Source organism: Carassius gibelio, chromosome B20, assembly GCF_023724105.1.
Source record: "Carassius gibelio isolate Cgi1373 ecotype wild population from Czech Republic chromosome B20, carGib1.2-hapl.c, whole genome shotgun sequence".
NCBI classification, from domain to species: domain Eukaryota; kingdom Metazoa; phylum Chordata; class Actinopteri; order Cypriniformes; family Cyprinidae; genus Carassius; species Carassius gibelio.
The window spans coordinates 9,123,392-9,267,570 of record NC_068415.1 but is presented as its reverse complement, the minus strand read 5'-3'; the positions used below and the strand labels follow the sequence as shown (position 1 = coordinate 9,267,570).

At 36.4% G+C, this 144,179-nt stretch overlaps 6 protein-coding genes, 1 long non-coding RNA gene and 1 pseudogene across 8 annotated transcripts in view; 4 read left to right on the top strand and 4 right to left on the bottom strand.

Moving 5' to 3' along the window:
* hmcn1 (hemicentin 1) overlaps positions 1 to 41,991 on the bottom strand; it is a 75,390-nt gene extending 33,399 nt beyond the window's left edge. The window contains exons 1-27 of one of the 2 annotated variants that reach the window (XM_052585878.1): positions 41,396 to 41,991; positions 28,709 to 28,779; positions 25,453 to 25,611; positions 25,079 to 25,201; positions 24,088 to 24,259; positions 23,888 to 23,994; positions 21,704 to 21,824; positions 20,868 to 21,131; positions 20,619 to 20,763; positions 20,130 to 20,251; positions 17,613 to 17,882; positions 11,039 to 11,180; positions 10,821 to 10,948; positions 10,520 to 10,633; positions 10,273 to 10,431; positions 9,814 to 10,008; positions 9,301 to 9,396; positions 7,232 to 7,359; positions 6,978 to 7,122; positions 5,921 to 6,033; positions 5,429 to 5,588; positions 5,063 to 5,240; positions 4,162 to 4,289; positions 1,705 to 1,971; positions 1,518 to 1,613; positions 702 to 896; positions 474 to 604 (exon numbers count right to left, since the gene is read on the bottom strand). In XM_052585878.1, the coding sequence (XP_052441838.1) occupies positions 474 to 604; positions 702 to 896; positions 1,518 to 1,613; positions 1,705 to 1,971; positions 4,162 to 4,289; positions 5,063 to 5,240; positions 5,429 to 5,588; positions 5,921 to 6,033; positions 6,978 to 7,122; positions 7,232 to 7,359; positions 9,301 to 9,396; positions 9,814 to 10,008; positions 10,273 to 10,431; positions 10,520 to 10,633; positions 10,821 to 10,948; positions 11,039 to 11,180; positions 17,613 to 17,882; positions 20,130 to 20,251; positions 20,619 to 20,763; positions 20,868 to 21,131; positions 21,704 to 21,824; positions 23,888 to 23,994; positions 24,088 to 24,259; positions 25,079 to 25,201; positions 25,453 to 25,611; positions 28,709 to 28,779; positions 41,396 to 41,645 (4,179 nt within the window). In that variant the 5' untranslated portion in view covers positions 41,646 to 41,991. The remainder of the gene's footprint in view (positions 1 to 473; positions 605 to 701; positions 897 to 1,517; positions 1,614 to 1,704; positions 1,972 to 4,161; positions 4,290 to 5,062; positions 5,241 to 5,428; positions 5,589 to 5,920; positions 6,034 to 6,977; positions 7,123 to 7,231; positions 7,360 to 9,300; positions 9,397 to 9,813; positions 10,009 to 10,272; positions 10,432 to 10,519; positions 10,634 to 10,820; positions 10,949 to 11,038; positions 11,181 to 17,612; positions 17,883 to 20,129; positions 20,252 to 20,618; positions 20,764 to 20,867; positions 21,132 to 21,703; positions 21,825 to 23,887; positions 23,995 to 24,087; positions 24,260 to 25,078; positions 25,202 to 25,452; positions 25,612 to 28,708; positions 28,780 to 41,395) is intronic. The other variant, XM_052585879.1, reaches the window with a different exon arrangement.
* A 19,949-nt stretch (positions 41,992 to 61,940) lies between these two features.
* Positions 61,941 to 63,801, bottom strand: LOC127983788 (uncharacterized). The gene is made up of 3 exons (XR_008160501.1): positions 63,660 to 63,801; positions 63,320 to 63,575; positions 61,941 to 62,622 (listed from the first exon to the last, which is right to left on the bottom strand). It is a non-coding gene; the product is annotated as an uncharacterized LOC127983788 (long non-coding RNA).
* Positions 63,778 to 76,538, top strand: LOC127983787 (influenza virus NS1A-binding protein homolog A). The gene is made up of 15 exons (XM_052586117.1): positions 63,778 to 63,941; positions 68,316 to 68,581; positions 68,819 to 68,943; positions 69,468 to 69,637; positions 69,720 to 69,795; positions 69,875 to 70,048; positions 70,136 to 70,261; positions 72,249 to 72,356; positions 73,758 to 73,884; positions 73,972 to 74,199; positions 74,280 to 74,401; positions 74,485 to 74,611; positions 74,735 to 74,866; positions 75,027 to 75,200; positions 75,275 to 76,538. The coding sequence occupies exons 3-15, from the start codon at positions 68,833 to 68,835 to the stop codon at positions 75,529 to 75,531; spliced, it is 1,932 nt and encodes a 643-aa protein (XP_052442077.1). The 5' UTR covers positions 63,778 to 63,941; positions 68,316 to 68,581; positions 68,819 to 68,832; the 3' UTR covers positions 75,532 to 76,538.
* A 2,330-nt stretch (positions 76,539 to 78,868) lies between these two features.
* Positions 78,869 to 94,866, bottom strand: LOC127983510 (uncharacterized; annotated as a pseudogene).
* A 2,227-nt stretch (positions 94,867 to 97,093) lies between these two features.
* On the top strand, positions 97,094 to 104,007 carry trmt1l (tRNA methyltransferase 1-like). Its single transcript, XM_052587069.1, has 16 exons — positions 97,094 to 97,245; positions 98,348 to 98,479; positions 98,583 to 98,645; positions 98,726 to 98,839; positions 98,952 to 99,016; positions 99,117 to 99,273; positions 100,015 to 100,135; positions 100,223 to 100,302; positions 100,441 to 100,684; positions 100,775 to 100,987; positions 101,080 to 101,270; positions 101,463 to 101,541; positions 101,641 to 101,807; positions 101,956 to 102,021; positions 103,156 to 103,285; positions 103,367 to 104,007. The coding sequence occupies exons 1-16, from the start codon at positions 97,185 to 97,187 to the stop codon at positions 103,557 to 103,559; spliced, it is 2,076 nt and encodes a 691-aa protein (XP_052443029.1). The 5' UTR covers positions 97,094 to 97,184; the 3' UTR covers positions 103,560 to 104,007.
* Positions 104,008 to 104,793: 786 nt separating this feature from the next.
* Positions 104,794 to 116,455, top strand: LOC127983632 (protein Niban 1-like). The gene is made up of 14 exons (XM_052585827.1): positions 104,794 to 104,905; positions 109,689 to 109,819; positions 109,913 to 110,041; positions 110,136 to 110,250; positions 110,557 to 110,721; positions 110,813 to 110,928; positions 111,931 to 112,035; positions 112,378 to 112,540; positions 113,168 to 113,355; positions 113,446 to 113,589; positions 113,683 to 113,793; positions 113,871 to 113,978; positions 114,111 to 114,222; positions 115,261 to 116,455. The coding sequence occupies exons 1-14, from the start codon at positions 104,854 to 104,856 to the stop codon at positions 116,163 to 116,165; spliced, it is 2,544 nt and encodes an 847-aa protein (XP_052441787.1). The 5' UTR covers positions 104,794 to 104,853; the 3' UTR covers positions 116,166 to 116,455.
* Positions 116,456 to 117,272: 817 nt separating this feature from the next.
* On the bottom strand, positions 117,273 to 136,603 carry LOC127984488 (kinesin-associated protein 3). The gene is made up of 20 exons (XM_052587146.1): positions 136,422 to 136,603; positions 135,727 to 135,858; positions 135,495 to 135,640; positions 135,358 to 135,416; positions 135,062 to 135,203; positions 133,736 to 133,835; positions 133,218 to 133,342; positions 132,938 to 133,036; positions 131,943 to 132,121; positions 130,955 to 131,117; positions 127,369 to 127,469; positions 125,112 to 125,220; positions 124,921 to 125,033; positions 124,656 to 124,821; positions 124,426 to 124,551; positions 124,207 to 124,305; positions 124,020 to 124,105; positions 122,339 to 122,525; positions 121,493 to 121,577; positions 117,273 to 118,356 (listed from the first exon to the last, which is right to left on the bottom strand). Exons 1-20 carry the CDS (start codon positions 136,451 to 136,453, stop codon positions 118,245 to 118,247), a joined length of 2,361 nt encoding a protein of 786 aa, XP_052443106.1. The 5' UTR covers positions 136,454 to 136,603; the 3' UTR covers positions 117,273 to 118,244.
* Positions 136,604 to 137,863: 1,260 nt separating this feature from the next.
* LOC127984392 (N-terminal Xaa-Pro-Lys N-methyltransferase 2-like) lies at positions 137,864 to 143,690 on the top strand. The gene is made up of 4 exons (XM_052587033.1): positions 137,864 to 138,307; positions 141,301 to 141,473; positions 142,395 to 142,647; positions 143,034 to 143,690. Exons 1-4 carry the CDS (start codon positions 138,133 to 138,135, stop codon positions 143,288 to 143,290), a joined length of 858 nt encoding a protein of 285 aa, XP_052442993.1. The 5' UTR covers positions 137,864 to 138,132; the 3' UTR covers positions 143,291 to 143,690.
* Positions 143,691 to 144,179: the final 489 nt, after the last annotated feature.

Sequence of the window (144,179 nt, the reverse complement as noted above, 5' to 3'; positions counted from 1 at the left end):
CTGGGTTTTTTTATGACCTGTTCTTGGAGCTCAAACATAGTGATCCAAGGAAACTTATTTGTGATTGGCCTCACTGTAGGAAATGCCACTTTTATTTCTCATTATGCTTATTGAAACTGGTTTAAGCACATTTAATTTGGACATTTAACAATGTGAAATGGCATACGCAATGTGCATTACTTCCTTAAAGTGAAGTAATTCAGAACAGAATATTTAGGACTGGACTTGATTTTATCCAGGGGGAAGTGACTGCATTGGAACATATTAGGCACTAATATCTTTTTATTATTACTTAGCTATAATTTAAAATATAAAATAGTAAAATAAATCTTTAGTAAGAACTACCGTTTTTGGATATGTAAGGAGAAAAGTAGCTTCAGAAGCAAAAGATAATTTTTTTGTCTTTATAGCTTTTTCTCTCTAAATCTAAATATCTAAATCTAAATATTTTCAGTGAATGTCATTGTACTAACCTCAACTCCGTCTTTGTACCAGGTGATGACAGGTACAGGTGTGCCCGTGACATCACACACCAGGTTGGCTGGTTGATTCATCACTATAGAGACATTGGACAGCAGGCCATTGTCTCGAATATCAGGTGGGACTGGATAAAGGGAAAGGAGGATACAGAGAAAAGAAAGGTTGTGCAAGGTCCAAAAAGAGAAACGATCTTTATAAATGTTTTTAAATGCTGCACAAACCGTTGACTTTAAGTTGGTATTTCTTCTCTGTTGTACCGGCATCATTGACAGCCATGCAAGTGTACTCCCCATTATCCAGAGGGGACACCGAGGCCAGGATGAGAAGTGTGCCATCCTCCAGAATGGACACCCCTGGCTCATTCCCTGTCAACTCCTGACCATTCCTAAACCACTTTATTACTGGCTCAGGAGTGCCTGCAACAGTAACGATTAATAAAAGTTAAATAATCAAATCAAATTTTTTTTTTGATATTGAAGCAACATTGTGAATATCACAATGACTTAAATGCAATTTTAACCATTACATTTTCTAAAGCCAGCAAAAATATCTATCTTTCTATCTTTTTTGCAACATACAAGTATGACTACTTATGTTTAATATTTAATTAATATCCATGAATCACATTAAATTATTTCAACTGATTCAAAATTCTGATCAATAAAAATGAATAGAAACACAATAAGGTTATAAAGACAGTATTTATTTGAAATAGAAATCTTTTGTAAATATCTTAACTGTCATTTTAGCCAAACATATTGCCCCGTGCTGAATAAAAATATTTATTTCTTTAAAAAATATTTTAATTGGTAGTGTATGTGGATAAATACCTACGATGACATATTGGTGCATATGAATTACAGTTATTACATAAAATTATTTATATTTAACCAGTGTTTTTTGTAAAATGTTTTTATATTAAACACACTTCCAGAGTCATTTCATATTGATTTGGTGTCATTTGGTGTTCTAGGAACACTGTTACTGGTGACCAGTTGAATAAATGGTGATTTCTTATGATTCAGGTGCAGGTTCACCTTTGGCAGGACAGGGGAAGGCAATCTGTTGGTTTGCCACTCTCTCCTGTAAGGGACTGTTGAAAGGGGGCTCAGAAACCTCTACCACGGGAGGGACTGTGGAAAGTCGAACAATATATGGGATTTATAGTTCATTTAAAGCCAGAATAGCTTTAATCACAACTGTAAATGCAAGCATCCATCTGACCTTGCACATGGAGCTGAATAGTGGCTTCATCTTGTCCAGCGATGTTGGAGGCAACGCAGGTATAGACACCCTCATCCATAAGTCCCACCTGGTTTAAAGTCAGAGCTTCATCCGAGATCTTGTACTGAGACCCATCCAGCAGAGCAGAGCCATCCTTCATCCAGGACACAGAGGGTTCTGGGACCCCCTGTGCGACACAGGGAAGGTCTATGGCATGTCCCACCTGCACTTTCATACCTCGAGGACCTGCACGGATGCTGGGAGGAACTGAGAAGGCAAAAAAGAGAAAAGAGTATTGGGAGGAGAGTGAAGTAATAAGTGTCAAACATACTGTATGCTGGAATAATGCATTCTTTCATAACATATTATTTGGAGTGATTAGTTGCTCATAAAGCATTGGCCATGCACAAAAACAGCAGCATGTCCTTATTAGCCCTTGGAAGTTACTGAAAATTTTCTCACATCTTTTTTTTTTGCTGTTAATCTTCCAGATGAGACACTTGGTAGCTGTGATAAATCAAACAGCACATTCCCTTTTGCTGTAGCTCTCATTTCTCAGACTCGTTTCAGCTAAAGTGTCTGCTCACAGTCTTACGGAAAACTATAATCCAAGATTAAAATGACTAAGAGTTTAATTGTAGTCATTATAAATACCTCCATTCCAGTTTTCACTTGCAGATGTGTCTGAGTGTGCTCTGAGATCAACTTGTGTTTATGAGACTCTATAAATATTATCACGCTATGCTCCAAGCGACTAGCTGATCTCTCTTTCAGTACTTTCTCATACATAGTGCCAAGCCTGCTAAAGCTCAAAAGTGGGTGTTAGGAGGTCAATGAACATCACTGGCCCATATAAATACACTCACGTGCACAGTCACTGCGCAGCAAATGAATAGATGTCTAAGCATGAAAAATATAAACAGCTCTATCTGTATTAATGCATTACAATACAATTTATGTTAATTGCAGTTCATCTCCAAAACATTTTATTTCTTCATTTGTAGTTTTGTGAAAACAAACAAAATGTGCATTTATTCATTTGGCAGATGCTTTTTTGCAAAACGATTTACAATAGAGGAGCATAAGTAATTTTCACAGAGCCAACAGCTTTCACAGTATACAATGCCGTGTTTACTTAAAACCCAGATCCGGAGACAAGCTAGAGCAGAAGAGAAATGCAGAGAAGCTTTTGCAAAAGCATTGGTTTAGGGTTGTGGAGTGGTTTATATACAGTATCATATACTGTATGTGACCCTGGACCACAAAACCAGTCTTAAGTCACGGAGGTATATTTCTAGCAATAGCCAAAAAAACCATTGTATGGGTCACAATTATTGGTTTTTCTTTTATGCCAAAACTCTTAAATTAGGATATTAAGTAAAGATCATGTTCCATGAACATGATCTATTGTACAAATAGTTGTATCTCGGCCAAATATTGTCCGATCTTAATAAACCATACATCAATGGAATTCTTATTAGTTCTCAATTTCGAAAGATTTGTTGTCCAGGGTCACATATGAAGTGAAAAATTACACAAATAGTTGATTATCTGTTTTCTGTCACCAATAATGATGTAATAAATTGGATATTATATGATTATAGAAGTTGTGATTTTTTTATTACCTGTCTCTTTAACAGATGTGCAAGAAAAACAAAGCGGAAGTTTCAACCATTATCAATTACCCCTCTCAAAGCAGTTACATCATCTGTTTAAACAGAGGAGAGACAGTTTCCTGAACTTGCCGCTTTTACAATCATCTATTATTTACACAGTCATGCTGTGTCCGAAACCACTCACTCAATCTCTACTTCATCCTTGTCTACATAGTGAATGCCTCAGCTCACTCATTTATAAAGCATGTACATGCACTGTTGTGCATTGTAAATGACAATAGTCATGTCATGCCCTAAATGTTAAAAAGCAAATACTAAAATCCAAAAATAGCATATAGATGTTTGAACACTCATTTGAGTCAGATATGGTAAAAAAAAAAAAAAAATGGTACCTGTCTGAACAAAGCCTCAGAGACTCATTGATCATCGGATGTACTACCCAAGAAAAACAAATGACAACAGTGTTTGGATATGTGTCTGTCCTGGTAAACAGCACATCAGGTGTGAAACTTAAATATTTTGATGCACTTACTGGGTTGATTGTGGTGTGTGATGTGAAATTGACTATCAAATATGCAATAATCAGTCATTAAATGATGCTCACACAGCGTTGTTTTACATGCGGTTTTCAGGTGAAATACAGCTGCAGTACATACAACTGAATGAAGCCTGATGTCACCACAAGACTGAGGCAAAGTGATGCATTCACACAGATGGGATCTGTATTTAAAACCCCGGGGCTGATGTGTGCTTATATGAACTTCGCTTTATCGATAAATTTCACATGCAAGAATAAACTGCAACAGCATCCAAGTAGATAAATGTGATCGGTTTCTCTTACCTAGCACACTGAGTTTGATCATCTGAGTGAAGTTTCCAGCTATGTTGGTAGCTACACAGACGTACATGCCACTGTCCGTCATGCGCGTTTCTGTGATTTTCATGGAGCCTGATGAAAGCCGAATGTGTCTGTGAGAGAACAGGTTAAATACATTAAGGAACAATAAGAGAAGCTGTTCTTTTGCAGATGTAGAACCACACAGGTGCTCCTGGTTTACAGAGAAGCTTCCAAAATTATACCTCCGTTTACTTTCATGGTGAGCAGAGAAAGGAGTTTAATTACTGTGTAATTTTAATCTGACCGCAGTCTTTCTGACTTTAGGCTATACAGTAAACATCAGCCCTTGAAAAACAATGCAGAGAAGAGCAAGCTACTCACATACAAGCTCAAAGCTGTTTAAAAGTACGATACAAGGGCCTTATTCATAAAATGCATGTAAAATGAAATTGGAATCCATACACCTGTTGAAAAAGCATGTGTGCAAGCTTTTTTGTGCACATGTTGTGCATGTTGATGTAATTTTTTTGATGTGGTTCTTCTTCTAGTGAAACAAGTGTGTTTGGGGTACATAATAATTTATTTATTTTTTAAAAGAGGCCTCTAATGCTCACCAAGGCTGCATTTACAATCCAAATAACAGTAAAAATGTTATTACAATTTAAAATAATAATAATGTATTGTAATTTATTCCTGTGAAAGCAAAGATACATTTTCAGCAGTTATTACTCCAGTCTTGATTATAGATTGAAAATGATTTATTAAGTGTTTAGGATTTTTTTATGTATAAGGTCATCTCATAAATCAATCTATAGTAACAATTAAGAAATCATTGCATGTTCATATTTATTATTCTTATATGCTTTCATTATAAATTAGGTTTTCACATAAGTCAAACTGGTACCTATTAGAGAAGGGGGAGATGAGCTGCTTGTCTTTGGCCCAGGTGATGATGGGAGGAGGTAAGCTCTGCACCTCGCATGGCAGTGTGACATCATCACCCACTTTTACTGACATCTCCAAAAGCTTGCCAGAGTTATTTTGCATCTCTTTTCCATCAATGCTGCTCAGCCTGGGCTTTACTACACATTTACCAAGACATACAGTATACAAGAACAGCAGGGTGAGATTGGAGGAAGCACCAAACTAATAAACAGAAGACTAACAAATAAAGCACACACAGAAATAATGAAACCACAAGAATCAAAACCACAGAAGACAGGTAGAACAAAGCAGTATGTATCAGAGCAATAGGTCGAGCTGCTCTAACCGTAGACGGTGAGCTGAACTTTCCTGGAGCTGTATCCAGCAGCATTGGTGGCTGTGCACACAAACTCGCCAGACTCTTCACCGCTGGGGGAGACAATGTAAAGACTGCCATCCTCCCCCCGAGAAAAGACACTGCCACTCAGATCCAGCAACTCTCCTCGCTGAGGAAACATTATCACACATACATATAGCAACATGAGGATGTGATGTAAGGCTGAAATGGTGAGACTGATAGAGTACTTATATTAATTTATTGTAAATGATTGTATGTACATGTAAATATAAAAAAATAAAAATAGAGGTCAAAAGATCAAATTAGCTCATAACTAAATACTGTAATCAGAAAAAAAAATTCCATTCAAATTACATTTTAAAAGAAAACACTAAGCGATAACCAAAACCAAGCATGATGGGTTCAAGTGTAGTCAGCATTTTCTGTCCGAATCCCATTGTGTGAGCATGTGTGTCAAAGACAGAAAGGAGACACATTTACCTTAGACCAAGTGACGTCTGGTTTGGGAACTCCATGTGCATGACATGGCAGAGAAATGGGTGTCCCCTCAATGGTACTGAATACTTGAGGGCCATGTTGAATAGTGGGCATCACTACAGAGAAAAACACATGTTGAAACACTTATATAAACCCTGAAGGATTTATGAGGCAGGATTTAGAAATACTGCAGAGTATTTTAAACATTTTATAGGATACTGTAAAGACAACATACAGTATTGTATCCTATAATAATCTTGTCTCAGACTTTCATTTGTGGTGATTTCCATTAGTAAAAGTAGACTGCTTCTTTAAGACTGATCACATTTGAAAAATGAGAGTTTTTGTCTCCCTGTTATTTCTCTGCAGAAGTGCTTTAATCACACTGCTGGTTCTGTTTTTAATTCTCAAATGAATAGATGAATGATGAAGGCATCTGTTGTAGGGCAGAGGGAAATAAAGGCTTATTGTATACAGTCATTGAAGGGAGGAAGCAGAGGACTGGACTACGTCATATTGGTCCAACTGGCCTGTTTCTGAAACCTCTTTTAAAAAAAAAAAGAAGAATGTCCATTTTGGTAGGTATAATCCTGCATGTTATGAATAGCTATGATTATCTTCTGTTTAAAAGGTTGATTCATTTTGGTGATTCAGTTTGTTTGGGTGGTTCATGTTACAGATATATTTGACTCCCTATGTAAAGCAAAACATTTCATATTCAAATTGAAACAGTTTCAAATCAATCAGATTTGATTCTACCTATTTCAAACTGTTGCAGAATCACAGAAATGCTGGGGTTGGTAAGATTTTTTTTTTTTTAATGGTTTTAAAGAAGTCTGTTATGTTCACCAAGGCTACATTCATTTGATCAAAAATATATAGTGAAAAACATTTTTACAGTTTAATATAGCTGTTAATATAGAACTGTTTTAAAATATGTTAAAATGTAATGTAAATGTAAAATGTTAGTTTTTTCCAGGATGCTTAATTAAATAATAGAAAGTTCAATAAACAACTTTTGAACAGTAGTGTATTTGTGTGTTTTTCCTTTACATCTTACCATAGACATTTAGTATGGTTGTGCGGTTACTGGATCCCAACACGTTTTCGGCCAGACAGGTGTACTGCCCCCCATCCTGCTGACCGACCCGTTCTATATGTAGACTTCCGTCACGTCTCACAGTCACATATGGACTTGATGTAACCTGACAAGTGGTCACACACATGCATACATTTAAATCACATTTATTTATTGTGACTGTGTAAGATACTTAACGATGATGCAAAGGCTTCTAGGCCTATGTGTTAACTCACTAAGCCATTGTCGTGAAGCCAGTGTCTCTCAGGAAGGGGGTTTCCAGCTAGTAACACGCAGGGGAGGGTGACCTGCTGGTCCTCTATCACACTGACCACTGTTGGACTCAGAGCTATCAAAGGAGACACTGCACACAAAATACACACATCAGGATGGTGATTGGTGATATATATACAGTTTCATTGAAGTATTGCAGAAATAAACGTAATAAATAAACAGTTTTTAAAACAGTAAGATTTGTTCTCCAGAGTAAATTGTACTTTTATTCATCAAGCATGCATTAAATTGATCAAAAGTGCAAGACATTTATAAAGTTACAAAAAATGTCCATTTCAAATGAATTCTGTTCTTATGAAATGTTCATTCATCAAATGTTTTTAACATTGATAAGAAATCAGCATATTAGAATGTTTTCTAAAGAATCATGTGACATTGAAGACTGGGGTACTGGCTGCTGAAAATTCAGATTTGCAGAATAAATTGCATTTTAAACTCCAAACTTTTAACAGTAGTTTCATGATAATGCAACAGTTTCTCAAAGACAGATATGGTGGTTTAAAAAGTCCATTACATATACTGCACCACCACACTGACGAAAATGAGCTATTCACACCAAAACCTCAGGTGCTTCAATGAACCTTTATCCTCAAAACAAGCAAAGATATTTTTTAAATCCTAATCCTGATTATTTTAGATGTCATTCTCCTGATTCAATCGGACAGAGGATGGTTAAGTCTCCACTGGAAACACTGACACTGAAAACTCTGTGGACTGGCCGCACCTCTGATGTTTTGCTTGTTAAATTTCCATGGATACCTTGGAATACACATAAAAAGAGTCACTGGGGTATAAGGGCTCAGCAGAGTAGAATTATGGGACGGCTGAGACACACTGCATGATCGCATTAGTGACCTTTAGCTTCAACATGGTGTTATGTTGTTTTTACAGGATCCCAAAAACAGTCACTCCCTCACATACTGAGATACGCTTACACTGGATCTCACACACAGTGTCTACTTCAACATGGCAAAACCGACTGACCCTTGATGAGGATTTTGGGATTACACTTAGACTTTAAAGCTTTCAGTGTTTATATGAGTCATAGTGTAAACTCTATGGATCAAAAATGTATTTCTTTTTGCCTTCTCTTTAAATATACACATCAGGTTATTTATGTAACCAACTAAAGTACACAAACATGTACTCTGATAATTTAGAGAAAAGAGGACATTGCATCATGCCTTTAACTTATTTGAGCTAAAGTCTGGATTAATATCAGGCTAAATGATTTCAAAGTTTCTGCAAAAACCTTGGAATTAGCCATTTTCTTAGATGTGTGTAAAGAGGGTCATTTTTGCCAAGCTCACATGTTGAGGTTTCAAGCTGGCCAGTGTGGTAAGGTCTTAACTGATTGACATCATCCAGTGGTATCAGAACACATTGAGTAGAACTTCACAGATGCTAGAAATGGACTGTTAGCAACTTCTGGGTCTCCAGAGCTTTGTTAAAAAACAAAAGTATAAAAAGGATGCCTGAATTCCTTTGATTCTTTAAGGGTTAAGCTGACACGCACCCACTGTATTCTTAAAGGCACGCATGCACACATGAGCTCCATCGCACACATGCAAATACATTCATTTAACATCTACAATAATTAAACAACAATATATAAATATAATCTAGTAACTGAGGTATACACACTGCAGTGCATGTTTTAGTGCTCACATCTGGTGCGGTATATCTCTCGCCACAGAGAATGAATTTGAGCTTACTCTGGTGTTGGCCTTCTATTTTAGCATCCTATCTCTTTTAACCAGAAACACATGTAGCCCTGAGCCTAATAAATTCATATGGACTCAAACATCAAACTGAATTCTGAGCACCTTGCGAACTCAAGCGTATGGGCCTCAGGCCGAGAAAATGTACATGTGAGTATGATAAAGGAAGCGCAAAACAATTAATATTCCACATCGGCTTCTTCCTTCAAGCATCCTGCTGAGAGACGGATAAGTATAAACATGAAACATATGCTATGGTTATGACAGAACAGTTTTTTCAGATGTCATACCCAGTCCAGTAACAGTAACTTTGGCCTTGGCCTGGATTTTGCCAAAGTGGTTTTGAGCTTCACACACATAGGTGGCCTCATCCTCTACCCAGAGGTCTAAAAGGCAAAAGACAGGAAATCACATGAACCATGTTAAATACATTGAAACTTGTATCTAATTATAAATAATAAAGCAAATAATAAGAAATGCACCTAAATGCAATAAAAGGAAATATTTATAGTTTTAATGCCGCAAAATGCTGAATTTCTCGAAAAACTTCTCTTTATTCAGGCATTAATTAAAAAAATAAATAAATGCAATGAGGAAAAATGTATTTAAAGTTTAACATTTTTAATGTATTTGATGCAAAATTTCACTAAAAAAAAAAAATTCTCTAATAAATAAAAAAATAAAATATAATTTGAAAAAATAAAAAATAAAAAAAACATTAATAGCAGCTTTTGGTGATGGAAATTCAAATCTAGTGTTTCAGACAGACCTAGAGACAGAGAAAGTAAAAGGAAGCCACTGACTGGTGATGAAAAGGTCTCCATTAGCTTTCTGAGTGACAGTACTGGGACCGCGGTGCTGAGAGAATAGTTGGACGTTGTCCTCTCGCCTCCAAGAGAGCTGGGGTTTTGGGTGTCCTTGAGCATGACACGGCAAGGTGATGTTTGTGCCAATATCAGCAGACAGATCTGAAGGCTTTCGTGTGAACTGAGCAGCAGCTATGGAATACAGAATAAAGAACTGAACAGTAGTTTGATTTATTTACTCATACAGGACTCACAGGACTTCAATAGGCAGCAGACAAAATGCAGCTATTATAGACAAAAATACAACCAAAGCTAAAAGAAACTAAAGTTCAGATTTCACAGTCCCTGCTACTAATTGCATTAAAAGTACATAAACTACACTTCCCATAAATAGTGATTATGGTTATGCAGTTTAGTCAGAAGATTTTAGATGAGGGATATATAACACAGTCTTACAGCCCACGTCCAGAGTGATGTACCCCTGTGCAGAGCCGGCTGAGTTTATGGCCACACATGTATACTCTCCTGCATCTGTGTCCTGAGTCTGCTGAATGCTTATAGTGCCATGCTGAGGGTCCATACTTAAAACTGCAGTCGGCTTTAACTGCACGTCACCTTAAGATCAAACACACAGTAAATTTCATTACAAACAGTGCATAAATGCTAGAAAGTTCTCCAGAAGTTAAGGAGTACACTAACTGACCTTTATACCACAGGACGTCCGGATGTGGAACTCCTGTGACCCTGCACTCTAAAATGGTCGTCTGTCCTAAACCAATCAGCAGGTCAGAGTGAGGGACTGTCACCTGTGGAGACTCTACAGAGGGGCGAAGATTACAGGAAACTTAATTAAAGACTAGTGTATAACCACAAGGTTGGACTGAATAATGTCAAATGTCTCACTTATTCACAGATGTAAGAGGCTGAGTATTATTGAGCAAAAACACCACCTTACTCTCTGGTTTGATATTTATTGCTCTCATTTAGTTGTTCTCTGTACTGACCGATGTAGCGGACGATGGCAGTTTGAGTGTCTGTTCCTGCAACATTACTCGCCAAGCAGCCGTATGTCCCAGCATCCTTCAGCCCTGCGTTCCTGATGACCAATGTGCCATCAGGGGTCATTCTGTGCCTTAGTAAGAAGAGTACAACAGACTACAGTAAAGGTTAACAAATAAAGACCAGATTCAAAAGTAAGATTTTTGTGTTTTGTTTTTTTTACCTGCTGGAGCCCATGATGAACATATCATTGTGTGTCCACACCACCATGGGTAAGGGGTAGCCTTTGGCTGAACACCTGATCCAAATTTCTTGACCTGTCTGGAACGTCTGGTTTCGTGGGTCAACCGTCACCACCGGTGGTTCTAGCAATAAAATGAGTCAATGATGATTGGTAACATCAGCTGCTGTGCAAATGTATTGTGGCAGCAAAACAAACACAGCTCAAATTTACAAAAGCAGTGATTCCCTCAACCAAGGAACCACGGTCCACTTTGGGGCCTCGGCAAACTTCCAAGAGGGCCTCAAGATGACTTCATTTAAAATAGGACAAAACAAGATATTTCTTATTTTAATTACTTTTTTTTATCTTTGAAGAAACAGGATTATCACAGACTTGGAAAACCTGTATTTACCTTCATTTTAAAAGTGTGATTTCTAGGTCAGGAGGAGTTAATGTATAAAATAAAAATATATTTGTACAAAATCCTTGTGATTTATGCCAATCCAATAAATCAATAGAAACTGGAAAAGTCACAGGTCATTCAGTACAACTATACAGATGTGTTTGTAAAGAACATAACTGCATCTAATGTCCACATGTGTTCTCCACAATACCCCTCCAAAATTGTCCTGCTTTATACCCATGATATGATTCTAGACCAAGCCAACCACATTTCACAGCAATTCTCATATCATTCCTTCTTCTTTTTTACAGAAACACTAAAGTGGGATTATTGGTTCCAGATTCTCTGAGCTGCTGAAGCCGAGGCATGCTCTTGATCAATTCATGATGTGCAGCCCCTGCTGAATGAGAGTGTTTTCTCACTGCTGAAGCCAATCTGATGTGTGTCTCCACTGTTCTCTGACCTCCAGTCTCTGCCTGTCCCATATTCCAGCAGAGCAGGATGTGTGACATCATGGCCAGAAACAGGAATGCACATGATAGCTGTGTTCCAAAACCTAGTAAGCGGCCTACATAGATGCTTTCTAAGAGAGCATGCAAACAGAGGGGAGACTTGACTAACAACTGATTTCAATAGAGCATGTTGCTAAGACAATGCCACAATATGGTAACAAGCATTAGAAAACAGAACATCACATTTTCCACAAAAGCAGCACTATTCTTTTAAGCACTGACAATAATAATAAATGTTATTTGAGCAAATCAGCATGTTAGAAACAGCATGTGACACAGAAGACTAGATTAATCAATGCTGAAAATTCAGCTTTGACATCACAGGAATAAATACAAATTTTATCCCTAAAAAAAGAAAACAGGTCTTTTGAATGGTAGTTTATATTTAATTCAATACTGAAAAGTATTTATAACCACTGTTGGGAACGTTACTTTAAAAAAGTAATTAGTTATAGTTACTCACTACTTGTTCCAAAAAGTAACTGAGTTAGTAACTGAATTACTCTATAATAAAAGTAACTCGTTACCAGGGAAAGTAACTATTTGCGTTACTGTAAAAAAAACAGTTTTTACAAGTCAGTTAAAATGAGTAGAACAGACAGGTGTTCGTACATAACTTTCAATATTTATTGCACGTCAACAGACAGCAAGAGTTTTATCCTGCACTTCCAAGTATTATCTTTGTATAAAAAGTGTTTTTGGCCACTAGCATTGTAAATGCGTGTGTCACATATTACATGTACACATTACATGCACATTCTTGCCTTTGACCACAATGAATTTAAATTAGTGCTTATATCTCCACCTTGAAAATGCCAACTTTTCATCGGATTGCTCCTGACTGGCGTAAAAACACTGGCTCTGATTGGCTACCATGAAACACATGACTCTGCCTTAGCCAATCATAATCGCTTATCTCGTTATTAACTCAACTGCTCACTCGCTGTGTGAGGCAGGGGTGCATTCGGATCACATAGCTTATTAAATCAATGCAGTCTGGTAATGTTAACGGCGTTATAACGGCGTGAAAAGTAATTAGTTAGATTACCCCGTTACTGAAAAAATAACGTTGTTACCTAACGCTGTAATTTTAAACGCCGTTATTCCAAACACTGTTTATAACATTATTTGTTTTTATTTATAATCAACATTTCTCTCACCCTCTCCACCACTTTAAATGTATTTTTAAACTGACCTTGACACAGTGTACTCTGTGACTGCCTTCTCCATTAAGAATACATGCAATGTGCATTAGAATAAAAGGTATCTTATACAGGTAAAATGAGATATTTTAGTAGGCAGAATAACATAGCTGCCTACCTTTTGTTACAAGATAAAATGTGGCCTATGTATGCAGCTCACTAAGTTTCAGAACAGAGCAAGTCACTGCTTACGTGCTTGAGTATCAGTAACATGACTTACATAAATAATGGTAACAGAGCCTTCCAGGTTGTCTACTGCATTTCAAAAGGAAAGCTTCACTGGAATGAGTGACGAAATTTCCAGAACCCTTCTTTGTCTTGATTAAAATAGACCCAAAACAAGACCTGGCAAACAAAAAGAATCTTTTGTACACTGGAGAGCCGCTGTGTGTTGCATGCTCAGGCGGTTAAAGCATTGCCGTTGAGAGGTCACTTTGTGTCTAGTATTAAAGCTGTAATTATCCCAGGTCTTACTCACTAAATTGTCCTCTAATAGACTTGGTCTGCCTAAAGGCTTGGGTTTAACAACGCACTGACGCTAAACCTCACTAACACCTCATCATCTAGGCTTCTGTGCCTGAGGCTACTCTAATTCAAATAGTTACAAATAATTAAATATGTTTCTCTATAGTTTGAGCAAACTGGATGCCCACAGGTCTGGTATATATATTAAGACACATTTTTAGCATGCAGATTGCACACTTAATATGTTATTGCGACTGCATTAGATTGCAACAATTGTTGCTATTTATTTTTGTATTACCATGCAATGGTTTTCTAATGTAAATAAACAAAGGAATAAATAAATACTTTCAAAAATATTAAATATTTAATCTATTTAATCATTTGCGGGAAAAGGAAGGTCATTGGAGGAAAAGTGTCACTTAAGTTCTAGACATACTTTGGGTCTCTCGACCGCATCTGACAGTCTCTGAGGCTGTAAACAGTGTGTGTGGACAGAGGACCAAAGTAATGTTGTGTAAAGGATTAGAGCAGATGACTCTGTGGACTGGCCAGGCATCACTGTGTCAGCAGTCCCACTTCAAAGGGCCCATAATGACTGGGACAACAGAGGAATCCCAGCAGGTGGTGATTACACACAACACACACACATACATATACATGCACTTTGTGAGTACAACAGTGACAGCTGTTTAAAAACCCAAAGACTGACACAAAAAAATTGAAGTGGCTTAAAATGTACAAGCAGGACAAAAACAGAGGGTAAGGGAAAAGGAAACAAGAGATTGATAGAGAAGGAATGAGAGAGAAAAACAGACTGCAGAAAATCAGTAACTGTCTAATTTTCTATATAGAGTAAATCATTTAAAAATGAAACTATAAAAATGCCTTCTACTTGATTGAAATCATTCATGCATAGGTGTATGCATTGCAATAAAAGCTTTTGTAAAGTAAAAAGTAAAGAATATATATATAAAATTTTTTTTACAATGTCTATAATCCTGGTTTAATCAAATATAGAATCTTGAGAAAAGAAGAGAGAAAACAAATGACACAGACGGAGGAAAATAAACCTAAAGAGAGACAGAAAATTAGATGGGGCAGAAACAGAGACAGAGAGAATTAAAGTGGGACGCAGGGAAAACCCGTTCCTCAGGTCTTGGGAAAGAATGTTGTGGAAAACTATGAGACTCATCACTCAACAATGAGGTAAAATTCTACAGTTAATGTCACTCCCGCTCTCCTGCTAATAAAACTCAAGCCCGGCCCATGCTGGGGCCCTCAGGGGCTTGACACATTTCATCATCATCAAGGACAATCTCAAGTCACATCTATCCATCAATATTACCTCCAAACTCCATATTTTCAAATCAAAACAGCTTTTTCTAATTCATTACAACAGAGCATGACTAATAAAAAATTGCCTCAGTATGAGAAACAACAGACAAGTCTTCAAGATACAAGATTCTGTAAGCGATATGCAACACAAAAGGTTAGTGAGCACTTCATGACCTCTTAGTAGATCAACTGAACTGAAAGTCTTTTTTCAAGTATATATTTGGTTGGGTGTTATGAGATTCTTTCTTTAAAAAATACAAGACATAGGGCAGTTGAATAAATAAATAGGCAAGGTCTAAAGATGTGAGATGCGAGTGCAATGGTCAAACAAATCCATCTAATGTATGTTTATTCAGAAAAACAACAGAAAAGCAGCGCAGTGCAATGTAAAAACTTGTTTTGCATAAACAATTTATTACACCTCAGTTCTGTTCTGTTACAAAAGCCATTTCTCTTTTCATTTGTGATCTCATTTGTAATTTTTCTTTTGCACAAAATGGCTATTTTCCCCAATGAGAGAAAGCAAAGTGATTTGCCAGGGTTGTGTACTGTCGAAGGAAGTCTTCTTACTTCAGTGTAACAGAGGGGTTTAGAGCCTGTTTCAATGGAAACTACAGGATCGCAAACAGTGAGCATGCACAGCGTAAATCACTTTCACAAGTGCTATAAAATATTACAGTGAAATATTACAGCAAGGCTGCAGTGAAAACAGATCTTGTGCTAGAGAGAAGCAGGAGAGTTAGCTGCCAAGAGCCCTGTGGCATGGCTTTTTCAATGAATGTATTAAAAGTCCAAAGAGCTCTTAGCAGTTTAAACACACCTAGTGGACAAGGAATGTAACTTGTGACCGTGTGTGAATTTGTGTAACTTGTGAATGTAACCATGAACTGATGGATATGAGAAATGTTATTTCATGATATGTAAATTTATGTATTTATACAGTACAGACCAAAGGTTTGGAAACATTACTATTTTTCATGTTTTTGAAAGGAGTTTCTTCTGCTCATCAAGCCTGCATTTATTTGATCAAAAATACAGAAAAAACAGTAATATTGTGAAATATTATTACAACTTAAAATAATAGTTTTCAATTTGAATATACTTAAAAATATATATTTATTATATATTTCCTGTGATGCAAAGCTGAATTTTCAGCATCATTACTCCAGCCTTCAGTGTCACATGTAACATCCAGTCGATCACATGATCATTTAGAAATCATTCTAATATTGTGATTTATTATGAGTGTTGGAAACAGTTCTGCTGTCTAATATATTTGCATTTATATATATTAAAAAAAATTCTAATAATATATATTCTAATAATATATTTTCTTTACTATCACTTTTTATCAATTTAACACATCCTTGCTGAATAAAAGTATTGATTTTATTTTATAAAAAAAGAAAAAAAATTACTGACCAGTGGTGTATATTGTTATTACAAAATATTTATATTTTAAAAACATAGCTTCTTTTTTTTCTTTTTTTTTTATTCATCAAAGTATCCTAAAAAAGTATCACATGTTCTGAAAAAATATTAAGCAGTAGAACTGTTTGCAACTTTGATAATGAATCATCATATTAGAATGATTTCTAAAGGATCATGTGATAATGATCCTAAAAATTCAGCTTTACATCACAGAAATAAACGATAATTTAAAGTATAATAAATATAAAAACAATTATTTTTAATTGTAATAATATATCACAATATTAAAAAAAAAATCTATTTTTGATCAAATAAATGCAGGCTTGATGAGCAGAAGAAACTTCTTTCAAAAACATTAAAAATAGTAATTTTTCCAAACTTTTGGTCTGTACTGTATATACTTTATTTATACTTTATTTAACATATTTTGTTGTTTGATTAACATTAATGAGACAGACAGGTATTTAATTAGGCTGCTATGCCTTTAAGACCGAATTAACGTAATATACCAGTGATTCTCAAATCTGGCTCGCGAGATCCACTTTCCTGCAGATTTAAGCTCCAATCCTAATCAAACAAACCTACCTGAAATTTTCTAACGATCCTGAAGACACTGATAAACAAATTCAGGCGGGTTTGATTAGAGTTAGAGCTAAACTCTGCAGGAAAGTGGATCTCGTGAGCCAGATTTGAGGATCACTGAAATATACTGACACATAATCTGGTTTACACCCACCTGTTTATGTTCACTTAAACAGATCGCAGAACTGGGATCGCGCGGGTGGGCGGAGAGAGCATTTCTGTTGTGTGTCATTTGTGATTCCGCCTATCCTGCCTGCACTCACTGGAAGTTAATCAATAACCAATTGTGATAGGATAGTAATTCTGTTCTATGACAAGCTTAGTTAGCATTGATTAGCCTGTGTCTTAGAAAAAGATTAGTCTTTGATCAGTGACGCGTGACAGAACACTTTGACTACTTGCACTGGTCACCCAGTCGTAAAGACATTTTGAAATACGGGACAAGACATTATTTTTTTCTAAATAAGTTGGGACATTAAAAATAGAGCTAAAATACGGGACTGTCCCAGAAATAACAGGGTGTCTGGTCACCCTAGATATGCCCATTTTTCCTTAGGCCCTTAAATGTGGTAAAACAACTATAATTAGTCTTTTGTGGCTTATTGCTTAATCAACAACACTAAAAATCACACAGATACGCTTACCTTGCACATTGAGGTAGACACGAGAAGTAGAGACTCCACCCTCATTGGCTGCGATGCAGGTGTACCAGCCGACATCATCCGGAGTGACTCGCTGGATTTCCAAGGATAGGTTGGCGGTGACACGCATCCGACGGTCCAATCTGGCATCCACGTCCCCTCGCTGCCAAGTCAGGTTAAAGCGCACCGTGCTGGCAACTAGACAGGTCAGAACGACATTTGCACCGGGAGACGCTGTCATATTGGAGGGGACCGTGATAGCTGGAGGAGGCTCTGCAGAAATACACAGACACAAATGAGTCAAGAAAGTGTGCTTATAAACCTGTTTATCCCAGAGTAACTGAATTCAACAGCCTGATTTGAATCTGTTCACCTTTGCTTATTGTTTTTTTGTCTATGAGTTCTCATAAGGTCTTTGGATGTCTGTGTACAGATCTATGAAGTCTGTGAAATAAGTATGAAATGCAAAGGGAAACTGGGAGGGTGTTGAAAGATATGTGGATTAGGGTATAAGTGGAGAATTTATACAGGAAGACACATCAATTTCAAAAGGGAGGTTTTTCCTGTCACTCCTGCTAATCATGTCACTGGCCCAGTGACAGCACAGTTGGGGAAACAGCTCAGAAAATGGGACAGGATTAAACCTTTGGACAACAATAAACCTATATGTGAAATGTGACTTCTAGGTGACCATTCCAGGTGAATGGGATCTTGATCTCAGACTCTAAAGTAATCCTGGGTGTTATTAATGCTGTATCTCACCATAAAGCCAAGACAGCAGAGAAGAGCCGGAAGACAGGAAGTGAGGCTATTTGTCCAAGAAGTTTGTGTAAGCACGGTTTGGGACAGTGTGGTGTCTGATTTCCAAAACCACACTGCCATGAGGATACAGTACTGTTTATTTTTGCAGTCCTTGTGCAACACAAAACCAAACATTGAAATATTTCTTTCTTAATGATATGTTAGGTAATAAAAATGATGTTCTTTCTTCCCAATACAAAATCTGTTATCAAAATCTAATTGCAGTGGCATGAGAATATTAAACGTGTCTCAAAACTGCTGCATACTTTAAAAGCATATTGTGCGTACATTTTTGCAAAAATAAATAAATAAAAACAGACAGACAGACTGAATGAATGAATATGCAAATTAACTTTCTAACAGTAGGTGGCATTTATTGAAAAGCAGAAATCCCACATTTACTCTTTTACACAAAGCACTGTGCAACCTTTGGATTCTGATGCCCACTTGTCACAGAGAATAAAGGAAATTAAACAATATTTACATGCTTTCAAAAAGCCATTCAGATTTCTGTATTCGCTATAGTGTTTATCCAACAACACCAAATACAAGACTAGTTCACTGTTGCTTAGCAAAATAGACTGTTCTTGTATGCCACCAAGTCGTAGTTATGCAAGAGCAGCAGCTCTGGGCTTATGACCAAAACCAGTCTTATTGGTTGGCCAGATTTCTTTGCAGTGTGATGGAAAAGAGATTAGTACTCTTGTACATAAAAAAATCACTGCATTAACAGTTAGTAAATGTTTGTGCTAGTCTGAATTGCAATTCATTCAAATTAAAATGCGTAATGCACCAAATTTTTGCACCGAATAATCACCTTGGTGTGAATGGTCCTTAACGGTTGCTTTTGCTTGCATCTATGATGCCCAAAAATGATATGTAAAGTAGAAAGCTCATTAGATTTTGAGACACTGAATCAAAATGTTTCATTTTAATTTAGTCAAGTTATACAAAATCTTCTTAAATTTTTTAATTAGTTTATATCAAATTATATATGTATCATACACCCAATTTGATTATACTTTAATATTTAATTTAGCAGCTGGACTTAAGTTGAAGTTAACTTTCTTTTGTGTATTAATCTTCTACTGCTGTAATTCAAGTAACTATAAATGTTTAGGCTGAACTGTGACATTTTTATGCCATTTGCATCACCAAACTCTGCTGCAAAAATAATAATTTTCTGAACTTGAAACCACACTCACTCACATCCATGAGATTGTTCATGGGCAACACATGTCTGTTACATGGAGCGTGAAATAAAACCAAAGACTATAATGGGCCATTTCATCTGAGGAATCCAGTGCTTTCTCCACTTTGCGTGAAATGGGGGCAGACTTTTGGAGCAAAGCATTTAACTGAGGCGATCAAACTGGGATTCTGGTAGACACATGCAAGTTGACTGACGAGAAAATAAAAAAGAGACATTCTAGGCATGTTAGATGTGGGACATCTCAATATTCTGCCTCATATTTATTCCTCATATGTTATCTATTATGCACCAGTGTATAAGGTTGAAATGCCTGACCATTCAGTCATGCACAGGCAGCATGCTTCAGCGTTCTTCTAATGGTGTACATCTCTCTGAGTCTGTGCAAACTTTGAAAGTTAGAACTCATTCAATTCAACTTCGTTATAGTGTATATTGCATCATGTCAGTTAATGTTACTGATGAACACAGGCTACAATATAGTAGAAAATAAAAGTTGACATTCTAACCAGAAACATCAAGGAAAGTTTGAGCCCGTCCTGTTCCAGCACTGTTGATGGCGATGCACTCATAAAAGCCCTCGTCCTTCAAGGACACCTGAGGGATTCCCCATGATGCATTAGCAGACTCCCTAAAAATATGATAAAAATGTAAACCATATAAAATTAATTGTTTCCCAAATAAACACAAACTGCAAAGATTTAAATGATTAGGCTATCAGCATTAGGTCCTCGAGGACTTCAAAACTATAATTTGAAGGCCTTCTTCTACATTTACATAGCACTTATCTGCTTATAATATTTCTTCTGATTAAAAAACAGTAGTAATTAAGTTTCATTAGAAAAATAAAACTTTGGGGGGTTTTTTTATTCTTTTTTTTTTTTTTTTTTTTTTTACAAAAACAAAAACATTTACCAACCCCAAATTTGGAATGATAGTGTATGTCGCATTGCACAACATGTTAGCCACTCATCTACAGTGCCATTAATTAGCACTACCTGAAGATTTGGTCCACACCCAGGCGTAGTCCCTCCCTGGTGAAACGCAAGGTATAGGGGATCAGGCTATCCACAAAGCAGGTAATACTCCCTTTCTGCAGGTAGTAACCAGGGGTATGAGTGGGCATGCTTACTCTAGGTGCTTCTAAAAAAATAAGAACAAAACACTAGTAACAAATATAGTAAAACACACCTATTTTATACTTAAATGGACTATTCCATGGTTTTATCTGTCTACACTAATCTGACCTGGCACAATGCTGGAGTAGGAGACACTGGACACTCTTTGGAAGACAAATCCATCACGGTCATAGCCAGTGACTCGCAGAAAGAAAGCCTCTTTGGGTGGAACAAACTCAGTGATATTCCAAATGCCATAAGGGCGTCGGTCAGGGAAGTAGCGGATGGGCAGCGTCTTCATTACATCACCAGTGATGCTCAAGAGTTCCAGGCGATCAGCACGAGCAGGAGGGGAGAAACCAGTGGTGTTCAGTAGGATAAAGGTGGGGATTCCTGTGTGTGTGTGAGAGAGAGAGAGAGAGAGAGAGAGAGAGAGAAGGAGCAAAGAGGTTAAAAAGGTTAACCAAAACACGTTTAAAATGCTCAAGTACACAGCCACCATGTTGACCTCATAAATTCGACAGCATGTGTGGTCCATACAAAACCACAAGATTTGGGTTACTTTTCTTTTTTCTTTTAAGAATTCCCTTTTTTTTAAGAAATTAATACATTTATTCAGCAAGGACACAGTTTAAGAGGGATTTGGAAGATTAGAGAAGATTTTGGTCCTTTTGAACTCTATATTAAATCAAAGAATCCTGAAACAATGGACTACAATTTCCACAAAAAAGCAGCACAACTAGTTTCAACATTGACAATAACAAACACTAAATCAGCATATTACAATGATTTTGGAAAGATCATGTGACACTGGAGTTATGGCTGCTAAAAACTCAGCTTTGCAAATCTCAGGAATAAATACATTTTTCTAAAATATTAAAATTACTTTAAATTGTATTAATATAACTGTTTTAACTGTATTTTGTAACTTATATGACTTTAAACTCCTTAAAACACTAACTCACCTTGGACTGGCCTGCTGGATGTCATTTTAAAGTCCAGCGTTTGCCTTCGGGAAAAGCCTGCTCGGAAATCGATGGTGCTGAGGCCTGATATACGAACTGAGTGCCTGCCCTCACTAGACGTCTGAGGTTAAATTGACAACAACACAAATAAGAAAACAAATAGAAAGTTATTTGTATTTGTTAAGATAACAGCATTCAATTGAAATGACACAACTTGTTTTTCATAGCAAGATGCACGGAAGAAGCACAACAAAACTAATTTATGATGACAGTCGACAGATACAGCACATTTGAAATTCGCGAAACATTAAGCATGACTTGCTTTCTTTCTTCGCTTTTGACGGATGGAACAGTCCGAGTCATTTAAACACGATCCCTGCTGTTCTGCACTGCCCTTTATGATTGTTTTGTTGCTGAGGGTCTGGTGTACGATTGATGTTGTCTGCAGCTCAGTGCTCCAGGGCGAGCCATGTCAACCCATCCTCTGCTTGCATTCTTTTGAAATTACAACCATCCTAAAGAATCACCATGGGCCATGAAGCACTGCATGATATGACGCCAAGAATGATGAGGAGAAGATCCTGAAGGATTCCTCTGAGAGATTTGGAGGAGAGAGAAGGAAAGACATTGGAACGGGGGTATGGGGCATTCAAGAGATTCAAGGGAAAGGCCTTTGCAGAGCAATTTACAGAAGATTAAGATTAGATTATATCCATTCATCCTGAGGTTTTAAATCCTGCCCTTGAATTAGCCTGCCAAGCCAAATTCAGGCCAAACATTTACTAATCCAACCTAAAACAACCCAGAGGCAGAAAACCCAGTCAGACGCCACCATAACACAGGAACAATCTGCATGCTTTCTGAGAAACACTGACATTATTTAAACACATAAATTAAAGTTGTATTGGGGAAAATAAATACAAGGAGCTTTTTTCCTATCTTAGCTCATGTTCTTGTAAGCAATGGGCCGCATGAGTATTCATGTTTAAAAATGCACTGGGGGTCAGGAGAGAATTAAAACTGATTCTGTTAATGATACAAAAGATTTCATAAAATTGGACAATATATGGAAAATGGAGCATTAGAGGATTAAAGGAACCTTGCTCAATGTTTTCTATGACATGCAAAGAAACTATTTAAATAGCCAAAGCATAAATAAAGTTCGTACTATGTATAGGGTATAGTTATCCTATATATGTGTTACAATAAATTCTATTTCAAATAATTCATCATTGATAATAAATGTTTCAAGAGCACCGAATCAGCTTATTAGAATGATTCTGATGGATCATGTGACATTAAAGACTAGAGTAATGACTGATAATAATTCAGCTTTGCCATCACAAGAATAAATAACATTTTAAAACATATTAAAATAAAAAAAAAAAACGGTTAATTTAATAATAATAATATTTCACAACATTACAGGTTTGACTGTATTTTTATTATATAAATGCAGCCTTTGTGAGTGTAAGATACGTTTAAACAGAAGTGTAAATTAAAATCTATCCATTCAATCTAAGCATAGCTGAAATAAACCTTTTAGTCATGGAACAGATAATAGTGTAAAAGTTCTGATTTCAGCTTTTAACAAAACAACAACAACATACTGAGATACACATTACTAGTGAATGGAAGGAGGAGAGTTTGGGTGAAAGAAGGAAATAAATTGACAGATATAGGGTGGATTCTGCCCATATCATGGCAGACAACCCTCTATTCAGTGCAAAAGCAAATGGAGGATGACAAGTTCTCTCTTTACATTCCTCTACACATAAATCATCAAGCTCTTCAAACTCAAAGAACAGCCATACAGCTGATTGAGCAGACTATGAAAGGTTTCCCTCTGTATACAGGAGCTACAGGGCACACAAATCAATCAGACAAAAATGTTGTCCTTTACTTTAACTAGACATTTGGGACATTGTGTACCCTAAAGTCCCAAACCTCAATTCCCTGTCATGAGCGGAGCAACAACATAAATGACTTCACCACACAACCTTGGACTTGAGTATCTATCCATCACTCTGTGATATGTCCTTATCCTATGGAGTTAAAACAGACTTAAAGCAATAACTTTACCTTTCTGGAAAGCCACCAGTTACAGTTAAATCATCAACACTGACACAAAAGACCTATCAAATGTGTATGTGGATCTTGGTCTACGATAAACTAGTCCATCACCTTTATGGTCCACATTCCTGGCGCTGGGTCTTTGAGGTTGAGGACTTTGGCAGAGTTAGGGATGTGAAGGAGCTCAGACAGACCCTCCTTAATCCCGATAAGTTTTCCTAGAAGCACAAGAAGTACACGCCTCAGTTCTATATCAATCTACACTATGTGTTAGTTCTAGCAATACAGTAATCAGACAATGTTCCCCTTACCCTGAGAATTTCGGATCTCAATATTTGGTGCAGGGCCGCTTAAAGCAACAGTCACTTCCTTCAGGCTAGGGTCAAAAGGGATCTGCCAAGTGTTTGAAAGCCCATTCTGATGATCAGTCGAGAGCAAGTGAACCTTGGAGGACTGCACTGCCTCCTCAACCCATTTCAGCACCTGCAGTCAAAAGATTTAAGAAACTGAGTAAAGTCCATCAAAATGATTGATGGATATAGAATGTGTGTGTGTGTATCTGTATGTGTGTGTGTGTGTTTGTGTGTGTGTATGCGTGTGTGTGTGTGTGTATATGTACAGTATATATGTATATACTTATATATATATATATATATATATATATATAAGATCATCAAGAATAACAAAAGTTTAAGCTTAGAGAAACTGTACAAACCTATAGCAAAAGGCTAGAAATATAAAGAGGAAGAGATTATTACTGTACATTTTGAGAAGCTGTGGATTTTGAAGGACATACGAAATTACACCCTCAGATAAATCTCTCTTTTTGTCTCCTCAAATATTTTAGTTTGCGTTTGATTCTAACATCAAAATTCTGAGGCAGCAGCAACTTGACCGCATATGAAGATTGATAGGAATTTCTTGGAACATCTAAAAAGAGCAAACTCTTCTAAATCCTTGGTTTTCAGAGAGCTATAAAACAGAATCCTGGACTTATGTCCACGTTACCATGCTTAAATAAAGTAAAGCCTTCAACCGAGAGCATACAGCATCACTGCACCTCAAGCATTTCCATCATCTTTTCCAGTCTTTCTATTAATTTGCTCACTCTATCATCATACATGGGGTGATGTAGTCTAGTGGATAAAAATCTGGGCTGGTAACCAAGCTAGGATATGAAGATGTTTCATTATTATTTCTAGGACATACAGTATATAACAGTAGCAGTGTTACTGTCTGAAACATAAAGAAACTGTAAAATTATATTCTTTGGGTCAAACAAGTAGCTCCAAATAAACTTACCTCATTGACTTGTTTCTTGTCCAGATGGAAAACCTGTCCTGAGCTGGTGGAGGCGATCTCCTCATACACCTTATAGCCTATATGCGATCGGTCATCACAGTCACCAGTCAACACAAAAACCACCTGCCCACACACATACATATCATTATTGGTATTCCGGTACACAATTCTTAATGTCCAGATAAATTTTTATCACATTGATTTAATCCATGTAGCAGATGCTTTTTGGCAAAGCGACTGCAATAAAAAAAAAAATAGTGTTGCAATGTTCATGCTAGCATTGCATGTAAGGCATCATTTACCGATCAAAGCATGGCGGATCTTTTATTTATGCATTAAATTGTTGCTGGAAATTGAGTGAATGATTTAATTACCTGTGACTGTTTCTGCTGAATGAGCTGAAGAACGTCGTGAGTCAACTTGTAGTCTTTTGATCGGGCATCCGTAAACACGTAAATGTAGGACCCTGGTAGGGAGATTTCAAGGGCTATCTTGATGGCTCCAATGCTCATCTCTGGACAATCTCCTCCTCCCTGAAAAAAATAATAATAATAATAATTTGTCATTTGTTCTTTATATGAAAAACACAGAAAGCTGAATGTTGCTTTATTTCTTTTCTCTAATGCTAGGAGAGTCAAAGTTTAATTTTATTGGTATACACCACCATTTAAAAGTTTCAGAATGGTAAGCTATTTAAATGCTTATAAAAGTCTTTTTTCCCTTTTGAATTTCCCAAAAAAGTTCAAAATCACTCTCAAGGACCTTTTCCTGGACTGTGCCGAGCTGATGGAATGACCTCCCAATCTCAATTCATACAGCTGAGTCTTTACTAATTTTCTAAAGACTCATCTTTTTCGACAGCACTTAACCAACTAATATTAGCCCTTTTCCTTTTCTTGTCTTTCATATTTAAAAAAAGAAAAAACAAACAAAAACAAAAAACCCACCCTGGCTATGCGTTCGGTACTAGACTAACTGGCACTTGTCATGGCATTTGTATACTGTTGTTGTTCTCTCTTTGACCTGACTGCTTCTATTGTTCTCATTTGTAAGTCGCTTTGGATAAAAGCGTCTGCTAAATGATTAAATGTAAATGTAAATGTAAAAACTATTTTATCCTTAAGATATTTTAAAATTTAATGTATTAATATTATGACAACCCAGAATTTTTAGCAGCTATTACTCTGGTCTTCTAGTATGCTGATTTGATGCTCAAGAAACATTTCTTACATTATTGTCAATGCCAAAATCAGTTGTTCTGTTCATTTTTGTGCAAACCATGATATTTTTTCAGGATTCTTTGAGGAATATAAAAATATTTTATGACATTATTAATGCCTTCATATTTTTTACTGGCACTCTTTGAATTCATACATTTTGACAGATACTTTAATCTAAAGCAATTTACATTACATTCAAGGTATATATTTTGTCAGTTTATATTTTTGTCATTCCATGGGGACTGAACCCAAAAACCTTAATGTTGCTCAACCATGCTCAACTGTTTTAGCTACAGCATTTCCTCTTAACCCTGGCTTGCTCACTGTCTATTTTTCTTTGCTTTTCCATTTATCTTCTTTATTTATCTCCTCTTTTCAGTCCAGCTGCTTTGGAACTTAAAAAAAAATGCTACACAAATAAATCCAGATAAATTGTAATAAATATGAGCACAACTGTCAATGTGTTTTTCAATGGAACATCCAGATTTCTCAAAGGCAGATATCCATCTTAATTGCACAAAGTTGGAAAGGGCAACGAGCTGGTCAGTAGATTTGGCCTAATCATGAAAGTAGAAATGTACGGCATGCTGTAAAGCTTGCCATGGGAGTCAGTCATGCCTGCAACTGATGTTGACCTTGGAATGCAAAATGGAGCACAATCTTGGACCCAAATGGATGACTTCCAAGAGTTCTGTTAGATATGTGCCTTCCTTTAAACTGACACGGATAAAAGTAAAATGTTTGTGTACATCAGAGTATCTGTGATTTAGGTATGTCTGTCTCTTCTCACATGGAGGGCAAAGAGTCTTGTCTTCATTATGCATTCCAAGGGGCACGTGTCTGAATGAAACATCTGGAAGCAAGTGATCTTTGCTTCTCTGTTCTTTACACAAACACACACATACAACAGTGGATAGCAAACCCAAACATCAAACAGCAGAAAGATTGTTGGAAAGGTTAAGAATGTACAGTACTCCGAATGGACTCTAGTAGTTCATTTCCAGTGGCAGGTTGTTCTATGGAAACTGCAAAAGACATTACCAGCAAACGGTGATTTGAATAATTTATCCCTTTCAAGTCGCACACTTACAAACAAACTAGACCAAATCCTGTTCTGATTTAACTTCTGCCTTCGAGAAAAAACAAAACAAAACTTATTTGTGCCAATACAGAATTACACTTAATCAGTGTGTCTGCATTTTCCCTTCTTTGGCCCAAACAGCTGGGACAGATGCAGAGACTGAGAAATACACAGAGGACACTTCATTCTGAAAACGCTGGTTTCTGAATGAGGTGTCCAAGTGAAACTGTTAACATGACAAATCACCACCAATGATATAAATCTGTCATTTGCCAGATTTACAATAAACACAAATTTTTAAACATGATGTCCAAGACTAGCAAATGTCAGATTTTTATTTCGGTAGCCCATTCCTAAAATAAAATACATATATATATATATATATATATATATATATATATATATATATATATATATATATATATATATATATATATATATATATATACACACATATATATATATATATATATATATATATATATATATATATATATATATATATATATATATATATATATATATTTTTTTTTTTTTTTTTTTTTTTTTTTTTTTTTCATCAATGCTGCTTTTTTATTTTAGGAATGGGCTACCAAAATAAAAATCTGACATTTGCGAGTCTTGGACATCAAGTATAAAAATTTGTGTTTATTGTAAATCTGGCAAATTACAGATTTATATCATTGGTGGTGATTTGTCATGTTAACAGTTTCACTTGGACACCTCATATACATTCGTACATGTATATATTCGTACATATATATATTCAGCATGATATTACACAGAATACATAATTGGACAAATTAATTACATCAACAATTTTACATCTTACATTTCTTACAATTAAAAACTAGGTATGTCAATAAAATCACTACTAATCTCAAGACTTCCAGCCAGCATTTAGAAAATATTATAAAACAGTAAGTGAAATAGAATTTGTTAAATATGTTGAAAATGATTGCATTCAAGATATTTAATGTTAATATAAATTAATTAATATTAATTGATATCAATGTTAACTTTAACAGTGCTAAAAATACATTGCTAAATTGTAAAATCTAACTCATCTGGATACCCAAGGTGCAATGCTTTCAAATCACAAAGGTGCTCATTCAAATCACAATACCTGCCAGATATACTGCAATACAAGCCAAAGACAATAACCCATGGGTGCAAAGACTCGTTTTCATAGGAAACTTGAGAATATTTTAGCAGAGTGACTGTTTTCTGGCTGTTAAGACACTATGCACATTTTTGGACTGAATATGGATTTAAATAGACCTGTGATGAAATATGTCAACAAACACAATGTGAAGCACATGAGCTCACCTGGACATAAAGCTCCCGCAGCTCATCCTGGAACTTCTTGGGGTCTGTTGTTATTGTAATGGGTCCAATTTCTGCAGAAAACAACAAATGCCATTAGAGGCAAAAATATGCTGTTGGAATACGGTCAAATGACCTCGCAGATCGAAAGATTAGAACGGGTTTTGTTTTGTCCACTCAGATGCCAAATATTTATGCTGTCAGCCAGTGGCAGATGTCCAGGATCAAGGGTCACAGTTGAACTAGGGTGACGAGAGCCTCCTGTTTAGTGCCAGGATGTTTTCTTAGCCCTAGAAAGCAAAAAGTCTGATTTTTTTCTTTCTTTTTTTTTTCTTCTATTACACCGAGTTGTGTATATTATAATGTAATTTCGAGCAACAGGGCCAAAATAAAATACAGACATAACATACATAAGTAAATCAGATATAGTTTTATATGCAGTCAATATTACAAATTGAATTTGAATTTGTTTAATTGTGCAGCCCAAGTATTGCATTAATTAGCATAGCGTGCTGTGGTAAATAAACCTGCTGGGTCTAACCGGCAGTGGCTCTGTCTGAAGGAAACAGCCTGTTCTCATTATGTTCCCATCAGCTGTTCTCCTTCATAATAGGAAAGACCTTATAACTCAGGTATGCTCTTCTGTTAGCGGCGGGAGGGTCTGGCGTGAGGTCACTGTTCTGCGGTTGCCTGTGTCAGTGTGCATGGGCCAATGACATCATGTGCCTTTTCTGAAGCCATGTTGTCTCTACTTTCCAGCTTTCTTTCTTTGTTCAAGGTTGAATGAGCTGTAAAACTGTTAAGCATGTTCTTTCTTTCAAAGGAAGCATTCAACTATAACTATAGTAGTGCCCAGTCACTTTGTACCAAACATAACAACTCACACTAAAAGTGAAGCTTTTCCCAAACCACTAAGCAAATACCAATCTTTGAAACCATTCAAAAGCATTTTACGTTGAAGAAGTCAGGAAGTACAGTATCATCCAAAACCCACAAATTTCTTGACACCAAAAATTATAGGGGCTGCACAAGAGAGACTCTAAGATCTTTTTGATGCATTCCCCATATCTAAAGTGTCTCTGAAGTGTATTTTGTTTTTGCATATATTACCATCTTCAGAAAATAAAAATGATTTTCCATGGTTTGCTTTCAGTTTATGTGAACAAAGAAAAACTTTATGGTCTAACGTAACTTCTTGAAAACACTGTAGAAACAAATTCTTGCAAAACTGTAAAATCTTTCTTGAGAGATTCAGATTCAGAGCGCTGATATTTTGGCGCTATAGAAAACACTTGAAGTGCTAAAGAAAAAAAAAACATTTACTGTAGGTGATTAAAGCTGTGTTTAACAGGATAGTAATTTTGACTGCTCTGCATGCTGAACTCCTGGCTTCAAGTGAATGCTTTCATGAATGGAAAAGTTTACAAAGTCCTGGGACATTTCTCTCGATTAAGGGGTTTTATCTTAGAAGCCTGGACGCTGATTGTCTTTACCTCTCTTTTGACCTAAAAGTGGCATCACAGTTAAGGGAAGCTTGGGCAAAGAGCACATGGAAATATTGAAAACGGAGGAAATGGTGAAGTGCTGAGAGGACTCTTAAATGCCAGTTGCATTAGAACAACTTTGAAAAGGAGAAAAAAATAATGATAATCAAATTGGAAGACATTTAAGAGAACAGATGATGAACTTTTGATTACGGTGAATAAAAGCGTAAAAACCTTATAGAAGAAAATGAACGATAATAAAAAAGGAAGTGATTTATTTGATCTGATTTTAGGTCAGCTTAGATCACTGAAGGAAACAGTCACAGTGTTTTCAGTACTGAATAACGACGACAGATCTTTTAAAATACTAAGTATTTGAAACCATTCAAGGGGTTATACAATGAAGATTCACATTTTCCATGATCATTTGAGGAAAAATGTTACTCTATGAAAAAACAGAAAGCTCCATACGTTTAAATTTTAGAATGTCCTTCTCAAATAAAAAATAAGCATTTATTGAAAGTAACAAAACAGCTCTGCAACTTTCTGACCTACATTTGAACATCTGAAAAGCAAGACTGAAGAGAAATATCTCAAGAAGAGAGGCTATTAAACTAACATTTATAAAATTGCTATCTCTACGCCCCCAGCCTTCCATTATTATTATTATTAAAAGCTCGTTTTCAAAAATAAGTTGTTCTCTTCACTAAAGGCCAAATCACTTCGGCTTGTCAGTCTTAATGAAGAATTAAGGAACAATCTTAAAAAGAGATGGATGGAGCCTGGGAAACCACTGTAGAAGTTAAGTTACTAACCTTCCACCACATCTCTCCTGCCAAAGACCAAAGAGTTTATATAGATGTGGAAGCAATCATATTAACAGCTCTGAACATTTGTTTTCATCCCTTTTATTCCAGCAATCAGGAGGTTCTGGATTAAACTCACTATGTACTCTGCAAATGAATGATTAAGAGCATCAGATACTGTTTATGCTCCAGGGTTAAACATGTTGTATTTATTACAGGGCACTGACCACATGCCAGTGTAGATAGTAGAAATGACTCTTTCATTGCTGTCACACTTTTATGAGATCACCCTCAACCTTTTTTCAGTATGTTGTTCATACAAAATTTTTTAAGTAGAAATTTCCAACAACTGCTACAATGGATTCTTCCTCCTTTATGTGTCTTTCCGTTGGTAGATCCAAGATGGATATTTGATGGCCATGTTTATGAAATTGTAGGTACAGCAATCAAGTCCAAGAATAACCAAATAATATAATGCACACACTAAATTACTAACAGAATTAACATCATGAACTATTAAACATCTGGAGGAAATAACAGCAATAACATTTATTAAAACATCCGCTCACAGCAAATATGTTGCACAGACTCCTCTGGGAAGAGAAATATTTCACTGATGCAGGATAATCATTTCAATTACTTCAGCATTGTGCCAGGAAACTACCAAAACAGTAAGCCTTTGTAAGAAAGAAAGAAGAAGAAAAAAGATGACTGATGAAAAAGAACAGTTCAATGAGCCAGGGCTTCCTCAACTTCACCACAACCAATGTTCAGGACAGAATCACAACTCTCCACACTTGCTGTGCCATAAAGATGACAGAGAAACATGGGGTGACATGAAAAATAAAGTGGGATGTGTCCCAAACAATATGAGAAAAAACTTGCTATTATATTAAATGGTGCACTCCATATCATTTATCAAGCAACACTGCAACTTGTCACATTAATGTAGAATATAACTGATGTGTGGTTATTGGTACGCATAAAGTTTATAATTTATTTACCTTTAAATGTGGTTTACCAATCAGAATTTACCAATCAGTGGTTTAAGTAACCGCAGTTAGTGTTGAAGCAGCCATGTCAGGGAGATGCTGTGTGTATCGAAAAAGCCTTCTGAAAGTAGATGCATTTAGGAATCTTTAAGATTACTTACAACAGAACAGCAATGCATTTTATGGACGACCGTTTCATGAACCTAGGAGACGAGGACATTCTGACTTTGCTATGAAAATCTGGCACTTCTGAATCAGTTACTGTAAGTATGTTTTGTTATTAGTTTAAGTATTTGCTACTGAATGTTCAAATGCATGTGTGTGTGTGTGTGTGTGTGTGCGTGTGAGAGTGAGTGAGTGAGTGAGTGAGTGAGTGAGAGTGAGAGAGAGAGAGAGAGAGAGAGAGAGTCAGAGAGACACAGTGGAGTCTTAACCATCCATGGCTTGTGTACTGCAAACACATATGAGCTTCATCACTGTGTCTGTCACGCCACTTTGTTCCACTTTTGGGCTTGAACTGATGGTAAAACTAAGGACATTATTAACTGTCTTTACATTTATTCTGAAACATGAAGCTCGTGATTATGGAAAGGGGCATTACATTTCCGAAAAGTGCTTGCATTGCCATGTTTGGCCAATCTCAATGCACTGGGTCAGTTGACCAATCAGAGCAGACTGTGCTCTAGAAACCAATGCATTTGAGAGAGGCGGGGCATAGAGGACCTACAATAGCATACAGTATTTGAAAAATAACGTGTTTTTTGAACATTAAAGCATGTCTACATATACTGTTACACCAAATACACCAAATAATGATCTTTAAAGAAGCATCATATGACCCCTTTAATATATCTATCTATCTATCTATGGTTATGTTTGCCCACAAAACCAACAATGTGCTAAAGTCTGTCGGAAAATTAAGAAAGAACATTGCAAGGTTTTTTTTAATGCATTTGTTTGTAATGCATTTGTGTACTGTGGACTGTTAATATAAATGCGATCATGAATGTTTATTAGGTTTGAATGTGTATGTAATGCTTGAGTATATATAAAACTGTTCAGACAAAAAAAAAGACATTAGCTGATATTGAAGCTTTCATACAAAAGAATCCTTACAAAAATGACAAGTTTGCCAATGTCATCATGGTGTCGTGGCCTAATGGTTAGAGGGTTGGACTCCCAATCGAAGGGTTGTGGGTTCTAGTCTCGGGCCGGACGGAATTGTGGGTGGAGGGAGTGCATGAACAGCTCTCTCTCCACCTTCAATACCACGACTTAGGTGCCCTTGAGCAAGGCATTGAACCCCCAACTGCTCCCTGGGTGCCGCAGCATAAATGGCTGCCCACTGCTCCGGGTGTGTGCTCACAGTGTGTGTGTGTGTGTGTTCAATGCTCTGTGTGTGTGCATTTCGGATGGGTTTCATGCAGAGCACAAATTCTGAGTATGGGTCACCATACTTGGCTGAATGTCACTTTCACTTCACTTCAGAAGGTTAAACTTGACTAAGGGGACTAAAACCAATCTGTTTCTAATTTAGGCCAGTAGCTTGATTGGTCTGGCCTTGGGTATGTTTCACTAGCTAAGTGAGACTCAGGGTTTCCAGTATGAGCTCTCTAGAGGAGTGTCCAAGTTTGACTGACACCATCGAATGGCTGCTGATGGCAGCGCCCTCATAAAACACAGTCAAAACAAGTCAAAGTGTTTCCCTCAGTATGTGATTACAGCTGCCACCAGCACAACAAAAAAAATTTAAAATAATCAGAACAAGGGCATATAAAACTTGGAATGGCTGAATATCAAATAACTCTTATGGAAGTTATTATTCCCCCCAGAGAGACTTGTAATCAGTCATCATCCAACTATAATGGTAGTATTTCTTGAGCACTAAATCAGCTTAATAGAATGATTTCTGAAGGATCATGTGAAACCGAGTACTGGAGTAATGGCTGCTGAAAATTCAACTTTGCCATCACAGGAATAAATTACATTTAAAAAAAAAACCTTTGTGAGAATAAAAGACTTCTTACAAAGACATTTTACTAACGTCACATATTTAAAAGCGATAAGTGAGAAGAAGAAAGTTTTTTCATTTTTCAGACAGTTTTGTTATCAAATGCAAAAATGGTATAAAAATAAAGACAAATACATAAAATGAAGTTTCTTACTTGGTTCGTTCTTAATTATACCTCACAAACTATAAATCAACTCTTCTCAGCTACTCAATATGAATGCTATACAGCTACAGTATGTAACAGATGGCTTCCATTACTCTCAACATACAATCATTTAAAAACCAGAAACTTCGGCTGTGATGTAAGACTGTTGGCCCTAATATATAGAGCACTGGTTGATCATTTGTTTTTAAGCCTTGCCAAGTCACTGGTTGCAAGTCCACAACTTTCTAATGCCATAACTGTATTTAGCTAAATTGTATGATTTAAAAGCTGCTGGTTAACAAATATGGCCAAAGTAACAATATCTATCTGTATAATACAGCTACACAAGGTTTTGTAAAAATATGAGATCTCTGAACAACTCAAATGTACCATCGGTTTTACAGCAAATCTTTTATCCGGTTTTGGTACAGTATGAGCTTTGAGGATTTGTTTATGGTAACTCAAACAAAGCCATTTAATGAAAACCAACTGTATATTGATGCAAAGCATTAGTCATTAGTCATTTGAGTCCAACAGGGCCAACAAAAAAACAATCCAGTCCTGAACCACTTTATAAAATGTAAAGTACACAAACTCTTTCAGTACACAACAAATGTTGCTCTGATGTAGAGTACAGTTGTTTAATTGTGCCAGATATCCTATAGACAAAGACCCAGCACCATTGGCCAAATCATCGACCACACATGCTCCACTCACTCAACCACAAACCCAGAGAGGACTAAGTCTAACCATCCATTTCCTCACACTTCTCTCATGCTCACACCACAAAACTTTCAGCAGGCTGGCCTCAAAAGAAAAGCCTGAACTGAAGGTCAGAAGGTCTCCATCGCTTGCTCTGTAAAGCCAAAATTCAGACCAGAGATCATAACACAGACACAGCAGATGCTGGTATGCCAGCTGGGAGCTGACTGGCGTTTTTTCAGGCGCTCAGGAAATGTTTCAGCAGTGAGACGGTGACTCCCCTGGGAGACAAAAAAAAAAAAATGGGGAGACAGAAAGGGATGAAGAAAGACAGGAATAGACAGACCCAGATAGGAATGCAAATCAGGGGTCGAGAGCAGGGGAGAGATGAAAAAAGCTTTGAAAGCTAATCAAATCGGTGAAAAAGGATTTAAAAGAAATCTTTTACTACTGCAAATATTTCAAAAGGTTTTTCTTTTAAAAGGAGACACTTGAATTAATGTGTAAATAAATATTTAATATATATATTTTAAACATTTCATGACAAAAACTTCTTGAAAGCACTTCAGCTGTTGTCTGCTGTAAACTACCCATGTTGTTTTACTTGGAGCATAAAGTCGGATCTCATACATATGAGTCTCATTTTCCGTCAGGAGGAGGAGGTCAGGTAAATAAGCGTTTCACATACGTACATATTCACAAACTGAACATGTCAGGGTTTTCCCTCACACAGCCTCTATAAAAGTTACCAAACAATTTACATGCTCTTTTTTAGCTAGTTTAAACAGAAATTTAACCAGGGTTGGATTTAGGACTGTCTGTAATTGTGTATATTATTTTTTCGCTTCTCATTTATTATGAACTTTGTAAAACTGTAACTAAAGCTAAATGTCATGTTCCATTACATTATAGATTTGGACCATTTTCCCAACTTTCTCGGTTAAAAAAAAAAAAGAGAAATTTGTTGTTGCAGGTACTGCTGGCTTCACATCTAATTAAAAACAGAATATATAACCTGAATCTGGGCTCCTTATAGTTATAGCATCATCAGGAATAACACTAACTTTAATTAAATTCTCACTTGATTATATTCATAATTGCATAATTATATAATATATTATATATAGGACTTATTTATTTCATTGGGTTATGTGATGCATACATCCAAGCAATAGACACTTGATCAACTGATTTACTGTAGGTTTTTAATGTCCAATATATTGATATCTTAGAAAGCAGGGTAGGCAAAGCTAATATGATATTACATTGTTTCATTACATTATTATTAGAATTCTGCAATTAAATTAAAATATATTTTACATAATATTTACTACAATAACCAAATAAATATAAGAAATAAAATAAAGAAATTAATAAAATGGAAGCAAATACTGTAACCAACCATACACTTAATTAGTCTGGTAAGTCTGCGCAAACTGGAAATCATTTTTTTCACAAATAAAGACCAGGCAAAGCTAATTTCACATACATACACTACACAAGGACAATGGCTAAGTGGTATACTGGATATAGCACAGCATAATCTAAGTTGAAAAATGTTTCAGCCATAGCAATATAGCCTTGCCAACGTATAGGTCAACCACAATAAGTAATAATTTCAAAGATGCTAACCCCATCCAGATCAGAATATGAAATCTCCAATGTCCTCAAGTATGGTAACAGTAACTCAAATTTCATTCAAAACATTCATCCTATCAGAACAGCACTTAAAAGAGCTCTGAAGACAAAAAAAGCATGTCACGTCACGTTTCACTACAAACAAAAATGTACCCATTTCACATGCTTGATAGAAAAAAAAAATTGCTTTGTTTTGAAAAGATAAGTCACATCATCCAAAATCATGTCACTAAACAAGATTGGCACAAACAGACTTCATTCATCCAGACCAAATGTGTTTCCCCAGTCAGAGCCAAAAACTGAAGAAAGTTCTGAATGAGAAACATAATTGTTCACAAATGATCAAAACAGCCTGTCCTATCATCTAAATAATGTAGCAGAGTCAAATTTTGATATTCATAAACAGTGCCGAGTATAGTGCATTTTGAGAAATGCTTTCACATCTGACTACATTTGACAGAGAAATGCACTAAGCCCTGCATGTGCAAATTAGTTTGTATATAATTTTTTTATTCAGTATGATGCCCTTAAAACAGCTTTTCTCTAAAGAAGACAACAATTAACTTGTTGGTCTCAGGTAAAACAAATTAACTTGTTTCATACTGATGTAATGTTGATATTGTCTTGATACTGTACTTCTCTCCAGATCTCAGGGATTAAACTTTATGTACAGTAGATCTTCCAATTTGGACCTTCAAGACTATTTAAATTGCCTAAAACCCTGCTTCAGTCGTGACATGTTTACACATAATCCAAAACAATTAATCAGTGTCCTGTGAAACTTTCAGGACAGGTAACGGTCTCATGAAGTACAGTCCAGTAAACCCCTTGACCCTGTTATGCATAATTATGCTTTACCAATCAAATGTACTTTTTTGAAATTCACAAAACAATTAGTAAAGCTCTAATTCCGCAGTGCAACAGGGCTCATTTCACACCTGGAAAATATGATGGCGTAAATAAAATGGCTATTTTGCTATAATTGAGCCAAAATTTATGTCAGAGCATATAAGAGACCCATGTTCAGTCATAAATTCAGTTTGTATATTGTGTGCTTTTATATAGTGTGTTTGTTTTATCTAGTCATATTAAAATAATACAAAAGAATGTGTGACATCAAAGTAATGAAAAAGCATAAGCAATTTTTTGGCCTGGAGCAAGCAAAACTTTGCTCTACGTTATAAACAGAGGCTTTAATTTTCCACTGACTTGTAGGAGCTAATGCAATTATGCTCTAATAGTATCCATGTTTGTCTTTCAAACATCTGAAAATCATACACAGGCCAAAAGTCATCTATTGTCCTTTCATCTTCCATTCTGAACTCATCTCAAGTTCAACTTCCCAGCAGACTTCGGCCTTTGCCCTGCACCAGTCACAAAAGGTCAACGAATCTCTCCATGTCCAATCAAAACAATTCCTATTTAGGCAAAATAAAAAAACAGTAAAAACTATATTATAGTGAAATATTGATACAACTTTGATTAATTGAATTTAATTAACATAAATGTAATTTATTACTGTGATGGCAAAACTTATTTTTCAGCAGCCAATCTTTGGTGTGGAATGATCATTCAGAAATCATTCTAATATTCCCCAGCTCAAGAAACATTTCTTATTATTATTTTCATTTTTTTGTAACATGTTAAATGTCTTTAGTTTTGATCAATGCATCCTTACCAAATAAAAGGTTTAATTTCCCCCCCGCCCCCACACAGAAAAACACACACTTTTGATATATGTCATGAATACCCATATAAATATAAGGTAAGGGCTTACAGTAACTACTGGGTACAGTAGCACTTTTTAGAAAATGTCTCTTTGTGTAACACCTTAGGCACTGGAACCAGTCCATGCACTGTTCTCAAATTAAAGAGTGTTATATTATTCTCTCCTCATCATTAAAGAGATGAAACAGAAGAATTACACCATACTCCGAAACCCTATTTAACCCACCCCACCCACCATCACAAAATTCCTGCCTAATGGCATCATTACGGGCCATGTTCACGCCAGTCTCCTTGTAATCTAGGGGTATTCCGAGATGAATGTAGCTTGAGAGGACAAGCAGCAAAAGGGTCAAAGAGCTGTTTAGTTAAACAATAAGCTTTGAAAATGTTAAAAGCATTGAAAGCATCAATGTTTCTCCTTTCCCGTTTTGAGAACTTTGGTAAAAGGTCTAACTATATGGAGCAGATGCGACCAGTCAGAGTGAAGAAGGATAAAATGCTCCTTAGAAATGTTAAGGTGATTATAGTGCCAAAGACATCAACAAGTTGTAGCCATGTCAATGTTCATTTACAAAGCAGGCTGTCAAACTATTTGGTAGGTTCAGCCATTTGAAACTGTGACAGGATGTAGAAAGAGCAAGATAAATCTCATACAAAATTAAGGGAACTTTTTTTTCATTGACTACAGAAAGACAAAGGGAACTATTTGCTTTGGAAAGCTGACTGATATTCATATCCATCCAGCTGCTATCATCAGGATCTTCAGGAACCTGGAAAATTCAGTCGGAGTAGTAATGGTCCCTTAAGAATACCATTTCTGCGTATTCTCTGTCTGAAGTTTATATCATTTGTCACAGCTTTTCCTGACAGTTTTAGGATGACAAGAAGGAACTGAAGAAGTAGTCCTGTTCGTCTCTACGATTCTCCAGCTCCCTAAAGCCTGTCCAGAAGCCAATATTTGGACAGATTCAAAGCGTGCACAAAATAATAAGACATAGTACTAATAAAGAACAAAAACCCTGAAAAGAGTGTGAGATATATAGTTGAAAATGTGTGAGAAATATCGTTTCCAAACTCAGCCTGCTCTAAGTAGACTGTTTCTATGCCCAAAATCACACACATTTAAACACATCCAAGTTCAGGAACTGGATTACAGGGGGTCGTATTTACAGACCTGTGTGTGTGTATTTGAGTATGCATGCATGTGTGTGTGGGAAGTACATCACTGGAGTCTTGGGAAAGCAGTAGCGCAGGGAGCCTGTGGCCACACACTTCTCAATGGGCCAACTGCTCTTTAAAAGATCTCTGGACATCTGAAACTCATTGAAGCCTCTACTGACTATTAACCCTTATTCAGTGCCCAAAGGGACTTTCTATTTCCTCTTCCAGGTCACATTTGAAAAGTTACCAGAGGATTAAACTTTTAGTTTCTATGCATGCATTTATCTACCAGTACAGTTTAAATCAAACTAGCTCTCTAAAAATGATCTAAATAAAAAAAAATTGATATGGATTAAAATCTGTACATAGTTTAATATAGTCCTTCCTTTCCTGAGAGCAAGGTTTTTCTTTGATTTATGCAAAAAAAAAACACACATGAGCAATATCCAAAAAGCCAGCCACAGATTGACAATTTCTTGACAAACAAGCTGCTTGTGTTATGTGTTGTCTAAATAATGCATATTCCACTCCTTTGGCTGCATCTTGCATCTGCAAGGCTTCATAAAATGATCTACAATAATGCAAACAAATAGGCGACAGGCCGAATTCAGTACATCTGGAAAAATGATTTACCAATTTTTGTGAAGGAAAAGGCAATCTTGCTCTCCCTCTCCCTCTCTAAGAGTCTTCTTTTGTGTTGCAAATCTTTCGGTTTAGTTACAGTGGACAGCGCATTCTGAAGCAATAACCAGATACAGCGTGCATCTTGAAAGAAATTCCTGAGCACCCCAAGGAGTGGATGGAAAATGTATTTGGCATGCTGCATTTGGACACATTAGGTCAGATTCAGGTTGGGAATGAAGAAGGGGGAGGCTTAACATCTCTTGAGACTATACTTTCTTTTGAGACTCTCTCTCACTCTCCGAAGGCGTTTGAAGAGTTTAGATGCATAGTTTTTCCATCCTTACTACCACAAGAAGTTGCTTACCCTGCAATTTTATAATTTTTATGCCATCATGTTGTTTCAGCTTTTGTAGATTAGAGAAGTAAACTTGCTCTTGTACTTAAACTAATTACAAAGTGAAAACTCCTGTGTTCAAAGTCTGAGATTTGCTAAAAAAAAGTGAGTCCGTCATTCATTATTCAGGTCCTCATATCATTATTTAGTATATCAGGTATACTTTAGACAAATCTAAGTGTATTAAATGTACATGGAACATACTGACTCTTAACCCATGTCTATTAAAAACCGTTGGAGTACTCTAACTGTTGTGTACAGTCGGTAAAGTACCTTCCATGGAAAAATTGTGCACTAGCAGGCATTCAAATGCTTCCAAGCTTGTTCCGCCTGGATAGACGGAATGATAATGACAGTGAATTCAGTGCACAGAACATCTGGGCACTACAAGCAATGCTTTGATACCTCCTGTAGGTGTGAGACACTTCAGCATGCAGCAGCTCTCAGCAAACTAACAGATTTGTCATGTTTCTGGCAACAAGACCCTCTTTAAGATGAGCTACATATGTAAACATCCTTAAAACAAGATACATTTTCTTAACAAGAAAAGTTGTGTAACTGAGAATATATAGTTCATTTTTATAATATATATATATATATATATATATATATATATATATATATATATATATATATATATATATATATATATATATATGTTTTAAGAATAAACCAAATTGCATTAGATTTACGCTTCAAAGAAGAAGAAGAAAAAGCATTTATTCTGACATATGTATTCAGATTTTAAAGTAAAATGGTCTAGTTTGGTGTTAAGACTGGAAAACACACTGTAGTTATAGGTCCTGTAAGGGAAGAAAGGAACAGGTAATACTTATCAAACAAAACTTAATGTCCCCCTAGAATGCTAGGAAGGATAACTTTGAGCAAAATAAAAATAAAAATAAAAGAAAGAAATTAAATTAAGACTTAATTAAATAGACTTGAGTAGGATGAAGACATATTTCATTAAGAAGAATAAAAGCTCATTTGCTTTGTTTCATGTACCTGGGTCATGAAAAGGCACCAATGCGAAGTTGTACAGTGTTCTCTGAGGTCTGCTGAGGGATGTTTCCAATATCTTCGATGCTCCTTCAATTACTTGCACTAAATCGTCGTACATGGAGCCGGTGACATCAAACACAAACGCCAAGGTGGACGCTCCCTCGGGGATTTCTTCATTTGTGTCCTGGGCTGCTGACAAAACGTGAAGAACTACTATCAGACCAAGAAAAAACAGCGAAGGTCTCAAGTCCATCTTGAGATTTCAAACTGCTCCTCGGCAACAACAACAAAAAAAAACCTCGACAGAAGATTCAGCGACGAACTGAGGGATAATGACAAGACATTGGTTCGAAATGTCAACACGGGCACTACTGGGGGGAAATAAAGTCTTTAGGGAGACAAAAATGTGAAGAAAAAAATCAGAGTCAGATTTCTCCTGCCCGTCGCTTGCGCGAGGATGCTTGGAGTTTGTTTTAGTGCACGCGCGTCCTGCTCCTCACAAGTTTCTCAACACACTGTCGCCGTTACAAATGCTGATCCACTGTAAAGTTCTTTTCAACAGAGCGACACAGCAAGCACCTCAGGCAAACTATGACTCGCCGTATTAAGACGCTGCGCTCTGATTGGTCTGCAGCTCTTTTGGGGTCGCGAGGGGGTCCTAAGCATACGGACAGGCCATGTATATTAATGGCCTTACATTTCATGGGGTCTACATATAAGAAACAAATCTCACACCATGTTTTTTTTAAATACAAAAAATCTGTCTTAAAACAAAGAATACACAGGAAACAATAATAATTTTTATGCTGTAGCCTACAAACTGTAAATTATATCCTCTAAACCTCACCTAAAACCTAAAAAAAATATCCCCCCCCCCCCAAAGTTTCCACCAGGTTTTACTATACTTTAGGGACATTTGGTTCCCACAACATAGGATTTACCTGACTCTCTCTCTCTCTCTCTCTCTCTCTCTCTCTCTCTCACACACACACACACACACACACACACATACTCGTTTGAGTTTTTGTTCTTTTACCACCACCTAACGGTAGGCTACAGAAGCTGAGATAATTGTCTTTTCTACAACATTATATGCCAACAAAAATAAAGGTGTCCGGTGAAAAAGTCATTGTGAAATGTCACCCTTTAAATAATTACATGATGCATTTTTGTTGGCTGTACGTTTTTTATGTAAAATGTCAGCTAGGTTTGCTTTGAAGACTTTGTAAGAAAAGGATCAGGGTCAGCTGATTTTTTTTGAGTAGACATGATGGAGTAGTATAAAAACATAATAATTTTTTTTGGAAGACTGTGGAAAAGAGGAGCCAAATAGTCAGCCATTCATGGTAGAAAAATTAATGAACATGGCCGCCTGTCAGACCACTACACAGAAATGCCATTTGGGCTGATGAGATGTTAATATTAAGTCATTTGGAAAAAGATGCAAGGGATTAGCTTGCCATAAATTCAGTCCCATGTTGACGTAAATGAGAAGAAATTGTGTTTTACAGCACTAGATATCACCAGAGCAATTATTTAAACATTTCAAAGTGTGTTTTCCAGTATGATCATAATTATAAAATCCTTACCCTAAATTGCAATGCTGTTTACATGTTTCTTACCTTCAAAATGGAAATACTTTGTGTAAGGGCCTTCTTCTCCATTCTTTCTCCCAAAATATGCATTTTTTGTTTAAAGCATTATTTAATCTACTTATTTAACAAAGTATTAAATATGTATGCTGTTCCTTCCAACTCTGATCTCTTTAAAACCAAGGTCAGGATATTCTCTTAATTCAGTCAATGTGCTTCCTTGAACCACCTGTCACCTGATGCTAAAAGGAAAGAGTAAAAAGATTATTTTGAAACCCAATTAGCACGCAATTTCCTTTGGACGTTGGTCCATTAGTTCAAGTCAAGACTAATCGAAACTTCAATCTCCATGTTAATGGTGGCTCAAAGTAGAGCTGTTAAGGGCTTGAGTGATCACAAGCGTGATTTATTGTCCCACACACCCTCCCAAACAACACAACTCCCCACTTAAAAAAAAAAAAAAAAGAAAAGAAAAAACATTGTCCACTAGAGTGCGCCATGTAACATACAAAAGTAGGATCACAAACTCCTATGAACGTTTGTTAAAAACGATGCAGTCGCATAGATGATATGAAAAGAAGAAAAAAAATGCACAAATTATGTTTTTAATAATAACATTTCCATTCATTAATGTTTATTATATATTTATTTACAAATGAACTGAGCATGCACTATTGTGAAAACGTATACCACCACTGACTAATGAATGAAACAAAATTAATACAGCTCAATACAAGAATCTACTTAATTAAACACTGAATTCCATTTTTAATTTTTAATATCAGTAATCATTGAAATTCCAACAGTCACACCCTTGACATGATAGTCTCATCTTGGCGTACTGGATTACTAGGAAATTGACTAAAAATTTACTCTGTCAAAATGTCCACTTTTTGTATGTTGACACAGGTGTGTTGGCTTGAGCTGATGGTATGGAGGCAGGATGTTTATGTTGGATGTGCCCACTCATCTGCTGGTTATGGGTTTGAATCAGGGCCCAACATCAGCAGGCTGTCTGTGCTGTTGATGCTAAAAATCAAATACACACAATGGTTGGAAAAAATTACCAAAGCATAAATTGTACCAAGTACACATTTCTACCTTCCAAAAACGTATATCCACTACTTAAGGGAACTGGGTATTACTAATGCTCTTTGTTTTGAGGGTTTTAAGTACAATCAAAAGAATAAATCATGCATCTGAAAATCTTGCAAATGTTTACTCCAATTCTATTTTACTCTGTTTTGGTACAGATAAATACACACATCTGCACACAGCTGATACAGAATGTGTTCACCTAATCGTGACTAAAAACTAACCTTAAACCAACTTTATATCTAACTAGTTTGGAATTTCAGCAGTGAGGTGCCAACTACAATAAATGCTGTTTTTATGGAGAGAAGTAAATGAAATGCAATACTGCGCTCAGCCTAATTGCCAAATGGGGACTGGATACACAACCAAGCAAACCAGTTATCTGCCAAACCCAAGAGAAAGTTGTTTGAGAGTGTCTTGTGCAAAAAAACTTCCCAATCTTATGCAACATACAATTGGACATTACTGCAACCATAGCAAACTGACACAGAAGTTCTGTATTTATTGTAATGTGTTACACCACCCTGTGTACCGTACAATGTTGACTTCTTTTGCTGCTATTGCACCATAATTTACTTAAGGGGCAATGAATCACATTCCTGTCTATCTATCTATCTATCTATCTATCTATCTATCTATCTATCTATCTATCTATCTATCTATCTATCTATCTATCTATCTATCTGTCTGTCTGTCTGTCTGTCTGTCTGTCTGTCTGTCTGTCTGTCTGTCTCTATATCTATCTCTATATCCAATCATCCATCCATCTATCTATCCATCCATCTGTCTATCCATCCATCTGTCTACCATATATCTGTCTATCCAGCCATCAATCTCAGAACATCTTCATTTTCGCTCTATAAAAGGTAAATGTGAAACCTATTTCAAGGTCTGGCACAAACCAAGATTTAAAATTTATTGCAAATCTGAAGCACTGTCATGATTTACTGTGTTTTTATACATCCTTGTTATGCAAGTTAGTGTTTCAGTATTTATAGTACATTCAAAACTGTCACCAATCCCCTGACGGACATCAATAAAGGGAATCAAGCATTTTCAACCATAAGAAAAAGCTTTTCATCCTAAAAACAGGACACATGATACCCCGGCCCATCCTTCTCCATATCCAAACACAAACTGAAAAGGAAAGAAGCCCCCTCAACTCTGTAATCCAATAGGACTAATCCCGGGATTATATTGTACCTAATCCCCACAGAGACCCTCTTTGTGTCCTACTATGAATCAATCCAGTCCAGTGCACATGCACAAAAGCACATATACACTTATATTAACAAGCAAACCACACCCCAATAGAGACAGAAAAAATATTCACCTGTATGCAAAACTGCATACCACACTTTAGCCACTTCTATTTTAAAGCAGGTTTGTGAGAAAACTTAGATATATTGAGTAATATATTTATTAAGTAGTATTAATTATTAAATGAAAACACTATGGAGAAACAATTTAGGAAAAGAAAAAAAGAGGTCTACACAAATAAAAATGAGGAGGCATGGGACATGAGATTGGTACAAGTGGCACCCTAATGAGGCCTGCAGGAATGTTGTGTAGCTGCCATGTGAATGGCTACCACTGGCGAGATAAAACCTCTCTCTGCTGTTTTTTCTGGGCTTGCCATTCTGTGCCGTCTGCACATTTTTCAGCCCAGTAATGACGCATTCCCACAATGCTTTGTTTGGCACTGAAAGAGGTACACAGAGTGCACAGACCACTGGACAATGAAGTGGCAATACTGGCTGGATGTAACAAGCAGCAGAGGGAGCCCTACGGTGCCCACCTCAACCCATAGACAAGAAGATTCTGTTCCCTTACAGAGGGCAAGCTTTTGTTTAGTTTAGAGAATTAACAGAATTTTAATTGAATTAAAGCTGCAGTTGGTAACTTTTGACGCTCTAGCGGTTAATAAACAGAACTGCTTGCGTCTTGCGGAAGAACATCGTAGCCGGATCTACTTCTCTCTGTTTATGTCTATGAAGAATCACAAAGGTACTGGGTTACTCCGCCGCGGTACCCCCGAAGCAATCTAAAATAGTCTGAATATAAACACTTATTAAAGGTGCACCCTAGTGATTCAGGACAAGCTAAAAACACAGTGTGGAAAATGCATTCATGGCGTACCCTCTTATTATATAAATTTGTCTACATTTTGAACACGAACAAAGTTACAGACCGCAGCTCTGATTGGTTGTTTTTTACCGGGAGCGTTGGAGTTTCTGCAAATGGCAATAGGACCACTGGGAGGAGCCAGAGGAGCTTGATTATCACAGATTATCTGTCTCATATTCAACTGTCAGGACATAATGACAAGTTCAACAAATATGTAAAAAATATATTTTTACAAAAGTTACCTACTGCAGCTTTTAATACATTTATTTTAATTAATTAATTAAGATATTCAAATCAAAGTGGAATTTTAAAGAGTAAAAAATTGGCATGTGGAAAAATGCACAAATGTTTTAATAGCAAGCCATAAACAGCTACTAATTTGCAAGCAGTGCTGCGGATGATTCTAGATAATTAACTGTTAGTGATGAAGAAACCATTATGGCTTGTATATTATCCTTAAGAGACACTTATTAAAATGTCTATAATGAAATAAGCTAATAAGAGTGAATATAGTAACCAGAGACCAACAAAAATATTCATGGCAGTAACTGGGCATGCAAACTATATATGCAGTGTGTTTATACAAATTGCATGGGATATTTATTTTGTTTAGTCAGTGTTGGAGGAAAATCAATTGAAATCCCACGATCCATAATATAACCAAATAAAATATAAAGAAAATTTAAATCAGATCAGACCGACTAATCTGTCTAACAATTCCATAATCTTTATCTTGCAAGGCCATGACATCCTCAAACAGTCAATACTGTTATCATATGCCCGCTGCTGCTTTGTGTTTACAATAACTCTCTTTCAAGGGAAATGTGTGTCATTCCAATTGTACAAAAGCCCATACGCGCACTCACTGTACAATAATTCTCCTTCATAATACTATCTGGTCATCTGTATGCTTCCTTCAACACACATGCAAACAGAAAAACCAATCAATCTTCTTGTAAATTCCACTGTCTACCCTCCCGTTTAGACAGGAGACGGTGGACGGCTGGCACCAAGGTGAACAGAGGGGCAGATTCTGTCTCCAGGGTATCTAGGAAGCAGTGTTACATAACCTGGATGTGATGTGAGGAAGAGCGATGTGCTGATTTACAAAGTGAGTGGGGAAAGGGAAGAGCAAGATTGGCTGTGTTCACTTGGCTGTGGCCTTTTTCAGCTGAATGAAATATATACCTGAGCTGAACATACATGGTTTGAATGAATACAGCATTAGATGCAAACAATTTCATTCGGTATACATTTACATGGGAGCAAACATGTGACATTACTAATTACAAGTACTAAATTTATGGGTAACACTAATTTAAGGTATCCTTGTTACATATACTTAATATGAAAATAACAATTAATTATGCATAATTACAGTACATGCAAGTAACCCTAACACCAAACCCTAATTCTAACCCTAACCATACAGTAAATAGTATACATGCGGTTCATAAATATTACTCAGTACTTTTATGGATAATTTCACTGTAACAAGGTCACCTTAAAATAAAGTGCAATCAGTTTGAGAATGAACATGTGAATGTGCTGTTCAATTCATGAAAGATTCATTTATACCACATTCTACAGCACGGTTTCACTACTAAACCAAGATTAGGCCATTGTTCAATTAGGAAATGTAAGTATTTTTTTATTAACATGCCTTAAAAAAAAAAAAAACATTAGAGTGTGCATCTTGAGACAAAACAAAGGCACTGATATATTTTTATATATTTTAATTAGTCAGTGCAAGTTTCTATCAGTTAAAACCACTCAGACTTACACTTTAGTCTGGGACTAGTCTTCAGCTTGTCTGTAAAACCATTTTACATTTGAAACAAATATTTTAGGTCAAAGTAGACAAAATTTTTTTTGCATTAAGGTCATTATTAATACAAAAACCACATCATCCAATGCTCATGCTAATTTGATATAATTATCATACATTTCATAATACACCAAGTTCATCCTGTTTGAAGGTGCTGATAGGGTCACCATGTTTGTGAGTCCATCTCCTGTCTCAGGCTGGAATGTCAAACAGGAACACTGCAAATGTGGGAACAGCACTCAATGACCCTGTTTCCACCAGTCTCACACTATTTGTGACAACAAGGGATAGAGCACAAGGAACAAAAAACCTGGGAAAAAGATACTGTTTCCTTCCTAACAAGTGTCTATGAGACATTTACATTTACAACACAAGCATACAGAACATGAAAATCTTCTCTGATTTATTATAAGGAACGGATTAGAGTCAAGTTTTTACTGTAAGCAGAGCCGATTTGTTTGGATAAAAAAGTATTTTTATCAAATGGAGGTCATTCATTATTCAAAGTAAATGGAAATCATTTGGAACATCTTTAGACTGAGAATTACTTCTTTTGAAACAGACACATAAACAGACATTCTGAAGACTCAAAAGGTAAAGGATCGTCTGTACTTGCGAAGACCAAATTTTTTATCAAATTGAAAATGTTCTCACTGGGGGAAAAAAAAACAATTTATGTAGACATTTGAAGTGTTCAACAAGTTTGTCTGAAGGTTACATTCAGGGTGCGCTTTAGAAAACAAAGGATGTCTATGAGCTCTAAGGCACTCAGTGTGCTCTGAACCCAAAATAAGATGATAAATGAAGATAAAACAGGCTACATAATGTCTCAAGATGTACTGGCAGCTGTGTTTATGAGTAAGACTGGACAGAGCTGGTGCAGATGTCCAAAACTATATGCTTGAAATACAAACAACAGGTTGTGATTCTCTCTGCATGAATTGGGTTAATGTTTAATAGAATGACATAGAGCTCAAAAATGGGTGCTTTTGTTTTTTTTAAAAGCTGAACATCTTGACAGAGGAGAGGACTGGCATTGATTAACTTAACCTCTTTTCTCCTTTCCCATGTGTCCTTGAATAAACTCTATTTTTTTACTGCCTCAAAATACTTTAGAGGCATTTTCTCACCCTCTTTTCCATTTAAGGCCTCCATCCTTAAAAGTACCCTCTCTAATCAAATGTTCCTTCTCTCTCTACTTCACCCTCTTATTTTCTCCGGATTGGCTCGACACGCAGAGATACTGGTCTTCAAAATTTAATGCAATTCACTAAAGCACAGCAAATAGTTAATAGCGAATAGACTCTCCAAGATAATACTTTTCAAAACAAAGAACGGCAGTTGAATCCCACTGTAAATGTTCAGAGAATGCCGTTATTTTATAATTAAATCTCTAACAATATATAACTCATGTTTCCCCTATACTGTATGTTTGTGTCCTTGGTGAAATGACTTTGTGTACGTGTCTTTTAATGCATCTGTGAATTTTATGTGTGCCGTTTTGTATTCTGAGTGTGAGGAGCAGTCAGCACGTGGCCTTCAAGAGCTCCACCATGTGATTCCTTCCCGAGGGCAAGAACACAACCCTTTGTCAGAATTTCTAACTTGAATGGACAAACAGAAACAGAGAAAACAGACAGGTAGACTGAAAGATAGAAGGATTTTACTTAGAAATCATAACTGCAACTTGAAGCACATGTGGGCAGCAAACAGAAAGGGCAGAGTGACTATGAAGCTGAGGGGAGATGTTCACATACAGCACTGTATAACAACAACAACAGATAACACCTATACCCGCATTCTGAGACAACAGCAGTGAGGAACATGTGAGCGTGCTCAGTGTTCCAAGAAATATGCCGTGTTTTTGCAACACAGAAGGTGAAGGTAGACATAACAAAGCACTGTGTTGTTTTACATGTTTGTTTTTTATAACACTGTACCAGATTTGGGCTAATAAGGAGACTGCATTTAGATATTTAGATTTCCTCATCTGCATGAAACTACATACATACATACATTCATACGTAATATTATACTATAGAAATGCATCCATATGGCCTTTGAAACAAATAAACAAATGTTATATGTGACCCTGGATCACAAAACCAGTCATAAGGGTCAATTTCTCAAAATTTTGATTTATACATCATCTGAAAGCTTTCCATTGATGTATGCTTTGTAAGGATAGGACAATATTTGGCCAAGATGCAACTATTTGAAAATCGCCTTTAAAATTGTCCATATGAAGATCTTAGCAATGCATGTTACTAATCATAACTTAAGTTTTGATATATTTATGGTAGGAAATTGACTAAATATATTCATAGAACATGATGTTTACTTTATATTCGAATGGTCTTTGGCACAAAAGAAAAAAACTATAATTTTGACCCATACAATTTTATTTATTTTTATTTTTTGGCTATTGCTAGAAATATACCCCAGCGACTAAAGACTGGTTTTGTGGTCCAGGGTCACATACAGTATATGTTTAACACACACACACACACACACACTCACATAAAAATCAAATATTCAGTATGCTCTAATACATGTTTAGTGCAGAGTTCATCTCATGTTCAGAAAATAATAATCATAAGAAAGATTAGCAGTTTCAAAATAGAACATTTTACAATGAAAATTTGCTATTTTAAGCCAAAATACAAACTTCCCTAAGTAATGTCTTCACAACAGAAAACATCACTTGTGTGTGTGCTTTTTTTGCATTATTTGACTGTCTGTATTTGTCTTCCATTAGCCATCGGCTTAATGAATGAAAGGTTTGTATGGTTTTGAAAATGTATGTGTTTGTGTCTGTTTATAGGTTTTAAGAGAGATTTGTTTAAAACATGGTGAGATTTGATGACATTTGAAACTTTAGACAGTGGAACGTCGTGAGAGATATTTGCCTACATGAACAAAACTTTCCATTGAAAGAGAGAGAGATGGAGGGACGGAGAAAGACAGATAAATCCTGGTTAGCTCAGCTTAAATAGACTCACTAATGCTAGGGCAGATAACAGCACATTGATTGCCTATAACGCCTCTCTGAACTGAGCATGTGCAAACAATTAGCACACAACCGAGTGTCATTATCTGTTCAAAACAATCCAATGATACAAAAGTGAACAGCTAGGTACAAAAGGCTAAGTACACTTGTTTTTTCTTTTCTTCTAAATTTACTATATGTTAGAGAAAAGAACATGAATTATTTAAGAATCTCTAAAACTAATTATATCAATTTCAGTTTCCATCATAATGTGTCACATGCTTGTCTTAAATTTCCATTTCCAATCACAAATTGTTTATATGAACTCATACTTTTAAAGCCCGTATATACAGCCTACTTTGTCAAGAAAAATTACATCTTTATTCAGTCATGTGTACTAGACGTTTATTTCTCAGAAAGTACATAATATGATCAAGAGAGCATAAGAAGTTATCTTGCTCTGATATCTGATATTCCTTCTACCACTATATGCATTGTGCATTCACAAACAGGAATGCAGCATTCATACTAGGGCCAGGCTGCTCTGTTTTTCTGATCCTTTTTCAAAGCAGCATCTTTACATGTTAACAAAGACTAAGCAAATTTTTTTTCCATTACTAAAACACTTTCCACACGTTCATCCAATCACAGTTTGGCCGAAGCATGGCTGGCTTCTTGCCATCAGTGAACGATTCTATCAAACTCACAAATTCTCCTGACTCGACAGGAGATATAAGGGGTCACCGAGACGTGGAATGGTCTCAACTAGTCGAATTCTGGTTAAAATTTAATCTCTTTATTGACACGGTGCCAACTATTTGCTGTTAGTCTGAAGCCAAGTCAGTCAAAGGGACTCACGTGTTGCACGGATAGGACCCTGAGCCGTAGGCTTCAAGCAGTTCCAAAGTTTGATCTCATTCACAACTCAGCAAACAGGTAATAGTTCAGTGTAACTGGAACAGTTAAATGTTGACATTACCTGTATGAGGTCAGCTGATGCCCTTTAATGCTGGGTTGAGCATGAAGGCCACACATCACATTACAAAAATAGTCAAAGAAAGTAGCATTAAAACTTCTTGTGTATTGTCCATACTTTGTGGGTTTTATAAAAACATGCATGAATACACGAATATTGCGCAATGCACATAAAATAGTGACAATAAGAACACCATGTTCTAACCAGAAGTTAACAAAAAACACATGTGATTGCAAAACTGCTTTAAAAAGTGACTCAGCCAGTCAGTAGCTATTTGATGTGTAATGCATCATTATGAGAAGCAGGACTTTGGACCAATGAGATTTCACAGTGGGCGTGGCTACCCATATAGGAACTTTTATTGCTTGTTGCTTGTTAGGACTCAGTGTATATATTAAAATTCGAATTGTAAAATTTACATCTCATAACATGAATTATACCTCAAATTGTGCTGCCAATTTGATTTACTAGTCTATGTATGGGAAAATAAAAAAAAGATAAATAACGCTTTTCCGATTTTGCCAGCAAGCAATTACTTAGAGAACATCTCAAGCACCCGCAGCATCAAGTACCAAAATATATTTTTTATGAGAAAATATTAAAACCTGTTATATGTTATTCATATTATTAATCAATCTACAGCAGAGATGTGTTCTTTGTCAAGGGTGTGCGAGTGTAGCCTCGCTCTTCATCACAATTCTGGGCTAGTGAGGAGTACAGCTATTATTTCCTTCTCCATTTCCAATTCCATAAATACTCACGGACACAACCTTATTTAGAGGCTCTCATATCGAGTGAATGTTCACGGACTGGCTTCATTAAAGCAGAGAAGGATGAAGAGGAGGTGAAACCGCTTTGAGAGAAGTGCCTGGTAACTACCACATGAAGCAGAAAATGATTACACGTTTTTTTCATTCACATTGTTACATCAGCTTTTTTTCATGGCTGTCTATGTTGAGGACAGCCTATCATCTCCCTGTGCTATTTTAAATTTCATTGGAATTATGATTGCATTGTTATTGCTATTCCAATGCTTTAAAATGAATGCTGAGACAATGTGGTGGCTTTAGCTTAATAAAATGTGCTTATGAAATATGCGTTACGTATCATATTGAATCAACGCTCTAAATGAATTTACTTCAGTGTACACTGATCCACATTTGAGAAAGCGTTTCCTGTGTTTGTGCACATGTGGCATCCTGAATTACATAACCACACACCACATGATCTGACCTCACCCTCTCTGAGATGGGGAATGACGTCTGTATTGGGTAACCATAGAAATAGCTGGGCCCCCTATAGAACATTGATTTATTTAGTTTGATAGGATGGCTGATGACAAGTACAAATGTGTCCAGTGTTTGGGCTGTTGAACTCTTCAAATGCCAATGAAAGCATTCCTAGTTTCCCTGAGTGTGTAATTTCTACAATTAGTTTTGGTTTGATTGATTTGATCATTGAGGTGATTAGATTTGTTTAAACCCAGGAGTGCTTTTTTGCTGCTTTCAGAACTAGTAGATTTAATCTGAACACACCACTGAGATTTGGACAAACAAATATTCCAACAGTAATCTAAGGATTTTTGGCCATCTAAGGATTTATAAAAGTGATAATAAAGCTTGGATGATGTAACATGGAGTTGCATTTGTTTCACACCAAATGTCACATATTGTTTTCCTAAACATTGCTATTTCTGGGAGTAATGATAGACTTGCAACAAATGTTTAATTGATGTTATTAAATATGGGTACATGACTAAATATAATATATATACTGGATAAATATTATACAAAATGTTTGAATATTTAGTTTATTTGTGTAGTTCTAGGTAATTTAAGTGTTAAATATATTGAAAGTTGCCAATCAAGTCAGAATTAATGAATAATGACATGAAAAAATATTGACAAATGTAAAAAAAAACATATTTGTCAAAATACAAAACGTGATGAAAGAAAAACTGCAAAACATCAACACTGGTTAAGACAAATAGATTATGACTGACCAATTTATTCTCATTGCCGTTTCAGACTTGTAAATATTAAAAAAACATAATTGTGAACAACATCTTTTAATATCCAAACTCCTGTCATGTCGGGACATGTGAATGGAAGAATGAAATGCGAATTAAATGAATAACAAATTGTTTGTTAAATCCCAAGGTGGGCATTTAATTATACTGTCATGTAAACCTTAATTAATTTCAAGTTCAAGTACAACCAAAGGGGTGAGCGAGTGAATGTGGAAAGAAAGAGAGGGAGAAAGTACAAGAAGAATAAAGATGGCAGACGAGAGAGTTTGTAATTGAATTAAAAGCTTGGTGACTGCGTGCGTTCTCAGACTTATTCAGTGGAACTAAATATAAATAGCAAAAATCTAAAGTCTTATCGTCATGGAGATATGGAGCTCTTAATGGAGCTCGCAGGTCTCAATGTTTTTCTTTAAGTGATGTTTCTCTAGTGCTACTATAGTGGTCTGGCAAGGTAAACACGTCTGGTGGCTCAAGGCCAACAGCGAGAAGCACAGCTCTAAAGTGTGTGAGCAAATTTCTGACCCACTAACCACGATCAATGGAAAAGGGAATGGGTTTAGTAGAACAAGGATGCTGGCTGGTCCAAGGGCATCCAAGGGAAGGTGGACACAGTAAACTAGACAAATAACCACAAAAAAGAGACACAGATACAGGCTCGGTCTGAAACTTAAGGAAGCTAAGCTGTTGCCCAGTCAGTGAGTGACTAAGCAGACATTGTTTCATAGGCTATGAAGGTTAGGGAATAATAAGTAAAACTGCATTTACAGCAGTGTTAGCTCAGCTGTTGTAAAAATAGTTTAGCTGTTCAGTTAACAGTCCACTTTTTCCCCCAAGGAATCAATGGATCACTGTTTTTAACCTCACCTTGAATTGCATGTGCAACTTCACTGCCAACTAGACAGACCTGAGCCAAATAAACACTGTGTGCTCTTACTCTCACGGTTCGATTTTTTCCTCGTTAACCAGTTCATTTGAAAGCAATCCCTATTCTCATATTAAGCTATCTTTAACAGTTTAGAGCTAGAGAATCTAGTAAATATTTAGTGACTAAAATGCGATAATAATACAATATATATATATTCAAATGTAAACATGGTAAATCCTGCCTGCACATTCTAAACAGATGAAGACAGTAGGACTTTATAAAAACATTCATAACATCTTTCAAGTTCTACACTTGTGCATCCAACATATTCTACACACAACAAACATCTAAAGTTTCAGCAATGCAGCATCATGGAAGAATCACTGCTCTGCAATAGTGAGACAATGAAAGAATGGAGAGACCGTGAAATTCACAGCGGTATTCATGAAGGGGAAGGTAGTGTCCTGAGACAGCAGCAGTGACTGCAGACTGATTCCTCCATATATTCCTATCAAACCAGCTGTGAGCTAAAATAGTATTCAGTATTACTGCAGTTACTAACATGATTTTTAATTTGACAAATTCACCTCTGTTAACGCCCCCAGCTTCCTTCCTTTTTGTGAGACATAACACGCAAACATTTTATAAATATTTGTATTCACCAAATATACAACCATATTAAAGCATGAAGGTGCTGATCTAACAAGATCATCTTACTCTACATTATTGTAGGCCCTCTATGCCCCGCCTCTCTCTAACGCATTGTTTTCTACAAAGTCCCTCCTTCTGACAAGCGCAGTCTCCTCTGATTGGTCAACTGACCCTGTGAATTGAGATTGGCCAAACACTGCAAGCACTCGCCTTAAATGTAATGCCCCTTTCCATAATTGTGAGCTTCATGTTTCAAAATAAATGTGGAGACAGTTAATAATGTCCTTAGTTTTACCATCAGTTCAAGCTCGAAAGTGGAACAGAGTGAAGTGACAGACACAGTGATGAAGCTTGTACGTGTTTGCAGTACACAAGCCATGGACGGTTAAGACAGCTGACTCCACTCTGTGACTGTCTCTCTCTCTCTCTCTCTCTCTTTCTCACACACACACACACACACACATGCATTTGAACAGTCAATAGCAAATACGTGGTAAAGACCACACCTTCTTTCTTTAGGTGAACATTAGGGCGCAATTACACTATATTTCCACATAGTGACATAGACATGTGGGGGCATGTTTTAGGGGGGCGTGGCAGAGTCTTAACTTTGATAAAGAATATTTCTTTGGATTTGAGACTTTAGTCTCTGCTACTTTACAGATCTTTTTTATGCACCAAGAGCTTGTAACACTCCAAAGAGAAAGAAAAAATTTATATCGCATCATATGACACCTTTAAGAACGCCGGGTGATAAAAGTCCAAAGGCTGGTAACAAATACAGGTTAAACAAATACATAAAACAAACTTACACACAGACACATGCTAGAACATGCCTGTAAAGCTGCATTGACACACTTTGCATTGCAAATATAAATAATAAAGTGTTATATAAATAATCAAGACTTGACTAGAACACACACTCTCTCTCTCTCTCTCTCTCTCTCTAATTGCAATGCTATTACAATGCTTAACATAATATGAAAACAATAAAATTAACGAAACAGATTTTTTTTTATTATGTATAATGACTTACAATTTCTTTACACTTAACCTGATTGTGTGTGTTAATTAGTTTGACACCCAGGAAGGCAAATGCAGAAAGGCAGAAAAAAAATACATGAATTTTTTGTTTATTTATATTTTTTTAAGCAGTTATGACCCAGTTAAAGAATCTTCTACTCTATATAAAGGATACAAATTCATTAGTAAGTGAACATGCTGTGCTTATCCCATGTCTTTACATCAACCTTGCTTTCATAAAATAGTAAAAACAAATGTTATCATTAAAAATTAAGAATAAAATTCACAACCCACTCAAATGTTTTTTTAATGAACAAGACTACCGAAACAAGTTTATATAGACTCCTAGAAAAATGTATGAGCAATTCTTCATCTGCAAATAATGATGTCAAGATATAATTTCATTGTGAGACAGGATCATTTTATTCTGTAATTCAAAACTGACAATATACATTTCGTTATGATTACTCTCTGATATCTTCAATACAATTCTAAGTGAATAATGACCAGCCCTGCAGAATAATGAAATTAGACAAGCTATATTCAACTGCTCAATATAAACAATAAATATGTCAGATAGCGGTTACTGCTGAATTAATGTCCTGGCTGCAGACATGTCATAGATCCTACAGGATGCCTGCAAGTCATAAGTCTAATGAGCCATTTTAAGACGTAAAACAATAGGGATAGACCCTTATTCATTGCTGATTTATTTATGGTTCTCAATTGGTGGCATTTTAAATTAACACTCGGGCAATTTTAATCAGAGTAATGAAACCCACAAATCATCAGCTGGAATAGATTTAAAGACTACAGAGGATTATGATGAGTTACTTGAGGGAGATTGTTAAAAACATGTTATGAACTGATTTTGTATCCATAGGGATATAACATACATGGATGCGGTCCTCAGTACACCCTGGAAAGTTATTACGTTCCATGGACACAACCCATGCTGTATATTTCTTAAGCGTTAATTAAAAAAATAAATAAATAAAAAATCCAATAATTTAAGCCATGAACCTGTATGGAAAACAAAGGTTTACTCTGTGAGAATGACTCAACTCATTCTGTAAACCTGTTGTGTATTAAATCTCAGTAACTCACCTGATAGAGACATCATTACACTTCAATATAAAAAAAATACAGATACGCCAGCTTCTCTAAGAGTACACTGTAAAAAATTGTCCTGTAAAATAACAGTAAAGAGCTGGCAGCAGAGACGCCAGCAGTATACCGTTATTTTTACGGTATTCATACGTAAAATGACTTTACGGTAGTAGTCTGTAAACCAGAAAAACGGTATGTTTCTGTATTTCTATAATTTACAGTAAAGAGCTGGCAGCAAAGACGCCAGCAATATACCGTTATTTTTACGGTACTCATACGTAAATAGACTTTACGGTAGTAGTCTGTTAACCAGAAATACAGTTTATTTCTGTAATCACACTGTTAAATGATTTCACAGTCTAATACAGTAAAAAAATGCAGCATATATCTATGATTTATTTGAAAACTAAAATAATATTGTTTAGGTTGTTACTTTAACTTATAACATCTACTGTGCCTGTCTACAGTAAACTGTGAGAAGTTAAAGTAACAACCTAAACAATATTATTTTAGTTTTCAAATAAATCATAGATATATGCTGCATTTTTTTACTGTATTAGAAATAATCCTAAATTTAGCTGTTTCTTAAAATTCTTCATTGATATTTAAATACATTAAATACATTGATAATCAAATAACTTTATTTCAAAGAGCAATGCCAATGTCAACATGAATAAAAAAATAAAAAAATAAATAAAAATGGAAAGAAAAAGAAAAAATTTCCTCACAAGTCAACTTAAAAGATGTATATATGTATATATACATATATGCAATATATTCTCTGCTGTCTGTAAAAATATACTTTCATAATAACATTTGAACATATGCAGAATTGGCAACATTTTGAAAACATACTTAAGAACATTTTGAAACTAGAACATTTTAGCAGGATGAATCAAAAATATGCATCAATAAATACATTTAAAAATGAAACAGTAAGGTAGGCAACTGTGCCACTGCAAGCTAGACTTGCAGGTTACCTCTTAAAATTGTCCTATGAGGCTTGTGTTTTTACATCTTATTTGTTGATCCAGGAGAGATGACCATCACTTTGGTAGTTGCTGTTCCTCTGTGCAGCATTATTCCAGTACTTCCACTGTCATAAAACAACAAATATTCATAATGATAAATAAACTATACAATCAGGAATGTACAACATACACTCCAAGCTAATGCTTATACATTTTATAATAACAGTTCTCTTGTGGCTTAATCCGTGTGTGTATGTGTGTGTGTTTGTGTAGATGTGTGTGTGTGTGCGTGTGTATTTGTGTGTGTGTGTGTATTGAGGCTTGAAATGCAAATTTTATGCAAAAAAATACAAACACATGAATTTAATTGTATATATCCATATAATGATGACAGGGAATGAAGGGGTTTACCTTTGAATGAATTCCAGAGTTGCAGGCTGCCTCTTCTTGATACTGAAGGTTGAAAATGTAGTAGATTGCAAACATATCAACAAGTCCTGTTGCAAATGTTGGTGTGATGCCCTCAGAGATTACAAGGCCCTCAAAGGTGATCACCCAACCCATAATTGTGATTTGCCCTGTTGCACCTGAAACTTCAAGTCATTGCAACATGGGAATAATTGTTGCCTTGTGTAAACATTTGTAAACTCAAGATCAATGGGCGATATGATATACAATTTGTCTATCAATGAATATAAATTAAATGTATATTACCAGGCAGTATCAGGCGAGGACTTGCAGGAAGACTGAGAGTTGTCTTAACGTCAGCTGCAGTGGCAGACACCTGAAGGGAACAAGTACATTATCTTTATCATAATAAGATTTTTAAGAAGAATATTTATATAAAGAACAATAATTAGTAAACACTAGAGGAGAGTAACCTAGAGATGAAAGAAGTAGGCTTCTGAAGTACCTACAATCAAACTGCTAAATAGTTTTGGCATAAAAAATGTAAAGGGTAACAATTTTATTTTTACAGGTCTTGGGGAGTTCTACTGCAGACGTCTAAAATGTAGTATGAACCCTTTTGTGGCTCTAGAGGAAACTGCACATAATATGATAAATTGCTTCCAGTGATGTCACTCAGTGGTCAAGTTGCATTGTGGATAATGTAGGCACCAGGTTTTGAAAAGGAAGAAGAATATTTGGAATAAAAAAGTTAAAACTTGTGTTTCTGCTGTATTGATTTGATCATTTGCTTTTAAAAATTTCAACAGTGTCATAGTAGGGCAAAGAAGACAAGTGCAATACTTTTTAAAACCTTGCACCTACTTTACCCATAATGCAATTTAGTAACTGGCTGACAACATGGAGGTAATTTATCAGCTTACACGCAGCTTCCTGTGAGCTACAAAATAATTTACACTTCCGTTTTCACAAATGTAGTAGTATTCCCCAAAACGCACTTAAAGGTTAAATTAGGTGTATTTTTATGAATTCTCATGTGCCGTACTGTATGTCACTATTATGGCACAGTTATGACAACAGATCTGACGGGAACATTTTGTTATTGCCCAATGGCAAATTCCTTGTAGACTGAAAATCTACAAACATGTATTAGTCTTGATTACGGCTGCTGGCTGATTTTTAGTTACACCGTATCAGTGATCATGCAGAAAAGTTTAACCTTAACCGAGTTGCAATGTTAAGATAGTGAAAGAAAAGCTAACATTACCAAAATTAAATAAAATACCACCCAAAAGTAATATGGTTTTGGCTATTCAAATCTAAGCCCCACTGTTAAATGACATGTTTAAATCCCTAGCAAGACAAGCTACTATAAGTTTGATATCAAGCATTCTTGGCAATATGAATAAGATTTGAATTACCGTTTAATTTGTAGATGCAAGACCAGATGGTTGTTGATGAAGAACACTCAACGATGTGCAGCACGTCATCTAAATTGTGTATCCTGTTCTGGACAATCTCCTATCCAAATGATGGTTCCCGAAGTCCCTCCAGGAGTTAATGGCAAATTATTTCTGTATTTCTTAAAGTTGACCAAAAGCAGTAGCCTCAATTTAAAAATATTAACCTTGTAACAAGCTTCTGACCATGCTCCAAATTCCCCAGTCAATACGCAGTTTCAAAAAAATACTGTATTGTACTGTAATTTAAAACATCAGCATACTGTTTAGGGCCTCTGTCTTGTTGTTCCGGTTTAAGGAGCCCACAATGCATTGCGAACTACAGTACTAAACTGTTTAACATGAAAACAGTATTTTAGTGTTGAAAATCAGCTGTAAATTTACAGCAATTGCTTACAGTGTAGTACAGTATGTACGCATACATTATGTATTATGTCTTCATACAGTACACTGCCATACACAGTACATGACCTAGTTTTTACTAAACTAGTTTACCCATATAAACTATCTTTTTTGTATCTGCACTTACACTTAACATTAAAGTGCCTTATATTTTATATTAACATTTTTTTTATGAAATCTTAGTCTTAAAGACTCATTAATTATTAAGTATAATAATTGTACATGTTTTAAAAACTTCTCTCATGCCAGGTTAATGTACAGTGACACCTATAACTAAGTGACCTGCAGGTTAATTTACCTAAAAAAGTATACTGGCTCTAGTTTGAGCATCCTGACAAGTCCAAAATGGCAACACTGGCTGAGCTAACAGCATGAATTTGAGACAAAGCCATTTGTTTTTTTTGCAACTAATGGAAGACATGGGGACTGTTCTGGAAACGTGTTTGAAAAGTCATCATTCTATCAAATCCACGCGGTTAGTGGCAAAGAAACTACAGCACCTGGGCTTCATTCACGAAGTAAATGGTTCATAAAACCATTATTATGTAAAATTGTTTTATTAATGTAAAATCACACTCAAACATCTAGCATGCTTTTGTGACAATGACTTGCATGTTTTCATTCTCCACAGTCATATTTCCTTTCAGAGCATTCCTTCTGCAAAAATAAAAATCTATTTCTATTTTTTGGAGCTGAGCTGATTCAAATGTCCTGCTAGGAACATTCCCCAGATGCCTCACGTGTTAGTTGCCGTTATGAGACGTTGCTTCTCACCTGAAATATTAATACTGCTGCTGTCAGAACACATCTGTGCCAGTAGACTGAGCCTGAGGATTTCAGATGAGCCAACCTCATAAGACCCACGTGCACACACACACACACACACACACACACACACACACTATGATTAAATGATCCAATTATGCATGAGGATTCAGATTGGCCATGTAACTTGAAGGGACAAGAACATGGCGACAGGTCAGAACTGACACAATAAATCTCATCAGTCTCAAAAAGTTCTAGAGGGCGACACATATGCTTCATATCTGCTCTCATTAATAAAAGGGTGCAAATGGTTATGCAACACTTTATTTGTGATTAGATTAACTATTCCAAATTCACAAATATTACACATAGAGGTATGAATGTGTATTCCACACAGAAGGCCAACGTTTTTCTGATATGTTGCAAGTATAAAATATTTGAAAAATATATGAGATCCAGAATTATTTGTGCAAAGCAGCATTATTCCGGACACACGAACACTCATGTTGCTTAGGAATGGGTCAACACTTGAAATAACCACAAATTACAATAATTACACCACAACAAAGATAACCACCCCAATCTCTGGTCCCCTGGACAAGACACCAGTCCCCTGAAAGGGCCACAACATCTATGTGTGTAGACAGGCCCTCTAGTTTAATCCTGTCCTTTTAGTTATGCCTACAACTTTGTTTTAAAAAACCTGATCCGTATGTCGAGAATCGCTTGTCAGTTCAGTTGTTGGTGAGGATTTGCACACAAAGGCCAGGATGTTTCTAGAGTCTCTGTTACTGGCATTGTGCGGTCAGTGCATTACACTGGCTGGCAGTTACAGAATGGGCAGCTTAGCATTGCCTTGGTCTCATGTGTCTATAGTCGTGCCGCTGATCCATTAATCCAATTAAGATTTACAATGCTGGCTGAGGCAGAGAGTCTTACCTGTGCAGGAGAGAGGGTAGATAATGAGGAAATGTTGGCTCTGACGTCATTCACTCCTGCATCACAGAACAAGCTAAGCTTCTTTACACATGGGGAGGTGAAGGAGTGCAATATATGATATGGTAATGGAGGTCTCGATATACTGTAAGAGCTATCAGGACAATCATCATTCACTCATTTTTGACCATATACAAAAGCTTTCTGGCCAGTGACCACATGCAAAGATTATCACCCTACAATCACTGACTGGGTGTGTAAAGCCTAAGGCAAAATTGAAAATGAGAGGAAAATACAGGTAATGTTTGTTTCAAAGCCATGAAGTTCTAACCTTTTTGACCTAAGGTCCTCTAAAAAAATATTTTTGAATGCCTCGCCCTCAGAAATTAGTAGTGTCAAAGGATTAATATAATTATGATATATTTCATAAAATGAGGTAAAAAAAAAAGAATGGTTTATCATTAAAAACTACAGGAGTTCATTACAGCTGACTATAAAATAGTAATCACGAATAGTAGGATATGAACCTGCAATTGCAAGAAAAAAATGTCTTGAGTTGCGAGATAAAATGCAGAAAAATCTTTTTTATTTTTATTCCATGGCAGAAAAAACAGTATTGCGAAACCTAAACTCAGAATTCAGAGAGAAAAAGTCAGAGTTCTGAGGAAAAGTAAATTTGAGAGATAAAAGTCAAAATTACCTTTTATTTTCCCCCAAGCAGATTTCCATAAAGACTACTATTTAGAAAAAGGTTTGCATTTTTTTTAACATGAAAAATAAAGAATTGTCAGTTTACATTTTGTTAAACTACTGCTGGGTTTCAATTAAGGTTAAGCCCCTAAAGTTAGAATAATTGAATATAGGTTAAGTTAAAAAGAATCTAAGGCCCCGTGAAGGGATGTCGTCTAGTGGACCACGCCCCTCCGTTGGAGAACTCTTCAAGAATGATGAAATGCCTAAAGCAAATGAGATACATGCAGTGAAAAAAATGTTTAAAAAGCCATGTCTCAACCCAGACTAGTTTTACAAGCCGTTCTCACCTGACTCCGGGGTCCGTCCTCACCTCACAGTCCGTCGGTACTTTTCCGCAGGCGGAGCTCTAAGCCTTACGTCACACGCTATTCAGCCCCGTGGCTTTTGTTAGAAGCGTGCTCCAGCATCGCTGTCAAAGCTCGCTCACCGATCTAGCAGTCTCGAGACCCGGAACGACAGGGTTGTGCGGACGCAGAAACGTGCCATATCTGTTGCTTTTGCAATCCACAACCAACAGCTCTGAATTGACCTTAAATATGTCTACTATCGTCTACCGTCAAACAGATCAGGTAAGAATCAAGCTTATCAGCGTTGTGTGAAGATTCACGGCGCCTACACGTTTTCTTTATTTATGACTTTTTTATGATTATTTGCTTGTACGTTGTTTTTTTTGTATTCCACGTAACGTTACACTTGTATGTACTCGCGCGACTGCCATATGGTGCATTGTAATCTGCTCTGTCTCTTCCGTCTCTTCATAAACGCATGCGTTGCTCGCATCAGAAAGCTCGCTTGAGTTCAACGTTTTGCAGCGCGCAGCAAACCGTGATTTTGTAAATGTTTAATTTAGTTGGATTTGTACATTGTACGTTTAAAATAAGTCTCCAACGAAGCATTGATTATTAAATAAATAATTGCTTATTATTAGTAACGAATAAATAAGGAAATAAAACGTATAGAAAGAAAACCATGGGGTTTTACAGTTAAAGCAATTGCATTGTCATCATTACGCATTTATAGTATTGTAAGGGCTGAAATATTGCACATTCAGTATTCGCTGGTCAGGCAGTTTATTTAACGTTACGGTCATGTCGTTTTTCCAGTTTCATAATAAAATGGGCTTCATACAATTTTTCTGTCAAATTTGATTGTGCCTTTGTCCTGATTATTGTGTGCTTACAAGGCAAATATTTTTATATTCTTAAAATCAAATAATTCTTCTGTACTTCACCGTAAACCAAGGTATAAATGTAATAATAGATTAAAGAAAACCAAGACGGGACAGTTGTCAAGGTTAAAACAGAGTGACTAGTGTGGTTCATAGAAAGCAGACGCACAACGTACATTTTACCTCATTGTTTATCTTTTGTGATGAAGATGGTAAAATAACGACCAGGTCCTACTGACCCAGTTATGGATTTGATCGTAGACTTGGACGAGGGGCTCAGAAATATTTTTGGCTCTGTATGGTGCAAGTTTCATTGTGCGGGAAATACGAGGCGTGTTAATGGACACTTCTTGTAGCCAATCGCATCATGCATGCTGGCCTATCAGGTTTCGTGGATTTAAAGGGGCGTAACCCATAGAAAATGTGTCCTTGCGTATTTGATTGAATACACCATATGGTTTCATACTTTTCATCTAATATCTAATAATTGTACAGTTTAAATTATTTTAGCATTTTCACAGTTTTATTAAGCAGCGGTTCTCAAAAAAATTAAAAACGTTTGTTATTTTTATTTTGTTGCTTGATTTCTCTACATATGTCCTCTCTTATACATGACAATACCTGCAAACGTTTCCTCAACCAAACATTGTGCGCGTTCTCACACAGTACATATAATTTACTATGGTTTTACACATACAATCTTTAGTCATATCATATTTCACAATCCCATTTGCAAGTCACAGGAAGCTGCAGTTTCGCTTCTTGCAAATCCTTTTCCGTTCCATACCTCCACATCTGACTATGGATGACCTAATTGTCACCGCAGTGCTTCATTTGTAAGGGAAATGAATGCAGCAAATCATGTGCTCCTTAAACTAAGACATTACCTTGTGTATTTTGATACATATATTCTTAAGGGTTAAGATGCTGTTTTTTGTATAGCTCTATTTATTTAAATTTCTTTTTAAAGAAGTACTTAGCTATTTAACTGCCTTTCCTCTGTTGTGTGTTTTGTGGTTGGTTAATGTGAATCACTGGGAGACATTTTCTGTGATGGCCACTGTGAATTAAATCAGCATTCGGTCTCTTTCCCTTTCAAACGTGTTTTTTTCCGTATGTTGAACGATTATTACATTTTCCAGTCTGTTCTCATGCGTGAGCTCATCCGGTGGCTCGGTTAGCTCAATGTTTAAATTGTGTTCTCCTATTAACCTTTTCCCATAAAGGTTAGTATTTCATTAGAGAGGGGCAGAGATAAAAACCAAGAAGCCAAGATAAAAACAGTAGCTTTGTTGCCCTTTTCTCTCCGAATGCAATCTATTAATTCACAAAGCAGTTAAAAAATAGAATCTATAAAAAAAGTATTGAACTGTAATTATTAAGATGGAGCAGTCTGCTGCCCGAGTTTTTATGGAAAGAGTAGCAGTGGTTTTTTTTTTTTTTACGTTTAGACCGAGAGAGAATAAATCACTGATTTTGCCAGGTGTTATGTAACCCCCTGGAAATGTGGCTCCGATTTTAGTGCACATCTGAATATGATTTTATGATATTAATTTTCTGCATGCCTTTTCCTCAGCTTCTCATGATCTTGCACAACCATTTGACCATAATGTTATTTCTGTAGTTGCACATCCACTTCCCTTCCAGCGCATTTTGTGCAGATTCACTGTTGTGCAAGCCATTCATTACCTCAAAGGTACATTGAGTGATTGATTTGTCAACTCCATAAAATACATGTTATTATTTATACTTCCAGGGCCAGAAAAATCAGGCAAATATCTAAATGTTAGCAAGCCTGTGTGTTTCTGACGCTGACTAATGTAGTTCACCTTTTTCTTAGAGCTGGATGAGTTCCCAGAGAGAAAGCGTGACTTGCGAGAAAGGGGTCTTATGACGGAGACCATTATAATTACAAATGCTGCCTATTGTCATAGTGTAGACTAAGAGCAGTTTGAATTATATACAAATGCATGCAAGGAACTCATTGTCCTCTATAGCCTAAATTAGATTTTTTTTTTTTTTTTTGTATGGCCTTAAACGATACATAAGTTGTTGCTCATTCTGGGTTATCTGTTGAGTACTTCTGCAGAGTCAATAGAACAACTGTTGCTGTGTGTTTCAGCCCATTCTCCTCTTTCTCTCTCGCCTCATTGTCTGTCCCACGCTTACCGACTGGGCATGCTGTTTGCTGCATGCCAGAGGGGGCCAAAAAGACTATATGCACAAAACACTTTCAGAGTGTTTTCTGCCACCACACATTTCAGTATCTGCCCACCTTTTTTTGTCTTTTCACCCTTGACTCTGTCAGTAATTGTGTGAGGATGCTGTGGTTGCTGCTACACATTGAACGGATTCGTGAGTCCGTCTGAAGCTGCGAAGTCACCATAGGCTTTATCTGCTGTCTGACCTGTAAATGCCTTGGTTTAAAGTATCAGTCCCCGATTCCATTACAAGTGGACCAACGGCTCTCAGATCAAGGTCACTAGTTAGAAACTGGACAGTTCAGACTTATCAGTGAGTGGAAATGACATGACGCTGTTTTTGTCCTAAAATATGTCAAGGTCATTGCATAAAATATCAGATAAAGTAACCTTTTAATGACAAGACAAATTTAATTCCGTTTTTAAAATGAGGTGTGACTCAAACTTTAATAAAAAAAAAAAAGTGCATGTATTAAATATCTTTTAAATAAATGTAAGATTTTTCTCAAATATATTTTCTTAGATTTTTTTTTCTTTCTAAGGAGGAAAGTGTTTGGATTAATTTATATGTGAGATTTAGTGGACTAAACTCCAGTGTAGACCGTTGAAACAGGAAGGGCATTAGAAAGAGCTCCCATAAAAATCATAATTCAGTGCTTCCGTGGTCTTTTTACTTATCCTAGTGCTTGAAAGTGTTTCTCCAGTGCCACTTATCTCCAAGAGGAAGCATCCCTATGATGAGGTAAATTAAGGCCTAGGATTTTCCGATTGCTGTTTTCAATAATCAACCCCTGAGGAGGATAGAGCAAGAGAGGATGAGCAGATTATCCAAAGTCCTCCACTGCCTTCTTGGAGCATTTGCATCGACTGAGGCTGGAATCGATAAAAGGACATGAGTGGAAAAATACTAGCAGGTTTTCATGTAAAGCATGAGGATTCCACTTATTGGAGCTCATTTGTTTTTCGCTTCTGCATTTTTCCATCCACACACAGCTGTAGCCGCATCACTGTGGGAAGGTGATAAATCCATCAAAATTCCTGACTAAGTACATTTTTTGTTTGTGTGACCATCCTCCGCCCCTAAAATTTGACCTTCTGCTAACTAAAAGGGTTTTGAAAGACCTGTGGTGCATTCCAGAAGCATGTGGGTGTGGTAGAGCCATGTGATTTAACAGGAGAATCTGTGTGAGTGTTGAAGAAACGGTCTGACCAAGAGAAGGGTTAACAGAGGGTCAGAAAACATGTCCTGAGATTTAGGAAGCTTCTTGAATTAAGTCTGTATGAGAATGATTCTATCCAGATTAATTTGAACTGACTGTGCAGCAGGAGTGAAGGCTGATCCCGAATAAGGCACGTGTTTAACTCCATGAAAGCGATCAGTAGCGTAAAGCTGGGTCAGTTTGTGATCGCCAGCGCATCTGCCCTTGGGCAGCATGTGAACCTTTCATTTCTGTTAGTTCATTCCAAATCAGCATTAGATATTGTGGCTATTGACGTGCAAGTAATTGTCATTGATGTGATCAGTGTTCCTGAGATCAGTCATCACAACCCCTTGTTTGTTATTTGTTTTGCAGGTTATAATGCACAATCAACACAGAAAGGGTTTGAGTCTATAGCCTACGGGACACGCAAGGACTTGATTGCAGTCACTCTAAGCCTGAGAGTTTGAGTCACCTCTGACCCCCTGCTGTGCCCACTGGTTGCCTGGCATTGCCTTTACCATCCACTTCATAGTGAAGGAAGACCTTGGCACTCCCATTCCTGGTTCTACTTCACTCGTGCCTTTTTACGGCTTTCCCAAGTAAATTATCTCTCCCAGACGTACGTCATTTGGTATTAGGTAAGTGCATGAATTATACATGAGGCTGACTATTATGTTTGCACAATAGGATGGATTTAAAGTGATTATAGACTCCGACAGCTTTCTAGCCAGCAGCTAAAATGAGTTATACATTGTATTTCATGTGCAGTTGTATGCGTGGGTAATGTGTTTATGTAAGATATGCAGTGTGGGATAGATATTTGAAGTAAAATCTCAAAATTGACTTAAGCATGTTATTGTTTCTGTTTTGCAAAGGCCTAATTTCCAAAATGATTCCCAACGGATATTTGATTTTTGAGGACGAAAGTTTCCTGGATTCCACTGTGGCCAAGATGAACGCCCTTAGAAAGAATGGACAGTTCTGTGATGTGAGACTACAGGTAACACACCCTTTTTTAACCTTATTATTTTCCGTGTAATTATGAGACTGCTGAAACATGACTAAGGGAAGAGGGTGTTTCGTTATATGTGGTCCTGGATCTTTGAGTGGCCTTTAGCCATATGTCGCTCATTAACAATCAAAGCCAAACCCTCCATGTTCAAAATATTTCAAAGACTGAATGGGATGTTTAACATGATCTGAACAGATTTAATAGTTAATTCTCTAGATTATTTTCTTTCGAATCAAAAAATACTTTTTAAATATACATTTAAATGAACATGCACCCTATCTGAAAATCCTGATTTATTGTATGTAAAGTAAAATCAAAATGTATTGAATAACATCAAAAGTGCCTATTTCTTTGTTACAATGTTAAAACAGTTAGTTCTGAATAGAAGTTAAAAGAATAGTCCAATGTTCAGTACAAACTCATTCGAAAGCATCTGGGTTGTGCTGTGGTTTATCACAAAAATGTATAAATTTGTAAAAACAGGGTTAACCTTTGTCCTTTTACTTCTGTAGGTGTGTGGCCATGAATTGATGGCTCATCGGGCAGTACTGGCTTGTTGCAGTCCATATCTGTTTGAAATCTTTAACAGCGACCTGGAACCTCATGGTGTGTCTCATGTGAAATTTGAGGATCTGGACCCTGAGGCTGTCGAGATCCTTCTCAACTATGCTTACACTGCCCAGTAAGAGACCATTATACCGCACTTTTTCTACCATATTAGTGGCTTTCCAATGTTTTCTGATATCTGCTTTTACTCTCTGCAGGTTGAAGGCAGATAAAGAGCTAGTTAAGGAGGTTTACTCTGCAGCCAAACGGCTCAAAATGGACAGAGTGAAGCAGGTAGGTTAATCAAGCATGTGTTTTGTGACCGTTTTACTTGACATGAAGCTCTAACCAAGTCTATTGTACTTGCTCCCAGATCTGTGGCGACTATCTTCTCTCCAAGATGGATTCCCAGAGTGCCATCTCCTATCGCAATTTTGCCAGCTGCATGGGAGATTGGCGTCTGCTGGGCAAGATCGACAGCTATATCCAGGAGCATCTTCTGGACGTGTCTGAGCAAGAGGATTTTCTCAAGCTACCACGCCTTAAGGTGAGCTGACCTTTGCCCTTTTAGGTCATGTACTAATCCTTATTTTGTTCTTGTGCTTAATACATACTCTTGTGGTCTGGTTTGTAGTTGGAGGTGATGCTGGATGATAACTTGACCTTGCCTAGTAATGGCAAGCTATACTCCAAGGTGATTGGCTGGGTGCAGCGCAGCCTGTGGGAAAATGGCGAACCCCTGGAGCGACTGATGGAGGAGGTGAGCACTGCACTCCACTGTGAGCTCCTCTCTCCCTTCCCTCCCCTCCTCCCCTTCGTAATTCATCCCATTCACAGATCTAACAGGTCACACCAGCCATCTTAATGGTAGAGGTTGGATAGGTTTGTTTTCTCTGCCTTCCATATATATATATATATATATATATATTTTTTTTTTTTTTTTGTTTCCTCTCCCCCTTCATACTCAAATCACCCCGGGCCTTAAAGAATATACATTTAGGTACAGAAAGGGGCTGTTACACCCTCCGCAAAGGCGAATGGGTAGTCCAGGTGAGCCAAACTAAAAGCCTCCTGAATGCTCAGTGCTGTGCAGTAACTGCAGCTACTCTGTCTGCTCGCAGAGAGTAACATGACATGTTGCTGTCCCAATGACATCTCTCTCTTCTCTAAACAGGTGTGTGAGTGTTTGAGTGAGTGTGCTTGCTCTGGGAACCAGCACTAACAGTTCTTCCTCCCCACTGATTTATCTCTCCTTAGGTTTATTAGAGCAAACATCAGCAGGATTCTCACAAGACTGAAGAAGCCAAGACTGGGGCCCTCCAGGGTAATGAGTCAGTGAATGAACGAAAATAACAAAAGAACAAGAGGGAGCTGTGGCGAAACGAGCGCTAGGCTCCTGTCCTTTAAACAAATGCACTCACCAACAGTACACAGTTAATTTTAAAATGACACTTCAGTACCACACGTTGAAAACATTTACATTTTAAGTCCACCTATGGTAACTCGCATGTGAAGTAAATCAAAGCATGTCACACAGTTGTTCATGCACGCACTTAAAGTACGAAATATTCAAATGATTGGCACACAAATATGGATGCTTTATGCCACAAAGGCATTTAACATTACATACACAGTATACACCTGAATACTGATCAAGTACGAATGAAAGAAAAGAAACCGAGCGATTAGACTTTATAAAAGGCTTAATGATGGCACCTACAGTAAGTTTCATCCTTAATAAAGGAAGTGGGAGCTGGGTGCAGCTTAGAGGGATGTTCTGAAATTGCTCTCAGTTCCTTTTAAACTGCTTTTGGACACATTCCAAGCAAGGATGGGCACAGGAAGTGACAGCAGCAGTCAGTCATGGAAACATGAAACATTACTTTTTTTCTAATTCAATTTTTTTTTTGAATATCAGTAAACTATTGTATAAAACACTACTATAAATGCCCACTTTATTTCAGCAGCACCTACTGGTCCTGTTCACTTGGCATTAACACTGTACACAGTTGTTCAAGATAGCTTACGATTTTTACTTCAGATACTTTCTCAATGTGCAAGACACTTAAAACATTGATGCAACCATGCTTTTGCCATTTTATTTCCTTAATATATCTGCAAGTACCCATACCCAGAAATGCCGTAATGTTGTTGTTGTTGTTTTGTTCCATTTTGTCCAATTTTAGTGGAATTGTTTTGAGTTATTTGAACTGAATTTTGTATTATATTTGGTTTTGAAAAAAAAATTTAAGCTTGAAGACAATCCAAGATTTTTATTTTTATTTTTTTTCCTAAATGAAGCACTCATTTTTGAGCTGTGTTAAGTTGAAAACCCCTAACCAGTGTTGTACTGGAGGTTATGTGATGACGTCTGACTTGACTAACCCCCTCAGCTGAGAGGATGGCTGACAGCCGAACATCCACTGATGGAGCTTGTTTGTCTTTTTCCTTCTGCAAACTTGTTGACAAATGAAGGTTCCCAAGATGCTTTGCGGCAAACAGTATTGTGATCCACATTCTGCTGTTTTCAGTGCAGTGAAAAGTCCAGAAGATCTTTGGAAATGCTCCTGAATCCACAACAACACTGTTCTTATTCTTTAAGAAGCTTTTTTACCAGCATCTTGCAGTGATCAAGCGCTATGGCCCTTCCCTTCTTAACTTTCCTTCTTCCCCTGACCCATGTAGTTGGGTGCTCTGTTGTTTTGGAGACAGCCACATGGGTTCTGTTGTTGCTGTGTGTTTTGCAGGTGCAAACGCTGTACTATTCGGCCGATCACAAGCTGCTCGATGGGAGCCTGCTTGATGGGCAGGCTGAGATGTTCGGCACTGAGGATGACCACATCCAGTTTGTGCAGGTACACAACCAGCGCCGAGCTCTTCTCAGGCTGGACCGCAGCAGACCCGTAGCAAACGCAAAATTTTATGCTAGCAGAGTAGCTGCTTTGTTGTGCTGGGCAGTTGAGTCTGAGCGTTTTGAGCTAGAGCGATCACGAAGTGTGCGTGATAAGTGTGTGGATTGGATTTTAGTACTGCTTATAGTGTGGCTTTACTCTGGGATTAGATTCAGGTTAAAAGAATAGTCCAAGGTTCAGTACAAGCTCATTCGAAAGCATCTGGGTTGTGCTGTGGTTTATCACAAAAATGTATTTCCATATTTCCCTTCTTTAAAAAAAAAAAAAAGCACAAATCTAGATTACAGTAAGGCACTTACAATAGAAGTTATTAATCTGTTATCTGTAAATGTTACAATTTTCACTGCTCCAGTATTTTTCCAGAATAACCACAAAATGTAAACAATATGCATGTTCATTTGATTATAGTTTTTTTTTTTCTTTTTAACTGCTTGCTAATCTTTTCTGTGTCATTTTATATCCAACTCTGGTGCTATGACAACATAATGACCAAAATGACTGTAAAAGATTTAAGCCACTTTAAAGCTCATTTAATACACACGCTTTAAAAAAAAAGAATTAATGTGAGAATTTTATAAAACTCTAAGCTCCATATCCTTTACAAATTGGCCCATTAATTACTAAAACATTTTTAAAAGTGATCATGAACTGAGAAACCAAAATTTCCTTGATATTTAGACATGATAGGTAATTTTACTGTATAAAACATCTTGTAAGTTTCAGAACTCAAAATGTTCATGTTAGTCTAAAAACAGCTTAAACTGAAGCCAGTCTGCTAAAACGACAGCTTGTGAAATGTACAACTCTATTACGTAATAGTGTAGCTGCTAAACACCGTCTCCACGTAAGAAGATCAGTGCCTGCTTCTACATTGCTGGCTGCTTTGCTATTAGCTTATGCGTTTTTGACCTAAATCACATCAGTGTCCATCTATGAAGAATGTAGGCTGTCAAACATTACACAACTGTTATCCTATTCAAAGAGCGTTCTGATAAGCAGGACAGAAAATAGCCTATTACTTCTAAATAATGTTTTTTGATGTAAAAATTTATAACATTATAAAGGAACCTCAGAGAACAGTACAACATAAAAAGCCAGTTTATGACCCCTTTAACAGAAAAGCATGAGTCAAAATAATTTTTGTGGTATTCAGCATTATGCCACAATTGCTGTCTATCGAGCTTAACTTGCTTTGAACCCAGAATATTCCTTTTACCTGATGCAGGCCAAGCATCTGTTAAGTTGTTAAGTCAGACTTACACCTAGACGGGGTCTGGGACTGTGTGAGGTTGTGTGTATTTGGACCATGGGCTCGGAGTCTGTAGCTGCGCTGTGCCTTTGCAGAAGAAGCCCCCACGAGAGAATGTACACCGACAGCTGAGCACCAGCTCCTCTAGCAGCCTCTCCCCTGGATCCGCCAAACATTCCTGCAAGCAAGATTGGAAATACATTGCTTCCGAGAAGACCACCAGTACGTGTGCACCTGTGATGTCTTCAGATTGTCAAGACTTATCTGCAGTTGCTTAAAGTCACCTTCTTCCTCTTTCTCTCCCCACAGACAATACGTATCTGTGTCTGGCCGTGTTGAACGGCGTGCTGTCTGTGATCTTTCTGCATGGGCGCAGCAGTCCCCAGGCCTCCCCCTCGGCCACACCTTGTCTGACCAAGAGCCTGAGTTTTGAGGGCCAGCCATTGGAAGAGGAACCTGACAAGTTGCTGGCACCTATGCACTACGCTCGCTCCGGCCTGGGCATTGCAGCTCTGAATGGCCGACTCATCGCCGCAGGTTAGTTGTCATCACAAAGTCCAAAGAAATCTGTGAAAGGCTCTCTTTCATTAAGCAACTCTGTCTGATTCATTATTCAGGTGGCTACAATCGGGAGGAGTGCTTGAGGACTGTGGAATGTTATGACGTGAAGACCGACAGCTGGAGTTTCATTGCTCCAATGAGGACTCCACGGGCTCGATTTCAGATGGCTGTGCTCATGGTGTGTACATGGTCAAATGGGCGTTTAAAAAATACAGCCTTCAAAAGCACGGTAAAAAAAAAATACTTTTTTAATCCAAACAGGGTCAGCTTTACGTAATGGGTGGGTCCAATGGCCATTCAGATGAACTTAGTTGTGGGGAGACGTACAACCCTAGTGCTGACGAGTGGACTCAAGTGCCAGAGCTCAGGACCAATCGTTGCAATGCAGGTAAAAACTTCACTTGTAGAATTTACAATTCCTGTTTCATTGGTAATTGGCCATAATGTGTATATAAATAAATATCAGTATCTAAAGCTTCAGATTTATCACTGCTTGTTTGACTTTCCTCAGGTGTCTGCTCTCTGAACAACAAGTTGTATGTTGTTGGGGGATCAGATCCATGCGGACAGAAAGGTCTGAAGAACTGTGACGTTTTTGACCCTGTGAGCAAGGCCTGGACCAGCTGTGCCCCTTTAAACATCAGTAAGTCACGTTGACATCAAAAAATATCCCTATAATTGCTTCCACAGGGGTTTTGGGCACTTAAAAGATCACAGCTTAAGCGTACAGCGGGGATTACATTGATAAAAAGCCTGACGGATCTGCAAATACTGTTCTCAACGTTATTTTTTTGCATCTACAGGGAGGCATCAGGCTGCCGTGTGCGAGTTGGATGGCTTCATGTACGTGATCGGAGGAGCAGAATCTTGGAACTGTCTGAACAGCGTGGAATGCTACAATCCAGAAAACAACACTTGGACCCTTGTTGCCCCAATGAATATAGCCCGTAGAGGAGCTGGAGTGGTCGTCTATAAAGGTAAACATAGGACTAATGCTGGGATACGAACATACAGCTTGTAGAAGGAGGTAACTGATGTTCGTCTCTCTCAGGTAAACTGTTCGTGGTGGGTGGCTTCGATGGCTCTCATGCCCTGTGTTGCGTTGAAATGTATGACCCCGCCCGCAACGAATGGAGGATGCTGGGGAGCATGAACTCACCACGCAGCAATGCTGGTGCGGCCGTGCTCAGTGACATCATCTATGCTGTTGGTGGCTTTGATGGAAACGACTTCCTCAACTCAGTTGAGGCCTACAACCCTAAAACAGACGAGTGGAGCCCCAGTGCAGATGCCTTCACCAATTCCTAAGAGCCAGTGGTCAGGGAACCAATGGGGGTGGGGGTGTTATCTCACTCAAACTAACAGGCTTAGTGACGTAATCGTGCTTTGTGATGTCCTGTGTGTATGCGGGAGGTTGGGTGGGTGGGTTTTTGAGGTGGGGTACGTGGGGTCTTTTTTACAGGAGTTACCCATGAGGCTGACTTTTTTCTTTTTTACAGTGTTTAGGAGGAGGTGGGTGGGGGTGGTTTGGGGTTGCCGAAAGCAACATTAAGCCTTTGCATATTGCATACTTTATTTTTGTTGTTGTATATATTGTTTATTTTTTTCCACTTTAAGAAGAATGCCAACATTTATTGCATACTGAGTGTACCTATTCGAGTGGTTTGAATATATATATATATATATATTTTTTTTTTTAGCAAGTTGAAGACAGGATTGATTGGTTGAACCCATTAAGGAAGTGATTCAGGTTGAATGTTTGCTTTGTAGTTTTTTTTTTTTTTGTTAGCTCACTTCATTTAAAGCTCCATGCTTATACAAAGCCTTATTTTACAAAACATTCAAACAAATGGCTTTCCTTTTTGTATCATTAGCCATGACATAGGATTACTGTACCAATCTTTAAAGATGGCCTTTTTTTATATTTTTGATACTCTGCTAAGTAACCAATAGATAGTTGGATGAGCTAGTCGACGCACAACACCCATGAGGATATAAACTTTAATCAGTGCCAGTTTAGTAACCCTCACATGCATATAATCGACCACACTTCAGTGCTTCTGCTCACTAGATCTTGTGTTACTATTTATTTAGTTTTGACTGATTCAAGCATGTGAGGTGATGCTCATGTCCTTCTCAATACCAACATTTTTAATATTTCCTGTGTTGTGTTTAGCGTTTGGAAGCAACAAAAAATTATTTTTGGCTCCATGGTTTAGTTTTTCTCATAACTTGATTGGAGGAGAAAATCCTGTACCACATTTGTTCTGAACCTATATTTCCTTACTAATAAACCATTTCAACCTGTAAAGGTATTGCTGTTTGTGTCTCGAAATTATTAATTGCATCTTGTTTTGCACATTTTATCTCTAGATTTGAATTCTGGTATGATTATAGTAAATGTCATATTATTCTGGTGGATATATAACACCACTGATTAGTTGATCCATGAGTTGAGGATCAGATAAAGGGAAATAAGGCCAAAAACATGTTATGTGCCATTAGCCATGATGTTGGATTACTGTATTTTATGGTTCATCGTTTTATTATCAGTCCATTTATAACGCAGGTTGATTCTTGGATTCTTATCCAATACTTCATCCTCAGTCAGTTCACAAAAATGTACCTGTCTTAATCCCAGACCAATCGGGACAGTCGTGCTGGCAGGAAGTAGGCCAAAACCACACAGACACAAGGTCTTCGGGAGGGATTATAGGAATTTTCTGGCACGGAATACCCCTTGGACTTAGGCCATGGTCATGAAATTCCTACAACGACCTTCTGGTACTTGAGATAAAGAGGACTGATAAAGACTAGGTACTCATAGCATACATTAAATATATACCAAAAGAACTACACTGTAAATGGGAGTTTTTGCATTCTACAGCTGGTTTTCCATTGCTGTTCTCTCTCTCTCTTTCTCTTTCTCTCTCTATATATATAACATGCCTAAACTAGACCTTTTGACCTCCTGCATTTGGTGCTTCTTAAAAACGCAGCGCTAAAGTTACAATAATAATTTTGACTATTAAAAATACGTCTCTAGGTCTTGCAGAGTGTTTTTTTATTTCACTTTTAAACGAAAAACCATTCTGTGAGAATTCCCCCTAACGTTCATACGGCTGAGGAACGCTTTCGATTACGGTTACGTTCACACAGTTTGTTATTACTGGAGTGGCAAACGTAAGGTTATTTACAAACTCACTTCAGTACATTACTTTCTTCTGAAGTTTATACCTTTTTTTTAGTCTATGAGGAACTCAGACCTTATATGTACCTTGTATGACACAAATAGGATTTGTCTGTCAGCTTGTGGTTTTAAAAACAGTTCTCCGCGCGACACAAATGTTCCGCTCGCTTCTCAGCTGCTGTCGGTAAACTCGTGGCTCATGCTGACATGGAAAAAATACTTTAAATTTTTTTTTAATAATATATGATTTTCCTTGTCCATCTACAAGTGCCTACCATTAAAGAATTAAAAATACCGCAAATTAATTTAAATACTGTAATCATGTCTTTTGACCTCAATGACCCATGAACAGGCACAGCATTTACCTCGCTAACGTCACTGAGAATCCGAGTAATCTCAAGAGGGACATCACCACGGTTCCCATAATCCCATAATGCCTCTCATTTTGTGATGTCACAGTGCTGCCTAACAAACCATAAACCCAGGTTTTATGTGACAAAATTTTTTAATAAAATAACATTAATTGATGAGCAAATTTTATATCAAAATGCAAATAGATGTAAAGTAAAATATAAATTATTTTTGAACTATTCAAACTTTAATAAAATGTAAACAATATTTATGCAGAGACCATTCCACATGAAATCAAAGAAGAAAAAACATCTGTCATAAATGACTGAGGATCATGTTGGTGCTGGTATTTCATATGCAGTGACATTACTTAGAATAAGAAATCACAGCAGCTTATCAGACCTAACAGTGTAGGTGTTATAATTAACTTAGTGTACCTTCTTAGAATCACAGAACAAATGAGTGGATTTGAGCAGCTAGACTGGCACCCATGAAAAATGGGCTTTTAGCACATGACTCACTGTCGCACTCACTACTTACTGAGACTGAGACTCGCAGCACTGACTGTAGTGTGAGACAGTGTCATGAAGTTACACTTCTGTTTCTGAACACATAATAACCTGTTACCACAACAGCTCCTGGACATTAGGAGGATTTCAAGTGGTACAGCAGAAATGTAATTCTGCATTCTTCAGTATAAAACACCAAAACCACCACCAAACCTATAACAATATTTTAATCATCACTCAAACAGTGTATTTTTTCCGAAAAGGGGGGCATTACTTATAAAGTAAGGTGAATAAATAATCCAAAAAAAATAACACAATTAAGAAACATATCAAAGTTTAGAACTACAACATAAGAACTAGGGCATACTTCTGTTAAATAGACTAATAGCCCTTGATGCTTTTGCATAATAAGTCAGAGTCATGTGACTGACACAGAGACTCTGCTGCAGGCTGGTACAAGGACAGAGGCTCAGTAGGTTGGTGCGCCTTTGGTTCCAGCAGATTATGACTATGATATCAAACCCAGGTCAAACTAGGAGTCTGGTCAGATAGTAAGTAGACAGTTGCCTGGGTCCAAACATGGAAAGGTTGTAAATCAGGACCAAGAGCTCAGAGCAGCAGCAGCACAGTGATCTAGATTCCCACACAGCTCCGACAGCTGCGCACCACCCACACACAGTTTCTCCCTGCAGAGACACACACACACACACACACACACACATATAGATATATATAAGACTTGTTTACCATGTTTATATGGAAGCTTATTTCTGTCAAAATAAAACATTAAAGGCAATTGTGACTTTTCGTTACATTCTTTATTTTTTCTACACAAAAAGTTAATTATTTTATATATTTTTATCATTATTATTATTATTCAATTATTTTTAAGGAAAAATAAGAGCATACAAATTTCAAAACAAGATGATGTGTAAATGATGGTAGTTTTCATTTTTGGCGAAATATAAATTTAAGTTGGAAAACTCTTTATTGTTCTTCTCTGTTTAATAGAAATAGAAGCAGATAGGAAGAAGGAACAGATCAAGTGCTGAAGATCTGATCTACCTAAACAGTTGTGAGTGGCCCTGATTGTCCCTGCTGTTTCACTTCACACAGGATAACTTCCGCTACACTGCCTGTGGTTCCAAACAGGAAGTGGATGTCTCGTACGCAGGAAGTGAAAGAGGTCAAGAGAAGGTGGCTGACGAAATTACTTTGCAGAGGACACTTCAAATATTTATAGTTAATTTTTTTTTTACTATAATAATGAATGCTGCAGTGTTTTACTGTTATACAGTTAACTACAATTAAAGTGTTTAGATCAGAGGGCTAAAATCTAGACAATGGTCTTTTATTTCTAAATTATGACAGATTTGGATGTTAAAAAACTACAGAAAACTGTAAATGCACCTCAAAAAAAAGAAAAAAAAAAGCAATTCATGGACCCTTTAATCCAAGACAATAACACTCTAAGATAGGGTGATGTTTATGTCTATATAAATTATATAAATCATTTAAATTATATCTATAGAAAATGCTTTACCGACTACAACAAAATTGTTTCTCATGTTTAATTCTAGTGTTCATGGGAAAGGAAAGGCATTTAAACAAATGCAGAAATCTCTTGAGTCGCAGTCACACAGGCCGCTCTTTCTCTCCCTCGAACAGTGCTTCACAACTGACTTGAATGAAGGCCATTATTGTGTTACTTTATCTCTCCTCCCTCTCTTTCTTGCAACCTGTTGCTGCTTGTTGCTATTTTGTTCACATCATGTTCCCCAATGGATGTTACATAACTACCAAATAAAGATAAAAAAAAACTTTTTTCTCCAGCACAAACCCTCACTGAGCTGGTTTGGTATGGTGGAAATAAAGACCTGATCTGGACTGGAATGTTGTCTTTGCTCATTTCAAAACATTTACAGTTCTGTCTGAAAATAAATTATGTATGTTGAATGTCAAATGTAATCTATATATTTTTTTAAAGAATATTTTACATGTACAATAATGTACATTACGATGTGACATAGCATTCATAATGATTTATTTTAGTTTTAATGTTTTATTATTTATTTAGAACATAGAGTTACAATATTGGCCATACAATTTAAATTATCATCAGTGTATCTCTAATACCTATAACCACTATAAACTATACTGTTCAGAAGTCTAGTTAGACTAGACTTTGTAATGTTTTGGACAGAAGTCTCATGTTGATCAATGCTGCATTTACTTTATAATAATAATAAAGTAAAATTGTTTTTCTATTTTTCTATTCTGTGATGCATAGAAAGTTCAAAATCACAGAGGGGTTACCTCAGAAGGTTTTTTTTCCCAATATAAAATAATTTAACAGTCATTTTTGATCAATTTAATGCATCCTTGCTGAATGTAATAGTAATAATTAGTAATCGTAATAAAATAGTAATCTCTTAAAAAAAAAAAAAACTTTACTACTTTGAGCAATAGTAAAAATATTGTATCTATTTAAAGGATATATCCCTGTTTCCTCCAAAACAAAAACACAAATTGTGCACTAAAAATGATGGGATGTGGTTTGTGGTGAACACATAAAGGACGCCCTTCCTTCAGCCTTGCAATTATCCGCTTCACAGCAATGCTGCCATGGCAACCGTACAACATGTGGGCAGCTTCCCTTCAGCAGCGAGAAAGCCAGCAGACAGCAGAATGAATGCTTTATGAAGCCAATCCTTAACAAATCAACAACAAAACAGAACATAACACCGCAGTGACGGTACTCGCTTCGAAAACAAACACGCAACACTGAACATCAGACAAAAGCTGCAGCAGCGTCTCAGCCGTCACCAGCTGACAGTCAGCGCTGGGTCTGGTTGCTTAGATATCAATCCCTGTTGTGAGATTTAGCACCTAGAGATGAAATGTTCATGAACATCAATGAATAACAAAACATATTCTGGTGCTTTTAGCTACAGAATAGCATAAGAGATAACCTTAAGCAATCTTTAGTCCGCAGATCAATATTACATAGATGGCGGCCCAACTGATTTCTAAAGTCTTACAAAGTTATGAAATGTTCAGAAAGCCAATGCAAACACACTGTAACCATATATAACAGGTCACATTTACACAACTGGTAATGTATGTTTCATGTGCATTTGTGGGGGTCCTGACACTGCAGTTTGGCTACATGACCTGATCACTGCGTCTTTGTGAATTAGCCTACAATACCTGGCAGTTCTGATTGGGTCCATTAAAGTATGCATTTGACACATGTGGATTAGTACGTGAAATAAGATCACAGAGTTCTTGTGTGTCGCGGCTCATTGACCGAGCTGAGGTAAGTGAGCTGCTAAAGATCAGCTGTCAACGGCTCCACAAATGTGTGTGTGATCGTGTAGCTACACTTGACTGAAAAGGTTAATCAATGAACTAGTTCTTCGCCCCCGAAGACACAGACTCACAGAGCCTTGACAAACACATGCAGAGTCAAAGTTTGGAAACAGCAATCCTGCTTAATAAATAATCAGAGACTGGAAGTGACGGTGCAAACATGACACTTTGTAAAAGCATCCCAATTTAACGGCTCAAAAACAAAAAAGCTAAGTTTTAACATGGCCCAGTGTAAAAAATTACACTTTGTGAATATTAATCATTAAATGAAGTGTCTGAGGCATGAAAACTTTGCTCTGGAGTAAATGAACCTAACACACATATTCATAAGACATGCTTCCACTGTAGTTGGTCACTAGGTTAGTTACATTAGTACACACCACAAATAATTTCAGTAACTAAATCAGGCCTTGAGCAAAGCTTTTTCCTACATACAATCTGCAAAATACAACACACTGAATTCAGAATTTTGAAATTTGTGCATCTAGTATAGGGATACAATTTACATATGATTGATTATTTTTATTTCATTATAACACTGAAATACAGCTATAGCTAAAATCCTAAGAGATATAAATACTACAAAAGCTTAAACATTTACATTGAAGATTGTTAAATATTTCCATTTGAAGGCTCATAAACTAATGATCTATTATAATAGTTGCACTTTAAAGCAACTTTGAGCAGCTAAAAGTTGCTTTTTAAATTAAAATGATTATATTACATTGCAATGACAACTGCTTTTTTTAACCACAATACAACACGGATATGCTTGTGACACATTAATACAGTATTACAGTGTATTTCTTTAACTTTTTATTTTCTAACTGTCAGGTTCCTTATGCCAAAATTCATGGGAACAATTCATTTAAAAAGAAACTGTGGTGTAATCAGGAATTTGCATGTTATATCAAGAAAAACTGCCATCAAATAGCCTGAGGTCCTAAGTTCCTCCTGCTTAATTAGCCTCTTCTAGAGTAAAATGATATCAAACCACATTCTAATTTAAAATGGAATATTTACAAGTGCAATCACATTAGAGTCTTTAGATACTGAATAATTATCATTCAGTTGTAGAATTCCTCATTAGCCTGGGGCACCATCATCAAAAACACTGGTGATATGGAAATCTCTGAGACAAGATAAAACATGCTTATGTTCTAGTTTCACAAACACCTTTGAACACTGCTGGGAATAAATTGTGAAATATCTTAACAAGAAATGTGTATACTGGCTAACGACTCAGGGGAAAGAGGTGATGTATCATTAAATGCACTCTGTGTATCATCGATGCCTTCCTCAGTGTTGAAGTGTGATTTAGAGCACACAAGAGGAGCGTTTTCAGCATAACCTGTTATTACACAGGTGCCATATTAGTGAGAGCTATAATACAGCATTCAGTGCAATGTCAAAGCATTTGATCTATTCATCATAAGGATCTCAACTCAGTACACATAAAGCTTGCTTGCTTCTCCAGTCTGCCTGATATTAACATTCAGTGACATACTGTAGATTATGCGGAACATAAATCTCAAGTTTAATTAGTGTAGAAGCTTATTGCCCCTAAACTTTTTGAACAGATCACAAAATTGGATTTAAATATATGTACACAATGAACAGATTAAGATTCACTTTTCCATTCAACCATTCTAGGCATAATGTCTAGGATTCCCAGAACTGTCTTCTGAGGTTTGGTTAGGATTATGATGCAATGACGCTCTTAAAGCAGAAACTGGTCCTCTGAGACAGACCTGCTGAGGCCTGCTGAAGCTAGCACTGACCTGAGAACAGCATGCTGTGCTTCAACTGAAATGCCTATCTGCTGAAAGTACAATTGCATTATGCACGTAGCCGGGTTAATACAAGCAGTAAAAGCTGCGAGTATGACTTGCAGATAAGCTAATGAGTCTTATCTATCTCATCACTCAACTAACCGGTATTCCTGCTGAGATGAGCAATCAAACAGGTCCCTGGCAGTGAAACGTGGCTCCATAGCAGCAATCTGAAAGCAGAAAGCACATCTGTTAATGTAAATACAACATACAGCCCAACACACACATACTGCATAATCACTGCATTAGATTTATGCTGAATGTACAGTTGATCTTAGTGGTGATATATCAAAACATCCCAAAAAATTTTATTAATAAGTTAAAAAATGTTGGGCTAGTAAGTTTTTTTTTAATTTTTTTTTTGGAAATTAATACTTTTATTCATCAAATATATATTCAATCGATCAAACGTTACAGTAAAGACATAATGAATATGTTACAATATAATACATAATGTATTATGATACAAAATGACTTTAGTACTACTTTAGTTACTTGAACAGCACATCAGCATATTAGAATAATTTCTGAAAAATCATGTGACACTGAAAACCTTAGTAATGGCTGCTAAAAACTGAGTTTTGAAATCAAATTAATAATTAACTATTAATTAACTATATTTATACAAAATTCGTTTTTTTTAAAGTGTCATATTGCTGGGCATACTACTTTTTTTTATTTTATCTGACTTCAAAATTTTGAATGGTAATTTATATGTAATTTAATTTATATGTAATTTAATAAATAAATACATTATATAGTTACATTATAATATTACGTAATATAAAAAACTTAACATTGTTTTCTTTCACTAATTTCTCAACCTTTTGTTAACCATGGGCATGACTAGTCAAAAGGTGGAAATTATCTTTAGTGGACTTTTTTCCTTAGCTCACTGGTCTGAATGAAGGAGAGAAGTGACTGTGCATCTTGAACACTGCTTTCCGCTGATAACAGCCTGTGCGAGGGGAAATCTTTATCAACCTTTAATTTTACTATCACTTATAAACATGTTAATTCCTCCCGTGCGGTTACTAGAAAATTAAATGTGTATATTTGTGGTTATTGCCTGATATACCAATAAGAATCCTGCGAGTGATTTTAAAGGGTTCATATGATGCGATTTTAATTTTTTCTTTCTCTTTGGAGTGTTACAAGCTCTTGGTTCATAAAGAAGATCTGTAAAGTTGCAAAGACTAAAGTCTCAAATCCAAAGAGATATTCTTTATTCAAGTCACTCGCTCTAGCCGCCGGCTGCCGCTCACTCGAGCCGCTGGTCATTCCTCACTCTTTGCAAGGACAGTCTGGCGCTTCAAACGTGAGTTTTGAGCAGTGTAGAGTAGCACTTGTTGTGTGTCATTTCTCCGATCACAAATGCAGACATGGTTTTATGGTTACGCGGCGGATATGCAACGCAACACGTAAGAAGACTGTACAAGTCATTATAATCAGTAATTATGTTCCCACTGGATGCAACAACTGCCTCGTTTGTAATGGGTTCTATTGGTTTTGTCCTGTCATGCTGGTGTTCTGACCGGGACACGCCATAACAGTATATGTTGAGGGGCGTAACTTTTCTGTCAGACAGTTGAAACATTTGGCCAATCCCAACGCACTGGATAGCTGGCCAATCAGAAAACACCTCGCTTTTCAGAACGACAATCCTTGTAAAAATCTAAGCGTCTCAGAAGGCAGGGCACGTACATTACATGGAAAATAATGTGTTTTGTTTTACATTAAACCATATAAACACATTTCATTACACTAAATACACAAAATAATGTTCTTTTTAAAAACATCATATGACCCCTTGAAAATGCATCAGTGAACCAGAGCATGCTTTTATGTTTAATATTAGAGGCAGCTTAAGATTACAATGAATAAATGTATCAGATGAATCAGTGAAAAGTATCAGACAATCATTTGCAGGGTAGTGTTTTCTAGTGGTCTGAGCTGATCCTTGAACTATCACTTCTGTACCCTTGAGTAAATGTTGCCCCAGGGAGACTTACCCTGTGAAAAGTGCATAAATTCATAAATTAGTAGTCACTGAATTTACTCATTAACAATCAGTGTGATGTTAGAACAGAGGGACGTTTGGACAGCCTTAAACACTCTAATAATAGACAGAGTGTCTAAGAGTTTAGGACACGTTACTAACATGTTCAAACATGTCAAGACTGAAACCTGTTTCAAACATCCAGCGACAAGGAAACAGCATTACTGCAATAGCAGGAGGTGTTTCTTCTCTGTAACAAAGCCGTGTGACAAAGTTGTGGATATACTGTACATGTAGTACATAAATGAGGCTTTTGTAAGATTATTTTTATGTTAAAAAAAAAAAAAAAAAAAAGGTTCTCGTGCTCAACATGACTGTATTTACTTAATTAAAAATACAGTAAAATATATTTAAAATTAATATATTTTAAAATGTAATTTAGTCCTGTGATGGCAAAGCTGATTTTTCAGAAACCATCATTCCAGTTGTCAGTGTCACAAAATCATTCTAATATGCTGCTTAGGTGCTCAAAAAAACATTTCTTATCATTATTACAGTTGAAAACAGTTTTGCTGATTAATATAATAAATAAAGAAATTCCAAACCGCATTTATTTGAAATAGAAAACTTTTGTAACACTGTAAATATCTTTGACCAATTTAATGCATCCTTGCTGAGTAAAAGTATTTATTAAAAAAAAAAAAAAAATGACACCAATCATTTGAACAGTGGTGAATATAAAAAATTAAAAAGAATATTCAAAATATTCAATATATAAAATACTGCATGAAGTCAAACCTCATTTCCTTTCAGCATTATGTGTAATAAAATAAAATAAAATACAATCATTTAGTGAACGGGAAGAGCTATTTGTCTTCCTTTCACTGCATCATGCCAAACAGAACTTTTTCTTTTTTATTTCCAAGTAGGTCACTACATTATTTTATATTGCTTAATGCAAACTACAGTATGTTTGCTTAGACTGCAATTTCAATGTAATTTCCACCGAGTCAAGAGTGTCACGTAGTATAAACAGGCTCAGTGCCAAAACTCTCCCTGCAGTGTTGCTTCTGTTACGCAGCATTGTGCTGCCTCCATGTGCATTGCGAATACTGCAACCTGTTAACATGGCCATTAAAATAAACGCGTGGTGCTTACATGCTACCCTGCAGACCTGCTGACAGAAAATACAATCATACAAACACATTACACCGAGATATTTCTCTGAATAACCTTCAACAGATCCAGAGAAAGCTGAAAGACAGAAAAAGAGAAGAGATGGGAGAGACTGGGAGGACTCCAAAGGAAGGGAGAGGGGATGAGGAGGAGGAGAGAAAGAAATGTGGATAAATTCAAGGAGCAAAGACAAAGCAGGGAGCAGAAAGAAAAAGCTATTTCAGCAAGAAAGCTTGAATTATGCATGCTCTTCCTCATTCAGGGTGCAGGAGGACGGAAAAGAATAGCGCTGTGCATTTGTGTGCGTGTGTTAGCTTTGATGACTCATCTGTCTGCTTTCTGCACGTAAAAATGAGTATAGCTGTAACCATGGAGACAGCGCCTAATCTCCCTTCAAACCTTAGCATCCTGCTTTCTCAAAAACACTACACTGGAAGGGGAAACTCAAATGCACAACACTGAAATGCATGAGTGTAAAATCATATAGGGCTGATGGGTAAATGGTGACATCACTGTCAGAGAGGTGACTCATATAGCGGAAAGCCATATGCTTATATCTGATGGTGACTCAGACAGAGAACAAAAAAAAAACAAAGCGACAAAATCAAACTCGACTCTGGCTTTATTCATTAACACACACTTCAGTTTGGAATTTCTTTTCTTTTGCATCTTCCTCCAAATGCAAACAATATAACCAGATTCAGTCATAATTTATGTCAAAGACTAGAATAAAAGGAATAAAACAAGTTTGTGTGCAAATCAATTTTTATGCACTGATGCACGAGTGTGACATCTTGTGTGAGAATAAAGGAGCATATAATCAATTAGACGGACAACGCAACAAGTTTCACATGATAAATCATTCATTTGCATCAAGTGTACGCTTCATCTCCTCTCTCTCTTTGTTGAACAAAAACCTCATAGTGTAGCATTAATGCTCTGAGACATAATTATTGTGCAAAAACAATGAATCACTTCATGACCTTATTAACTTGTCAGACAACCAGAACTGAGCTGACAATCCAAAATTGAGATCTTGATATAAGCTATCATATAAGAGTTCTTATTATTTATTAGTGATTTATATATTTATTACGAGGCTGTGAATGACACAAGAAGGAAGTTTAATATGCCAGTGAGGCAACTTCTGACTACTATTACACTGCTACATAAATAGCGTTAACTACAGCTATGACATGCTCCACGGTTTCTGTTCGCAAGATGCAGATAGAGATCTTAATTTAGAGGAAACATTTCCATGTCATAGTAAAATCTCTCTTTCTACTGCTCTGAGCAGCTAATGCGGCAGGAATGCTGAGCAACGGAAGTGAGTCACACAGATACACTCACACAGGATCAGGGGAAGGATTTGAAAATGAGTATGTACTGACAATTATGAGGATAAAGACTGCCCCCCCTCACCCTCACCATGTGCAACACACACCTACCTCTGTCCTCTACATGCTCAGGTGACTAAGGACACACACTGAGTAAATTCTGTTTGGAGGCACACGATTGAAATGGTAATAGATGCTTCCAGGACTGCAGAACTGCAGAGTGTATGTGTGTGTGTGTGTACCTCTGAAGAGCCTCCAGTAGCTGTTTCAGTGCAGTGGAGCCTTTGTAGGCAGGAGAGGGCTTCCTGAGGTGGGGGTGAGGTAGATCGCTGGCTGGGCTCAGTGGCTCCTGGAGTGGAGTGGAGTGCTGAGAACAAAGCTGAACTGAAGATAGAAACAAACGGAAACCAACATTAAAACAACACTGTAATGGAGTGAAGTTTCTGTTTTGTTTGCTGTCTTAGTATACAGTGTAAGACCTGATCAGCATTTTTACTCGTTCTTAAAAAGTTAATATTTTAGCAGAGGGGGTTTATGAAACAAAACAAAAAAATTTTTTTTTTAACATTTTTAAAGAGAAATCAGTTTCAAAAATACAGTAAAAAGTAATATTGTGAATTTTTATTACAATTTAAAAGAAAAAAGTTTTTTTTAAAAGTTGAATTTTCAGCAGCCATTACTCCAGTCTTGAGTGTTACATGATGCAACAGAAATCATTCTGATATGCTGATTTGGCACACAATAATATTTTTATTAAAGGGGTCATATGAGGTTGCTAAAAAAACATTATTTTGTGTATTTGGAGTATTGACGTGTTTATGCGGTTCAAGGTAAAAAAAAAAAAAAAAAAAAGATACTTTCCAGATACTGTACATTGTTTCTCCTCTGTGCCTCGCCTTTCTGAAACACATCACTTTTTTAATAAAGCTCATTGTTCTGAAAATCAATGTGTGTGCTGATTGGCCAGCTATCCAGTGTGTTGTGATTGGCTGAATACCTCAAGCTTGTGATGGCAACATTACGCCCCTGCCATACTGTGATGCATGTCTCATTCAAAACACTGGTGCGACAAGACAAAAACAATAAAACCCATTACAAACGAGCCATTTGTTGCATCCAGTGGGGACATATTAATGGATTATAATGACTTATACTGTCTTTTTATCCTTTAAATATGTAAACGTACTTACAGACTGTGTGTCAAAACAGCCGACATTGTAGTCTTCTCTTTCAGGATCAGGAAACAGTCTTCCATAAAATGCGCTGCACACATCTGTGTATTTGGGTTGAACCGTTCTGGAACAGTTTTGAAAATACAACTTAACCACTGATTTCAAACTAAGTATTTTCACTTTCACAATGAAATAATGTCTCCACAATATTGCGCCGGTTCAAATCAAAGTTACAAGTTCTTTCTTTGCTTGAACATTTGGTCACTGTTATGCAAATCTTTCCACATTTAGACATAGACATGTGGGGGCGTTTAAACGAGGAGTTTTAGGAGGGTGTGGACGAGTCTCAACTTTTATTAAGAATATGTCTTTGGGTTTGAGACTTTAATCTTTGCAACTTTAGGGATCTCATTGACTCACAAACAGCTTGTAACACTCCAAAGAGAAAGGAAAACTTTTGAAAAAATTGCATCATATGACCCCTTTAATGTTGAAAGCATTTGTGCTGTGTTCTATTTTTGTGTAAACCATTATTAAAAAACTTTTTTTTATTTTTTTATTTTATAGAAAGTTAAAAAGTACAGCATTTGAATAAATAAATATTTTGTATTTTGTGAAACTTACCGAGCCCTAATTTTAGAGGTGTATGTTGAGAAATAAATACACTTCTGTCTTTCTCATTGACTCTCTCACCTAATCTGACACACATTGTTCCAGATGCTCTCATATAGCGCCCAAACATTCTGATGTGATGTCTGAGGAAGCAGAGCTACATCCTCCTCTATCTCTGCCATCAGAGTCCTCATTATCAGTGTCATCACCCTCTGCTGGTGCTTTCGGAGACTGCCGCACACACACACACACACACACACATACACACACACACACACACACACACACACACACACACTTCATTAGTAATTAGAATGAAACAATTATCCAGTTATATTATAATGAGACTGACCTGTAGTCTTTCCTTTAGCATATGAAGTGTAGAGAGAGCTTGTGCTACATGACCATTGTACTGAGATCTGCCAGATAGTGCCGACAGCAGCTCTGCAGCCAATCTCACAGCACTGAGAGCAGATCTGTGCTCTATGGACCGGTCTACGGACAGACACAACACAGCATAATATAACAGATCGATAGATTGATACATTTTTAACACATGACTATCTGCAATACAGTTCAGACATAATTCGGCTGTGTAATAATGTATTCTGTCCATTCTGTCTGTTTATCTTTTTATGATCTCCTAAGTCATGAGGCCCTAATAGCCTTTGGACACTGCTAAAGAAAGGAAGAGAGGAGAGAAGCTTAATAAAGACAGAAGTGGGTTAAAAACAAATGTTTACAAATGAGTTCACAGCTCTAAGCGGGCGAGAGACCTGTTTATAAAAGGTCATAGCCTCATGGACACATACCACTAACCCACTCACACAAAACAACACACAAAATGAGTGAAGGGCACTCCCTCAACTCCATAAAGTGCAGTAAATCACATTTAGGCGAGAACAGGAGGGCTCTGGTACTTTTCCACCCCTCCACTCCTGCACAAACTCCCTTCCTCTCCTCTGTTGGGCTGGGCTCATAGCCAAAGGCAGCAGAGAAGAAAGGCACAGTGTCATACTCCTGCTGCAGTGATTGGCAGAATGAGGTCAAACTCATAACTCCACACACAACATGAGAACAGTGTGTGTATGAGCATGGACCAAAAACCACAAACTTAGAGATGTGCATCCACACAAACAAACACCAATTACCTTGGTGTTTAGTGGGAACCATTTAAAGTAATAATTTACCCCAGAATTCTGTCCTCTTTTTTCCCTCTCGCTGGTGACCAACAACGGTTCAGTTACCCACATTCTTCGAAATACCTTTTTTTGTATTCAGCAGAAGAAAGAAACTTATATACAGTTAGAACAACTTGAAAGTAAATGATGAGAGGATGCTCATCTATGGGCTATCCCTTTAATGACATAATGAGCATCTGAAGGACATACAAACAGCCAGCAGGGGGAGCAGGTAAAGTAGTCCCTAAAGCTATTCATTTTTGTCCTTTCTTAGATAAAGGTTATAAGGAAACAAACAGAATAGAACAGAATAGAATAGAATTACTTTAATAACAAAATTACAGTTTAGAGATTTTCAGACTCAACTTTTTAGAAACACAATAATTAATTTGACAAAGGTCACCAATCACCAATGCATGATTAATTATGAATAAGAAAAACATTTTAGAATATACGCTATTGTTTAAAAGTTTTGAGTTTGTATGTTTTTAAAGATAAATGAGGAGCAGCTCTTAATATAAACTTCATTAAAAATGTATAGGTCATTGTGTTCAGTGGTACCTCAGTCCACAGTTCTCCATAAGTCGCCTTCATTTCTTCCACCAGCACCTCTGACAGCGCCCCCTGGAGGCAGGACTCCAGCAAAGAAACACACTCACTCTACAGTCGTTCCTCTGCTTCATCACTGCGTTTATTCTTTTGTGATCCTTTCTCCTCTGCTTGTTCACACAGGGAGGTGGCAACAAAATGACTTTACATAAAGACCTTTGGAGCTAAAGAATAAAAAAAAAAAAACTGTGACAGTAACTGACCTTTCACTATGAGTTCTGCTGGAGGAGGCACAGCAGGTTGAGCATGAATGTAATTTAGAATTGTGCATCTGGTTCCCTCCACTTCTTTTACCAAGTCTGCCTTACTTAAGGCCTTCACCCCACTGAGCAGAGCCTTGCTGCACAAGTTCTTATCATCGCTACAAAAAGAAACCAGAGAGAGTGAGAAGACACATTTTAGCAGAAAGAAGTCATGTCCTCTACATTCAATATCAACATTCTTCAGGGTGACACTAATGGCTGAAATATAATCATTAAATCAGATCATCTTCATTCATAAAGCAAACACATGGCCACCTCGCATTTCATTAGCTATTTCAAATGACAAGGCAGATGAGAATGTCCTTAATGACGTGCAGAGATGCCTAGAGGTGAAACAGAGGTATGAGAGTTTGTACTCACGTGTAAAGAACTAGTGCTCCCTCTGGGTACAGAGCCTGGTACTGCAGAACGCACTCACGCCACCTGAACGAGAGAAGAGCCAAGAGACAAAAGATGAACTCATATAATCCATATTATGCACAGTACTTTTGTAGATTAGGAGTAATGCAACTATGTCAAAGGTGTCTGGGTGGCATAATTTTTCCAGTGGAATTTTAGATCTAATATTGCCTATAATTCCTTGCACTATACTAGAGCTTGAATTTTAGAATTTTTGATGTAGATGACTATGACAAAGTGGTTTTTAGTATCACAATGCAATTTTATGACACAGCTATAAAACACTTTTTAACACTACTTTGGAATCACATTAATTATTAATAAAAAAAAAATTATTATGCAATAAATTTGCATGAATTTTAAATAAAATTAGTAATTATGGACCAATGAGGGTTTTTTATTCAAATGGAAACGCCCCTGCACAAATTTTGCATCTTTTTACATTTCTTCAAAAAATTGATACACAGTACAGGCACATCACAAACACAAATAAAATTCATCCCAGGATAAGAATCACTCACCAACAGCTTAAGATGCCTGCTGCATTGACTGGCCCACAAGTAAGGTCAACGTCCATGCAGGTGAGCTCGCCGCAGTTCTCTATCAAGCTCACCTCCAGTCGCCTCTCAGAGCATGTGAGATGAAGCTCCTCCACCAACTCCATCTAAACAATGAAAGAAACAGAATGAGAATCTTACAAATCCACAAGATTTCCCTCTAAAATGACAGACACGTTGTTTACCTCGTGGTCGCAGTCAAGCGTCTCTACAGCCTCCTGGAGAGTTGCCTGAAATCATACATACGGTAGGTATGTTAGAGATATGTTACAATTCAGTTTCATTAATAATGTTCAAATTCACTCTCCTTTCCTCTTAAGTACAATCTTAAATTGACTAAATTCTCTTTTTTGTTGTCTTCAATACTTTGAGGACTATTGGATAATGTTAACTGGTACCCAAATAGCCTTATAGCCACTGTGTTAGAGATGTGGCTCATACAGATCTGACTGCATTCTGCCACAAAACTCTGGTGGAAATTTTTCATGGAGAATTAAATGTTTTACTTCAAAAGAGTGCTTATGTAAGTTTTTAAAGATTATGGAAATATTTCTCATGTTGCAATCTGAAATGTTGAAATATACTGTGCAGCCATAGAGGGAAATGGAACAAGTGTATGCTACAACTAGTTTTATGTCTTATGATTCAGTCTAGATGGGACGTTACTAATGATAGAGATGCTTTGAAGAGAAGTGAGCGAAAACTTGTTTAAAATATGTAAACCTTGATATTTCTATGCATTTGTATGTGTGTAGAGGATTTCACCGTGACTATAAAGACAAGCACAACAGAATGATTTTAGTCTGGTTACTGCACAACAGCTTGTACCAATGATTCAGATGAAGTTAGTCCGAATGCAAAACACTTACACCTTGCAGGAAGTATTGCTCTGTGTTGTGACCTCTCTTGTTTTGTCAGTGTGTGTCTGCTGGACTGGTCTGCTGTGAGATATAGACGAAAGATGTGACAAGCTAAGAGAAGAGGGTTTAAAAAACCTCTTGAAGCCTCTGTTCTTGCTGCTGTGAGATGAGAAATCCGTGTTTAGATGAAGTAGAATCAGAAAAAGAAGGCTGAGCAGTACTTTGAGTCCTGTTATTTGAAGAATTTACATTATACACATCCGTGTTTGTCCAAGCTATAACAGAAGTGACCTTCTTTGGGATCTTGAAACTGACATTTGCTGTGGGACCAACAAGGGATGGCCTTTTTTCTCCTAAGATTACACCAGGGACATTACCCAACTGTACATGCTCTAGCTTCTTGGGTGAAATTTCTTCTGGTAATTTCAGTTTAGATCCTACATGTTTCACTACTGGCAGAGTTTCTTTGGAGTTGCCTGGAGAACTCTGTGCACCAACATTAGGGTCAATCTTCTTGGACCTCCTCACCACCAACGTCTTGCTCGTTTCCTTTTGAACTTCAGAATGAGATTCTGCATTAGTCATGTTTTTGATGTCTCTTCGTTTGGGTTCAGGATGAAGCTCTGGTGGCAACGGCCTTTTCATGAGCTTCCTCCTTTTTTCTTTTGGTTTCTCAGGGGAACAGTCATCCTTTGTCCGTCTGGGATACTCTGCTTTGGATCTCCTCGATACCAGCTCCTGTCTCTTTTTCTCCAACTCTTTTGAAGAAGGCTGGTTTGTAGCAGCATGCCTTATGGAGCCTCTCCCTGAGATATGGGGACTTGTTTTTTTATGCTTCCCTTGCTCTTTCTCATGTGTGACAGGTGACTTGAAAACTGGCCGGGAATTCTCTGTTGTTTGGCTTTCTTTGGATCTTTCTTCCCTGCTCTTGCTGTCTCTGACTTTTGCTTTCTTGAATCCTCCTTCAAATCCTCTTGTTGATGTGGAGTCAGTGGCCCTCCTCTCTTTATTTCTATCTTTGTCAGAACTGCAAAAATCATTAGAAAAAGAGGTCAGTGGTTTGATTGGGGAAATATAAAAATGCAATATGATTTACTTTCTATGTTTACTTTTTTCTTCTATGTTTTATTGACATTAATGCTGATAATTTTAACTTGTGCGTTGCACTATTATTACATTGCATTATGATGCATAATGCTGAACGGTAGTAGGCTCTAACCACATCAAGGTAACTTGTGACCTTCTGTAATAAATGCTGATGGTATAGCCTAACACCTGTAAGCAAGACATGTATCTGATGAACTTGTATTAAGAACATCTACTTACTATCAGGTGCACTTGGAAGTGTGCTTGTTTGCCATTGCATGTGAAGTACTGTATTTGCTAAATTCAGATTTAAATTATAGATTTCTATAACTAAGTAATCATTATTTAAACTCATTACTCATTATCAACAACTTTTATTGTATTCTGGTAATAAGAAATCAATTCAGTTAAAGGTTTCATAATTTTGAAGAGGCAAGTGAAAGAGCTTTTCTTGCCCAACCTGACAAGTAGGCTGATTAAAACTTCAGCAACAAAAATAAATAAATAATAATAAAATACTTTGGTAAAAATAGTTCTCATTTAATAACAGGGTTTGATAGTGCATAATATAATTAGGATAACAAGGTCGCACCAGTTGAGGCTCTTGCAAACTGTCTGTGAGAGAAATTAAAACAAATGAGGGCAACAGCACACAACTGCGGTCAAATATTATAAATATACTACGGTAGCGTCAAAATATTGTTTTTGAATTTTAACATATGATAGTTAAACGGCAGCACAAATATAAGCTCGGTTGAAAATGTAACTTTGATTTTTATGAAACAATTCAATAAACAACTGTTAATATAAAGTGACTTACATTTTAGACATCATAGTTTTTGAGTTCCAAACAAATATACTGCAGAACTTGCACGCGAGCAACAGACTAACTTACATTGGTTTGTCGCAGAATGATTCAGCGTTTTTGAACGAATCTAGTGAGTCAGTGGTTCAAATCACTTGTTCAGTTAGTGGGTTGAATGAATGAGTGTATGCTTCACTCATTAAGACAGTCACTTGCCGCCACCTACTGGTGGTTTAGTTTAATATTTAGGTATCTTTACATTTTTCCAGCATTTCCTAATCGTATATTCAGAAAATCTGATTTAAAATATTATTCTGATAATTTTTTTTCAAATAAAATGGATGATGGATGATTCATGATACTTCTGAGCTTCTGTGTAAATATATCTAAATGCCATTTCAGATGCAGCTACTGTGTTTACTCAGAAGTGGGAAGATGGATTTTGTTATTACTGATTTCATATGATTGGTAACAACCCTATAGTGTCTTATTATTCTAATTGTTTTTATTGATAATTAGTGAATTTGACATGAAATATGATACACAGATTAAATAAGAAACAAAACAGCCTTTATAAAGAAAACTGATTCAAGTAAGAGCTCACAGAGATTATTGAGAATATTTTTTTAAGTAAATAAAAAAAAATTCACAGACACAGTAAAGATGACAATGTAGATTCTAATTATATATTATAATTAATAAATATTTTGCGCCCCAAGACCCATCTTACATGCCGAAGATAATGTTTGTGTTTTCTTTTTGGGCTGCTGAATATCTTTGTGTCATTTTCCTATGACCAGAAAACATTTTTATTTATTATTTTTACCAAATGCTTTAATCCAATGTGATTTACATACAAACAAGAATTAATGTTAATAATTTAATGCTAATACAAATAAGAACATAAAATGCAGTAATTTAAAAGGTGACAGTTGAGTAATTTTTTTATTATTATAAACTTTGTTTCAAAACAGAAACTAATAAGAAAAAATATAGAAAGATAATGAGTCCTTTGGATTTTAGAATTGACATACAAACTTTATTTACATAGTACTTTTAATACAAAAATGTAATACCTTAGAGTGCCCTCAAGTAAGAACTAAGTACAAGGAAAAAAGCTTTTCTCCCAAGAGTTGCATATCAGCAAATCCCAGACTGAAATCCAGTTCACCCTTGAGGAACAGATAACGCAAGTGTAAACCAACTGAACTGAAACACAACAATTACATCTCGTCAGTGAATGTGTTGGCACCTATGAATATGTGACAACTTAGGTCACACAATAATGTAAAGTGAATATTTACAACACAACATTTGTCCTAACCATCCTAATTATTTACAAATTACAAACCATAACATAGTGAGAGAAACTGAGGGAATTCAAGGCGACACGTTTTTATTTTCTACTTCTTCAGTGTAAAGGAGATTTACCTACCACAAGCAAGTGAAATGTTGTTAAATACGACCCTAAATAACAAAGAGTAGAAAATTGTGAAGCAATGAGAGCTGTTCACTTCTCAGATTGCATTGCACTCGGCTGGTTGAATTCACTTCCGCTCTCTTTTTAGTTTGCGTAGTTTGAGAGAAAACGATTGGGTGCGCGCGCACAACGCTCAATGCGTACGGATTCTACGTACTCTAGTTTGGGAAAATGGCGGAGCTCAAGGAGAAGGACGCTGAACATCTTCACCAGGAGGACGCCAATACAAAAGGCAAAATAATTCGAATTGATAATAATAAAATGATTCCAACGTGTTTTGTAGGTTCCTTAAATAACACTCCGCATTTAGAAATTTTGTATTTTTATGCAATTTATTCTTAATACAACTTAAAAACTGCTGAAGTAAATATAGGCCTCCTCACGGAGCTCCGCCACAGGACCTAGGTGTAAATAATGTAAATGTTCAAAACATGTCTGTATCTCAGCGCATATCGACAAAGAACTGACATGTAGATAGATTAAAAACACTAAATCAATCGATGCATTTTCTGAGATGAACAATAAGCGGTAAATAACAATGTTTTGAATGTAGCAATGGTCTTGTCGCGGAGCTCCGCACTAGGGCCGTTCTGCTTGGAAACATCAGCCTCGAAAAGCGGGATTGTTTACTCCTATGGAACCGTGCTTTGGCTAACATACGAGGGCGCTCCAGTATAGTAGTTGATTTTTCATAGGTTTTTTTTTCTTCTTTTTCTTTCACTACATTGTCTGCAGATGGATCGGCGTGCTAAGATCCAGCATACATCACTTTTTTTTTAAAAGCCCAAAGAATAAAATGTCGGAAGTTATCCCTTTTCTTAAAAAGTCGAAATTATGACATATTTAGTCATAAAATGAGAATTAAAAAACAATCGACTTATGTAATCATTTTGATTTTTTTTATCTAACAAATATGGCTTTGTACCTTATAACATTTTATGTAATAATTATTTAGATTTGCTGTAATATATTTATATGTGACCAAATCTAACCATTCCACATTGTTCACAGGATAAATGCTAAAATTATTATTTCACTCCACGTTTAAAATATCCCAGTTTTTAATATGTTACATTTTTAAGATGGGGTTTCTTATTTTAACATTGAAATTCTGACTAATTACAAAAACAAACGAAAAAAGATACCAAGGCAATTTTTATGTGGGGTTCATAAATCAGAAAGAGAGAAGTTGGGATCTGTTTGTTTTAAATAAAAATAAAGAAAACCTTGGGACATCATTAAAAATATATTTAAATATTTTTAATGCAAAATGAAAACTGGATTGTCTCAACAATTATTTGTTCTGAAATGTGAATTTCTGTGTGCCTCAACAGATACTGAGAGTGATACTAGTAAAATGCCTGCAGATTCTGAGGCGTGTGAGCAAAAGCCTATTCATGAAGCCTCAACAAATCCAGTGAAAACAGAGGACAAAAATGGACAAACATCCTCCACTGTTGTGTCAGGTAATATTCAACTGTACTGACTCCATATGAAACTTATTACACTCTCCAGGCATAATGTCCCTCGGCATGGTTAAATCATTGAAACTGTCCATCTCGATTTCAGAGAGACACGTGTCTATCCAAACTACACTGGAAGGGCTCGAAGCGCTCGTGGATTTAAATGGAGGTACAGAAACCAGAGTATCTTTTTATTCTATGTGTTTATTAAAGCCGCCAGAAGACAAATATGTTCACCGATTTCAACAGCTGGAAGGAAGTCTTGTCCATTGTGTCCAGAAGAGAAATTCAAGGCCTGTTACAGTCATAAGCTCAGACGGCATCTGCAGAACCTGCACTGGAAAGTTTATGTGGAATTTGAAGGTTAATAGTCTTTAGTCCTTTTGTACCTCTATAACTGTCTTTTCCAACAAGCATTTGTAAGCCGTTGCCTCAGGTATCATCTAATACATTGTGAAAATTTCTCCTTTTACAGGCCAAAGGATGTGCATCTGTCATCTACCTTGCCGACAACTCAAGTCCAGTCTAGGCTCTGACCAGGTGAGGTCAGGGTTATGACATATTTCTTCTTGTATATATTAATCAGGAAATAGATCATCTGGAATGCATCTATTAATGTAGATTTTTATCTCATCTCCAGACTCAAGGCAGACTGGTGGCTCACTACCACTGTGTGGTTTGCTCTGTCACTATTGCTCGCAAGACAGACATGATCAGTCATCTCAAACGCCACATCAACAAGGGTGAGACAGAAGCCAGCTATTCAGGCAGCTCGGATGTCCCCTTTGAAGACCCTGGTGAGCCTTTACTTTGTAGAGTAACATCTTTTAGAGTGAAGGTGCTTCCTCATTTGATGTGCTTTACTGACATGAAAGATAATTGTGCATTTGTGCTGACGAGTGAGACAGTTGCCATTAAAAGAGAACCGCCTGAACTAGATGCCAGCTTGTTCACGTGGAATAATTTACTTTAGATGTTGGAAGGTTTTTTTGATGCATGTCTTTTTTTTCTTGCAATTTAAACCCTGTGTATTCAGGTAGGGTGAGAATATTCAAAGCTAACCTAAATCCTAAGGCACTCATGTCTTTGGGAGTAACACATTGTAGAAGATTGACTTGTGGTTGTTCATGATTAGGCCTTTGGTTTGCTGTTTAAAGTCTCACAGGAAGAATCTGTGACAAAAGAACACTTTTATTCGTTACAATATGAGGGTGCGAATAAAATGTAATACTAAGAAAACCACCTATGAAGTTCTTAGCAATGCATATTACTAATCAAAAATTAAGTTTTGATATATTTACAGTAGGACATTGACAAAATATCTTCATGGAACATGATTTTTACTTAATATCCTAATGATTTTTGGCATAAAAGAAAAATCAATAATTTTGACCTATACATTTATTTATTTATTTTGGCTGTTGCTAAAAATAAACCCCAGCTACTTAAGACTGGTATTATGGTCCGTGGTCACATATGCATTTAGCTGCAATAACTAGAAATAATTTTTCCATTTTGATTTTCAACGTCTTCTTCAGTCCCGGGTGGACAGGCCTATGAGATCATGAAAGAGTTGGGCACCAATGTCCAGCTCCTGCCCAACCACACCACTCCCCAGAAGACGGACACCTACTTCAGCCGCAAGATGAAGACAAACAGGTTTGAGAATTGGAAAATAATTCAAATATATGGGTCATGTACATCCTGTTAAAAAAACCTATAATTAAGTGTCTATCTCTGTTGTAGGCAGCTGGTGTTCTGCTCTCTCGCGGTTCTTGCTGAGGAGAGGAATCCACTTGAATGTCTCGATGCCTTTGGAGCCACTGGTAGGAAATCTACTGGACATAAAGACAAGCTAATAGCTCATGATGATGATATCATTGCTGAGGTTTTGCTTTAAGTTGTTTAATAGAAATTGAATTATAACAAAGCATATTTGCCTAACATATTGATCCCTTTTGTAGGCATCATGGGTTTGCAGTGGGCAAAGCATCTGCGTAACTCTGTAAAGGTTACTATAAATGACATAAATGAAGCGTGCGTTAAGATGATCAAGGAGAATTGTCATTTGAACCACATCCGAGTAGAGGGGAATCGTACGGGCCGGCAGCTAGACGGAGCGGGAGACGCAGACGCTCCCATTGCTTCGGTAGAGGTGGTGAAGATGGACGCCAATGTCATCATGCACCTGAGACCCTTTGACTACATGTGAGACTGAAAAATAATGACTAAAAACATTGTAGCTATGGTTATTTATTGCAAATATCAAATCTCACCACATTCTTGTGTTCAAATCAGACACCTCGACCCATTTGGAACGGCTGTGAACTATCTGGACGCAGCTTTTCGCAACGTTCGAAACTTGGGCATAGTCTCGGTGACGTCAACCGACACGGGTTCGCTTTACTCCAAATCCCTGAATGTGACGCTTCGACATTATGGCTGCCAGATCGTCCGAACCGAGTATTACAGGGAACTCGCTGCACGTATGGTATTGGCATCTGTGGCCAGGTGGGCACTTCCTCAAATGACTTACCAAACACACATGTATATACATGTATTTGACAGTTTGCAAAGTGTGTTGTTAATGCATGTACTTGCAGGGCGGCCGCACGCTGCAACAAAGGGATCGAGGTGCTATTGGCCGTGGCTCTTGAGCACTTTGTCCTCGTGGTGGTGCGAGTTCTCAGAGGGCCCACCCAGGCAGATGCGTCTGCTAAGAAACTGCGGCAGCTGTTGCACTGCCAGTGGTGTGAAGAAAGGGTGTTCCTCAAACCAGGAAGCATGGTGGAAGGTGACAAGGCATTTAGAAAAGCAAATAGCAGCATCCTGAAAGCCTTCCTGTAGCCCAAACAGTAATGGCAAGGTCATGGGTTTGATTCCCAAGGAATGCTTGAACTGATCAAATGTGAAGTTCCCAAATTCATAATGCAGGTAGAAGTAGTCGAAGCATAAATAATCACATTTCTACTAATGGTATTGACAGAAAACCTGTACAGACAGCTGCCTTGCCAGTGTCATGGGAGTATGCCAGGAAAAACTGCAGTAGAGCTTGGACCACTTTGGTGAGCTGATGTCATTTGTACGTAAAAACACTTGATGATGCATAATTCACTCTTAAATGCTCTTATTTTTTCCTCTGTCTTTGTTGTTTCAAACATCAGGGCTGGTCCATTGTTCAACACTGGATTTCTGAGGCGGATGTTGGTGGCGGCAGTGCAGCACAATATGGAAGACATCCAGCCTCTGGTGAAGACTCTCATCTGTGAAGCTGACTGCACCACTCTCAAGCCTTTCCCTGTCCCAGGATACTCTGCCCTCTCCAACCAAGGTGTGATTGGGTGTGCATGTTCTGGCTGTCACTTATTTAGTAATGCTCATTTGTGATTCAGTACAACTGGAGACACTGAATCGGCTTTTTGAGCAATGGGGCATTGACTTGAATTTTTGAATTAATTTTGATGCATCTTTGTTTTTAGTGGAGTGTGGTGTGGTCATAAAAACTTTACAGAAGGTTGAAGAGGCAGATACTTCTGACCAGTCAGGTATTTGTTGCTTTATCAGTATGTTTTATCTGCTGTTCTCCTCCCTACTCTTCTAGATTTAATAGTTCCTGTCTATCCCAGATTAAATCTGTCATATTTTACTCACCCTCATGTCGTTCCAAACCCATAAGCTTTATGCTTATCTTTGAAACATTAAGTCCATTACAACAAAATTTCAAAGCCTCAAAATGTATTTAACAAACTATAAAAGTCGTTTTTTTGCTAGTACTTAATTAAAATATCTATTTACATTTCTGAAACCTAAAATAAACTTTATGTTGCTCAGCGCTAGCCAAAGCATGCTGTGTGAAAGGGTGAAAATTATATATATATATATATATATATATATATATATATATATATATATATATATATATATAAAGAATATAATATAACATTTTACTTCTGTATATGTCTGTAAAACTTACCAGGGTATATATTTTTGTAATAAAAAAGGCTTCTGTTTCATAAACTTGGTACTGATAATAACAGCAAAACATTATTTACATTAGCGTACCTTCGGAGTCTTTGCCATATTCCAATATGATTATGCCTCAACTAGCTAGTTATAGATTAAGAGCTGTTGTTTTAAGTGTACAGATGGCTAGCTGCTGTGTTTAATAATGCATGTTGTTTAAATAACACTGTTCTGTAAATGCATTGTCTGCTGGTATATTTAGCTACTTTTCTGTACACCACTTTAAGTATACCACTTACGTACTCGAATGTTAAAATGCGCCAATTAACACCTGACTACTCTTGAGGGTTTGCTACTGTTACAATAAAAAAATCATAGAAGGGTAAAAACATGCCAGGAAGACATTGGTATGACGCAAGCAACACCACTACAGCAAATCAAATTGATAATGGGTGTGATAGATTTATAGTGCACAGATAATCAAGCATTGACAATAATCAGTTGTATTAGAGGGGCCCCCAAATAAAGCTTATAGCAAATATAGCTTGAGGCCCCATAAAGGCTTGGGCCAAATAGAGCTCATCAAACATGGTAAATCTAAGCTCAAACATGATTGCCTATGAGTGCCTATGCCTATGGGGTTTATAGGGAAATAAGTTTAAATGGATCGATTGTATAAAAAGTATGGTGCATCTTCTTTTACTTTTTGTATTCAGGGAAAAGAAAGAACACAGGGGAGGAATCTGGGAATGTGCTGAAGAAAATCAAAGCTGATACATCTTTAGAGCATCCAGCGTTCTACTATAGCATCCACCGGCACAGCATCCGCGGCATGAACATGCCCAAGTTAGTCAGCACGTCATGTATAATAATATAAGTGTCATAATGCAAGCAGAATGCTGACACCACTCTCCGTTCTTCTTTCAGACTGAATAAGTTCCTGCAGTATCTAACGGAGGCCGGGTTCAGAGTGAGCCGCACACACTTTGACCCAACAGGCGTTCGGACTGATGCCACCCTGGCACAGTTTAAAGAAGTGCTCACGAAATACAGCGTGCCTACATACTCGTCCGCCCCTCAGAGCAGCGCTGTCAGCTCAGACCGACGGCTAACTCTCTGATTCCACATATTCATGAAACCAAACTACAGTTTTGATTTTGCCCAAGTGGATATGTATTTTAGAGCTTCTTGGCTGTTTTCATTGATGAATTTCCCTGTTATTTTATGAAGTTTGTTTCTATGACAACTTGTGGATAAAAACAAGAGTTTCATGAGTTTCAAGTTTCATGAAAGAAAAGGGTTGGTCCAGTTTTGTTAATGTTTTTTGTGGATTGCACTGTGGCTTTGAGACATTACGGGCTTAGTATTTGATAAATCATTCTGTGTTGACAGTGATGAAGTATTTGACCAGTTATTTTTGGGTTTTTAAATTTTAAATCTCTAATATTTATAAAGAGCATGTCAAAGGATTATATTGATCTTCCTTTATCTGATTTTCTATTCCACTTTACTCTTGCTTCAATATTTTACCTGACTTCTACAACATTAATAAAACATTTCACATCATACACTGTATCTTTTTAATGAGAAAACGGGCATTGAGAACATTGTTGGTGAATCACAAACAAACAATAATAAAATTAAAAAAAAATTTCAGGCCACATTTTACTTAAAAAATAAATAAATAATAATTCATTTTCCTCATTATCAGAATGCACTCTCAGGTTTTTAATTCTCTGTGTAGTACGTTATAAAATTTGATTTAAAAAAAAAAGTGAAATTAGGCAGAAATGTTTTTTTGTTATGGAAACGCAAACACAAATCATAGAAAATTGGCTTTATTTATTAGTCATCAGCTGGAATTTACTGTCCTGTGAGAAGTCCTTACACCTTAATTAGTACCACACCTGTTTCATTTGCATAGTACAATGTATAGACCTACCTGAAATGTACTAAAATATGCTGGAATGTTAATTTCAAAAGAAACTGTGGTAACAGACCTTAATGGGATCAAGTCTGTCTAGTACGTCACAGGTATATCGTATTTCACAAACAAAGCTGTAACACAACATAGTAACAGTAATAACCTGACAGCTTTGACCACAGTTTAGACCCTCTTGAATATTTACAGAGAATACTGATGTACAAAGCATATGTCATATAGCATATTGCTTTCATGAAATCAAAGGATCTGTGTCAAAACCCTAGACAGCATTTTGGACATCACAGGCTGTTGTTAGGCAGCTCTTTGGGTTTTAAAAGACAGACCTTGAATGTCCCGGTGAGACAAGTTTCATTCATGCCCCTCCCACCGTTCTGAAATATAACACCTGCTTTCAGATTCTCCTTCAGTAGTGACACAGAATCATCTTCACCACAGCAGAGGAGTGCTCACCTGAACTAAGCGGAGCATTATGGGATCAGCATCCAGTTTACTGGATGAAAACAAATCCAACTACATAAAAGGTATGTGCTGTTAGTCATTAAGTGGTTTTGGAATTCACTTTAAAAGAGTGTTAGTGTGATAATAGCATTAAAAGTTGTTTGTACATGAACGATTTATTTCCAGACGCCTCTACAGTAAACGATGATATTAGGTTGTCCAAAACTTTTCCCTATACTGCAATGATATGGGAAGAGAAAGAGAGTGGATGTTACACTGCATGGCTTCTGTAGTAGAAAAAGATTCATGTTGAATTTGCACTTGTAAATGCCTCATTGGACAATGACTTTTATCAGATAACTGCAGTTCTCAACCTGCACAGCTGAAAAGTGAGAAGCAGAAACCAGTTTTTTTCTTTTTTCGGCCATTGAAACGATATGGGTGGAGGTTTTTGTTGTGTGTGTGTGTGTAAAGGATTAAAAGTAGCTCTGCTATTTGCTCAGATGGAAAAACACCTCAGATCTGTCAGCTGACAAAACATGCTGAAAGTGCATGACGTTACTAAGGGTGTTGTTGAAATGTGTTTTTAAACTGCATTTCAGATATTTTTCCATTCATTCTCAAAACTTAGTTTGATTTTGTATGAAAGGCTCATTCTCAGGAAACAGGGCCATTTGTACCTGAAAATGTCTATTAGTGCTAAACTCAGCACCCAAAAATTTTAACTGCTAAATGGGCATGTCCCCCAAATATTATATAAATGGTCAACATGTTTTTCATTTGCTGAATTTGAAACTATGAATTCCTCCATTCCTGAATAAGTTGTTACAAACTTACTACTAGTACTACTAATTTTGATGTGTATCTTTGTGTAAAAGCATTAAAAAATGTTAGTCCCATCACAGTAAGTTTGATAATAATTTGTATTTTTGTATCTGTGCATTTCACATGCACTTTCATTGAAACCAAATTACAGAGAATTCAAGCTTGTGTATATATTTAGCCAATCTGTGCATTCCCATGTAACTGAACCATGTTCCATGTGCTACATTCTACCAGTTGATGATTTTAAATATAAAATAGAATAGAATAAAATCTATATTAAAAGAAAACATTAAATTCAATAATACATTTTTTGTCAAATTTGATTTAATGGTGATGTTTTTCCATCTCACAAAACAGAGCTATATCAAGCAGTTACGTGACTTTATATTTAGTATCATGTTAATTGTGTTACTGGAACACAAATGTGACCATTTCCTATGAATGAGCTGGGAGTAAACTCAAATGCTGTGAGTTTAAAGTGAGTGTGTGGTCAACAGCTGCTCAATGTCACTCTAACAAGCACATGTTCAGGTGTTTAGAAACATTCCCCTGTCAACCTCGTACACTTGCTGAAGTGTAATGATGTCTGTGTTGAGGTATGTTCATACAGAACTGGCTTTGCAGGTCATGCCGTGTCATAACGTCTATAATAGGCCAAGCATCTTTCACATTAGACCTCAAGAATTTAATACATCTCAAACCACAGTTCCTTTCAAAACAATGAATCGCTCTCTTGCAAATAAAACAACAGATCAAGGAGGACTGCGAAGAGCGGTGATAGAGCAATGGTGATAGAGCAGCTCATTACAGTACATTCACTCAATTGTGAGATATGTTGGAAGTGAATGCCATAGCTTTTAGCTGTCATCTACATTTAGTTGCATGTTATGTAATGCAAGAATCTGAAAATGTATTTAAAAAAATGGTCACAAGGAATTTAAAAAGTAGGAACACCCTCTCAGAGTGAACATTCTGGTTTGGGTGTTAAATCAAACGTTCAATCAGCTCAGGGCAAACGGATAATTACACATACTGTATTATTAACACTGCTACATTTTTACATCAAGGCAAGTGCTTTTAAATCGTCTCACTCAAGACTGCCAAGATGTATTTCTTTATTTCTGAAAACAGTATATAAACAGTTAAGAAGAAACAAATATAGTCAAATGTTAGTCATGGCGACATGCAGCTTTCTGCCTTATTATCGGTGTTGGGAAGGTTACTTTGGAAATGTAATAGGTTACAGATTACAAGTTACCCTGTTTAAAATGTAATAGTAGTGTAACCTTTTCAATTACTTTATTAAAGTAATGTAACTAATTACTTTTGAGTACTTTTTGATTACTTTTCTAAATTTGTGAACATTATAATAAATAAAAGCATATATATCCCCTCAAATACAGTTATCTAATAAGCATGTGTCATATGCTGTTTAATAAACTCCTGAAACATTGGGTGTTTTTTTTTTTTTTTTAAACTGCTGTCTCTTTATATATGATATGATGATAGTTTTCTCAAAATAAGTAAAATGCATGAAGTGACAGAGCAGTTCTAGAAATTATGTGTATGTGTTCGTGTACTCATATATTGAGACGGCAGAGGTTGAAAACACTGCGAGCTTCAGTAGGCCTATGTGTAGTAAATGAAACTGCATGTCTTTGCCATTAATTTACAGGAGGGGCAGACTGGGGAAAAAAAATCAGAATGGAAAATTCAAACTCATACAAACAAATTCATGGACAATACTATTTTTTGTATGGACCTGACATAAAAAATGTTTAAATCTTTAATATGGGGACATGTCAAATAATTTAAAGTTCTCTCCTGAACGGCACCTTCACTTCCATTTTTCACTTCAGTCTCATTATTTTGCCCCGTTATCCATCTTAATACTCAAGATTGAACAAAACTGTACTTTACAATACAATACTCTACAATACTACAATATATTTATAGAAAAATCCTAATACTGTACACGAGTCATGTTTTTCCCTTACAAAAATGTACCATGCTTTTATTAGCCTATATAAAAGTACAATAACCTTGTATGGTTTTTTGTTTTGCAAATGGATTCGTATTTATTTTTAAATAAATAAATTTGTAAAATAATTTTAAATTTTTGGTTACCACAGTTAAACAATAGTAACCATTTTCACTGGATTTATAGTAAAATAATAAAATGTTAATTTTCGCAAGGGTTGTGTCAAAAAAGCATCTTTACAGATTAAACTGACCTGAAACCCTGAACAGTAGTTCTGCTTCTCTGTTCCAGCTGTGCGCTTCCACAGTCCACTCTTTTATCTCTCTTTCGCATTGATTACTTGGAGTCTGATCCAAACCGTTTGGCGGAGGCGCGGAGAGCGCGCGAGTCACGACACTAACAGATTTATTAGAGATTTAATTATCAAATGGCGGATTCGCAAATGATCAATTTAGTACATTCGGCAGGCAATTATACAATAATGATATTAAAATATTGGGACAAGTTGAGGAAGACTGAGGAAGCTGGCAGGCCACCGGGAATTGTCCCGGTTCTCCCGGTGTCCAGTCCGCGCGTGATTTCAACTGACACGCGGAACGTGCAGGAGTCATATATTGCATTTTGGGGGCTTGATATTCACAGACACCAGTCCATGTCATGTTTTGATTCAAGTGTACTGACCTACTTTTGATTTAGTCATCCAAAATGTGGCATATTCCGTCCGCGTTAGGCATTCCATTTTTCTGACTGGATTCTACGAACCAGACTGTGTTTCCGCATCCCGGAAATTATTAGGGCGTATGTCTTAGAATAGTCAGTGCAATTTGGGAAAGAAATCAGTTAAATCTGTATGTGGATGTGTGTAAATATTCAAATGTAATCCCCTTTGTAATCGTTAAAAAATTCATAAGTAACTTTAATTTAATTACTCATTTTTTCTTAGTAACTGTAACTAATTACAGTTACATTAATTTTGTAATTAAATTACGTAACGCCGTTACATGTAACTAGTTACTCCCCAACACTGCTTATTATTTAATAAAAACTTAATAAAATATAAAAGATACAAATATCTTTTACAAGTAGTATTAATAGTTCACAAGTAAATTATATATATATATATATATATATATATATATATATATATATATATATATATATATATATATATATATATATATATATATATATATATATATATATATATATTGTTTATCGAGTTCTTCAGTTTTTGAGGGGGCAAATGAGTCAGAAAAATTACCAACTATGTTGGTTTTTTATTCAGGAGAACTGTATTTATTTATTTGTTGGTGTTTTAAAATCATTTTAATATTAATGTTCATTTTATGTAACCACAATACAGTATATACCCTGTATATGCTGTATTGACCAATCAGTCCCCCGAACTGGACTTTTCCATTTTAGAATTAAGATTATACAGCTATATAACACTGACAAGAATGTTGAAATGTTCAGGCAGGAAGTAGTCTGATTGGCTGTAAACACATATTAATATCTTCTGTTCGCTGCTGTATTGTTTAGCTAATTTTTTATGTGGTACTGAGAAAAACACAATGTTCCTTAGAGCCTCAGATGTTTAGCTCACTTAGACAATCTGCTGTGAAATTTCCTCTCCACTCACATCTCGGCTGTACCTGTTTTGTTTCGGATGTTATTTTAGACAAGCAGTTTCCTTCCCTCTCAATTTTGATTCATGCCCTCTGTACTGCAAGTTGTTTTTATAGCTCAGACTCATTGATGTTGCATTCTTTTCCAATTGAATTAAAGTTTTTTTTTTAAATTAAAGTTGTTGATTATCTCTTGAAACAAGGTAACACTTTAATAATAACAATAAGGTTCCATTTATTAAGTTAACATGAAACAACAATTATTTTCATTTCTCAATCTCTGATAATGATAATAATAACATCTATTAATAGGCTACATGAAAACCCTTTGTTACTTGTAGCATGTAATAATATCATGCAACTGATAAAAAATGTGCAACGCCACATGAAAAAGATGAAATAAAGTTGTCTCTGTTTTGTGTTGTCATGCAGGGCAAGTGGACGAAAAATTTAAGGAGTTTGCACCGATTTATAGGAAACAATATTCCCTGGCTTACCTGTCCCAGATCCAAAATGAACTTGAGCAACGCAAAGAGGAGCAAACACATCTTCTCAAACAACGGGTAGGAATTCGATCTCATGCATGGGTTAACTTCAAACAAAGACATGTATCATCATCTCCTTCTGAGATTGACTGATTATATATGTTTACCCAGGCCTCTCCAGAGCCTGGAAAGGTGTTGTATGAAGAGCATGTGCTATGCTTTTATGGCAGCAGGAAGTGGAAGGATAGATACATAGTAGTCCGTGCCAATTACGTCCTGGAGTGCTATGAGAGCTACAAGGTATGAGCCATCATACACCATAAAACAAATGATCTTTTGATGTGTGAGGTGATGATAACATGATCCCCGTCATCTCTTACCTGATTCCCTGCAGAGGTTTCTGAAAGGCTCACCTCCACAACACAGACTGATGCCTACAGGAGGCACCATTCTGACTACAGAAGAGAAATACATGGAAATGATTAACCAGTGCTGCCCTTGCACTAACAGTGAGTACAATTAGAGTACATGCACACTATTTTAAGAGAGCTAATTTTACACACTTGTTCAGCTCCAAGATATACAACCTTTTCATTGAGTTCAGATCAGTTTTACAAAGTTAATGACAGAAGTTTTTTCCCCTCATCTGATGTAGTCAGTGCAATTGAATCGATAATATTACTGAATAATAACCTCATTCATTACTAACAGAATGATACATTACCTTGTTTTCAAAAGAAATAAATAATGATCCTATTTCTTTTCTTTATGCATCTTAATGTTCTTATTGTAAATGATTCTTCCATGCCTTCCAGACAGGCAGGATGATTTTGCACCCCGTGTGGCGGACATGCCAGGAGAGTTCCCAGTTTATCTTAGACTTCCATACCGCAGGGATTTCTATTTCTGTTTCCGAGATGAGGACGCTCAAGTTGATTTCATCTCCATCTTATCTGACTGTGTCCGCCACCAGAACAAAGGTATGACTTTTTTTACGGTTTTGAAAGGACAGTAGGAAATTGTGACCCAGTGAAAGTTGTAGTGTGAAGAAATATTTACTCTATTCAACAGATTTTCTCAAGAAGAAGACGTGTGAGGTTAAGGCTTTCCTCAAAGCCATTCAGCTCTACAGGCAAGAGAAAGGCCAGTATGAATCATGGGATATGCTCATAGGCAGTGATGTGCGGGTAGGTGTCTTTTTTCACAATAAACAACACAGCTATCATCATTTGTTGATCTAGTATGACATGGAATGTTCTAGCTGTTAAAAAAAATCAGCTTTGTAACTTAATGTGACAGTTATGACAATGTTCATCATTTGGAAACGGTTAGAGACAAACAAGCTCATTCTTGCTTTCTTTTTATAAAGGTACAATTAGTTTTTTTTTTTCTGAAGAATTTCATGTTTTTCTCATTTAATGATAGATTTGAGCATAAAACAAACTCCAAAGCTACAAGTCACACACTGTTACATAAGGACTGATTACGATGTGGAATCACCCATTACTGCCAACATGACAATGAACTATCAATACATCACATATGATGTAATATACAGCATATTATTCATGTTTGACACCATAAACACATACAGTGGGAATTCAATCTTTTTTTTTTGTTTGTTTGTTTGAACTGCTTATAAAAAAATGTAAGAAAAAAAAAAAAAACGAATACTTAAAAATACTTGACGATATATTCCACTATATATTCTACTACTGCTTCCTTGGATTGTTTTAAGAAACATCTTAAGACGCATCTTTTTAGTAAAGCTTTTAATTTATGATTTATTACTGTGATTCTATATTTGATATGTAGTTTTGGTTGATTTGTTATTGTGTTTCTATATGTTGTAAAGGCACATTAAAAACTAAATCTATTGTTATTATATTAGATAGCATTAATATCCACAATTTTACACATATACTGTATAGTACTGTTGCCTGTTGTCACTTTTTCTGTTCATTTAAATTAGTTTATTTGGATTGCGTTTGAGCAATGGCTGAAGGCAAGTCAGTGATTGATTTGTGGTTGTAGGTAAACAGATCATATTAATCTACTGTTCATTTCAGTCTAGTCTGCGGTTTAAGGTTACATAAACTGTCCCTTTTACGGTTTAGCAATTAAGAGTTTGCTCTCAGTGTTTGCTCAGCTACATGTGTGTAATATTTCTGAATCTTGTGTATGTTTAGGGTCTTGCTAATCTGTTCATGGAGGACTCGATGCCCTTTCTAGAGAAAGAATTGGAGCCATGTTTGAAAAGCAAGAGGGCAGACAAGAGGAGAGTGTGGTTTGCGGTGTGTTTCTTTCCTACTTGGATCTTCTGTTACTGCTGTAGCGATTGTACAGATGAATTCCCATTATGGCGTTGGATTTTTCTAGAACCTGCCCTTGATACTTGAAACTGGGGTGTGATGCTGACGTGCATCTTATAGCTCTAGGCCAGGGAGGCCAGAAATGTCCCTATGGTGTTCCCTAAAGGGTGGAACACACCAGAAACAAACCAGAAACCCATTACATTCCATAGCTGTGATTACTGACATATTCCTCACTGAAAAACAAAGAATGATTAATAGGACACGTATGAATGATTAATGTTATTAATGAATGACCCTTGACCCCAGCCATTTGTCTTCTAGACGGTTGAAGCCACTTATTTCCTGCTGCAAGAGCATCTGTTTGGAAGGATGAAAACACTGAAGCAGCAGTGCCAAGAGATGGTGAAACAACAGGACGGGCTCATGCGCTCTCATATGGACCAGATCACCAGCTCAAGAGCTTTCCTGGAGAGCAAGCTCAGAGGTACATGATCTCGATTCTTGCTTTTAAGAGCCGTTCAAAAAATAAATCGAATCTCTCACTCGCCAAATGTACTATTACATAATGTACACCCGTTCAAAAGGTTTTAAGGAATTAATTTGTTTATTCAACAAGGGTGCATTTTACAGTGAAATTAAAAACATTTATATTGCAATGAAGCATTTATATTTTAAAAAATAAATGGCATTTAAAAAAAAAAACTTTTTATATATCCTGAAAAAATGATTAAGTTCTCGTTTTCAGTATTTATAAGAATAAGAAATGTTTCTTAAACACCAAAATCAGCATATCAGTATGATTTCTGAAGAATCATGTACACTGAAGACTGGAGTTAGAATATAAAACAGTAATTTTAAATTATTAACTAATGCCATTTTACTGTAATCAAATAAATGCAGCCTTTTTCAAAAATATCTTACCGACCTAAAACTTTTCAAGGGTAGTGTTGGATGTAAATATAAACATAAATGAATATTTCTTTTACATGTTCATTAGTGAAGGTTAATGTGATTTTGGTCCCAGTTGCTGTTGTAAAAATATTTTTTATATATATAGTATATATATAGCTGGCTCTAAGTACTACATTTTTTTTTCTTCCCACCTGGTTAGCCATGGTAACTGAGCCAGCAACGAAATACTGCACAGAGCAAGTGCAGCCGTTCCTGCCAGCCATCTTGGAGGAAGTGATGGGACCCATAAGCCAGGGCTTCACAGAGGCCCGGGACTTGAGCGAGAGCATGATGGAGCAGCTGTGTCAGGACTTCCAGGACGTTGAGCAGAAGGAGGAGCTCCGACAGGTGAGAACAACAGACACATTTAGAATGAATCACTATAAAAAGTCCTCATGACTATATTTAACTGTATACTCTATATCTCTCTGACTGAAGGCTCTGTTTAAGATGAGCAGGGCTAATTTCCAGAGCTCTTATGAGAAAGTGAATGGATTGGCTGATCACGTCCAAGAGCTACAGCAAACCTTCAACTACTGCATTAAAGGTCTAGTGGACAGCACACAGACAGAATTAAAACAGGTACCCAAAACTGTGCATCCAAGAAGCCAACTCTTCTGGAACTTTCTGTGACTGATTCTGATCCAAAGCGTGTCTGTTGTGTGACTGTTTTAGCTGATGGAGAATACAGAGTACACCTTTGAGCTGCTTGTGCGAAAGGCTCTGGAGGATCCATCAGCCAGTCTTTCAATGGCTATGCTAAAGGCTTCAAACAGGGTTCTGAAGGTAAACCTATAACTTTTAATCTTCAAACATAGATGTCTGTGTTAGATTGCTTCATTTAATTTGTCTTCGTCCTTTAGCAATTTGATTATGACAGCAGCACAGTGAGGAAGAGGATCTTGCAGGAGGCTTTGATCAACATCACTCTGCCCAGCATCAAGAAGCACCTGGCCCCCTCCTTCAAAGAGGTACATTTGACATTAGTTGCATAATGATAGACAAACAGCTAAGTAAATACAAGTGAAGTGAAGTTTCATATATTTACCATTGATGGTTTATATCTTCTAATAAATGTGTCTTTTCTCAAAATGTACTTTTAGGAACTACCCAAATTTGAGCAGTACATATTTGCTGATTATACAAACTTCATTAATGTGGAAAACGTGTATGAGGACATTATCCAGGAGATACTGGAAAAAGACGTCAGCATGGGTATGTCACATGATCAGAGCAAAGCCTCGATACATTGCCTTTACAAAGCTGTTATTGATATTAGGGTCATTATAACAGTAGGTATAAATCACTGAATTAAAAATAAATTAATGCATGTACAGTGGCCGCAAAATGTAAAAATAAATAAAACACGTATAGATGTCTTTGTATTATAACAAAATATTAAACCAAATTATATTTTTTAAAACTGAACAAACATTCAAATATTTGGGGTCAGTTTGTTTTTTTAAAGAAATTAATACTTTTATTCAGCAAGGAAGCATTAAATGGATCAGTAAAATGACAGTAAATACTATTACATTGTCACACAAAGATTTCTATTTCAAATAAATGCTGTTCTTTTGAACTTTCTAGGAATCAAAGTATCCTGAAAAAATGGATTAAAGTTTTCAAAAATATATAACAACACAACTGTTTCCAATATATAATAAAATAATAATAAGTAATGTTTCTTGAGTAATGGCTGCTGAAAATTCAGCTTTGCCATCACAAGAATAATAGATTTTAATAACATTTTAAAATCAGAGATGCTTTTGATTATTCATATCTAATGAATCCATTAGAAAGGAACCCAGAAAATGTATGGAAAACAGAATTTGATCAAATAAAAATAATTAGAGTGAAAAAAAAAGAAAACATTTCATAGGACCTTAAAAATTTTATTTTCTTAAACTTTTAATAAATTGCCGTTTCATTGTTTCAATTAACCGGACATGCTTTTTTGATTACATTTAATTTAACCATTATAACTATAAGAGTCAAAAAACTAAAAACAAAACAATGGAAAAAATGAACAGAATTTTGATACAATTTATTTAACCATTAAAACAGAATCTAGAGAAGGAGAACAAATGGAATCCTGAAAAATGTAAACAGGAAAAACTGGAATTTGAGAAAAAATAAAATGGATTTCATAGGGCCCTAGAAATTATTACTATATATTATTATTATTAGAATTAGCTTTAAGATTTCCCTAAAATACAATTCTCAAATCTAATTTGTGCTTCTGATTGGCAGTGGTCAAGGAGGCAGCCAGCAAGAAGAAATTCAACTTGTTCTCAGAGAGCAAATACAATTTCAGTGTGTCCAGCTTGTCCTTCACACCCCCAGGATCTGCACCCAGCAGCCCAGGACACTTAAACACCTCCTCAAGCCTGCACACACCCATGCCACCCTCCCCGCTGCTGGGCAATCTCCTGACAGCAAACCAATCTGTGACTGTTCACGCGTCAGAAAGAGGTGCACTGAACCAAGCTCTGCCCATCATGGGTAAAATCAATAAAGGAGAAAACAAAACACTCAGTGATGATGTATTTGTCACTGATGAAACATCAACCTTGGAAACATCAGCTGTGACTAAACCAGAACTCACTACAAATGCCATGGAAGCTTTGTTCAGTTCCACTCCCATTATTAAGGTAACAGAAGCTGGAAAAAGTGCTGGTAGCAGCAATTTACCGACAGGAGATGATGCAACTTCTTCAGACTTTGCTAATGAACCCACAGTAGTGGTCAACCCAATTTTTATGAAAACCTCTGGCTCTACTGATGAGCCTGTTGAAACCGAGGACAACAGTGAGGAAATGAAAGAAGATTCATCAAATGATTCGGTCCGGATAAAGCCACTAATACATGTAGAAAGCACATATCCAAACTCAGTTTGTTTATCTATTCAAGATGCAGAGGACAGAGATATCTACAAAGAGATCACAGGCAAACAAATCATGGATCTTTCAGAAAAAGCCTCAGAATCCCAGTCTCTACCAAACCTAGAGGATGAGCCCAGGCCCCTGGACTGTGTGAAGGAGATCCGGGACCTGGTAGTGGAGGTTATTGAAATAGAGGACGTAGTTCAGACCTCTAAAGACAATGGAGAAAAAGCTCAAGTTCAAATGTTCGATGAACAAGATGCTGTAGTTTAAGTTTCAAGGACCATGTGGGGTCATGATCGAAAACACCTTCACCCCTTGACAAATTGTACATTTTTGATGAAAACTGACACTAAAAACAGTAGAATTTTATTTATTTTTTTTGGATTAAATGCTGTCCTTTTCAACTTTGTATTCATCAAAATATCTTAAAGTATCACAATTTCCACTATAATAATAATATACAGAACACCTATACAATTACATTATAAAATAGAAAACTTATTTTAAACTGTAATAATATTTCAGAATATTAATATTTAAAAAAATCTTACCGACAACAACTTTTCAAAAGGTAGTATATATATATATATATATATATATATATATATATATATATATATATATATATATATATATATATATACACACACGTTTTATAAAAGTAGTTAAATAGAATTAAATGTTTTTATTCTAATAAAGATTGTTTTAATAAAATGAATGTAATATAGATCATCTTATTTAATTATTGTTTTAAGCTAATATGTAAAAATGAGTTGCTTTGTTTGCATTTGAATATCATAGGAAGTGTCCTTTGTGAATCTTTATGAGAAATCCTTCAGAAAGAAACGTGCCATTTTCAGCAAGGTAGTTTTCAATCTACACAACATGTGCAAAGTTTAAACAACAAGGTTCTTATACATTTTCCCAAAATGCAAAGCTTTGTCAAAGTCTGCCACGAACCAGGGATGACTGTTTACTTTAGACCCACAATGCAGGCCTGACAGGTTTGTTTTCCATGGAATCTGGATCTGTGACATATCGACAGCGAGCTGCTGTTTGTTGTAATGAACAAATGTTGAGTGACAAGTAAAGTACATTTGCCACATGTGCGCTGCAGGTACATTCAGCAAAACCACTGAGATCTGTGTTATATGGAGATGGCTCCCTTTATGAGATCCACATTAACAATAAGACAGTCCGTCAATTCATAAATATGCATAACCACCCTTTTAAGGAATGTCTGAATGATGGCAGTGAATGATTAAGAATGAATGAGATGCACAGCATTTCACTGCAATCAATGAAAGTAAACAAGGTAAGCATTTGCTTACCCAACCATATGCAAAAGATTTCTATCAAAGTAACATACGCAAGGAAAGCTTTTGCACATCAATTTATGTATTTCATATTGCAGCACATTAAATAAAAAGGCAATTTATATAAAACAGTAATCAAGACAAGTCTCAGGCACCAATGAAACAGAGTTTCATAAATACTAAAACGCACATGAAGAGACCAGTATTATTTCAAAAGAACACTTGAGTTTGGCTACATTAGAAAATACATATGAAGCTGTTAGCAGTGCACCAAGCCAAGATGTGTTATAAAACTGGTGCTACAGTATCAAAAGCAAAGAAACAGGCAACAATGTTTTGCACGATCACATTAGTGAGTAGATATTAAGACTGTAAAGTGACATTATTGTTCCCGTGGGCACTGTGCTGTGTTGTCATGTATGAAATGGACTTTAACAAAATGTTATTTCATATGTGACCCACTATCATTAAAATGACCATTAGATCAGTTGCTTTATGTAAACATATGCAAAACTGAAGGAATCCTATTATGACAATGATTGACTTTAAGTACATGAAATATTTTTCTTCCAGAAACCTAAGCAAATGTCATGCATTAAACAGATTTGCTTGAATGCACAAATAGATGGTGTTTTCAACGATCATAACTTAACTCACCTACATCACTGAAACAGCATGCAACTAAAATCCTACTTTTGTTATATTGCACAGAAAAGGCAATGCGGTGCCATTCGTTTCTTCAGTGTTGACAAGCAACACACAGTAGGCTAAAGTAGGACATGTTAAAACTACATGATCGAGCTCAAAGTGAGCGCTGCAAATCATAGCTTCACTGAGAACATTCAGCTTAAAACACATTCAGATGGAGATTCACATGGAATGTAATATACACATATTACACAGAAGAAAATACTGATGATGAAGAAAATCAGTAGTGTTGCTTTCATTCGAAATGGTAAAGAGACTTAACTAGAATCTTTTGAGAACCATTTAATTGGTTTTTAATAGGTTTTAGGTCTTTCCTGACATTCTCCTACCGTGATGCCGTGTAACCGTAATAAAACTGCTCATCAGGCCGAAAGCCATAAGCCGTGGCAGGACGTGCTGGAGTGACACCCATCTGTCCGTACCCGTCTGTCAAAGAACTGGAGGAAGAAAAACACAGACAACTGTCAGCCTGTCACATCACCGATGAAGAGATGAATCACAAAACGAACATAAATCGTGTTAATGTGTATTTTATCAGGAAATTACTTTTGTATGGATTAGATAAAGGTCATTAGCATCACTAGATGGCGCTCTGATCCTGCAAAACAGAACTACCAAGCTTAAAACACAACTGCTCCAATACCACAAATAGAAGTAATAATTATAATAAATTAGATTGATTTACTTTTAACTTAAATTTTGAAGCACTTTGTAAATCAAAGTCGTAAAAAAATTATAATAATAAATATATATATATATATATATATATATATATATATATATATATAAATAAATAAATAAATATATATATATATATATATATATATATATATATATATGAAAGTTGAAGTCAATTTTTCAAGTCAAATCACCAACAGAATTATATTATATTGTATTTTATTGTATTTTTCACACCAGCAGTGTTTACCAATTTAAAATTAGATTTAAAAAGCAGTAGTAGTATAATAATTCCTCAAGGCAAATGACTAACAGGATCACGTCACCTCAGTTGGACAGGACTAGTATGATCTGCCTTTAAATAAACATCACCCATCCAACTTCAGCCTGTCTTCTTAAAATATGGGTTGTTTGCTTTGCCCCTTCCAGCTCCCATAATGCGGTGTTGTTTTTAGACCAAATCACTTCCAGCGATCGGTTACATGCGTTACCCCCTTCACTCCCACCTCTCTGGGCAGCAAGCCTGTCTTTATTCTCTGAGGAACACCACTGCCATCTGGGGAAATTTCAGACTTTGACATCCAGCCTCTACTACTCAAGCTTTTTTAACAAAGAATTTGGGTGAAACCGAAGCTTACAACTAACAGAATAAGTTCAAGAGGGTTAATGGGATGGAAAAGGCAGCGTGTTGTAAATCATATGATCACTCCAAAGAGTGTCCAGGTAAAGGACAGGCCTTAAAAGTGTGTGTTTGTGTTATAATCATTCTTGCAGTAAATAATTCAATCCAAAGGGATGCTGTCATCCTTTCCAGGAAAGTTGAAAAGATGACATTTTCTGCAGGTTTCCACAAATAATGATGTTACTTGAGACTGAAACCAACTTTTTTTTCATCTAGGTTCATTTGTCTAATCATTTAATCTAAACTAAATCATTTGAGATGTTTTACCGTTTATCCTTCCACACCATCTTATGAAACACAGCCTTTGGCCCTTTACACTTGAGGGTCACAGACACAGTGCACTTAGTGATAATCTAAAGATCTTAGGCTGGACGCAAACAGAAAAAAGATCCCCATGTCTGGCCCCGGTCGCCCCTGAGAGTTAACACTGAGGTGAGATCCTGTTAAAAAAAAAAAAAAAAACCCGGACACCTCCAAACAAGAAAGTGTCTGTTTCCAGTCTCTTTCCTTCCTCTGATGCCCAAAAATTATGATTCTGTTACATTTTATCACCCTCATGTCTTTCCAAATTCAAATTCTTTCTTTCATGAAACACAAAATTTGAAAAAAAGTGCTATTTTCTATGTATTAAGACAAAAAAGCACCATAAAGTATTTTAAAAGAATTTACATATGACAGTTTTGAAATGACACAAGGGTGAATGACAAAACTTAATAAAATGATTATTTAGTTTTCATTCATTTAAATGCCCCCTTGTTGAAAATAGCATTTATTTAAAATAACAAAAAAAAAATCTTACTGACCCCAAACTTCAAACAGTAGTATATCAAATCAAGTGTTATCTGCAAACAAATCATGCTTGACCTGTTCCCAGAGCTGATTTGAATTATTTAGCCATTTGTTCTATTACTTGAAACCAACTGGTCTCTATTAGTGAATATATGAAGTCAGTTCCCCTCAAGCTCACACAGGTGTCCCAGCAGAGTAACCACAGGTGTTGTTCATCACATTACCTCTGGACATGTTACATAATATTTGCAATCAGAAAGTATCCAAAAAAAGTCAAATAAATAAATGCCATGTGGTTTAACACTTTCTAATGCAATGTCATTTAAACATTTTTTTGTAGCTTAAGCGTCCAAATACTTTTTTGTCGGAACTGTACTTGTCCTGTTTAGCCCTGGCAATATTTCACCAAAAATAATGTTTTATGCTTCACTGCTTTAAAATAATCTTATTTCATTTTTAAATATTATATTAATTACCTTGTAATGTGTTTTTGGTCTAATCATAACATTCACAATGAGGAACTCATATTTTTCAAGCAAATGCAGCCAAGAATTTGTTTCCATCTGAAATAACTAAGCGTTATTTATGTGCTAAATGAAATATTGCTCCGTGCTATTCTATAAATAGAAGTGATTCTATTAAAGGCTTATAAAAGAGCCGTTCCCAGTGTGTCTGGCTCCTGATTCAGCGCAGGGGAACCTAGGCTGGATTTCATTATTGTGTTAACCTGGATCTCTAACACCACACGGACAAAATGAAAACCACACTTTCAGGCCGCACAATTCCCTTTGCACTCTCAGTGTATTCGACAGGTATCGCTTACAAAGAGCTGTGAAAAACAAACATGGCTTCCTCTGCCACATGCTCCTTATTTTTCAGTGCCTCTTCTCTGACTTCACCACTCCATCCTTTCTCTCAGAGACTAATGTATAATTCAGCAAGCTCTCCCTGTTTTTAGATCTATGTTATAAGCCTAACACATATGACCGTCTAATCATGTAAAGGGGTCACTGTATTATCACTAACGGCCCCATATCAAATAATCCCTTCTTTGATTAATGAGTTGAATATTTGGAACGGAGCTCAAATATTTTGCAATAAGTCCCATGACAAAGTGGGCCACACCATAAATCATAGCATCAAGTCATCACATTAGCGCTGTGCTGAAACCCCTAAACAGTAGGTATATGGCAACTGAAGCAGTTTTGGAAAAGGCTGAATAGAGGGAGCTGTGTTTACTCTCAAAGCTGAGGGTATTACTGTTGAAGGAGTGCTGCGTCCTGCTGGGATGCCGGAGGACTCTTTGACACAGCATTTTTGAGTCCTTTCCTGCTAAAGCCAACAAAACTGGCAGACAAAGATGTGTGTGTGTGATGCAGTAATAACAAAAGGCAGTTTGACTCATTCATCATATTTAAATGTACCTGCTGGGGAAACCCTGCGGTCCTAACAGGTCTCCATTCTGGAAGAACTCTGGACTAATGGCACCATCTGCTGGGATTATTCCATCTGTGGGAATCACAAAGAGATCAATTTTCAGTGGCACCTCTGTGCTAAAGCATTACAGAAAATACAGAGAAGCATCAAATTACTCATAATCTTTTGCATTTATTATTAAAATTCTAATTTAAATTTAAACAAAATATCTACAATTTTAAATTAAAATTATCAAAAATAATAATTATAAAAATTATCTAAAAGTAATATAGGATTTTTTACTAGATTACATATTACAGTATATTTTGTATTAATATATAAGATATATATTGGAGATTTTTTGTGGAACCAGCCAACCCCAAAAGTAGGGTGTTAATATTTAATTTATTTAAATAAAATGAATTAAAACCACATTAAAATGCTAAAAACAAAAATTAAAAGGTTAACTGAAATCATGTCTTTTTACCCCAATAACTATTTTTTATTTTATTATTTTTACTGAAAAACATACACATTTAGAATCTCGAATCACAAAGAGGAATGTTTCATTAATTATTAAACATATCAATCAATACTTTCAGTTCATTAATATGTTTGAAAACAATCAACACTGTCATAATTACCAAAGAAATACCAGAGGAAATATCTTGTATATGGGGCCAATATTGTACACCAGGAAAAAAAATCATGCTTACAAAGATATACAAAATAAAAATAAAAACTAACTCAAAGTATGCTGACATATTTTAAAAAATACTAAATTTAAACCCCCTGTTTATAAGAACTACTATTTAAAAGCAGCTATATTTATCTAAATCCTCGTCCAATATAACCTGCGCTGTAGAAGAGGTCTGGCCGTTCCAGGATGTCACCATTTTGGAGAAAGGGTTCTCCATCATCTCCATACATGAAAGGCTCTGCCTCATCCATCTGTCGGTTCTCCACCATCTCCAGCCACTGAGAGTTATGCCAGCGGAACTTCTCACTCTGGATCTTCTTACCCCACTCCACATCATATTCCTACAGACAAAGACAGAGAGATTGTTAGCACAAGACAGAGAGATTATTAGCACAGGACACAGAGAGGCTCTGCCTGTATAGCCTCTCAGCATGTGCCATACCGAAGATGTGGGATGGATCAGGTGAGCTGTGTTGCCTGGCAGACGGATAACATGGTAGCTGTTTATTTTACCTCTACAGGGACTGAGCGTAATAAAACCTCTTTGAGGTTGGTGGAAATAGCGAAGTTGAGCAATCTGGCTCTCTGATTGATCATCCCCACACGGGGTGGAAGGCCTGGGGCACTGATGGCCACCTGAGGCCCAGGCCTCAAACAGGCCTCATTGTCACCAGTCCTGGCCTCACCGGCACACACAGTGACACTTTCTGCCAAGACACAAATTTATCATTGTAAAGCATTAAAGGCACCACAAGCTGCACTCCTGTGGCCAATCACCAGGATGAATGTGGTTTGATACTCTGGCTAATCAATCTTCAAGTAGCTGAGCTCATGACGTTCCTGAACATTTGGATCCAAAGCAGGTTTGGGTGTTTTATAAATAAATCTGGGAGGGAAAAAAAAATCAAGCATGTCCAGAAATAGCATGTAAAAATGAATTATGAATGACTTCTCCTGTCTGGGTTAAAACCCGCTGTCACAAAGAAAAAAAAAAGACTTGGCTATGACAAGTCAAAATTAGAAAAACTCATTTAAACAATATTCATCAGATTTTCATATTTGTATAACATAAAAAAAGAAACCGGGGAGGATGACCAACAACATGTATGTGAATGTGTGGCATTTAGCAGATCTGCGTTCTGTCCATTATCCCCAGATGATAGTAAGCAGGCATCTCCTCCTCTCTCTTTGATGTGGCTCTCTGCTTTAATGGCCCTTTCCGATCAGATGTATGGAACACTTCCCTTGGCCTCAAGACCAACCCTAATTACGTTAATCTGAGGCCTGGGACAGATCACACGCGACAGAGCTGCTTCAGAACAGCTTATACATTTAAACCGCTAGCAATGGTGTTCATCCAACATTCTTTTATGTAAAATGACCCTGACTACAAACCGTATGTGCCATATAACAATAAAGTGTGGGTTAAGACAATTGGATGGTCTCCCTCTTGATTCAAATGAAAAGAAAAGAGGAAGTCAAAAAAAAATTCCACTAATTTATATGAATCTGAAATAAAATATCAGTGTTAGATAAAACTTACTAATGCCACTTTGGCAATTAACTGAAATATAACTGAAATAAAGTTGAGGAGATAAAATAATTCAAACTAAATCAATAGAAAAGCAAACTAGAAGTATAAAAAAAACTAATAAAAATGGCAAAAGCACTTTTTTTCGAATTACTAAAATAAACTACAATGAATACTAAATAAAAAAATAACAAATAAAATTTTTAAAATTTAAAAAATAAACCCTTGTTTGAAATATTAAGAAATAACTTAACTTGAAATTGGTGGGGAAAAAAACAGCATACAGGTATAGATTCATACTCACAGCAATGATGTCCAATGTATTGTCACACACTTTGCGTATTTCTGCATTTTTGTCATGCATCAAGTCAATGAGATATGCAGGAGCCTCTGATAAGATAACGGTCAAGGACAAAACCTTTGAAAGAGGAACTGCTGTATGACTGAACAACAACATCACGCAACTGCAGGTTTTACAAGCTGAAGGATACGCGTTTCTTTTATGATGACATCTCGGGTGGCCTGGTGAAACACCATTTGGTAAAAGACGTACACAATCTGACAGACAAACTCGTCATCTTCTTGCTGGGCTGAGGATGGAAGGAAGAAAGAGATTGTCATTCCTCAACTTCCACTAACATATGTCAAAAAAAACAACAATTACAGAACATGCACTTTAAAAGCACGCTGAGTATCAGAAGGTTTCCCACCATTCAGCAGCTCTATTAGAGCAGGAATGATGCCTGATTTGGCCAACATTACAGCACAGGAGTCGTCCATGGACACAGTGCCAATCATGATCACCACCTCCAAAATGAGGTCATCCTCTGCAGAGCCTGAAGAAGAAAAACAACAGCAAGTCACATATCGTGAGACCCTGCAACTAATATTCTCATATATTGTCCATCGTGATAAAACAGTAAAGTTGATTGAGACAGACCTGGTTTGAGGTGGTCTTTGAGATAAGGCACCAGGTTGTACTCCTTTAGCAAAAGTTCCCAGTCAAGATCAGGAATAGTGAGATTGGAAAGAGTTCCCAAGCACTCAATCACAAACTCCTCCTCTTCCTTTAGTCCGATCTGAGCCGCCAGGTCACCAACATAATCCTCAAACACATCACATGCTTATTAGTTTTCAATGGAATAAACATCAATTCAAATTTCTAAATTAACTTGGGTGAGTATATTCTCGGTTTTGACTCTCACAATGAAAAGATTTTTAGAAGGCCCATCATGCTGAGATATATTTCGGATCATCTTCATCATCAGAGGATCCTTTAGCTTCAGTGCTCTCTTCATCAGCATCTTCAGACCATTGCCTTCAATGGAAACATTCAATTAAGCACGGAGTCTGCTCTTCAATGTTCTTTTGTTTGCACATTTGTATCTGTTCTCACCTTCACACATAATCTGGGCATTCCTCTTGTTGGCAGCCAGGTTGATGCAGAAGGAAATGAGCTCTGCGTCAATCCTCTCCTCACCAGAGTCAAACAACATCTTCATTACCTTACAAACAAAACACCAGGAAATAATAAACACTCAGAGCACTTGCCACAGAGTGATGATGTCAGCAGCCATTACTCCAGTCTTCAGTGTCGCATGATCCTTAAGAAATCATTTGGATATGCTGATTTGGTGCTCAATAAACATTTCTTATTATTATTATCAATGTTTAAAACAGCTGTGCCACTGAAAAGTTTTGTGGACGTGTGATACATTTCTTTGATTAAGTAAAACAGCATTTATCTGAAAATATAAATCATTTGTAATATTATGCCTTTTCTGTCATTTCACTGATCAATTTAATGCATTCTTTCTGAATAAAAGAAAAATTACAAAAATTATAATAATTAAAAAAAAACATACAGTAAATATTAGTCCAGTTAACTCATACCCAAAAACTTCAAGCTCAAGTGCCCCCTTCTTTCCTGAAAGATACAACTCAACAAAGTCAGCAAGCGCCTTGAAGTCCTGACCCACCTAGAACTCCAATCAAACCCGCCTTTGTCCCACAAAAAAAAAGCTGACAGACCTGAAACATTTTTTCCAAACTCCAGCACCCAATTTGTACTTTTCCCAGACATACAGGGGTTGCTGATTTTCTCATGCGAATCCTAACTTTAGACACAAACCTTACATGTCACACTGCATTAGCTTGGCTAACGTCACCACACCCCAAGAGGAACAGAGGACTGGACTCTGCTACCTGAGGGGACAGTAGGGGTCCAGGAAGGGAGCGTGGGGGGAAAGGGAGTGGGCAGAGGTCCAGGCCTGGGCTGAAGTGGTCAAGGGTTGTCAACATCGCCCCCTGATGTTAATGATAAGCAGGAGGCCCGGAGAGAGAGTAAAAAGGCAGTGGTGAGTATGCAAAGCATACAGTCCCATACTGAGTATCACATAGCAGCCGCCCTGCAGCCTAAATCACTGTGGCTAGACTTACTGGCACCTGCCCTGCTTTCACATGCAACATCCAATCGCCCCACCAAAACCTTGGTAACCCCCAGCCTGCAGTTACCATCTTTTCCTCTTCTATTCACCCAATTTGTCCATGAAGAGCCTTTCTATTTCCTTTCTTCTTACACTTTAATGTTAGCTGTAATCTGCTTTTGTGATCTGATTTAAATTTGAAAGTTTCTTCCACAATATGTAGAGGTGTAACAGCACACAAACATGTGTACGTGGTGTTTTTTTTACATTTTTTATTAAATATTACATTACTGAACAAATTGCTTTTTCTTTAAATAAATTTGATTCCAGTTAACATTTTCTACCTCAGCTTCTGTTCTAGCCTTTTCACATCACTATAAGGTTACAATTAACAACAGATAGCCCAAACTTAAATTAAATTGCTATTTATTTTTAACTATAATAAATCAACACTCATTGCAAAAATGTAAATTGCACATAATGCTGTTTCTAAATTACACAAATTCTATTTGTTGTTGGCATACAATCATTTACACAGTGGCTGACATGTTTCCTAAAAGATTTAATTAAACATTACCTAAATTAAATAAGACACAATTAACAGGTAAAGTAAAATATAATTAAGAATATGGTCTAATATAGACTTTCACTTCCATTTTGTTGCTGCCGCGCATTTTAAGCTTGAGCTCCGTCAAGTTAATTCTTTATTGTCTATTTTTTATCCCCTATTGTTCATATATCCCCTATCATATTCTACAAAACATGCGTACCGAACCAAAAGACCCATTCAGAAGATTTTCGGTATAAATACCTGTACTGTTACACCCCTAACACATAGTGACCCAATGAAAAAAATAAAAAGACGACAAGAAAAATCTCTCTACTGCACTGGGTTATCAAACCTTTTGACCCCTCGAATTTCCAAGGTTTTTCCAGTTATTTGTGATCAACTGATACCATCTACACTGGTTGCAAAACATCATAATGCAACAAGACAGTGACAGTATACTGATGCTGTTCTAGTTCTGACTTACTCCACATTTTCGAAAACAGTAGAAACGGATCTGGAACTTTATATTTGATGCATCAGATGTAGACAGCTTCAAGCTGTTGCATTGTGGAGCAATGGGACAACGTTCGCACCGAATGTTGACATGATGTGAGAGTGAATATAGACCTCTCCTGTCCCCTGCTATAAGATCATGCTAATGCAGGCTGATCTCTCACCTGTGGAATGCAATCCGTGTAGGCAAACATAGACTTGAAACGGTCGTCCATACTGATGTGGTACAGAATGCACATGGCGATCTGTCTCTGCGCTTCGTCTCCTGAAACAAAAACACACACAAGCCATGAATGGACAGACACACTCTGCATATTCAAGGTAGCCTGAACTACAGCTTCTTCTTTAGTAGAAATACACAGCAGGATAAACAGGACAGCACCAGATTGCACTTTCAAGTCCCAATATTTAATGGATCAAGGCCCTTTGCTAGAGCAAGAATTTGTGTCCAGGATTTACGTCATAGGGAACTAGAGAGTGGAATGAGACACTTTTTTGGTCATTGCTATGGACCTATCCTACCATTCAAAAATCTGTGGTCAGTGAGACTTTTTTGTTGGAAAGAAAGAATATAATACTGCTGTTGAATATGGATGAAAAAAAAACTTACAACTTATACAGATGCTGTTCATCAAAGAAATCATCAAAAGATTCTCAAAAAAAATGCACCATGATTTCCACAAAAATATTAAGCAGCAAACGGTTTCTTGAGCATCCAATCAGAATATTAGAATGATTTCTGAAGGATCATGTGACACTGAAGACTTGACAGTTCTAAATCACAATAATATTTCACAATATTATTATTTTTACTTTTTTACTTTTTTTATCAAATAACTGCAACCTTGTTTAGCATAAGGTACTTTTTTTCTCCAAAAACAATAAAACTTCTTACAAACACTAAATTTTTGGACAGTAACGTTAATACAGACAAATCACATCTGCAATAATTACAGTGTTAATTTTTGGATTTTTTTTTAAGACCTGGTATTTATTTCAGGCCTGGATAATTCTGACCCTGAGAAAGCACAGTTTCCCTTCACAAAGCAGACTGAAACCTGGACCTGGTAAGAACCTGAGCCTCTGACTTAATCAGACAGACAGACCCAGACCCCGAGAGAGGGAAGAGGGGGCGGGGACGGGACGGAGCCAGCCATGGACCCTTTAGGCAAGGTTATCTCAGCCTATTGGAGCCAGATGTGTTCCAGAGACCCCTGAAAAAAGAAGGGCTTCTCCATTTAATTGGGGAAAAAAGAAGGAAGCATAAATTTTACTGCCATTAATAACTTCAAGCCAAGCTGCTCTGCACCGCTAGCACTACGATTGGTCTAAACATGTGCTTCTCATTAGTGAAAGACACACACAAGCGTACAATCGAGCTCTAGCGCACACTCAGAGGTCAATCACAAACATACACATGCAAACCCCGGGTTAACGCCTCGGCCTGCACACTGGGAGAGGAAAATGGGGAATCCTTTATGAGGATGGAGGAGAAGGGCCAGTAAAAATGTCCAAAACAGCCCCAGAGCCTGGGAGAAAAAAGCCCATTAAAAATTCATTATCCTGTTCAGGGTGCGTTTAGTGGGAGAGCAGGAGAGCTAAACTTCAATTACACCCCAGAAAGATTTACACCACCAAACCGCCATTAAAGCCACGGCAGCCAGGCCTTCAGGCGACCACTACAATCCTAAACACCCATGTCCTTTAGAGCTGATCGAGACACTGACTACACTTTAATGGTAAACAGGGATCAGGTTGCTAGATTTGTGATCCAATAACCAATTACTCAATTAGTGAAGTTGACCTATTTAGATTCTATCTAGATAAAATGTACTTCATATTTGTACATGCCCTGCCAACATTGTTTTATTTTTGCTATTAGCAATATATATATTACATATATTTTTTATTTGTTGAAATAATTTAGAATCTAATTTATATTTTTTTAACAATATAAAATGCTTGGCAGAAAAACACATTTAAGTTTTGAAACCATAAATTTGGCAGTGGGTAGCATTTGAAGGCAATATATAAGTGATATATAAGCAGTGGTCTGCTGTGTGACAGGAGAAATGGTGATTTCTTTTCTGCACTTAGATGTAGACACCTGTACTGCAAAAAAAATTATCTTCTTACAAAGTAAGAGTCTCGTTTTCCAGTACAAATATCTAAAAATTACATTACAAGATACATTTACTTGAGAAGCAAAATGATGCGATGCCTTGTTTAAAAAAAAAATATGTATAAAACTTGAGTTTTTGCTTAAAATAAGAAAAATCTGTCTAATATATATATATATATATATATATATATATATATATATATATATATATATATATATATATATATATATATATATATATATATATATATATATATATATATATATATATATATATATAACCTTGATTTCCCTGTGACAATGTTCTTAACACATTAGAATATATTAATTCTTGTTTTATGAAAAAAATCTTTATACATATTTTAGAAAACAACCTTTTATATTTTTCTGTCACTTTGCTTCTCAAGTAAATGCATCTTGATTTAAGAATGTTTAGATATAGATAAACAAGAAAAAACAAAAAGGAATTTTTTTTTTTGCAGTGTGATGTAAGAGGGAGTTGTTGATCAGTTGGTTTTGGTTCTGGGATAATTCATCAAAGAGGTCTGAGAGGAGACCAAACTTCACTTTCATCTTATCAGCAAGGTCAGAAGAGCAGATAGGAGCCTCATTCAGTGCACGCCGAAGATTCATGAGGCATCTGCAATGCACTGACAGGACTTGATGTCACATTCTTACAAACCAGACCAGATAAAAGCAGCGCTTACACACACACGCCTTCTTCAAAAAAATACTTACAAGAACATCACATCATCCACACTAGTGCAAAAGGACCATTAGCTGTTGGCAGCCAGTCTAAAGTGTTCATAAAGAATGAGTAGTTGTACGTGTCTGACGGAGAGAGAGAAAATCTCCATAAGTCGCTAAATGTGGACTTCCCTCGAGCTGGAAGAACAACATTTACTTTAGAGCTGAAGCTGTTTTTTTAACAAATATATTACATTAACTGCACGGGACACACGACACCCCCCTGAGGCCTTGCAAAAAACACATTGTTGGTGCCAAAGCCAACCACGCCTGGATATGTAGTCCATGCACCAATCGTGTGTTTCGTTTAATCTCGGAAAGTGGTCTCTGAAAGACAGGACAGAGCCAGACTGTAACTGCTTTATGAGGCTAAGAAACATTTGTATCCTCAAACACAAAATAATTGACTAGTAGTAGATTTACTTTCTATGACTTATGCTGTCTCAATGGTTGTAACACTGCAAGTCTGTCAAATGGACAGACTTGATTCATTTGTTTGAACAATCATTTGAAATCATAACCGTGAGATAAAATAGGGCCAGGGTGTTTCATGAGCAATGTGGGTTTATAGTATTTCCCCATTTTTGTCCAGCACTTGCTCTACTATGAGCACATATAATAATAATAATAATAATAATAATAATAATAATAATAATAATAATAATAATAATAATAATTTAAAAAAAAAAAAATTATAATATAAAATAAAAAGTCAATAATTAAATATTAAATAAAAACTGACAAAAATATATTTTGATTATCTCTACTATCTATATACACACACATACATGTAAAAAAAAATAATAAAATGATCATTTATAGAACAACATAACATAATTCTAATATATTTAAAATAATAAAATCTCCTACAGGAATCTTACCTAGCAGTGAGGTGAGTTTGGGCAGAAGGTCCGCCTGCACCATCTTGCTGCGGAGGCCAGTGTCAAACGAGAGATTAAGGAGGAGGCGAAGAGTTACGTTCAGGAGATCTTCATGTTCACAGGGCACCAGTTTTGCCAGCTTCTCTACTGTATCTATCTCTGCCTATCAAAGAGAGAGAGATGATAGTGATTGAGTGATGTAGGAGACCGTTGTCAGGTCTGTCAGTTAGTTCTTTCTGTGCCTGTGGCTTTGCTTGTTAACACATCTGCTTGCTCCAGCTGTGGTCAAACACAGCCACAGACGGACAGCCCAGCAGAAACGTGATCCCCATTAAAGCCACCGTTCACAGCCTGGAACCAGTTTTCAAATCAAGCCTTCAACGTTAATAACTGCATACATCTAAAACCTTGCATTCACAGTCGGCGTCAAACAATGTGACAGAACCCCAATCTCCACACGACTGAAAGCATTAAATTAATCATACAAGAGTGTGTGTTATTGTTGTATAGCATTTGTCAAAGTCGTAATAGTCTTTTTGTGGCTGACTCTACAAATGTGTTTAATTTAGAAGATCAGAAATTAGCTGACTAATGGATCCAAATAAATGACTGCTGAGATAACCTTCGGTCGAGAGTTAAGTGTGTGATTGGTTGCAGGTGGAGGAAGTGTGGGATAAGTGGTCGACTAAACAGTACAGCTAAACTGCAATACAGAACATCACATGAGCAACAAGTTATGAGAACAGGTGTGGCTGATTTAGAAAGGAGAGAGTAATAATAAGAAAGTGACAACTGTGGTGGTGTAGCCTTGTGGGGCCTTTCAGGTTGCAATCTTTAAACACAGCATTTTTTAACACCCCATGAAATCATCAATGGAGTTCTGGGGCTATTAGTGCATCCTATAAGCTTTGAGGGCATCAGTGTACTACTACAAGTTTACAGAATAAATAAGTCACTTTGGATAAAAGCATTTGAAAGTACTTCTTACCATGTCATTCTTGTTTTCTAAGAAGATACTGAGTTTCTTGAGGAAGGACACCACCAGCACCAGTAGCTCCTCACTGTCTCTGTCCAACGTTTTCACCAGAAGGTGGACAATGTTCTTGTTCCTCATCTTCAGCTCGGTGCGAGTGTCCTCTGACAGATTCAGCAGCAGGTACAGAGCAACTGATGGCACAGAAACACAAACAGGAAAGTCATCCATTTATTTTCAAATCGGTTTTTAAAACCGATAACATTGGAAGCAGACTGAGTGTTTCAATTAGTGCTTCAGGTCAAACTGTATCGTTCAAAGGTCTGTACTGTGTAAAAATATACTTTTATTCAGCAAAGAGGGATTAGACATCAAACGTTAGAGTAAAGATTTTTCAAACAATGTTTTAAATAATGTTCTTCTGGACTAATAATGTTCTTCTATCAAACAATCTTGAAAAAAGGAGCAATGGCTGCTGAAAAATTGGCTTTGCGATCTCAGTTATAAATTACATTTTAAAATGTATTCAAAGAGAAAACAGTTATTTTAAACTGTAATAATATATACACAATATTACAGATTTTACTGCATTTTTGGTCAAATTACGGTAATGCATACTTAATGAGAATACTTCTTTTAAAAACATTTCCAAAAATCTTTCAGACACCAAACTTTTGGCAGTGTTTATGTATACATATCTTTTGTAGCGCACTTTATATTATTTTAATGTCTGATTTCATTTGTACTTATTTCTTAAAAAGAGCAGTGCAATTTCTGCAACCACAGAATTGTAAAATAATGATTACTAGTAAGAAAATCACAAACATCAACTATAAAAAGGACAAATCGTTTTTAATTTGTATAGAACAGTGCATATTTACAAAATCAGCCACAACATTCATATTTGGCATCAGCCAAAATTTCCATTGGAGCCTGGCTAGTCAAAACACATCTTTAAGCTGTGAAATGAGACCATTCTTTGTGGATGTGTGGGTAATAATGTTTTCTACCTCTCAAAAGCTGTTCCTGTTTGGTCAGCAGTCCATGGTACTTCTTCAGGGCTTTCTCGTACTCCTTCTTCAGGTTCTGATTGTCTGGGTCATCGTCCCGTTCAAAAAGTCAAGGACCTTGTCTATTAAACCCTTGTGTTCAGAGCAGTAATTAAAGGGCAACATTTTAATTAAAACATAACACCCATGCCCCCTGACCCTTGGCATGACTTTACCTTTACCCTTTCTCTGACATCCTGTCACCCTTTCACCTACGCCCCCTGCTACACTGAAAGGATATCAGCCTTCTTTTTCTTCTGCAGTTCGTCCTGCCACAGGTCATAGCGCTTCAGCTCATGCTCAATTATGCTCATGCTCAGCGCTCCGATCTTGTAATGTGTGATCAGGCCGTGAAACTGGGAGAAACTGGAGATAAAAAAAACTTGTTTGTCTAACCTTCACCATGCATTCAACCATGCCAAAATAAAACCTTAACCCATGGCAAACACACTCGCTCACCAAGAGCATGATGAATGTTAACCAAACCAATGCAGACTTTAGCAAAATAACATCAGAAGGGAAGAGATTCAAGAATGATTCTAACTTTCACATTTACCTACAGCCTGGCTTTTCACATGAGTCCTGACAGCAGCTGATGTGTTGTATTATGATAGGAGTATTTAATATTACGACGCGCATGCAAGAAAATATATTCTCCTCATGGCACATCGCCATTGTTGTGTCTCAGCTCCGTGCACAACACCCATCAAACTGAAGAGTGAGTCTTGGCTAGAGTATGCAGAAGTGTAGCCCGTTTACCTGGAGAAGCAGAAGAAGACGTAGATGATGGTGGTTGCCAAATCGACACTCTGCTTCCAGTCTTCCCTCAGGACGCGGGCCAGCGCGCCCAGAGCAGTCTCTGTGGGAGAGCAGACGAAACACTGAATGCTTTCATTGCTCATGAAAAGAACTCATATTGTGAATACAAAATGGCAACGGTTTGAAATATGTGGCTGCTTGTGAATAACTTTTGAATATGGAGAATATTTCAGGATACGGGCTAGTGGGAAAAGAAAGAACACACTTGCAAAGGAGAAAATGCATTGTGGGTAAAAATCAAATGACTTTATGGAAGATACTTAAGGGCAAATAGTCAAAGGATAGTAGAAAACAGGCTGTAGTACTACAAATACGGATTGAGTTACAGTGAACAAAGTGGTCAAAGAGATCAGACAAAGGGACAGTGTAAATGGAAGAGAGTCACTTTTTTATGAATGGATTCCCATACTCCGTTTTATTTTACTAATGTTTACTGTTAGTGGCATTAAGTTTAGTGAAAAATAACTTTTGAAATAAGTCTCTTATTCTCACTAAGGCTGCATTTATTTGATCATAAACAGTAAAAACATAAATATAAAATATTATTAACAATTTTAAATAACAGTTTTTTTTATTTTAATATATATTTAAATTTATTTCTGCGCAAGCTAAACTGAATTTTAAGCACCCATTACTCCAGTCTTCAGAGTCGTGTGATCCTTTAGAAATCATTCTAATGTGTTGATTTGACGCTCAAGAAACTTATTATCATCATCAGTGTGGCTTAATATTTTTGTATAAACGCAAAGGAACACAATCGAAGATTCAAAAGAACAGAATTAATTTGAAATATATATTTTTTTTGTAACTGCCACTTTTGTTCAATTTAATGTTTCCTTGCTGGATACATTTTTATTATTATTAATATTACTGACTGATTTTGAATATTAGTGTATTTGTGCTAATATGACAAGCCCTTTTTCATAAGGGTAAGGGCAGAAACATTGGTGCTTAGAGATCATTTTCTTATGAAAGAAAGAATGAAGTACGTAAAATAATGGAATGAGAATGACTGCAAAGATATGATGATAATGTCTTAATATGGCATCCTACAAAACTTGGAACAACAAGAGCGTGAGTAAATGAGTGAGTTAATTTTTTTTAGGGGCACTATCCTTTTAATCATACATGAGGAGCAAACCAAAGCTTTGTTATATGGTAATGTAAATGTATTTAAAGTAAGGCTTTATGAGGGAGGTTTATAGATAAAAATCCTAAACTGTTTAAAAAAGACATTTTAACCATTAGCTCCAGTGTCCAACACACCATTCTGCAGCAACTCCTCCAGGTTGTCAGGGTTACGGGCCAAATGGAGGATGAGTGTAGCTCCTCTGATCTTCTCAGGGATGTCCTCATACAGAAGCTCAACATAGTCCTCTATGCTATTAATGTTGGCCTCCTCATCAAGCTGCATGAAACATAGCATTAAATAAATCAATTTTTTTTAATACATTTTGGTTGAGGACTTGATAAGAACTATCATTTATATATATATATATATATATATATATATATATATCATTTGTGACACAAAAACAAATTAATATTCATTTCAACTATACCTCTATGCCTTCAAAAGGAGTCAGGTCTCTTGGCTTGATCTGTTTCTTCTCTTTCTTTTCTGAATAAACACAAACAATCACTTTAGCACTGAAGCACTTTTTCTATTTTTTTTTTTACTGTATTCTTCTCAGCCTACCAGCAGATTTCTTGCGGTTCTGCAGATAAAACAATAACTGCTCCACCTCAGGAAGTCTGGAAGGGGAAATGAGTCTACACTCCTCCACTACCTTCCGTGCTAAAGATGCAATATCCGTGTTGGAATTCAGGCTTTTCAGACGGATTCTGCAATCGGAAGAAAGTTTTAGCTATAAAAAAAATCTATCACACGATCAGTTTTCCTACTACTCCATTTATCTGAATGATCTTACATCTTCTGGCACTCCTTGCGTTCTCCCAGCATCGGGTCTCCCGTCTCTCCTAGGATTGTAGCTTCCACTTCATATTGGACCACAAGGGCTTTTTCTGTGGGGTGGACATCTAAACTGCCACCCTTATATTTCCTGAGCACAACACATTACAGATTATTATTGATAGTTATAAATTTAGTTATAAGTTTTGAGTTACCTATAAAAGATGTTCAGTGCATCAAGCTTATCTTTAAAAAAAGTCGTATTTTATTGGTAAAACAATCATGTTTTTTTTTGTTATCCTTCTTGTTTTGTTTTTATCAGAAATGATCCAAAATAGTAAACCTGAAGCAACATTAAATATCACTGTAAACTAATGTAAACATTCAGTACCATTTTAAATATACGTACAAACATATTTTATTAATTCAATAACTCTGTTTAATATGCTGAATGATGATATTGTGGTGGTGATGATGATGATGAGGAGTATGTCCATATAAACGTCACTTGAAGACACATAAATATAAATTGATGTCATAATTTCCCTGCACTTTTTGAAAGCTGTACATATACATGAAAAATGACTTACACCTTAGAAAAACAACATTCACAGGCACATATATATATTGTGTTTTTACTTTAATGCAGTGTTATGCTCAAGCTCGACCACTACAGCTAATGACAGAGCTCGCTCGCATTACACAGACACTCACCGTTTTAAATATCTGGCGTCGTCCGATTGCATTGTTGCTCATTAATTAAAGCAAATAAACCTGTGCGGCTGATTTCTGTCTGCTGTTTTGACGTGTGTCTAATGTCTGGACTGCTTCATCGTTTCTGCTCTGGCAGGGTGCTGCTGTTTGTGTTGCTATGGGTGTGTACTGAAATTCTGTGAATAAGCGAAGAAGCAGAAATAAGCGGAAGAACCTCTAGCGCCACCTGTATATGTGGAGGTACGTATCGCTCACGTGGAATACATGTGATAGCAAGACCTTTGTTGGTTTTTATTTGTATTTATGTATTTATACGGGGAATTTGTTTCACTTCAACCCATTTTATAGTGCTGAATGTATTAGTTCAAGGCTAACTACCGTTTTAACTACCTATTAGCTATATTTTTCAATTGGAAGGGCACTTGTTATTGAAGGCTTCTAAACCAGATTAGCTTGTACTGAATTTCTGTCAGAACAATAAAGATTGTAAGAATACATGATTCTTTTTAAGCACCAACCCAGTTTTTATACAGTTTTTGGACTATTAGAAAAAAAATATTGTTTTGATATGTATTGTAAGAAGAAACAGTCTTAGAAAGTACACATTAAGAAAAAGAATTATAAAAACAAAGACAAGAACTTTGAACCGGGTTTTATCCAGTGTTAAGATTTCTGTTCTGGAAATATAGAAGATTTTTAATGAGTGCATTTTTAATTAAATAATGCATGATTTAAATATTTCAACATAACATTACAGAAAACTTGTAATAATAATATAAAAAAGTCTTATACTGTGATGAATCAGGTAGGGAAGTATTGTGACATTTTTTCGATTTTTTTTAAAACTCAAACAAAATGTTTGAAACATTTACCTATATTAACATGGCTTTTTGGACCAACTTTAGGACCTGCTTTATTTATAAACAGTCTTCTCTAATTGCATTGAGCATGCATTTCCAGTTTAAGCACTGGTTCAGTTCTGGTTCACTGAATATCACATACACATAAGGTGATGATCATTTGGCAATTTATCTAAATTTGCAACCATATGAGTAACACATGGCCCATGAGCTGACATGACTAAAGATGAGAGGCCTGATATATTATCCATCTTCTCTCTCTCTCTTTCTCTCTCTCTCCGTATCTCTGCTTTTCACACAATTTGTATAAGTCTAAAAAACATGTTTTGTTTTTAGCAATAGTGTCATTATTATGTCAATGCATGCAGACAGTAAGCAGCAACAGCATGTTCAGATTAGATCTGTCTTTGATCTTTCCTCACCACTGTGAACTTGCCACCAATACTGTGTATACAAACATGAGAAGGCAGTGCTAAGAATAGCCACTACATAAGCCGCTTGTCACTAACTGTGAATGAATGCACGACTCTCTGGTTCGTGTGTTGGTATGCACTAATATGCCATTCTGGATGTGTCTATGGAACGTAAGAGAGGAGCTTCTTCTGGAACTGAAGAAGAAGGCACCACCCCTCTTCTGAGGCAATCGCACCCATCCCTTTCTCATTCCACCACCCCAGGTGGTGATGATCTGATAAGATGTGGTAGTTCGAAGCACTCTGCTGAGAAAAGAACGCTCAACCGGTCAGTAACCAGAGGCCACCTACAGATATAGCAGCACAGTGGTGTCTTCAGAGACACCTTGAGCTACGCATTATCAAACACGCTTTGAGTCTCTTTGCAGAAAATTCAGAATGTCTGATTCCACTTCCATTATGGAGTTTAGCGGGACGCATCAAGCTTTCCGAGACCGCTGGGCAAAGACGGATAATGAGATGTGCAAGCACAGTATGTCTTTCCACTTGCACAATACTCTGAGGAAGGAGTTCTTCGCCAGCTACCTGTACCTCCTGGAGCAGATTCCTCTGGGTAAGAGGGTGGCTCAGTGAATTGTGTGTATTATGACCCTTTGTGTATTATGAAGTTTTCCTGCAATATTGTTGTTGAGATGAGAACCGTAAGGCAGACATTTGGAGTATGAAGTTGTGTCAGACCATATCCAAAATAAATATTTAGTTTGCATCCACTAATATTCATGTTATTGGCATATCTGTCTCTATTAAAGCTGCTTCAAAATTACATTTGCAAACTTGAGAAGATAACAGCTTTGCCTTAACCACAATATCCAGTAGGAACACTCGATTTTCAACAGTATACAGTACATACCATTTATTCCAGTGTACAGAGTCATGTGTCTATTTTAAGCACATGTATATGCATGCTGCATACTTTAACCCTTGTGTATTTGGTCATTTCTGATTGGAGAAATTTACATTTTGAATGTTTAAAAATGGTAGCTTCACCAGAATGGTACGATACTTGGTGACTTTTATGGCACTTGGTATGTGTACACACACACACACAAAAACACTCCTGGTCTTTTTTCCTGGTCGGAAATTAATGGATTTACAGCAGTTAAAATCAATAATTCGACTATCATGCAGTAAAACAGTGGAAAGCAAGGAAGGGGTTACTCTCTAAAACATCAAGAGTTTAAAACGGATACATCCACATACAGAATTATACATACTCAAATTAATTGGTATTGCTATAACCATATAGCCCAAATGAGTCAAAAGACTGAAATTAGAGATGTATAAAATCAGATCATACCCAGAAGGTTTAAGCTCTGATAAAGGAAAATACACTTCAAATTAACATTTAAAACTGCAAAAAATATAAACCTTGACAAAAAGTAGTCTCTGAGCATGTCTTACACAAATACATATTAATCCACAGCCTAATAAAAATAAAAGATTTTGTATAAAAACAACTAGGGAATTCACAAGCATCTCCAAAGAGTCCTATACAGGAATCTAGTGGTTACACCATGAAATTACAGTTTTTTCTCTTTTTTCCTGCTTTAAATTTTTTTATTTTAGTCTCTATTTTAATCTGAAATACTGCAATAATTGAAAAATAATTAAAAAAAGAAAAGAAAAAAAATCATAATTTTTGCATAAATATTAATCAGTACCATGAAGTTATCTCAAAATAAAAAATATTATTGAACAAATATATATTAGATTGATTTTACTGAAGAAGAAAAAAAGTTACATTTTAGGTGTCCGGTCACTTTTGACCGCGAAGACCATGAGTGTGACTCTCAAATGAGGAGCGCACAAGGGTTACATTTTACTGAATAATAAAATTTCAGCTGTGTCTTTACTATGCTGGTGCATTAGTAGCAATAACAGTATATTTCAAAGTATTGAAAGGCTTTGGAGATGGTTATGTGTTAACATAACATAAACAACTAAGCAAATGTTCTCCTTTAAACAGCCATGAATATTATATGATGGTATGGAGTTCATAAGTAGTTTTGTTTGTGTTGTTGACAGTGGTCTCTGTCTGATGAATGTTAGCTTATATTTCTACTTGTCCACACCGTTAATCAGATGTTGTGTAGTGTAAACTGTGGAGACAATCAAAGCAGTCTGCCAGTGTTACTGAGTTACTGCTTGAATTCAACAGACTCAATCACAACTTTGTTGTAACTAATGAGTTTGGTCCGGTAAAAACACAGAAATCAACAGATATTACTCTTGGCCTTTACTCATGTACAACAACACGGGGGGTTAAAAATTTAGTTTTTAACCCCTTTATAATGTATGATGTTGGTGGGAAGAGAAAAACACAAAAAAAATCACATTTAGTGCTGGAAACGGCAAATGTTACTGCAAAGTTATGTTAGTGTCAGTGAAATCCATGTTAGAAATGTTGTATTCGTGTAATACATTACTAAAAAAATAAGCATTAGGAGCAAAAATATTTTTGAGTACATCATAAATGACATCAATTTCATTTTAGACCAAAAGTGAACACAATCATTCATTCATATTTTTAAAAGACTGATATGAATTCAGACAACAAGTGTTTTGTAAGACAAATGAAAATTCTGTTATCATTTCCTAACCCTCATGTCATTCTAATCCTTTATTTGTGAAAATATATTTTATGTTCTACAGAAAATGTTTGGAATGGTATGGGAGTGAGTAAATGGATGACAGAATTATCATTTCTGGGTGAACAATCTCTTTCAGAGAAAAGTTAGAATGAATGTCTTGCTTTGGCTGAAATGTTTCCTAATACTAGCAGGTTTTAATGTTGCCTCATGACCAATAAGGCAAAGCAGTTGAGTGAGTGCTATAAAGAGGGCCAACAAAAATAAACAGGACCAAAACAAAATAGTCCATAGCGAATCACTGCCCAGTGTTACTATTTTTGACTTTGAACTAGTAAACCTGTGGTTCACATATCAAACCCTGCTCAGAATTTCAGTATCACAATCGTGTCGCCCTGCCAGTTCTCGCACCTATAACCCTTCAGCAAGGTCTTCCCGCTAATCATCTGCTGATCCGATGTTTGACTCGAACTTTCCAAACATGCTTTGACTTAATAACTGGTCTGTCCTTTAAGTGACCAGCCATTCAAGAAAGCAGATGTTCCAGCTGAACTTAATACTGTGACATTGGACTGATGCTGACAGAGTATCATATGTTGAGCTGCTTCATCTAAACTCCTAAATGTGCCAACAATAAAGTATTCCTTTGTGCTGTAGTACAACACTGTCTATACCAATAGTATCTTGGTTCTTCAAATTCCATTTGCAGAAAGAAAACATCTTGGAAATTGCAAAAATAAATGCTATTAATAACTGGTATTTTAAAAAAACTGCTTATGACTAAATGTTGTTGCAAGAAGTTGTGTTGTTGTGAAACTTCATCTCATAACTGTACACTTTCCCTTGAAATGCTCTGATCCCACAGCTGACCTACATCACAATATTAGATTTCTGGTAATTAAATCTAGGGCTTGTTTTTTTGTGTCTAGTGACTGTCTATATGTTTATTGCCCGACAGTGAAACTCTATGCCGTGACTTGTGAGTACATTAAAGGGGAGAAGCAGTTTTACTACAGGTCACAGAACTTCTACAAGGACGTCCCGGCATCAGAGGAGGGCATGATGGGAGACTTTGTGGAGATATCAGAGATCGACCTTGAAGGCTCAAGACAGTTCCTGAAAAAGTTTGTTGTATGTCATTTACATTTTCTATTTCTTAATGAATGTCTATTATTTACAGGAAATACATTGAAATAAAAAGTATTTTTTTTACGTTTATTACGTTACAATACATTTTTATGTAATTGATGTTGAATTTACTAACAATTTCTAAATTATACCCTTTTCTATGCCACTTTTCTCAAACATTTGTTTTCCTACATCAGTTAAAAAGAGTTAATTAATTTATATATATCCAATTTAGTTAAATAAATACAATACATTTACATATTTATGTACTTAATGAAAATTTTAACTGCAATTGTACTTTTGGAACACTAAACTGGTATACTTAAAGTAAAATTGGAGCAACTAATTATGTGCATAATGCACTTTCATTGTGTGTAAATAGTGATGAAGTCCAGCTAAAGATACCGAATTATATTTGATTGTGCTAAAATGGAAATATTTCTTTAGGTACACTTTCAATATCTTGCATTTAAAGGCTGATATTATTCAAAGATTATACAATCCTTATCAATAGTGACATTAAAACACATTTTAGGTTTGACATTAAGAAATATTGTGCACAAGTAGTATCACAAATAATTTGGTGTTTGTGGTATACTATACTAAGTATGAAATACATTTATTTTAATGTATTACTTTTTCCCTAAGTAGCCTATGACAGACAATAATTTTTTTTATTGCATATTGCCTTTTCGGTCTGCTCACACTTATTCTTTAAATAGCAAGACCTCAAGATCAGAATAACCAAGCTGTCTCTATAACGCTATTTGAACATGTGGTTAATTAACACATCTAAGTTGACAAATAGCTTTAGCTTAATAAATAGTGTTCAGCTGTTCTTCTGAAACTTTGACCCTGAACCTGGGCTAGCACTCATAATTCTTTATTATTTTTGAACATGCACTTTTTTTTTATTTATTATAGGGTCCAGGAAAGGCTGGCACCAAGCGGGCACTAGACTGTGGCTGTGGAATCGGGAGGGTGTCTAAAGGAGTTCTGTTCCCTGTGTTTGAATCCATGGAGATGCTTGACATGATGGAAGAGTTCATCCTCCACGCTCATGAGGTTTACCTCGGAGATTACGCAGACCGAGTAGAGGCCTACTATCTTTACAACCTGCAAGAATTCACCCCACCTACAAAGAGATACGATGTCATCTGGCTGCAGTGGGTTGCCTGTGAGTGGATGGATTGTTTTCATCGATTATTTTATGTTATGTAACAAATATTTAATTTGACCAGTGTTTTCTGCCCACATACATTTGCTTATTTTAGTAGGTCCAGGCTATCTTTGCATTTGCTTTAATGAGAGCAGCTGAAAGCTAGAGTCTTTTGTTTCAGTATACAGTTTCATCTCCCTCACTGCAGTCTGTGTACATTTGACACCGACGGCACAGATATCTATATGAAACTGAAATCGTGCATGGTGACAGATTTTTTAAGACCTAGCTTTGCATAAACCGTTTCTGCTAAATCAGTTTTGGACTGTGGATATTTAAAAATGTACACACTCTCTTTTAGTCAAGAATTACCGGGTTACCTCAACTATTTTTACATTTTTCAGGTCATCTTACTGATAAGGACCTGATGGAGTTTTTAAAGCGTGCTAAGCAGAGCCTGAGGCCCAACGGTGTGATCTTCATTAAGGATAACATGGCGCGGCAGGGGTGCAAGCTGGACCCCATTGACAGCAGCATCATTCGTCACCTGGACATCATGAAGAACATCATTCAGACAGCAGGCCTCACCATACTGGACGTGGAAAAGCAGGAAGGCTTTCCTGAGGCTATCGTGCCTGTATGGATGATCGCCATGCGCTAAAGGAAATCATATTTTAGATGGATATGTTGTACATGTACTTATATATAGTATATATTATAAAAACGTACAAATTTATTTATTTTTATTCCATTTACCAGCTAATATGTCAAAATAATTTCAGCATATGGAAATCTGTGGATTGTTATTTATTTTTTTACTAGTTACCATCCAGTTTCCATCTTTCTAGTAAAATATATAACTTCCATTTTTGTTTAAATGGAGCATATAGATGTATATAATTGTATTACCCTGTTAACATGATTTAGTATTTTGTACATTTATTCTAGTATCACAATGTAAAACAAATTATTTATTTATTTTTTACAAGAAAATAATGTTGTTGTCTATGTCTATGTAACTGACAGAATTAAGTATGCTGCCACCAAGTGTCATTTTTGTTTTCTTTTAGAGTATAGAAATATTAATAAAAAAAAATGTAAACAATATAAGTGTCATTTCTTGTTTTTACAGTAATACATCATATAGCAATAAGTCACTGAACCACATTAGTAAACATTTTTCAGAAACATTTGTCATGATGTCTCTCAAGTTGTGTTAGAATTAAGTTCTTAAAACAACCATGCTTTACTGGCAAAATGGGCAAAATATAAAATGACTTACAGCTCTAGAGGACCTTTTAGCTTGCTTAAAAATATATAATAATGTGCATTAGTTGGATATTTCCTTGAAGTATTCTTGGTGTCTTTGAAAGCAGAGCTTCTCTTCACATATTTAAAGAACTGAGGGATAAATAATGTCAACAAGTTCAAAACTTCATTGTATCCCCCAAACTATGAAAAACCACACTGTTTAGGTAAATGGCTCTCAGATGGTGTCTTTGTAGAGAGGAAGGGAATTATCCCTGGTTTTGACAGACTACTCTTTTGTA

Bases quoted from the DNA above. Each gene is read 5' to 3' on its own strand.
- LOC127983787 (XM_052586117.1), top strand. From the start codon at position 68,833: ATGATTCCCAACGGATATTTGATTTTTGAGGACGAAAGTTTCCTGGAT. The intron at 69,638-69,719 runs GTAAGAGACCAT...TACTCTCTGCAG, and splicing joins AACTATGCTTACACTGCCCA to GTTGAAGGCAGATAAAGAGC. The intron at 70,049-70,135 runs GTGAGCTGACCT...TCTGGTTTGTAG, and splicing joins TCAAGCTACCACGCCTTAAG to TTGGAGGTGATGCTGGATGA.
- trmt1l (XM_052587069.1), top strand. From the start codon at position 97,185: ATGGCGGAGCTCAAGGAGAAGGACGCTGAACATCTTCACCAGGAGGAC. The intron at 98,646-98,725 runs GTACAGAAACCA...CGATTTCAACAG, and splicing joins GCTCGTGGATTTAAATGGAG to CTGGAAGGAAGTCTTGTCCA. The intron at 100,685-100,774 runs GTGAGACTGAAA...TGTTCAAATCAG, and splicing joins CTGAGACCCTTTGACTACAT to ACACCTCGACCCATTTGGAA.
- LOC127983632 (XM_052585827.1), top strand. From the start codon at position 104,854: ATGGGATCAGCATCCAGTTTACTGGATGAAAACAAATCCAACTACATA. The intron at 112,541-113,167 runs GTACATGATCTC...CCACCTGGTTAG, and splicing joins CCTGGAGAGCAAGCTCAGAG to CCATGGTAACTGAGCCAGCA. The intron at 113,356-113,445 runs GTGAGAACAACA...CTCTGACTGAAG, and splicing joins AGAAGGAGGAGCTCCGACAG to GCTCTGTTTAAGATGAGCAG.
- LOC127984488 (XM_052587146.1), bottom strand. From the start codon at position 136,453: ATGCAATCGGACGACGCCAGATATTTAAAACG. The intron at 124,822-124,920 runs GTGAGAGTCAAA...GATGTGTTTGAG, and splicing joins CTTCTAAAAATCTTTTCATT to GATTATGTTGGTGACCTGGC. The intron at 122,526-124,019 runs GTGAGTATGAAT...CTTTGTCTGTAG, and splicing joins ATACATTGGACATCATTGCT to GAATATGATGTGGAGTGGGG.
- LOC127984392 (XM_052587033.1), top strand. From the start codon at position 138,133: ATGTCTGATTCCACTTCCATTATGGAGTTTAGCGGGACGCATCAAGCT. The intron at 141,474-142,394 runs GTATGTCATTTA...TATTTATTATAG, and splicing joins AGTTCCTGAAAAAGTTTGTT to GGTCCAGGAAAGGCTGGCAC. The intron at 142,648-143,033 runs GTGAGTGGATGG...TACATTTTTCAG, and splicing joins CTGGCTGCAGTGGGTTGCCT to GTCATCTTACTGATAAGGAC.